Below are 144,179 nucleotides of genomic sequence, written 5' to 3'. Positions count from 1 at the left end.
AAGGCTGGTCCTGCAGGCCACAAGGAGGAAAAGAGTCAGAGAAAAAAGGTCTACAAAAACCAATTCATTGGAACTCAGGAGAAGTTTAATGACACCATGGTTAAAGGGGTGTGAGGATAAAATAAGACGGGTCAAAATATACTAAATGTAAAGCTTTTAAAGTTAAAATGCAACAGTTAATTTGGACTAACTAACAAATTAAGATTTCACCATCACACTTTACAGCGAGAATGCATTTTTTAAAATCATTACTGAGTGGATGTACTTCCTTAAAATGACGTGTTGGAAATTTAGTTCCTCATACTTTCTGCTGAATCATGATCATCAAGCTGCTATATGGTCAAAATGAAGTGACTGTTCAGGAAAACAAAAACTCGTGATAGGCCGGGTGACGAAACAAAGGAACTCTTCACCACTTTGGTTTCAGTCTGTGTCTGCAGCCAACAGTTGACTTCTGGAAAGTTTTACGCAGAATAAAAAAAAATCCCAAAATTCGTACCAAAACTTCTTTGTTCTGTTTCTGTTTATTAAAAGTACGAAGGTAAAAAACTTGCATATTTAGGATGCCTAAATTGGAATATGGCATATAGAATGTCTGAAATTACCCCTCAACTATCTGAAATTGCATGTATTTTACTTGACTGGAAGATGACTGTGAGCCCCTCAGATTCTGCCCTTTGTATGTTTGCAGCTAAAGTCTGCAAGAGGCTGGTTAAAAAAGAAGAATAAAAAAAGATCAAGTGTGGGTACAGACCACAAAAACAGGATGCTTGACGAGTCGAGTTACCTGTGATGCTCCAAAAGGAGCAATTACTTTCAAAAATACAAGGATTTTTTCAAGCCGCGATGGTCAGAACTCTTGATTGTTGAAGTTGTTACAAGTAAAGGGGAAAATAGGAGTAATCTTGAGACTTTTTTATGGTTTCTACTTTAATGAGGTCAGTCTGACATTGTGGGTTTCTTACCTCTCCCATGTAGGGGTAAGCTGCCTCAGAGTCGATGCCCCCATTTTCCTGTACATATTTGAAAGCGTTGGTCATGTACCCGCCCCCACAGCCGTCGTTCTCAGTGACACAGTCTACCAGGTTCTGGGGACTCAGGTCGACGAGGTTGCCAGTCTTTTTAGCCAACTGGCCCTCCAGGGCTCCTACAGAGCTGAAAGCCCAGCAGGAACCACATGAACCCTGTCAGGAAAAGCAAATGGGGATGGTGAGAGATTCACATTGTAAAGAAATTTACAAAAAAAATAAGTAAATAAAACTGCCTTTATACTGATTAAGATGTTAAATACAACACAGATGTATGCTTACAAACATGAAAGACCAACAAATATTTAGTTAAGCAGACATTCCTTGAATTTGAACATAAACTGTAGCTTGAATTAATGAAGGATAATTAGGTGACCAATCCAAATGAAAAGCGTATCGACATCTTTTTAATTATTCAACCAGCATGAAAGGTTTATAGGGAAAAATGTGCATCAAATATTGAATATGCATTCTTAAATATGCCCAGTAGATGGCAGACTTGAACAAGTTTAGGAAAAAACTTGTCACTTCTGAACTAGCACAGAAATGCCTGTAGGGTCCAAAACTTCTTTTTTCTTTTTTTTTTTAATCGCTGAATTAACACATTTTTGGTGCTAACCTCTAAAGATAAAGAAGTGCTTAGATGAGCATAAAAGCAAGAAGGGTTTTGCAGAGGGAAGTAATGCAGATTAAATTACATCCGCCAGGGGGCGACAGACGTCGACACAGGAACTCTGTTGGTTCGCTGTTGGTTCGCCTTGTGGTCTCATGTCTGATGTTTTCTTTTTTAGGATTTTTTTGACAGTTGGAGCCAAAAACTGGTCAGTACATTCATAGAGAGACTGTCTTCTTATTTAATTAACGTTTAAATGTAGAGAAAAATCAACAAATTACAAGACTTTTTACTTTTGATTATTAGTAAGAGATTGTTTTATCTAAAAGTAGAGGCAGATAATGCAACAAAAGATTCTTTAACTACAACCGTTAAAGCTGTTCTGACTTTAATATGTATTTTTAGTCAGGTAGATGAATTAAAATTGTTTTTAAGGATGATCCTGATCCTGAAAAGAGCATTGATATATTTTTTGATAAGGCTATTCATATACTTTTTGCTGGCAATACGTTTTGTCTCACTGGTCCCTAACGGCGATGTTTCTGATGTAAAAATCTGTTACGTATTCACATTTTTAAAAACAACTTTCATTTGTCTTAATAGAGCTGAAAATCTATTTGTTTTGTTTATTTTCTAAGTTAGCCTGTTTACAGCTTTGGGTAACTTTAAGCTTCTTGGTTGAATAAGTAGTTGCAGATCGATCTAGAATTATTAGAGAACTCTGTCTGTCATAGAAAGAAACATGAGAAAGTTAACATTGTATAAGATGAAATTTAAAATAGAAGAAACTTCTTGACGGGAGTTTAAAGTTGTACATTTATGAGGATCAAAAAGTTTCCCCTTTTATGGTCCACCTTTTATTTAACTATCCTTTAAAATAGAACTTTCAGGGTTGTCTGCTCACATTGGATCATAATAATCATTAGGTTAGATTTAGACTTTGAGCCAAACATAGTAAAAAACAACAACATTTGTTATTGTCAATTTGCTTTGACAGTTGTGTCATTTTTAAGCTTTGGTTCAAGCAGTTACGGGCAGCTTCTGTATGAAAACTGATTTATTTTCTTGATCAAATAAAGAAATACATTTAGTCTCTTTAAGCTTCCAAACATCTTGTTACTACTTTCAATTTCCCGGACACAAACTGACAGACACAACAGCATCTTGTTTTAACAAGAAGCATTTTCCCAACCAGAATCTGCATCCAAACTCTGGTGGTTTCTGTGCTAGCGTTAAAAACAAAACAAAAAACAGAGCAGACAGAAACAAGGACGTCTGGGTTTGTGCTCAGACCTGGTTCTTCACAGAAGTCACCATGCCCTTCTTGCGGTAGTCGACAGATTTGGGAAGTTTGATTAGGCTGCCATCCGTTTCCATGGGAACTCTGGGCTCAGGGTTCAACGGCATCTGCAGACCGGTCATCCTCTCCACCACCTCTTCCTGGGTCTGTGAGCAGAGGGGCAAGTTACACTCGTAACCATGATGCCTTTAAAATTTATGGCAAAGCAGTTGGTTTGAAAAAAATAAGTAAAGATCAAACAAAACATTTCGAAAATTAGGTAAAAGTTTTACTTTTTTGCTATGTGAAAAACAATAAAATGTGAAAAAAAGGTAAATGCAACAAACAGAAAATTCATTTTTCTGCGAGGGTCTGAAATAGAAAACCAACAAGGAACAACATTCTAATGACTTCCTTTAAAAAAAAATGTTTTCGTCATTTAAATTTAGAACCTGTTTCCAGAAAGATGAATCCACCCTTTAACCAGAAAGTGGATGTACATTTACTCTCATTATGAAGCGCTGCATGTTTTGACTCGCTGCTTCATTTGCAGCATGTTTTGATCTTCATGTTAAAACAGCCAGCGCATGTGCAGCGGCGGATGATTTAAACAAGCTGAACATCAGAAATGCAACTCAGTGCACGTGTACAGGAACTGCTTTTCTGGGGCTTTTTTTTAAAGATTTGACCAAAAAACATTTCTTCAAGAAAGTAACCAGCCACACATGATTCCATTTGTTAGTTGGATAAAAATGAACCGAGGCTCAGTCAGCCACTTTATCTAAAGAGGAGATGAGGATTGTCACCATGTCTCCGAACTGGTTCATTCCCAGCGTGTAGGTGTGCATGCCCAGAGCCGCCTCCTGGTTGTGAGCTTCAATCATGCGCAGGTTCTTCTCCCAAATGGCCCTGCGGATCCCCTCTTCCTCCTGAGGCAAACAAAAGGTGTCAAATCTTCCCCTCTGAAACCAAACCGGAGCTTATCCTTCACTCTTTAAAAGATAATCTTATATTTCATTATTGATTTTTTGTTGCTGTAATAATTTAATAATTCATGTCCTGCTAATTAATAATGCAACCTTTTTTCCTGTAAACTGAAAACTCTCATTGCATATTTAAAGCTGCTCAACTGGATTTTGACAGATGTTGCCAACAGTTTTTCCTCCAATCTACATTTTCCAAATATACAAGTGTTTTTTGTACTGCCACATGCCTGCCTGCTACATTAATGTAAGTGATCACAGGACTTATAGGTCAGATCCACATATGGTTAAGCTCCCTCTTTTATGATTTTGACCCAAATAAACTTTGTTTAAGTTCCAAAAAAGTTATTTCATCGCGATAATTTGTTATTATTTAGTCAAAGATCTATAACATTACTTACATCCTGTGCATGAACATCTGTCAGGAATCATCTGAATAAACTTCATACATTATAATTAGAAAAAATAAAACTGTTATCAGTATAATAGCTAATTTAATTAATTAGGCCAATTTGAAGGAAGCAAAGCAATCTTTTCAGAAGGCTCATATCGAAATAAGAGTATAATTTCTCCTCCATTCACCAGACTTCTTCACTGATGTCTCACTCCCAAATTTAGATTCATGTCTCGCTTGAGAACAGGATGCACCCAAAGGGCTGGGTTGCTAACTCGGGGAAACTCAGGGCTCTGATTAGGCTCTTTTAACTAGGAGTATAACCCTAATTTCACTCATTATATTCCCAGCAATGGAAAATGCAAATGATGCAGGACGATTTTGGTTCTATTACTGTCATGGATCATTGAAAGGGGAAAATTATGAGAAGATGTTGTAGGAACGTTGGTTAAAACCTGAATAAAAAACAACAACAATGCCTGTCTGCGGGAATAGAAACAAAGATGCAAATGAAGCTACAAAGAGCTTAGTAAGTCTTAAAAAAAAGTAGCCACGTGCACGTCTGACACACAAAAACAGCTGCGGAGCGCTGACCTCTAGCTGGAGGTTAGTAGCAGAAAAATCTGGCGGATGCTTTAGCAAGCACTCCTGTGCGAAATCTGCAGTTTGCAAACCAAACTCCCTTCAGTTTGCTCAGAACTTAAAGAGAAGCATTTTTCACAGCAGACAGAACATTTTAGGATCAGGAAGACCCAAAAAGAGGACGTTTAAGGTCAGTTAGAGAGGAAAGGAGGCATCCTTTGATGGAAATTTCTGACACCTGCTTCATTAAACATCATCAAAACGAGTTAACATTCAAATCAGAGAAATAGGGCAGTTGCAAATTTCCCTCAGGGTTTCCACACAATGAAACGATGATTACAAAGAATTTTTAAGCAGAGCTTGCATGGAAATCGACTCCTCTGTGTTTCTGGTAAACAATGAGCCGTACTAAGGGTTATTTGTGTTTGTTCTGCTTTATTTTGTACCTTGGAGGAAATTGAACAGATGGAGAAAAATCTAAAGAAGTAGATCAACCAGTTCTGAACTCAGATTTTTGTTTGTTTGGTTGGTTGCTATAATTTCCTGTGTGCCTCTTTTATCCTGGAGTTACTGTTGTTCTAAAAAAGCTGTGAGCATTTGTTTTTTTTTTAATAACCTTCAGTTCAGCTCTGATTGATGTAATCAGAAAAAAGAACATTTCAAAAAGTCATTCCACAAACTCTTTCCCACTGATCTGGTCTGATCTTTTTCTTTAATTGAATCCATATTCTGCATCTGACACAAGAAACCTTCAATTCTGAGTATCTCAATACGCTCCCCTGGGCTGCCAGATAGAGATTTTCCCTGACACAGAATTTGTTTTCCTCAAGTTTTTCTGTTGCAAAAAACGAAAAAAAAACCATGCATCACCGAAGGCACATGCTTTTAGAGATGACCCAGATCCTCAAACACTAAAAGCATCACCATGGCAACCAACTCCCATGGGAGTTGTAGACTGCAGTCTACAAGTTGAATAGAAATGCTTATTTTTACATAAAATTTTTGATACATATTAATTTGTCTCGTCCCTTTGTTTTTTGTTTTGATTATGAGAATCTGCACCTTCTCACCCCCCAAGCAATTAATCACAATATTTCAGCTAAGCTTAATTGATTCAAACGGACACACTTTGTTTTCTTTTTCAAATTAATATAAAAAATGGAGTTTTCATAAGCCTGAGTGTGAAGATCTCGTGATTAGAAGGTGGGATGAGGATGACTGGATGAGTCAGCAGGAACAGGTCTGCGTTCAACAGATGAAAAAGAACATCTGGCTGTAAAGTTGGCTCAGGAACACGGAAAGCTCTTTACAGACTTATGCATTTAGACAGAAAAAAAAAGGTTACGGCTGGTTAAGGAGTTTGGTTTTAGAGGAATAGTTTAATCAAACTTCAAGAATTTTTTAAATTGATTTTAGAAATAGAAAGTTAGAAAAATTTGAAAATTGGGTCAAGATCAACAAGTTCTTGTTAAGTGAAAAGAAAACTACATTTATGGTTTTTGGTACAAATGAAGACAACATTAAATGTCCTTTTGATGGGACAGAAAGGGATTATGAAAAAGTTCCTTTGAGTCATTATAGACCATTGGCTAAGCAGGACAACACATTTGTAGCTAAACAAAATATCTAAAGCTGTTGGTGTATTCCACAAAACCTAAAGAACTGCTTGCCGATTCAACAGTATTGTAGTAAAATTTTAAGAAATATCAACAAAAAAATATATATTAATCATTCATTTAACTTCCAAAAAGAGCAATTACAGTTATAAATAAAGTTGGTTTTCATGAATCTAAAATTAAAAGAATCAAGTCAGTTAACATTTTTAGATATTGTACATTTAGGATTGTTGGATATTTGAATTTTGTGTATTTTAAAGTAGTTTGCCCTTGAGAGTTTTGTGAAAGAAAAAAAGAACATAATACAGTACAAGAACAAAGTATAGTTTGAGAGGGATTCTTATGTCTGAATCATGGAGAGCAACAATGTAGAATGAAGATGTTCTGTTTTTGGAGCAAAAAAGTTTGACTTTTTTGGATGTAGATCTGAAATTTATGAATTGAATGTTCAGCCCAGTCAATTTGAGTTAATGTTCTGTTATTGTTTAAATAACAGAAAGACCACATAAACCTCAATCAATACAATCCATTTCACAAAAATAAAGTTTCCTTTCATAAAAGACAATAAATCTTGGTTTAGATTTTAAACTAAATCCTTAAAAACATGATTGTTTGTTGTAAAAATGTAATAATGCACCAAAGTGTTTAAATTATTTGAGGAAAGTGCATGAATTTGTGGATCTTTTCCATACATTCCCTCTATTCTTGCCTTCATTGTGTCAGGCCACATTCAGACAGGCACTCACCACGGTGATGTATTCTTTTGTGTGTGTCATCTTCCACTCTTCCCAGTGGGCATCCAGAGTGGTTTCATCCATCTGACTCATGACGGAGGCCGACAGAAGCAGCAGCACGCACGTGCACGACCACATAGCTGGAAAAGAAAACACTGACGTGGGACCTTTTCTGGAATAAAGTTCAAAACAGTGGATGTTTATGTAAACTTGGATCGAGTCTATCGATTAATATTTGCATACAAGTTGTTAACGCTAAATTGTTAAGGAAGAAAAAATGTACGAAAATGTTTGTTTAAACATACAACACCTTTAAGAACCGTTTCAATTTAATTAGTGTGGATTTCATGTGATGTTTTCTAATATTATGTCATCTGGTTTATGACATTTTTCCTCATTCTGGTAACTGAAAACTAAACCTGTTTTTCTGGATTTTTAGGGGGTTTCAATAAACAGAAACTATGAAAGTTTTCATGAAAATCCAACAGCAAAACACAGGATTTTTAGTTTAATTCAAAGAAAACAGGTTTGCAGATTGTTTTTTTTTTTAAATCACAAAGTTTTAGTTCAGGTTTACCAAATGTTTCTTCTTTGCAGCTCTCTGCTGTCCTGCTCAGTGTTTCACAGTTTTTTGTACCTAATTTCCATTTAAATCATTTGCTGTAGCATTTTTCCTTTTTTTCCAATCTAAATGTTTTGACTGTGCTCAGTAAAAGCTACAGACTGTGGATGTTCACTACCTAAGACTGAAAAACAACAGATTTGAATGAAACTGAAAAAAGCCATCTGGTTTAACTTTAGTTGAAGTCTCGTATGTTAATAATTATCAGAGCTTTGTTCTGGTTTGTATGAGTCAGGAGTTTCCTCGTTTTCGTGCCTTCCTGCTTCATACTTGCCATACCTATAGTTTTTTTTTCTAGTGTTTTCTTTTTATTGTTTTTTTAACGCATGTACGTCAATGTACCCAGCATATTTCTAAATGTTTCTCAGCTCCGTTTCTTTCCAAAATGTACTTGATTTTGAAATAGTCAAAATGATTCTTAAAGCTTTAATGTTTTTTTTTTTGAGGCTTTTAATACATTTTGTTGATTTCTCAGAGCTTAAAACCTGTGTGAATACACCTGTATTATTTTTACCTGTAAAAAAACCAAACAAATCAGAGACAACAATGCATCAACGTTGGCTTTTACTGTCGGTTTAGCTGTAAAAGTTTGCCAACCTTTAACACAAAAGACTGCCATAAGTGAAAGTAAAGCTCCACACTAACACAGACAAGTAAGTAAACTTACCTCGTGTTGTAAAGTACAAAAGTTGCTAAAGTCTAAGTCTGGTGCTCGTTTTTCTGCTTCTGCAGCTGAAGTAGGTCAGTGTTGGTTTTTATTGTTGAATTTTAGGGAAGTATGAGGAAAACTCGGTTCTGGGTGGAGTTTTTTTTTTTTTTTTTTTCCATGCAGGAAAGGAAATGACATGTGGTTTTACTCATACAGCCCAGAACCAGAGGAGGCATCGGGTTACAAAAATGTTGGAAAACTTCAGAGGAGCAAAAGCCTCTGCTGCAGAACGGTTTGGTGAATGGAAAATTATATAAAAGATTCTCTAAACAACAAAGTTATAAAGCTGGTTTCTATTCATCTTGAATTAAAAAAAATCCACACAGAAAACCCCAGATGCTTCACATATTAAATAGAAACCAACTCGTTCATTGTAGTGAAACAGACTAAAATGCTGCGCACACTAAAGTTAAAGTTTTAAAAACAGAATTAAAGCTTGTTTAATGGATATAAGTGGAAAAAAAACCATCGTCATTGTGCCGAATTCAATGAACCTGTTGTGCTTCTATACATATATTGCACCAATAAAGCCTAAAATAAAAGTCATAAACAATTTAAGGGGTTTTCCTACTTCTATAGATGTTAAAGGAACATTTCAAACCCATTTTATAGTTGTACTTTTTTTCTTAGTTTGGAAGAGACATTTTTACTTTTGCAAAGGAGAATGGTCTCAAGTTTCTAGAGAAGCTGTTTTCTACTTGGCATCTGTAAAAATAGGTTATATGAAGTTGATAAAACGTCTCTGAAAACTACTTCATCCAAGATGGTTCCATGCAGAAAGTTTTTATTTGAAAGGGCCACCTGGTAAAAAAATGAACAATAAAAATAAAAAGTCTGTTGTTTTTAAAAACGTTTACTGTTTAAAAAAAATTCCAGTGAGTAGAAAAAGTAAAGTTTACTAGTATAGAACTTTTTTTCCAGAAAGAATCAGAGTTTTTCAATGCGGGTCTAAACGATCACCAGACATCTGCCTGAACCTTAGATTGTTTCAGAGAAGAACTCAGTAACTTTGTAACGTTTGCAGGATTTGACAGAAGAATCTTTTAGGTTTGGAAAAAGCAAAGCAAAAAGTAAAGAAGAGTGGATTTATAAAGTGCTTTAAATAAACACAAAAGAAAAAAATATATAAAGTGGCAATAATATACCCATGAAATATAAAACTTGAAATAAAACATTATTTAAAAGATAGGATTAATATTCAATCACAAAATCTCTTAAACAAAGCTCAGTAAAATATTTTTTAATCTGAGTTAGTGTTCCCCTCACTACAAAAACTGAATTAAAAGAACGTAAAAAGACACTTGTTTTGGGAAAAAAAACTTATTGTTTTCTGTAACAATTACATCCATTTAAATTTATTTGACTCAGTCAGGCTGGATCACTTTTGTAAAAAAAAAAAGTAAAGTAATTAAGAAAAAAGTTTTATTATTAATCAAAGCCACTTGTTTTCAGATTTTTATGTAATATCTGAAATAAAGAAATACAGAAATAAAGTCAGTTTGTGGATTGTTAGTGTTTTAGAATGAGGCCTCACAGACAAGGGAGTGCTTTGGGACTGCAGCATCAATGACAGAAGAGTTGGACTCAGCAGACTTCATCCCAATTCCCACCTTGGAGCCAAATTAAGTAAAATAACAGAAAGGCAATGTGGTCTTAAGTTTAGACACTTCCGCCTCGTGCCAGTCATGTGTGTGTGCATAAACATGTTGCGTGACTTCTTTAGTCACACAACAGTCTAGAACATGGAGTCACTCCTCTAAATATAACGGTTTCCTTTGCGCCTCACGTCTGGTGCACGGCTGCATAGAAGTAGGTTATGTGACAGGATGTGAGGACAGTGGAAGCAGTTTTACCAAAAAGGTTTTTTATGATTACACCTTCATCGCTTCATTTACAGAAGAGGTATACAAGGCAAATTAACCTGACAATTACTTATTTCAGTTTCTCTCATCGCTTGTAATGTTTATGTAAATTAGTTTGCTCAGCATAGTTTATTCAATGCAACGAATAAAAGTATCTGCTCTGCAAAACACAGAGAAGCAAAACAAAGAAAAACTAGAGCATAAACTAAAAAAAAAGTTATTTGAAAAAAGGAAGATAGCTACATTTTATAAGTTATTATATACATTGTATGAGAGAACTGGACCGAGTGAGTGTGACATCAGCTATAGAAAATGACCCACTTGATCCGATAGATCAGTTTATAAGCTGAATAACGTGTACTTAGGAAAATTATCATGAAAAAAAAAAAAATGGATCAGCAAAAAAAAAAAAAAGTTAAAAAAATAAAATACGGCAGCAGATCAAGAATGGTTATTCTAACAAATAGCTGTTTATTTCTTCACTAGGATTTTTATACTTCCTGTTTGGAACGCAAGGGTCAAGTAGAGTTTTTGTATACAGTCATTGGTTATATCTGAGAAAATGTTAATACACAAATATATGTATGACAAAAGTAAAACGAATTTTCTATTTTACTTTAAATCACAGGGCTGCACTGTAGCACAGTGGTTAGCGCCCTCGCCTCAAAGCAAGAAGGCCCACGGTTGGGGGACCTGAAACAGAACGCCAATGGGGATCCTTTTCTGTGTGGAGTTTGCATGTACTCTCCGTGCATGTGTGGCTTTTCCCTGCGGACTCCGGCTTACTCCAACTGTCCAAAAACATGTTTCATAGGTTAAATGGTTACTCTAAAGTGTCACTTGGTGTGAGTGTGAGTGTGCGATTTGTGACCCTGAGACAGACTGGCGACCTGTCCAGGATGTCCCCTTCTCCGGCAGTCCCCGTAACCTCAGTAGAGACAAAACGGGTTTAGAAGATGGAAAAACAACGTTGAATGTTTCCATGCAGATTTCACAACGTGTTAAAATGTGTTTCAGGCCTAGAGGCATTCTTGTGCAAAACAAGATAATTATATTTACCAGACAAAACAAAGTTAGGAACACACTTAATAACTAGTCTCACTCTGATCATCCTTAGATCTATTTTCCAAGTGTTACCAGTGGTCTTTTAATTATAATTATGCAGATTTTAGACAAAATAAAAAAAAGCCTGTGTCCTTTTTTTAAGACAGTTTCTGCAGAGCGGCAGTAGTTCATTATATATTCACCCTGAGTCAGAATCAGACTTCCTTTAATATCATTGTACACTAGAAGCTTGTTACAATGAAATTTCTGGTGCTCTCCAGCTGCTTGAGCAAAATAAATTAACATGCATATAAGAATAAAATAGACAATAGAAAATATGTGGAACTATGGATATATACAATTTTACAACTTACATGAATTGCACATGAGCGTTATTGCACTTCCAGACTTAAATATTGCACATGATTGGTATATGGTTGTTACAGTGGTTTATGTTTTGAGTGTGAGTCTTTTGGGGTCTGCTGGCATGGAACAACTCTGTCTCCCTGCTCCTCCCAGTTTACATGCTCTCCCGCTAGCTTACAGCTCCTTGCTCTCTCAACACGGTGCAACAAAATCACAATTTTCATTGGAGGGGTCTTCAAAACTCCAGAGATGCAGAAATGAGGTGCAATAAGTGAAAAATCAATATAATTGGTGTTCGTAGTGGAATCATGTTTAGGATCACCAAAGTTGGCAATGTCAAAGGCCCTACACTAAGCTATTCTAAGCCTAAAATAGTAATCAAAATCCATGTATATGATAATATATTACCTTTGGAATACTAAAGAATTACATTTTTATGAAATAGTTATTTTCGCGAGCTACCTGGAAGTAAGACGACTGGATCTCTGAGGCACCGCCTTTCGCTCCTTTTGGGTGCCGCCCATTTTAGGACGTCAACCTAGAGCCAGCCTTGGCAGCATGTCTGCTGTTTGCCCACAAAAAAGAAAACAGCATCCAAACTTTTGCAAAGATGGTTGTGCAAGTAAATGGAAAGCGTTTTTGCCAAACACCGCTCGCTCCATCAAGAAAGTGGGTGTGTGTGTTAGCCTGGGGGCGGTGCTGGCAGTGCATACAGTTCCTGGAAGGGCCTGTTCCTCATTTATCTACATCACAATATGAAAACCCGCTCGTTTTTGTCAGGTGGTAGGGGCTGGTGCTCAGACTGCAGGTTTTTAGAGGAATACTAATGCCTGAACGGCTCAAAATACCCCTTTCGGGTTTCTTTTTGTGAGGATAAAACATTTTAATAAACTTAAAAGCTCAAAATTAATTTTGCCTGACGTAGGCCCTTAAAAGATGCAATTTGTTTCACCAGCTCACCATTTTGATTGTGGTTTGGATTGTCTGCCATGTTTATTCAGTAGACGTATTTCATTTGAAATTTTTTTTTTTTTGTGGTTTTAATGAACTTGTTTATTTTGGCATTTGTGCAACAGACATTTTGTGCTTGCTAGCAGGCACTTGGCTGCTATTCGAAAGTCCAAGTCCTGACATGAAGTCCCAGCGGCGCTGGAAAGGAGGCGTTGGATTTCCAAATAATTTCTTTTTTTTGAGCATTATGGAAAATGTAAGATTTCAGTCTAGTAAGACAGTCTGACTTTAAACTCATGATTATACTGCGTTATAAACTCAAGAATGCAGCATTGCGTTCATTGGAACACACCTCTAAGAGACTAAACATTGGAGACTCAAAATGGAAGTAGGAAGGATTATTGTGCTCGTTACCTTTCATTTAATCAGTGTTGGTTTTAAAAATTAAATGTTGACTCAAAGACCATCATTAGTTTTTCTTTTTTTGGGATTCTCTTGTAGTTTTACACTTTGAGGAATGGCAGTTAGTACACCAAATATGGGCACTGAAATGCAAAAGGGAACTTGATGAATCCCATCTGATTCAGCCTGTGACTTTATCTATTCTTCCTTAAATGTAGGTCTAATGATGCTGCTTGGGTTTTACTGCCAGGAAAATGCATTCAATACTCCAAATAGCCAGATTAAATAAAAAGATTATTTAGATGCAGCTCTGTTTGTTTCTTATTTGCTTGTCCTCAAGGTCAACAGTTCTGGGTAGCGTGCAGAGACCTCTCTGGTGTATTAAGTGCAGCGCCGGCAAGCGGCTCCGGGCATCGGCTTTCAGTGCTGACAGCTCTCCATCCATCTGAGCATCTTTTTATTTAAAACACAAATGTTTGAGCGCTTGCTTTTACAATGCAGCCTGGAGAGTGCTTCTCCAGCTCCACCAATGTATTCCTCCCCCAGGTTCTTCCTGGACCACTTTAGATAATGAGACTCAGGAAAGGTATGGTCTCAACGGATCCATCATGCGGCACCCACCCCCACCGCTTTTGCAGCTGATGAGAACAGCACTGTGCAGGCGGCCATGAACTTTGCATCAACAAATTAATTCATTTTCCAACAATACATGTTATAAGTGAAGCATCATTTTACTGTGAAGTCTTTTTATTTTACTCTACTACTTCCTCTTTCTAATAGGCCCCTTCTGTTTCCTATGCATCATCGCTGCAACTCACCACTAAAGTGGAAACAGCTTGGTTCCCAGATTGCACTGCTCCCACTGTATGATCAGACAGCAGACTCAGCATCATGGGGTATCAGCTTCCTGCTATTGCAAAACCCATTTGGCCCAGCAGAATAATCTTATATCACAGCAGTGCTGCACTATAGGGCAAATCGAACGAAAGCTCGCTTTCTGTGGGCTTCAATACGGCTCCCCCCAGGGAGCAGTTATGCAACCCTAATTTCATTCCCTCTTGAAATTAATTGTGTAGGCACAAGACATCCTGGAGCATCCAGAGCCAGTCGGAGGGTCCGCCAGGCTCCAAATCCCCGCCTGAACAGAGTACTCGTTACTCGGACCACTTCAGAGATTAGTGCAGCAGACACCGAAGAGGCTTTAAAGGCTTGTTTTGATTCCAGTAGATTAAACTGTGTTGTCCTTTTTTATTTATTTTTTAATAAAATTGTTTAAAGACAGAAAGACATGTGTTCACAGTAGTGATATGCAGTTTTATTGTCAGAGCCTCATCTGTCTGCGCATATGAAAACACGTGAGGAAAAAAAATGATAGGGTTTTTGATCAGAACACCGTTTCAAATTTTTTACATGCAAACCTTTTTTTTTCCCCCCAGCAGTGAAACCTTTGACATTCAGGGAATTGCAGTCTAATCCTTAGAAATCACTGTGGATGACAAAATGAACATTAAAGCTGCAGATGTTGACCAGATGAGAATTTAAATCCTCTGTAAATGTTTTTCATTTAAACACTACAGCTCATTTAGTTTTAATTGAACTTAAGAGAAGCTTGTTGGCAGTTTTCAGTCTGCAGGCATGTCCAGCAGCCTGCCTCATTCTACTTTCAAGTCCAGCAGTCAACCAACCAATGGCTGTGTTTTCCTGAGTAGATTAATACTGCATATCATCAGCCACTTCAAACTGTTTTTATTTAAAATCCCCAAATAAACTTCAACTTGGGGAAAATGCATTTCAGACACTTAAAAGGCATTTTGCAGTTTTTTTCTGTTTTCAGTAGATTCAAATGAATCATTTATGCTTTATAAAGAGATAAATTAAAAACCACAAATTGCCAAAATAGCTCAGTAACAAAAGTTTTCTCAATCGCTCTTTGAGGCCATTAACATGTGACTGAATATGAACCAACATCTAATTTTCTTTTGGTTTATAAAATAAAGAAAAACAAAATCAGAGAGGCAAACATAAACCTCTGAGCAACAGACAGATCAGAGGAATCTGGAAGAGGCCAACTGAAACCAGTGTGGTATTTATGCTGAGAGTCAGTCAATGAAAAACCAGCCACAGCTGTGATGATCTTAAATTCATCTCAGGTGTGTCCATGAGATAAGAAGTAGAACAGAACACTGTCAGACTAAAAAACTGAACTAAATGAATAGTCCAGCAAGTTTGTAATAATAAATAAATGCAAAACATCAATCTTTATAGTATAAAATGAGAAACTTAACAAACACACATCTCAAGGAGTACAAATTTATTTTTTTGCCTATATTTTGTGCTGAGGTCCAGCTTCCCATTCAAATGATTGCATATTTTCATATTTATTTGTGGACCTACAAACACCCAAATATACATGTTTTATTTTATTTTATTTTATTTATACCTCTGTCTCATCATTTTTTATTGCGGTGCATTTGCACCTACTGTGCCCTAATCCTGCAGTGCCTTGCACAAAATGCACAAGAACCTTAATTTTCTTGCTGTACTCTTTTTTGACTTTTTATCTGTTGAAATTCAACAATAAAAAAAATAATTGCAGTTTCCTGAAATATTTATTTAACACTTAAGTATGCAGTTTTTAATCAATCCCTTATATTGAATTTATTGTGATGCAGAAGCAATTACGATTACTTTTAGAGAAGCTGTGAGCTTCCAGGCTGATAACTGCTCCAAAAGAGCTGGACCTTAGCTTTTAAAGAGTGTTTAATCCCCATCCCAGCTGCAATGTTTGTCCTGTGATGGCGGAACATGAAAAAGGCAACAGATGGAGAAGGTTTTCTTCGAGGAGTTTAGGTCAGGACACTAATGCTCTGTGAGATCTGAAATTGTTTATTTTTTAAACCATCTCAAATGAAACAGCTTTTGGATGTCCAAATGTTTACTCATATACCCACTAAATGGTATTTGGAGCTGCTTTAAGCATTATTTAAAGCAAGGGTGCCCACAGTTTTTTGGCATGGGAGCTACTTTTGAGACAACAATGTCTTAAAGCTCGACACACACACACACACACCCACACACACACACACACACACACACACACACACACACACACCCACACACACACACACACACACACACACACACACACACACACACACACACACACACACACACACATATATGTGTGTGTGTGTGTCTGTGTGTGTGTGTGTAGATCAGAAACTCTATATATAGCTATATATATATATATATATATATATATATATATATATATATATATATATATATATATATATATATATATATATATATATATAGCGCTCGGTTGGTAAGGTGCAGGACTGTCATTCGGGAAACCAAGGTTCGATTCCCAGGGCGGAATGAACAATTAATGGTAATGGAAAAATGGCAATGGAAATGGGGCAATTACCATAACAATGACGGGCAATTCACATCACCCAGTGAGGGGTCCTTGGGCAAGACCCCTAACGCAAATGCCTACCTCACAACATGAGAGACAATGAACTGGTGCTGAGGGACCCGAGCACCCTGATGGAAAGTGGGCTACTGGAACAAGACGGAAATGGACTAGATGTGAGAACAAGGTTCTGTTAGTATGCTACTACTCAAGTAATCCCACACAGAGGGGTTACATGCAGAGAATGTGGAATGAATGGATGCTTCAAAACCCACAATCAAGGCTAACTGCCAAATAACTGGTAGCCCAGTGCTCTAACATCCACAAACGGCAACTCCTATCACAACTTGAGATTGAAGCGATACAATACAATGCCACGGCAGAGCCAGAACAACAGGTCAGAGAGGAGGTTATACCACACTCCCACACTGAGATTGGGTACACAGCCCCAACAACCACAATTACGCTGAGCGAGGCAGCAACTGACCTGGAAGACATTATTGTGTCTACAATGAACATTAGGTAACCCCGACACCAGCTACAACGGTTAAGTGATGTACCGCCTGAACGTCAACTGGAAACTGTGAATGAAGCATTGAGGGCAATTCCTACCACAACGATCACAGAAACCAATGAACTGGTTCAGCATCGGCAACTCGGAAGGATGTGAGTAAGCTGACAGAAGCTCAAAGAGGTACAATGAGAATGCAAGTACCTAAGAGATACAGCCAGATGCCCATACCTAAAGTTCTGGAAACTGCCAAACAAAGGCTCCTAGCCTTGAGCAGCCGCCTAAAGAGGTACACAAGAGACAATGAAGCCAGACGAATAAACAGGCTCTTCGCAACTCAACCTGCAAAAGTGTACGCTCAGTACAGCACCAAGGCTAGAAACTGAACAGTACTGGAAAAACATATGGAAGAAAGAGACATAAGCACATAACAGCAATGCCCAGTGGCTGGTCTCTCTGAGGAAATAACCTAGCAACCTCCCTGAACAGAATCCAGTAACCATCACAGTGGCAGACATCCAAGAAAGAGTCTCAGGCATGAAGAACTGGACAGCACCGGGCCCTGACATGATACATGCCTACTGGCTAAAGAAGCTTACTGCACTCCACGAGCGCCTGGCAGCACAAATGAACCAGCTGCTAAGAGATGGGACTCACCCCGAATGGCTAACAGAAGGGCGAACGATCCTGATCCAGAAGGATCCCTCAAAGGGTGCAGCCCCATCCAACTACCGGCCAACAACCTGTCTCTCCACAACATGGAAGCTCATGTCAGGCATCATTGCAACCAAGATAAATAGGCACATGGATCAATTCATGAGCAACACACAGAAGGGTATTGGTAGAGACTCCAGAGGAGCCAAACACCAACTCCTGGTCGACAGAACAGTCGCTCAAGACTGCAGGTCACGACACACCAACCTGTGCACAGCCTGGATTGATTACAAGAAGGCCTATGACTCAATGCCACACACATGGATCACTGAATGCTTGGAGCTGTACAACATCAACAGGACTCTAAGAGCCTTCATAGGAAAATCAATGAAGCTGTGGAAAACCACCCTTGAAGCCAATGGGAAGCCACTTGCACAAGTGTCCATCAAATGTGGGATATACCAAGGTGATGCTCTGTCCCCACTGCTGTTCTGCATAGGTCTGAACCCCCTCAGCCAAATAATCAACAAGACTGGCTATGGATACCGACTCAGAAATGGGGCCAACATCAGTCACCTCCTCTACATGGATGACATCAAGCTATATGCTAAGAGCGAGCGTGACATCGACTTCCTGATCCACACCACCAGGATCTACAGTACTGACATTGAGATGTCATTCGGGCTCAAGAAATGAAGCCGGATGGTGACAAAGAGAGGCAAGGTAGTCCACACAGGAGGGGTCTCACTCCCAGAAGGAACAATAGCAGAAATCGAGGACAGTTACAAGTACCTTGGAATTCCGCAGGCAAATAGCAACCTGGAGCAGGCAACAAGGACAGCTGCAACAGCTAAATACCTGCAACGAGTAAGGCAAGTCCTAAGAAGCCAGCTTAATGGCAAAAATAAGACCCAGCAATAAACAGCTACGCACTGCCAGTTATCAGAGACCCTGCAGGAATAATAAAATGTCCAAAGGAAGAGATACAGACCACGGATGTTAAAACACGAAAGCTCCTCCCCACGATGGAGGGTTCCATCCCAAATCCAGCACCCTGAGACTCTATGCTAGCCGCAAGGAAGGAGGCAGAGGACTAGTGAGCGTAGAAGCCACTATCCAGGATGAAACATCCAAGATGCATGAGTACATCAAGCTCAAGGCCCCAACTCACAGTGTGCTCAGTGAATGTCTCAGGCAATGGAGAGCAGAGGATACAGTGCTGGAGGACAGATCCTCATGGGAGGACAAACCCCTGCTTGGTATGTACCACCGGACCATAACTGAAGTGGCTGATATCAAGAAGTCCTACCAATGGCTGGAAAGGGCTGGCCTACAGGACAGCACTGAAGCGCTCATCCTGGAAGCTCAGGAACAAGCCCTGAGCACCAGAGCGATAGAGGCTCAGATCTACCACACCAGACAAGACCCAAGGTGTAGGTTGTGCAAAGAGGCGCCTGAAACAATCCAGCACACAACTGCAGGATGTAAGATGCTGGCAGGTAAAGCATACATGGAGAGCCACAATCAAGTGGCTGGAATAATATACAGGAACATGTGTGCAGAATATGAACTGGAAACCCCAAGGTCAAAATGGGAAACACCTCCGAAGGTAGTAGAAAATGAGAGGGCAAAGATCCTGTGGGATTTCCAGATCCAGACTGATAGGATGATAATGGCGAACAAACCAGACATTGTAGTGGTGGATAAAGAACAGAGGAAAACCGTTGTGGTGGATGTGGCAGTGCCAAGCGATGGGAACATCAGGAAGAAGGAACATGAGAAACTGGAGAAATACCAGCGACTCAGAGGAGAACTGGAGAAAACATGGAAAGTGAAGGTGACAGTGGTGCCTGTGGTAATTGGAGCACTCGGGGCAGTAACCCCCAACCTGGAGGAGTGGCTACAACAGATACCTGGAAAGACCTCAGACCTCTCAGTCCAGAAAAGCGCAGTGCTAGGAACAGCTAAGATACTGCGCAGGACCCTCAAGCTCCCAGGCCTCTGGTAGAGGACCCGAGCTTGGAGGAGAAACCACCCGCGGAGGGTGAGAGGGGCGTTTAAATATATATATATATATATATATATTCATTCATTCATTCATTTCATTCAAAATGAATGAAATGAATGTATATATGTATATATATATATATGTATATATATATATATATATATATATATATATATATATATATATATATATATATATATATATATATATATATATATATATATATATATATATATATATATATAAATGTAAATACGTGTGTCCAACAACAAAATGCAACCTCGGATGCACTTAAAATACGTGCAGGGAATGCAGCAATGTGCCACTTTCTCTTCTCCCCGACTTGAGCTTGTGCACTCTGGATGGGGCACATCAGGACTGCACATAGTCCGTTGTGACAACACAATGGCTGATTAATTCAAACAGAACGTCTTTGCGACAAGTAGACAGTGATTTAAAAGAAGAAATACTCAGAAATGCAAAAATGAAATGATATCTTGTTACATTTGTTCTCTTTCATAAGTAAAATGCCACCCTTACATGTCAAAAAACACGATTTTCATTGGGGAAGGACTTTAAGAAAAATAAAAAATCTGAAACTGTCACAACATTGTTATTACTTTTTCCTCAAAACTGTGTTAGAATCTGATACAAACTTAAGAACTTAAAAATAAAAAACTGTGAAGAAGGTCCATCTGTCCATGCTTTTACCATGGAAAGTAGTCTTTGTTACATAAGTGTGAAAAGTGCTTTATATATATATATATATATATATATATATATATATATATATATATATATATATATATATATATATATATATATATATATATATATATATATATATATATATATTAGTTTTTATTTAATTTAATTTAGTTAATTTTTTTTCAACGTTTCCATCCAATAACTGTTTTACTTGTTTTTTTATGCCATTTGGTCTTTTTTAGTGTTTTTTTTCTGTTCTGAAGTGCCTTTTAAATAAAGCTGCGTTACATAAAGCACAGAAAAACGCACAAATTGCACTTTTGCTTACAGTTTTGAGTCAGCTCTGATCTTTTAAAAATCATTGAGATTCTAGTCGTTTTAGTTCTTATATACCTAGCGTACACCAAATATGAACTTCTAATTCTAGACTGCAGTGCATCACGTTTGTCTATATTCCATGCAATAGATCAAATGTTATCAGTGGTATTTAAAAAGCAAATGACTGACGGCTCAGTGCAGTTTATTGTGAACAAGAGGAGATTTTCACCACAGCAGGAATCATTGCAAAAACGTGAATTCTGACCTCAGGTTCTCTGCGGCTTACCATTTTAAGTCTGCATTTAAGTCATAAATCAGATTATTTCTTACCAGAACAGTGTGTTCAGTCACATGATCAGCTCATCTGGGTACAGAAGAGCACAGAGAGCGAAATCTTGTATTTACACAGAATAGGCTTACATTTCCGTGCCTCCTCTGATAAAAACTTAATTTTTCAGTTGGAGTTTTCTTACTCTGCACTGTGCTTTGAGGGACTCTTCACAGCGCTATATTTGGAAAACTCTGACCCAGTTTTTTCATATTTTAGTTCAGATCAGCACCAAGAACCAAGACATTCTGAGATGGCATGTCATCACCAATGAGGTCCCTTGGAGTTAAGGAAATCCTCCGCAGCCCCAGCCAACACTTTAACTGATCGTTCCGTCTGTTCATCAAGATAATTGCTTTAGAAAATAATGGTGGAGTTACTGACGAGATGAAAACATTCAATGTATATAAAGCTTTCTGTTATGTGTAAAACAATCTTTTTTTTTTAAACTGCATTAAGACTAAAGGAGTGACTTTTGCACACACATTTTGTTCATAACTTAAAATTTATAAATCAAGAATTTAATTCAAGAAAAGGAAATAGAAAATCACCATGGCAACTTGCACAAACTTCTTATGACAGTTTTTCCAAAGTTTTCCAAAGTTAGATGCTTCTTGCGGTCATCACAGCTGTTCAGCAATATTGCATTATGTTTCTGCAGTGCAACACGTCTGGATTAGTGAGGCAACAGTCTGAGTAGAATTTCTTATTCCCTCTTTTCAGACAGTCTTACCACTGAGCGAGTAGATGCATTAATATGTCAGCCATGAGGACAGAAACTCTCCAGCTTGTAGCAGCAAACCTGAGAAAGGTTCAGTTTCTGACTTCTGTCAATACAGAGGAGCAGCTTTCTGCTCTGAACCTGTTCAACTTTCTGCATGGCATAAAAAGTCCTTTTGCTGAAACTCCTTTATTCTTTCTTAATATAATCTCACACACCACCACTCTTTGCTTGAGTGTTTTTCCTGGCAGCAATTCTGCAGGTCACGCTGCCTGATGTTCAAAATGTGAACAGTTGGATATTCGAAAAACAAGGTAAAAGGTAGGTTTCATTACATTTCTGAGCTTAGAAGTAAACTTTAGTAGAACTTTAGTTTAGCTTTGTCACCGGTGGTTTAACTAACTCTGATGAATACTCAATGAATGAATACAACTTTATCAACAATGCCATTAGGGTGCCACAATACTTTACAATAAATGGCAAAGCAATGAAATACATACTAGACAGATAACAAATAAATAGAATAAGTAAAAAATAAAACGCTACCAACTGCTGAGTATTAAAAGTCATTCTAAAAAGACAAGTCTTCATTTGACGTTTAAGATCTGATCTCATGCGCTGCTCTGGAGGAAAATGGTTTCATAACTGTGAGCAAAAACATGAAGAGCTTTAAAAAAAACAGAAAAAATTTAAAATTAAAGACCCACATTTTTTAACTAATGTAAAAGTCTTTTCACTGGTCTATTACTATTTTTAATTTTTTTAACTTGTCCTGTCCAACAGCAGAGCAAGCAGATCCGAGATGAAGGCCACTTGTGTTGGACAGATTTTGCTTTTACAATAGGGTTTTTTTTTTAACTTTTCCTGTCCAACAGCTAGGCAGGCAGATGAGAGCTGAGGGCCTCTTGTGTTGGACATATTTTACTTTAACAAGAGGGGTTATTAATCTTCAGACAAACCAAAGGTATGTCTGGATAAACCCCTCTTGTAATTGAGGCCAAACTTTATTAATTTCAACCATGTTTGAAAATCTTTGGTGTTGGACCGGACGGAAAAGGAACGAAGGGAAGAAGAGAGAGGGATGTTAGAGAGGGGGGGGTAATAGTGAGAGGGGGGGTAAGACCATGAAGCAGCATAGAGCAGACAGGTTTACTGGTTACGTTATGGTTCAAATGTAGTACAAAAAGGGCGGGGCCTGTCCACACACACTCGAATGTTATCAACACACCTGTTAGCTGCAAAAATGTCCACATGTCAACATGTACACAAAACAGTGTTCACAAACGCATACCTATGCCTTTAAACCAACTAGTGTGAAATCTTTCATTCATTCAATCATGCAAACTATTAGTGCAAAGGTGAGCTAACACCTGTGCTCAGGTGAGTGTTTATGTTCTTCTAAAATGGATGGTGGAAGGTGAAAAGAAGGAGGAGGAGCACCCAGCCACCCCCAGACCCCCGCCGCAGCAGCAGCGGCAGGCGGAATTCCCCCAACGCCACACGGGAACAGGCAGGGAACAACCGCCCCCCGGGCGACCAAGACCGCCACCCAGGCCAGGGCCAGCAGGACCGCCGCGAGGCCCCCAGAGCCAGAGAGCAGGGAGGCGCGGAGGGAAAGAGAGCGCCGCCCCAGCCCAACCAGGAAAGCAGCCCCCCCGCCGCGCCGGGAGAGCCCAACGCAGGGCCCCACCGGAGAAGGACGCCCACAGCCCCAGACGAGCACCCCACCACCACCCAGGAGTTCCGGGCATCCCCCCGCCCCAACCCCAGGTACGAGCCAGGACCCCCCAAGGGAGACCCGCTCCGCACTCCAGGCAGCCACCCACCCAGCCCACGGTTGGTCCAGGGAGGAGCAAGGCAGGGGCCCGCCGCCCCCGCCCAGGAGGGGGGAACCCCAGGGAAAAAAGGGGGCCCACAAGGGGTGTTGTAAATATGGCCCGACCAGGCTCGGCCACTGTTGGAAGTTTGGCGGGGCCCAGCGCTCAGGGGCAAGGACCAGGACCCACCCCCCAGGGACACGAACACCCCCGGCTCAGGTGTAATGTGAACCCCCCCACCGCGCGGAGAGAGCACCGCCGGGCCCAGGAAGCCGGCACCCAGGGGACACGGCCGCCGTCGCCAAGGGGCCCGCACCCCCCACCAGGGAAGGGGTAGGGGACAGATGGACCCAGGTCCCACCTTCCTTGCAAAATGTGTGTGCGTGTATGTGTGTTTGAGAGGGTGTGTGTGTGCATGTGTGTGTGTTAATGTTGGAATGTATATATTGAAGGGGGAGGGGTGTGTGTACTAAGGGGGGTGCAGTTAAAATTGGCGAGTAGGGCACTAAGGGGACATCTCCTGATTACTCAATAGGGGTTTATGGATCTTCAGACAAACAGAGTTTATATTTGCATAAACCCCTTTTGTATTTGAGGCTAAGCTTTATTTATGATAGTTATATTTGCATGCATTCCTTGTTGGACCGGACGGAAGAAAGGAAGAGAGAAAGGAATACAGTGGGATGTTAGAGATGGGGGATAAGAGTTTAGAATGGGGGAGTGGGGGGGGGGGTCAATAATACAAAGTCAAAACATAAGAGTGTCATGAGCAAATTGCATCACTTAGCTCACACATAAACAAAATAGTCTGAACACAACTATTTACAGGTTTTGAGTATATTCATACATTATGATAAAAGATTTATCTCACAAGACTTATGCACACAGACAGGTACACAATAGATTTGCATTACCAATATTCTTGAAGAGAGGTGCAAAAACCAGTGATGAAAGTCAGGTAAGGAAAAAATCCCTGAACTTTTCTTTGAGCGATATGGCGGGCACAGAGCGAAATTTTGGAAAAATACGTGGTCTTAGATGCATTCTGGTGTATTCTGGCAGCTAGTTATTCACTTCTTTATCAAGAAACTAAGACTAATTGGAGCATCATGATTTGTCATTCAAACCCCTAGTTTGACTCTCCATTAAGGACTTGCTGGTCCCAAAAAAGAATTTGGAAAATTGCTCAAAGTAACACAATCCTACAATCTATGCTTTTCCTTAAAGCTGCAAAACATACAATTGCTAAAATATAGTAACATCAAAGCCCCAAATGGCAAAAAGAACACCAGTAACTATGATATTCTATGAAAATACCTCAGTTATTTATACATTATTTCTGCTTTAGAAATGACTGATGTACAACATCCACTTGCACTGTTTTCTCAAACTATAATTACATCAAAATATGGGATCTGCTTTAAACTATAATTCTATAACATAATACATCAATTCTTTAACACCAATACTAAGTAATCTGGGAAATATCAAAACAAACATAAAAAATAAACTAAATATTGTAAACATTATTTTTTAAGGGAGTGCGGGTCCAAACCATCAAATACTTATAATTAATGTCAACTATACTGAACTAAATCATGGTAATTAGGAAATACAAATAAATTAGATAAAGAAATGTATTCAAAATAAAAACTGAAACTCAAAACTAAAGTTGAAATTATTTCAAAATGTGGTTTTGAGATTATTTTACACAAAGAAGTATTTGACCTACACTACCTTAAAAATCTTTTTTTTCCAGCCAAGACCACTTCAATTTGTTTTTTATCGTCTTCTCACAACTGAGGTCGTGACCAGGCTCAATAATGACGATGCCTGCCATTATTTTAACACAAATTTGATCGCAAACTCTTCAGATGTGTTTGTGAAAGTTTAGCGTGGGTCCGCCAGTTTTGGTCTCTAGGGAAGCAAGTCACGCTGACCACGTGGTGCAGACAGAGCCAATCAGACCCATCGACGCATCCGAAAGCAACTAAAACGTCCCGTCATTGGTCAATTAGGCCCGGAAGACGAGAGATGGCCACGACCATAGAGGAAGCGATCTGCGGAGAAATATAGAAAATAAAGCTAAAATTAGCTGATTTCAGACCATTTTTTAATCCGGAAAGCGATTTGTCCGTAGAGATCAGGTCTTTATTTCCCGGAAAGTACGTTCGGTTTGCTCAAAAACCCGGATTTCCGGGAATTCCCGGAAGACTTTCATCACTGAAAAACAATACCCATGCCCAATACTTGAACGAATCTGTGCTTCTTAGAGTGTACCCTGATCACACTGAATGCTCCTGCAAAGGCAGAAAGCCCGGCACCCCACACCCCTGAGCCAGGGGTAGGCAGCGTAGCAACCCGGCCGATCCGGGCCTCCAAGAGCCCAACTGTCAGATAAAGACCAGGGAGACGGAGGCCAAGGCCCGGCACCCCCCGGCCGAGGAGTAGAAGGAGCAGATAGCGTGCAGAGCCGGAGCACCTGCCTGGGGAGGGACGGGAAGGACCTGCCCCAAGACCCACCCCAAGGTGCTCCGGGCCTATACCCATTGTCCCGACCGCTCGAGACCTACGCCGGCGCCTAGACGAGAGGCACGCCATCGCCCGGGAGTCCTGAACCCGCCCCCAACGCCAGAGGCAGCCCGCACTGCATCCCCTTGCAACCTGCCTGCCAGCCCTACCGCCTAGCCCTAAAATGAGGGAAGCAGCAGAAACCAACCACCTGACTGGGAAGGCGGACACGGGACCAGGGCCAGGGGACGGTGAGCACCTGTATGCAAGTTCCAATTACTGATGTAAATGTAAAAGGTTACAGAAAAGAGTACACGATTCAGCTTACAAGAAAATGTATAAGTAGATCAGATAAGCTTCTGCTGCGGTGACATCTGTGCTGCATGCTCGTCTGTGCAGACCCTTGACTGCAGAGCTCCTGCATCTCTGTCACGTGAATTTGAGAAAATTATCAACGAATCCACTGAAAAACTGGCTTTAAAACAAAGTCATTCACGATTCTTGCCATCTAATCTCTTTCCATGGCCTGGATGCTGTGCATCTGTGACATCCGTTGATGCACACATGCACTATGATGTTTAACAGATTAACGTTGATTCTAAGCAGAGAGAGAAAACCCCTTTCATCACACGCCTGCCAAAGTGAAAGCCCATTTCCCAAGCATGAGCAGGCAGTACACATTCATAATTTTTTCAGAGGTCGATCTGTTACATGCTGCTGCATCTCCAAAGCCCGCTCTTTAGGGATTATCAACCAGCGTCAAGTTTTCAAGACTTCCCTTTAATTAATAATTTCAGATGAGCTTTACACAGAATCTGCTGGTGTGCAAAATTTAAATGAGCTCCAGGCTTGTAGCTTAAGTGCCACTCTTTGTTGCAGGGCTAGTGTTTTAACCCCACAGACTACAGTGTGGATGTCACTTAGCTGAACTCTCATTAGAGGCAGCAACAGCTGAAGCCTTAACCTGGATTTAGAGGCTAAATGATCTATTTATGCTTGTAGGAGCTGCTCAGTGGAATGGCTTTAGCACGACCTTTAAAACCAGTCTGTTGCAGATTCCATTCATAAACACAGAGATTTATGTGGGGGAGTTTATGGAGATCTAAGTGACAGAAGCTTCAAGGCTTTAGACACAATCTGTTGAAGATCAAATTTCATAGAAACGTCTTGCTAGTTGTTGCAACCGTTGGCAAAAGACTAAACATCATTCAAGAAGTAATCTTTACTGTTTCTTGAAAAAGACGATTTGAAAATACAAGATTTATTTTCCTTTTAAGCTATAATTGGATAATGTCAACAGTTCTTTATAGGTAAGATGGCAGATGCCTGGTAAACAATTTATCTCCAAAGCAGCTGCAATGTGACCATTAGTTTAAAAAGATCAATCTCTGAAGGACACGAGTTTATCACAAGCTCTTTATGACAGCATAAGAATCCAACGTCTTGTAACAAAACTATGCCAAGTAAGATTGTCTGATGTGAAGGATGGAGGAAACAAAAAAAATACAAACTTGTTTAGATTAGAGAAAAGGAAGGTTTTGCTAAAAAAAACTGGCTGGGAAACATAAAAGTCTAAAAGTTTACAAATGTTTTAAATTGTATATTCTGGTCAGCTTATATTGCTGCCACTCAAGAAGAACAAACAAAAAATGCATCCCATAATAATTTTAAAACTTGCTTCGAATTAGGATTTTTAAGTGCTTTTTTTTTTAAGCCCAAACAAAATTTGGTCCCATTAATTTTTCTGACAGTTTCACCCTCTGTGATGTCATAGTTTTTTTAGGGTGAAAATTCATTTTCACTATTTGGTGCGTGCAAAGTCTTTGAGTATGTGGCAGGGGGTGAAATCTTTGCTCAAAGGCGTGGTAAGAAAGAAGAATTGCGAACATAACCTTGTCCTTGCAGTCCAGGACTGCTGCAGGGCATGATAAAAAGCGATGTTAAAGCATGTTAAAAAGCATGTTAAAGTTGAATAAAGTGAAACATGTGTAATAGTTCTTAATGACTCTGCTTTAAATTTAATAAAAATTATGTGTTGTATTTTGTGGAGTTATATTTAAAGTTTTAGCAGCCCTTAAATTGTTGAGGTCATTTGCCTTCTTCTTCGACAGTTGGAAACCCAAAGTCCTCTTTCCAGCTGAAGGAACTTGGTTGCTGGGAGGGGAAGAGAGCTATGAGGCCCAGCTCTGTTCTGCGAATGGGGGTCATTTGATTAAACAGACTGTCAGCGTCTTGGCTCTTGACTTTGTACACTTTATTAGGGTCAGTGCACCTCAGATTTCAGTGTCATTGATTTCTGCCCTAAAGAGTCCTTTAATGAAAAACACATTTGTGATACAGAGGTAATAATGATTCCAACTGGAGAGAAGAAGGCCGTAAAGCAGGTCCATTTGCATGGATATGAAAACAATGAAGGAATTGTACAACAAACCAAATAACGTGTCAGAAAAAATCTCATTACACTTCTGTCAAACTGAAGAATCCGTACCTAGTAAATGAAAGAATGAAGGCCTCCCTGCCAAAAAACTAGGACGTCATTACTTACCAATCGAGAATTAACGTCAGAAGAATCTGCACACAGTTCACAACAAGACGCAGCTCTCCTTTCTTTGTCAGTACTGTTGTTTCTTCTGGTGGACAAAGGTCAGGCTTCATGATTTCTCTCCTCTAATTAGCTCCAATTCTCTTTGTTCGTGTCTGACAACGCACACCCATCTCCAGAGGGTTCCCATCTAATTAAACTCAAGGGTAAACAGTGCAGCCGACAGACAGATCTTCATATGTAGATTGTCAGTTTTGCTTCAGGCAATGGTGTGCTTTCCACAGCAGGTAATCGATGGCAACCCTAACTGACACCACTAAATAAACTGAAGTGATTCTGAAAGGATGCTTTCACAGAATTTTATTTTAATGCATCTTTTGAGTTTATTCCAACAACACTCAGGTCAACTTCTCTGACAGCTGACGGTAAAATGAATAAACCTTCCATGCAGTGAGGACCGGGTCCCGCCAGACAGATGCACTCTTGTGTTTGGAAATGAGGAAGGGGCCCTGCTGTAATCAGTCAACCAGAGGCGATGGGGATTAATTAAAATGGAAAGTGAGGTTGATCCCTGGACCGGCATCACCTGCTGGGAGCCAAATTGAAAACTCAAAGCCTCCTGAAAATCTACTTATGGCATAAAAAACAAACAAATAAAGAAAACATGTTAGTGTATCGTGGAAAAACTCCTCGCCATTTCAATTATTTCTAAATGGACCTTTAAAAAACACACTTGATGCTTAGATAGATAGACTTTAAAAACTTTAACCTGAGTAAATAAAAGTGACCATGTGAGGTTTCAAAATGTAAGTAACAGTTAATACAGAGAAGGCTTGGAGAGGACGGTCTTAAAGAAGCACTCCGATGAAAATGGGGTTTTTAACATTTTCTTGTGGCATTTTGTTGATAATCGAGGACATGTATAAAGAAAATTACGCCATAAGTTGCATTTCTGAGTATTCCTTTATTCAAATTGTTGTGAATCAGGGGCAGAGAAACATACTGTTTAAAAAAGGTGGTATTTGTTCTTATGCTGGGCAGTCCACAAGTTCCTTGCTCTGCTCCAGTGCTGATGCATCCACTTTCAGACAAATAGATATATAGTTGATAGATCCATGTATGTCTTTGATTTCCTCGTCTGCTTTTTTTTTTTTATACACTGTATTTTATCCCACGAAGGGAAATTCTTTCTCCGCATTTGACCCATCCCCTTGGGGAGCGGTGAGCTGCAGCCGAAACCGCGCTCGGGAAGCAGTAGCGTTAAGGGTCTTGCCTAAGGACCCTCACTGGGTGATGTTAACTGCTCGCCATTGATATGGTAATTGCCCCCAGTACCATTGCTAATTCCCCTCCGGGAATCAAACCCTGGTTTCCTGCGTGGTAGATTCCCACCTTACCAACCGAGCTACCCAGCCGCTCAAATTTATTTATTTTTATTTTCTTTATTATTTCTTCTTCAAATTTTTCTTTTGTCCTTTTTTAACTTATCCTGACATGAGAGATGCCAAAGAAAAATTCCGATGTACCGCATGTGCAAACGGCAATAAAAACTTGAATCTTGAATCTTGATTTTTATTTTAACAAATTAAATCGGAACCCTCACTAATAGCAAATTCCAGCCGACATTCCTTTAATAAGCTGTTTCACCTCTTTATCATTTAGAAAAACAATATTTATTTGTTTAAACACAACTAATTAAAGGTTTCACATAATTTAACTAATATTTGTTGCCATATTTTTTATATTATAATGAATAAAATGGGTTGGCCATATCAAAGATCAAAGTTATCATGGAGTTTATCTTAGTAATTATTTTCTCCTCATATTTTTTTAATATATATTTTAATCTACACACATATAGTTTTGCATTGATCAGCAATACTGACTGATACACAGTAAATAAATCTATACCTAGTATTTGGAGATGAAAATTCTTTTTTTTTACTAACTACTACGTTCAAGTTTTTATAATACTGAAATTATTAAAAAAAACTTTATGCCACGACGCCGGAAATAAAATGGGGCCTGTGTTCATAAAAAAAAGGAAAATGAAATATCTTACCACCCTGCGACAAACTGGCAAACTGTCCAGGGTGTCCCCTGCCTTCGCCTACAAGTGGCCGGGATAGGCTCCAGCAGCCCCGTGACCCCGAAAGGGATAAAACGGCAGAAGATGAATGAATGAATGAAATATCTGACCTTATCTGGTGTCATAGAAGCAAACTTGACATAACATTGAATTCGAGCTCCTCTGTGTTTCTCCTTCCAAAAGCATGATTGTGCACAAACAGGCCAGCACAAATCAGCATGTGGAAAACAACCAGAAAAGACCTCAGAGGTACACTAATTTAAATAATAAAAGTTGTGTTTCTATTGTTTTTGTTGGAGTGTTTTTATTAGAGGTTAAAGAGGATGTTCTCAGCCTGAGGGTATCAGTGATCAGCCAGTAATGAGCAAGCTGCATGAGCCCACGGCAGCAGTTTAAAAACGTTACAAATCCAGACACCAAGTTTTGTTCCAGAACAACAAATGTTGCATGTTAATGTCTATATCTTCAAATACTGATCCTTGATTTACTTCTTGCAAATAATAAAGAGGTTATTATGGAACTTATGACATTATGAATCTGAATTAGAAAAAAACTCAGCACTGGATGGTTTACTTAGACTCTCCATCCTTTCACATAGTAAAACGCAAGCTATTCTCCTTAATCCAGTTTAAGTCAAGTTTTTAAACTTAATTAACCTCCAAAATAACAAACTTTTCTTTAGCATTGTCCATCTTGAAAAAGCCTTGGTTTTGATAATACCTTTTTTGTATTTTCCTGTTTCTGTTTGGATGCTCTGACAGAACCAGATGCAAAAAAATCCAAGGTGAGGCGTTTCTGCAGGGATGACTTTGAGTTCAGGGGTGACGCTGATTTACTGTCAGGTTTCTTTTTCTTTTCTTTTTTTTCCACATTTTTTGCAAGATATCGAAATTTTAATATCTGTATTTAGCAATTGATGAACACCCCCACAAATAGAGAAAACCAAGCGTACAAAGGGAGTATGTTTTTGAGAGTCTATCCTCAGTTTGATGATGATGAGTGTCTTCCGTTGTATTGCCAAATGTATTTACTAATCTAATGCTCAAGAGGGTTCCATGAAAAGCTTTATAAAATGGGTTTCCATAGCTGAGCAGTGGCCTCTTAGCCTTCCATCAGAGTGTGGCACTCAAACAGTAGAAACAAATCATTCTCTAGAGTGAAAATCCAGTTTTCCATCCAGCAGATGAGTCTAGTTTGGGGGTTTGGCCAGAAGAATGGCTTGTCTAACTGCATTGTGTTAAGTATAAAGTCTGGTGGGGGTAGTATTATGGTGTGTTTTCGAGAACTCTTGGAGGTAGAGCTTATTATTGAGCTCTTTATCAAACTCAGGCTTCAAAAATGGCAAAACATGCTAATTTTTTTTCTAAAAACCTGCAAGTGTGATGAAACAGCATCACAGGGTGAAGGAGAGTGCTTGAATGTCCCTAAGATACTTTCATTCTTTCTGGCAGTCTGTTCTGCTGCGCTGTATCTCCATTTTCACACACACTGAAGTAAACATGTATTTAACTGGTCAACACCAAGACGGCAGAATTGTACGTGTCACTCTTATCTATAAGGTTGCTGAATTAAAATCTTTTGCTGTGAAGTACAGAAAACTTTCACTCACTCCCCGTTTGGTATTTAACTGTAGCTCCGCCCACAATATCTAGGAGGGTGAAATGATTGGCTGGAATTGTACAGCAAAACTTCATAGGAGACAAGTGATTGATTTGTCCAAAACGAAGCACCGACATCTAAATTTTTTATACAACAGGTAGTACCGTATGCGTCGGTACCAGTACCAATTTGAGTTTTGATACCCATCCCTAAGTGCCAATCACAACACCACTGTGTGGTCTCAACTTTCTGAAATAGATTTCATTTTATTTCGAAGTTTTAGAATATCTCTAATAATGTTTAAATCCTTCTCAAGTTCTTCAACTGCTGTTGACTAAAATAAATAGTTTTAGCCTCTGTCTTGTTCCAAAATCCATCAAAAACCTAAGCGGGAACTTGAGTGAAAGTGATGTAATCTCTTAGAAGCCCACCATGCAGAAGTGATCAAGTGCTGGAAATAACTAATGGAGCCTGAAAAACAACTGTGGAAACTAAATAATGCAAAGTTTTCTGGGGTTCATCCAAGGACTTCCATATTTGCAATGCGTAAGGAGACAAAAGCAAATCAATCTATTCATGTACAAGAAAGAGAACAAAATACAAAGAACAAAATTTCACAGCTGGGGAGTATAAAGGCTTTCATTACGGTCACCAAAAAGGCTTTTCATGAACATGAGTCATTTCACTCTTTCCATTATTTAAACACATTATGTGAAAAATAATTTCTGTTTTTAATCCGCTGTTGTGGCAAAAGTTCAATGCAAGACATATTAATTTTAACCTCAACGAAAGACAAAAGAAACACATCGGTTATAAAAGGTGGAGAATTCCTTAAGAAGTAGAGGCACACAAACGTTTTTTCTGCTGTCAAAGTGTTTGATAACACATGGAGAAAATGGCTGCAGTGTCTAATTCAGGAACAATTTGGCTCATAGATTTGACATTAACCACAAGAACATGGACAGCTGTAAAAGTCAAGAGAGTGACCCCCCCACACACCCCACACTTAGATCTGTCAATCTCCATCAAAATCAAAGGGATTTTGTTTCAGAAAATTGTTCCAGAATGATTGTGGTTTGTTCAGCTTTGTGAACATCAGTCGTGCTTTTGTTCTCTTTTAAGGAGGAGCCTTTCTCCTGACAAACCACCTCTACTTGTAATTTGTATTAATTTGAGCTCTTTTTAAATTCTGCAGAAAAATATCTTCTTTCAGGCTGATTTTCTGCTCTGATTTCATTAATACTAATGTTTTTTTTCCTTCCCTCTGGGCTGTGCGAGGATACACACCTGAGAGCTTCAGGGTACCAAACTTTGGCATCACAGAAATCTCAGCTAATTGTAACGATCAGCTCATCACTAACGGGGTGTAACCTTTAAAAACCCTGCAGAAGCAGTATGGAGCGACTCACCATTTCCCACACCTTTGTAAATAAATAATGGGACAGAAAAAAAGACTGCTGCTCATCAAATGTTGTGTTGCCTCACCTTTGATTTCCTTTTGTTTTCATATAATAATCAGAATGTGATAAAGTGTTAAAAAAATGAGTTTATTTATTCCCACCCTGAATCTCATGATATTTTATGCATACATTTTCAAATATTTAACATTTTTCACATAGACACAAAGTAATTACGGGGAAAAAAACCACATCATGTTACCATGTGTCATAATTGTATTTTGTCACCTTGTGCTTCTTGTTTTCTAATTTTCTTTAAAAAATATCATTTTGTATATTTTTTTTAAATTGTGTAACATTTTTCTTGTTTTTATACTTTCCTCTAAGTTATAGCACAACCTCATTCCACAGACAGAAATGCATTATTCTGTTGTTTGATGTCCTTTTTCTTTCTTAGTAAATGTTATTCTCTTTCCTTAAACAGTTTTTTATTAGGATCATGTGGAAGTAGTTTTTAAAATATTTTCATTGAATGTTATTATATCTGTAACCTTTTGTAATTTTGATTAATTGAATAAAATACTGGGGGGTTCATAATATCCCACTTTGGGAATCATTATCATGGCTCGTTTTTGTAATATGCATAGAGGCTGTGGGGTGGTTTTGCACGTGTTTTCCCATATAGTTGACATAAGGCAATGCTACAATATAAAATATTCATTATGTACAAACAAATGAGGAGACACTTGGTTTTTGCTATTGATGAAGTAGCTTGTAAATACTTAATTATTTAGGCTTTTCATGCATAAATACAAATAAATAATCCCATTAAAACCGGTTCTTCGTATTTAACTAACAAGTTCAAAGAGTTGTGTTTAGGGCCATTCGGTTTGCCAATAACATATTTTCTACCATTCACTCTTAGATCCACCAGTGGTGAGCAAAAACAGGACCATCATGGGGGGCTTAATGTACATGCAGAGATAGGTTTTGATAAAGGGGGGGTGTTACTCCCTAAAGCGGTGGAGCATCCTCATCTTCATCGTTTCCAGCCGCCCATCAACCCAAAGCTTTGGCTAACCTATGCATATCTGCCCATCTCTCCCTTCAATCTGTGGTACTAATGTAATGTCCTGGAGGCATGCCAGCCCTCACTCAGAGTGACAGATAAAAAAAAAAAAAAATCTCAAATCCCCTCAGAGCTGACAGCTTGAGGATTTTGCCACCCATATTATTATTATTTGCAGATCCAGGGCTCTCAATGCTCGAGAAGTTACTTTGTTGACAAAAAGCAGCTTTTATGCAGCCACCTGTTACAGTGCATATTTTCATTTACATACAAAATATAGATCTAAGTACTTTTTTATCTCAACCCTGCAGAGGAAAAAAAAACAGTGGGTATTAGGAAAAGAGAAATTCATAATTTAACAGTGTTGACAGTGCATTGATATACGAATGCAAGGCACCCTATAAGAATCACTGAAACCTTAATGATAATTAAAAAAAAACAAAAAAAAAAAACAAGGAACTTAAATAAAACTAAAGAAATTGAAGTTAATGACAAATCTGAAATGTGAGAAAAATTGGATCTGGCAATAAAAGACAAAAACCAGTGGCTGAACCAGCGGTGTGCAACCCTCAACACTTAAAGAGACATTCGGGTGGATTTCTTACTGAACACAATCCAGTAGGAGTCACAACGTCTCACTTTACCCTTAACAAAAATAAGAAACTGATTTTTATTCATGTTATTGTTACTATTATGATAAATGTATTTACAAATGATATTTGCATAAATTAAACATTGACATAAAGAGATTTTTTTAATAGGAAAAATTTTTTTAAACTTTTTTTACAGGTTAACATGACTTCCTTTCAAAATAAAATACAAATTAAACATCATTTTGTCTCCATAAAGCAAGTAGTAAAATTAAATAAGAGACAATAAAGTGACCCTTATGGGGTTTTTGGACCATGTGGCAACTTAAAATCCTTGAATTTTGTTCAGTTTCAGACAGTCCACCTTATGATATGGTGCACCTTAACTATGAATCTGCTTACTGACCTCAAATTGATTTTCTGGGGTACACGGCCCTTGGATTGTTGGAGCATTTGGTGCGGTAGTCAGGAGCAATACGCTTTGTGCTTCAACTCTTTGTGAATGAATTCAATTGAGTTTGACTTATCTGACTTTGTTGTCTTGCTTGATGTCCCTCTAGTCTGAGAAATACAATACATCCCTTTTTTTTAATTATAAACTTTTCATTATTCTTCAACCAGAGAGCCACAAAGTAGGGGTGAAATGTGACTCCGGAGCTTTAGGTTACAGAGCCCTCGGCTGAACCCATTTAGTTTCTTGAAACAGAAACAGCTGTGAGAGATAAAAAAAAACTGATAACCAGAGCTAAAATTAAAACTTGACTTGATCTAAAACACATACCATGTGTTTTATGTGAAAAAGAAAAAAAAATAACATTAAACATTAACCTCAATAAAATCAAAAAAAGCCTGAAAGGAATATCAGACATGTTTTAAACTTTGTTTATGTCTGATCAATTTAACTTGTCTAACCTCATTCGGACCTACTGGGAACATCTTTGATCTATTTTTAAAGTGTTCCCAGTGATCTTTTATGAACTATTATGCTTTTTAAGCCAAATAGATTCTGCAGCGTAGCAGTAGTGAGTTGCGAGCTGACCGTTTGCACGACCAACTCTGCCCCCCTTCCCATTGAGAAGGTAGCAAGTGGTAGTGGCCCCTCCCAGTGTGTCTACGTCACATATATGATCTTTTCCAAACAGTATTTTTTTAGGCATTAACGATTTGAATAAAGAAATTCTCAGAAATTCAATTTTGAGCTTAATTTCATATGTCATCATAATCAGAAAAATACAAATAACCTGTCAAATATACCCAAAACACAATTTCTTTTATCAGTTTGTCTTTAAAGAGCAACAAAATGTCATTTGATGTTTAACTTTACTATTTTTAAAGGTCAAGTTAAACATCAACAGGAGTATTTATATGACCAACTGTGAAATCTTTACCAGACCAAACTCTTTTGTCAGTTTCCATTTAAGTTTTTACTCTAAAAGTTAAAGAAATTGTGGATTGATAATAAAGCGTCAAAAGGCTGCATTGTTTGGTGCAAATGTGACATTTCGTCCATCGCAGTTCTCCAGGATTTAAGGTAGAGCGCCGGACGCGCTGGCGCTCCTCCCGCGCCTTAAATCCGCAGGCTGGCGCTCCATCTGAGCGGCGGCGCGCAGTGCGCAGCATCAGCAGCGGCGCGGTCATGGCGCAGCAGCTTCTCCACAGCATCCCCACACACAGCCAGGCATACACTGTCGACCTGAATTATTTCAGTGGCGCAACTATTCCAAAAGTCCCCGAGGCGCTGGGAAGAAATTTATGAAGGAGGGCGGAGTAAAAGTGCGCCACTCCGGAGCGACAGATGCTGGGAAAGTCTTATTGGTTGTGGGCAGAAGAGGAAGAGGAGGCAGAGAAGAAGCGTCCTGAACAGAGATGAACACTTCTGTCTGTTGGAGATTAAAGAGCCGTCCTCTCTGAAAGCCTTGAATGGTGAGTTTGAGTCCACATTTGAACGGACCAAGTCCGCGTAAACACTTTCTGCTGCTCTCTGCATCTGATATGACCTGTTTGATTCCGTAACAGTAACAAAAATGTGTTTAAGTTGAGCATATATTTGCTAAAACTGTGGCTGAGTTGTTTGTTTTGGAATCCTTAATCCTTTTCATGCTCACACTGAGCTAGAACCAGCTGTTGTTTTGCTTTAATCTGGATTTCTACAAGACAATTTTTTTTATTCAGTTTTAAATGGAGGATATCTCCGTTTTCAGAAAACATTACTTTTTTATATAATTTAATCACATTTAATGGATCTGAAGTGAAAATGAGTGTTTTTTTTATTTTATATTTTTCAGTATGTGTAATGAAGGACTCCATTTTATACTTTAACCAAGTCTTAACTTTAAATCTCACAACAGCAAAGGCCAAAATAGTGTTAAAATAATACTAACATTATTTTTGAGTTGTTCGGGAGATAGTTCTAGTGTAAACAGGTTTATTTTGCAGCCTGTTGTCATAAAATACCTTCAAACTGTAGAAACATCAAAAATTGAAATGTTATACTTGCCACCTTGTTGTTTATGCCACCTACATTAGCATCTCTTCAAATCTGTTGTTGATGTTTCGTGGAGTGACAGCCTCCGTGCCAACAGTAATCCTCTGGATAGTTTGTTCCACAAACCTAAAAAGGGCTGCAGCAGCTTGTGTTTTAACTGCATTTCTAGCAGCTGCAGCTTTCATGATGGCGTGACAATGAACGCACCTGTTTAAAATTCAAACCTGCTTTATTCTCCTGCTAATTCGGATAAAAACTCTCTCCATCGCTCTGAACGATCGCGTCAAACTTGGCTCTGAACAGGATATTGAGCCTGCGGACTGATAAAAACCCAGAACGCAGGTTTCACTGAGGCTGCAAAGGTGAACTCAGAATAAAACCATCAGCTCCAGCCCCCATTATAATCAGCACACATTCGCTGAAGCTCAGGAGGAGCAGATCACCACCAAGGGAGCCACAAGGATTTGACACTTGGGATTTTGCCAAATGGATCATTTAATCAGAGGGCATTTAACGCAGAGGAAGTGTATGAGTCTCACAGTGATTTAGCTGCACCGGTTCCTTCAGCTGCTGCTCCACATTTTAATTGATTTCTGCCTTAGGGAAAGAAGTTTGTGGACTAGTTTTGTGAGACTTTATAACAGTGTTTTCTTTACGTTTTGCTGGGGGTCAATGCTCGTTTTGAGGGGACACAGTTTGTTCTCTTTTGGTATTTTCAAATGCATTTATTTAAACTTACTGAATACCTGGGATCTGTTTTGGCATCATACGCTAGAGAAACTAGGTTAATTTTCAGAGAAACTACACTTGCTTGGGTTTAACAACTCCAAGGTCATTCGGACCCAATGAGTGAATCTGAGTGTTGCTGTTGCCGTGCAGGGGAGGACACTCCTAAACAGCTGAGTGGAGACAGAGCCGGGATGCTCGTCCCCATGGCACTTGGCTGCACTTGCCTCACTGATGCTGAAGCAGTTTCAGTTGTTTCATTACTGCTTCTGCACACCGTGTTCACTTTTTTCTCTTTTATGCAAGTTCTCATGTCCATTTTAAGCAATTTCCTCACAATATCAAGTGTGAAAGTGACCCAAACAATGAAGAGTGTTCAGTAGCAAAAGTGACAAAGTACCTTTAAACAATTGCCGTTTTACTCATTTGGAGAGTTTCTCGTTTTTTTTAGAACTATCTAATAGTTTAGACTTTAGGAAATAATAATGGACAAACTGACTTTAGCATGACAGAATAAAAAGGGGGAAAAAAGACTTGACTGGTTTGGATATTGTCTTTGGCTGTTTGAAATGACAATTTAAAGTTTATTTTTGTGTTGTTAAGATCCTGTTTGCTACATTTCTTTTTTGGTTTCTGTTGTTACTGTTTTTTGTCTCTAAACTATTAGGTCTTGCTTCTTATTTTATTCTGTTACATTTTTGTTGAGCTTCACTTCCTGTCTGTGCTGTTGATTCTTTTGGACTTTTGTTAGTTTTTGCTTCATTAAGTTTGTTTTTAAACTTGAAGGTTTTAGTTCCATTTATGGAAGAGCAGCATTTTTCTCTATTGGCATCTTTCTTTCATTCCACATATGGTCTCTTTTAACACTAGTATGGCAGTCATTTATTATAAATCTAGAATAATCTGTGCTCATCGTTAGATTTTAATTCTTTAGTTGCATATATTCAGATGTGTCATTTGACCTAATGGTTTGTGTAGATGTTGCTTGTTACTGCGATTGCGTGTTTTTGTGCTTTGATCAGTCTCAATTCTGGCTCCAGGTTTGGTTTTGTTTGTTCTCTGCGTCTGCTCCGTTGGCCTTTTCATCACTTTATTTGATCCCTGCAGTTATTAGATGTTCTCTGCCTGTTGCTCTCATTGTATTTCCTTCATACTTTCTTTTGAAACTTTGACTTTGTAGTTTTTTCCGCAGAATTCTCTTTATTTAGAGATTGGATTTACATTTTTTGTCATCTGATATGTATCCTGTTCCACAGTTATTCATAGTTTATTTTCATATGCGACTTTCGTATGAAAAAAAATATATTAATCATAACAAGGTTATGCATTTTTTCTTAGCGGACATTTCTAAACAAGATTTAAAGTTTTTTGAACTGTAATAAAAAACTTCAAAAAATGAAAGTAGCTTGCGCTTTACCAGCTCTGTCCTTTCACCTTAGCTGTCCTTACTGAAAGAGTGCAACAAAAATGTGTGCCAAGCTGTTCTTTGGGAGGATAAAGAGCAGACTCGTTTTGAAGGGCAGCAAAAAATTACCGTCAGTAACATGTTGCAGATATTAATCCTTACTCAAAGCACTAAAGTCTGAAGTTTTTAAGCCGAGAGACATCTGTCTCCTAAAAGCCACACGTGTCTGAACTTATTGTGTCGTCGCAGAGTTGCCCTCTCTTTTTGTGTGGATCAGGTGGAGCTGAGTCTGTCACCCGAACACGCAGCTCCCACCCCTCCTTTCACATTTTGGGTCTAAACTTCTATGAGATTATGCTCGGCACTTTACTTATCCTTAATGCTGCAAAGGATAAATCTCTTAATTTCCACATGGGGTCTGATCCGCAGGCAGTTGTGTCTTTTCATCAGTCTCAGCTGCTTTTGCAGGGATTGCACATGCAAACATCTATCCAGGGCAGAATCTGTAATGCACAGCACTTTTGAACCCGGTGTGCAGACAAGCAATATTTAGGCCACATCGTCATTTGAAGGGGGGCTTGTGGCTGAATGGAAAGATCAGATGTGCACTGCCAATGGACAGTCAGGAGTGAAAGCCAGTGGCCTGGAGCTTGTGTCAGCATTAACTTTGTGATGTTTCACCATGAAAAGCATCTTTGCATTGCCGGAACTTCCTTTCATGCTGCATGTCTCCTTTCATGTTACTCTCCCTTTCAACATGCATGTCCTCTTTTTATTTGTCCATTTATGTAGTTGCCTATACCAAAGCCTGTTCCACATTTGAAACCCAAACTGGGTTAAGAGCACACACATGCACCTTTGATAGTTTTTTTTATTTTTTTTAACTGACCATAAGGAAAAAGTCTTAAAGGATGACGTCCTTTTAACCTCCCTGCTTTCATAAAAGAGCAAAAAACAGCTGCTTTCAAGCTTTTTCTCTGAAAACTGTCAAACGAAGGACACAAACATGGAAAACTGAGTTGTGCTTTCATCATGCTTGTGTGTTTTTAACAGCCTCTGGGCTTTCTGTTTCACTCTGTGAAAAACTATAAACAAGCAAGTGTTTGTTTTTTTTTGCTCTACCATCACTGGAAATAAAAACCTAATATTTCTGGCTGTAGTAATTTCTGGCGCACAGTTTGTGCTAAAAACTGAACCTCATTGCCTCATTATAGATAAGAGAAAATAAAAATGCTCGACATTAAACTAGAAATCCACACAGAAAAGACAATTCCTTCTACATAAAAAGCAATTTTTGAATCCCCAAAAAGCTTCTTAAACTTTCCTGTACCTCCTGATTAAAGCTTCATGCCGGGCGCGTCATTTCCACGTGGAGAATTAACTTTTCCATCAAGCCCTATTTTGTCGTTAATCCCACAACAACTACTTTTTCTTTCCACAAGTGATTGCAATTTTGCAAATGTGTGCAGGGACAACTAGGCACAAAAATGTGCCCTAATTTTACAATTCAGTGCACGAAGACTACAAAGCCAGACAAAAGATGCTCTTTGAGGACATAAAGGGATGATGATGGCAGTGGAACACAGCCAGCAGTGAACAGCAACCTCAGGGCATTTAACTCACCACACAGTTTGGGCGTCGACATCTCTAAACTAGCTTTTTCCTGTAAAACTAAATCATACAACCTACATTTACCCACATTTATTAAGCATGATTGATTTTTGTTAACTTTGTTAAAAGCCGTTCCTGCCAGAGTTTTTTTTATCAAAGAAAAGTGTTATTATGCCGCACTCTTCACTACTGTTGTTGCCTTATGATTTTTTTTTAACTTTTTAAAAATTCTAGTGTTTATCTCTTTTTAAATGAGCCACAGATCATTTATTTTGTTATGAGTAGCTTTTAATCTAAAAAATATATGATGTTGGGAAAGAAAGAAGGTGAACAGCTTTATCACCTTAAGAAATTCATGATTTCACTGAGTTTTGCAATTTACTGTTTGTAGTTTTGTAGTTTCAGTTTGATTCTTGAAAGGTTAAAGAATTTATAAATTACGATATATGAGAACAGAGTCTTAAAATTACGAGAGAGAGAAAAAAAAAGAGTAAAATTATTTTAAAAAGTTGCAAAAATTAACATTTTATGAGAACAAAATCGGCCTGATAAATTTATGTAATGAAAAGTCATAATTTTACAAGAAAAAATTCATTACATTTTTGAAAAGATTTACAATAGTAAAGCACATTCAGCAAAATTCTTTCAATAATTAGCAGCATGACCCCTTATTTGAAAAGGTAAATGTACCATTCTATTTTTGAAAAAGCATGTCTTTTTACTTACGACTTTTTGAAGCGAAAAACCATGACTTCTCATGAATTGTTTAATTATTTTTATAACTCCGTTTAAAATTGTCTCTTTTTTCAATCATAATTTTACCACTTTGTTCCAATATTTTTTTTATTTTTCTTTGTTTTTAGTGGCCCTAATACTCTGTCATAAAAAAAAAAGTTGTTTAATAAGCTGTAATATTTAAAATTGGCCAAAAACTAACACAAAAACAGAAGAACATTTGCCATACCTGGGATCAAACCCATATCTCAAAACAATGCGATTCAGCAGCTAATTTATTTGTCAAACCTCATCATGATACAAACCAGCGACTTTGGGCAGAACACAAGATAAGATGATAGTTTGACAAATAATCTTTAAAAAAAGAAAAAAGTCCATTTTTTTTCTCCCCGAGTTGTAATATATTTGAAAATTTAGCACTTTTGGGGCTGTCTTGATTTATGCATTGGTTCCATGCGAAGCATGCTTCCTTTTCTGACAGATGGAGAGCAGGTGGGTGCTGTCAGATTAGCAAGACGTCAAATAGGGAAACTTTCACCTGAAACACTGGAGAGATTATGGAGATGATTGTTTTTCTGTGAACCAGAAAACTAAATAAATTACTAAGTTAAATCAATGCTTCCTATAGTCCTTGTATGTAATCTCCTTATAACATCTGTTTTGTCACAGCTGCATGTTTATTTGACTTTTTTGTTTAACAGTTTTCAATAGACAAAAATATATTTTCTTTTATTTTTTCTACTGTTGAATTTTTTTTCTGCTATGCATCACTTTATCATCTTTAATTGGGTTTTCAGCTATAATTAAATCATAACTTACCGGTACTTTTTTTTCACAATCTTACTAAATCTTGTGTCCCATAACTAGATTCCAGTGAATTGATGAGCCACTTTTTAATTTATTGTCTTTTTCACTTGTTTTTGTTTAGGAATGTCAAATTTGTGGAGTCGTCTGTCCTCCTTCAGTCGACAGGTTTCATAAGGAGCTGATTGTCATTGATTATTATGCACGTCGCCCTAAATTATTGAAAATTTCACAACACGTTTTTCACAAACGACCTGTTTCAGGTTAACCGCCTCCCACTAGTCGGCTTGCCGTTAATGCATGACCCTGCGTCATCTCTCTGATGTGCTGCGATGGATTTGACGCATCCTTTCTGCTCAATGAGACGACCTAATTTGTCACATCACATAGGCAGCGCACTGAGACCAATTCCCTTCCCTCATTTATTTGTGCTATTATTAATAATGCAAACGGTGCACTTTGCACAGCTTAACTCAGAGTTTTAACCCCCTTCCCATCAGAATGTGGAGTAAAACGGGACTTCAGCCATTGCACTCCCCGCATTATTAATGGAGGTGGTATCTCTGCTCCATTTTACCTCACATTGCAACATTAACTGTGTTTACATCTGTTTCTGGGGCCACATTTCCACAACTCCAGCGCCTCCAGTTTAAACCATCTAGTCTTTTCATCCAGCTGCTGCTCTTTGCTAAAAGTTAAGTGCTGAGTGTTTGCAGCCCACAAAACCAGGTTAAAATGTTTTCATGCGAAAAGTAATTGGGTTTCCCAGGCAGAAATCCACTTCGAGAAAAAAGGTTTCTATAAACTTTTACGGGACCAACATTTCCCATTTATGTGACATTTAGGCTTTTGTAGGAAAAATGTTTTTTATCTGATATCTACGGTAACTCTGAAGTGTTGTAAAACCAAACTAATTTCCAGAAATCAAAATAAAATGTTAAAAAATTAAACAAATAAGAAATTGCAGATAACTTAATATCTGTAAATTCAAAAAAAATAAAAAAATAAAAGAAAAAAAAACTTTCCAAGTGTGATTTGTGTGTTTCTTTGGAATAAAGTAACCAAAAAAATTGACATTTTCAAGTGACATAGTTCCTTAAATGTCGTGTAAACTACATATCTAGCAAAAGCAAGAATAATAATCTGACAAAGGCTGCAGAAACTTTCAGCAAAGAGCAGCAGTTAAAACGCAAAAGAGCAAAGGCAGAAATGTGGAAACCTGGAAACTGCAGCGATTTCCCCCAGAAACCAAAGTACATGTAAACTTAGTTTAAGCTTCCCATCTGTTTTTCAAGTTTAAACTAATTTATAAAAAGCAGAGTTCATAAAATCTAGGTTGAATAGATCTGCAGAAAATTTGTTATGAGAAATATTTCACACACAACTTGAACTAATATGGTTATCAAAGAAAACGCATTTGTTTTTATTCGAGGACTACCTGGTCAAAAGTTGGCACAATTAGAACAAAAAATAAAAATCACTAAAAGTCATTTCTACTGTTTGCATAGATTACGTAATGCAGTCAAACATTACATTCCAATGCAGGACTACAGATGAGATTATGTGGTGGCAACAGATGTTCAGATTTTACCTGCACACAGCCTGTTCATCAGTCATTAGATAATCATTGGTTTCTTTGTTTTTTCTGAATTACGTTTTTTTTAGGAGTTTTTCCTTACCGCGAAGGGGGATCTAAGGACATGGGTGCCAGTTTAGTTTAGTCTGTTTAGAGTTTTAGTATTATCCTGTTGAATTCTATGCATTTATGATCCTTTTTGATATGTTTACCTTACAATTACTGGTATGAAGCCCACTGAGACGACTGTTGTTGTGAATATGGGCTATAATTGAATTGAATTTTGGACTTTGAATTTTGCATTTGGCTAAAACCCAAAAGACACAATAACAGAAAAAAAAAGGACTAGAGCACTGACTTTTTTATCCTCCCCGTCCTGTTTACGGCCAATATGAGTTACTGCAGAAACTTCACGAGCACACTGAATTCCTCAATGTGTTCCTATGCTGCTATTATGACCTGACTTCTACCATGAGGGACCTCTGTGGGGTCTGGGTAAAGTGCAGGCTAAACCTCTCAAGATTTATTTACCGGTCATTAATTTACAGGTGAAACATAAAGCCTGACCTAAACTAGTCAGTTTGAAGTCTAGTCAGTCAAACTAGTCAGTGACATTTTCAGTTGTTTTAGCCACTCAAGTGTACTCATTTATTTGGGCTTTTTTTTTGGGGGGGGGGGGGGGGGGGTTGTTGTACACCAAATGAAAAAAAAAACCTCTTCAAAAGACTAATAAAATTACTGTATAGAAAAGATTGAATGGTATGCTACGTGGAAAACATTTGGGAATTCTTTGGAAACTTTATGACAAAGGTGCTTTTAATGGAATTAGAATTTGAGCAGCATCAGGTATGCAGAAGTGATGTAAGTGCCTGGAAGCAGTTTGTATCAGAGCCAAAAGTGCATTTTGTTTTCCTAGTTGCATAAAGGCTGGACTTCATTGTTTGTGCATTACTCTGTGAATTATATAAGCATGATAAACAAATCAAAGGACACAGTGTCAGTTACAAAATATGCAGTTAATTATAGCAGTGTTTGTTTCCAAGCAAACTACTGTGTTGAACTGCTAGTGATATGTAATTTCACTTCATTAAACTATCGTTCCATGTCTTCAAGTATAATATTTTTAATTTTAGGAACCCAACAAAGTCTGTTGCCATATATATTTTAAAAAATTGCAAAAGAATTGCTTCCCTAATAGAAAACAAACTGGATGAAGTCACGAATCCGGAGATTGAACATACTTGCATTTGGCCTGCTTCAAAGTTAAATAAAAGTCTCCCCAACACCAAAAGAACTTCTGTCCAAGCAAAATCCTAAGGCGTAATAGATCTTTCATTTTTGGCTCCGTCGCAGAATACTGTGAATCTCTGCTGCTGATTGGCTGGAAGAACAAAGGTCAAATGAAAAGTTTGATTTGCCAAAACTTGATGGGATAACTTCATATTGAAACTTTTTTGCCCTAGCAGTTCTGTCTGCATTTTCAATTCAAATTCAACCAGCTTCTAATACTAGAACAAACATAAAATCTTCGGGGGACTTAAAGACCTACTCCGATCATCATGAAAGCCATTTTTAAAAGCGTTCTGAGTGGTCTTTTAACCATATTCCCTTTTATATCTAACATTGTTTTCTAGGACATGGCTTTTGCAGAGAGGCAGTATTTCATTAGAAATTCACGGAGCCCTTTCTTTATCTGAACGATATTTACACGCTTTCCCACTAACTGCAGCCACTCACAACCCCTAACGTCACCCGTGCAACAAAAATGGCGAGCAATATCAGAGCTATCCAGCCGTACAGTTTTGAGCCAGATGCCAGCTCATTTTCTTTATATGTTCTCCCTGATGAGAAACAAATGGAAGCAAGGAGAACTGCATCCATCCAGTCTATGGGAATCAAACTCATAACCCTCTGGCACAGAAAGATTAATCGACTTTACAGGTGATAGCAGTAAAATAAAACAATAATACTGCTATCACCTCACATCAATATCGATTTTTGAACATTTTTTAAAGTATATATATTTGAAAAATTGAAATCAGTTTTTGAAATAAAAACGATTAGTGGGTCTTACAGCAGTGCTGTATCATATTCGCTCTAAGCATCACCCCATGAGACCATCACCTTTGTTTTACCTTGAAATCTGCTGAGTCAGTGTCACCTCCTTGCCCGCTGTTAAGTGGCAATCATGCAGGATCTCATGTACATGTGTCAATGCAGGATTTAATTCCACAGCCGCAACACAAAGCCAACATTATGCTTGCACTTTTGCAACTTCAGTTGTCACCACTTTTCCTGCATTCTGCATCCCATGCCTTCACTCCATCTTGTTTACAAAGCGTTTCCCAGAAAAGTTCAGAAGGGGAAAGATGATCATTTTCCCGCTGTGCAGTCGACAGTTGTTCAGCCAGAAAACCTTTTAAAATTTGGCTCCTGCGTGCAGGAGGTCTTGGGGTCAGTACAGAGTCAAAAAAACAGAAATTCTCGCAGATTCACAAACTTTTCCCCACTAAACCTGCTTTTGTCTGGTTCAAACACACAAACTCTGTGATCCCTGTTGTTATCTCCAACTGCTTTAATTGGAGATTTGAGCCAGGAACTTTCCTTTCTGGGTGTAATCTGCTAAAAATAGCACCTTGACAACTGTCAGGACAGAGCGGGTTGGCAAAGCTTGTCCCTCTCAGGCTGAGAAAAGCCACCAAAAACAAAGACTGTCAATGTTTGCCTCCCCAAGAGGTCCCATTGCTGTTTTCATGCACCTGTTGCCATGAAAGTTTTGCCTTAAGACGTGGCCTCAGTAATTGCTTGCTGTCTGTCACAACTTGTCACATTTCGCCTCCAGTTGCTTGGAAACAAGGAGGAGAATCTAGAGCCGAGCAGAAACTGTGCTTTGAGATCCTAATGAGAACGTGTTAGACTTTGAAGACATGGACAACCGCGGCGTCCACTTTGCTTGATGAAGCAGAACCTTGTTGATCGCTTTAGCAGCTTGTTGACTCACATGAAGATTTGAAAAGTCTTGTTTGAGCAGATTTTCTGCAACACTTGACTGTGCTCATCTGCACCACAGGATCCTTATTGTTCTAACGTCCCGCTCTGATCATCTTTTGATCTATCTTAAAAGCGTTCAGTGGTCTAGTATAATTATCCCCGTTTTAGCCAAAATAAAAAATAAAAAAAGGCTTTTTCTAGCACAGTTTCTGCAGAGTGACAGTAGTTCATTAGAAATTCCCCTCTGAGTTGTGGATGGGACTGGAGCAGGGAGCATGTGGCCTGCCCAGAGTATTGTGTACATCACAGATGTAACCCGTTTCAAATGGCATGTTTTCATCTGTTCCTGATTCACAACAATTTAAAATAAAGAATTACTCAGAAATGCGATTTTGAGCTTAAGTTTCTTTTTATATGTTCTCCATCATCAGAAGAAACCTAAGAACAAATTAAAAACAGCAAAAACACAATTTTCACTGTAGTCGGCCTCTAAGAATTTCACTGGGAGCTGGCTGAAATGATAATGCGAGAACCTTTGTTGTCACCTTTATGAATGTTGTGGCAGCTGGCCAGAAGTGATGGAAAAAGTCTGACATCAACTTCGAAATGGGAAAGTGGGCACAATACAGGGAATCAATAAGTTTTATTACTATCCGTCAGATTTCCTCCAGCAGAAAAATATAAAAGAAGCATACATCCAACAGACTTCAACTGAATTCTGGCACATGAGGGTTTATTAGGTAAGAGAGAGGATCAGACAGGCTTTGGGAAGGATGTTGGTCACTTGAGTTTGGAGATTATTCTAATTACATCCATTCTAGGGATGCAACGATTCACTTTTCCCACAATTTTTGGATCACGGTTCTGTTTCAGTTCAAAAATGGAGTTAAGTTTTACTTATAAGCAAGTAAAAATGAATCAATATATTAAATGTAGCACAACACATGTATGACACTTTTAGTTTAAAAGTGGAGTAAGGATGAAACATTTCTCTTTACCCAAGATTTGGTTCAATAGTGCATGCAACTGTTGGACTTTAAAGATACAATTGTAGCATCCCTAATCCATACTAATATAAAAACAAGTCTTTCAGAAAGTTATGCAGAGAGAGGCTTTAATTTTATAATGGCAAATAAAGACTAAACAACAGCATTTTTATGTTTTGCTGATAAAATTACGTGTTTGCAGCCACAAAATGTTTCCAAAGGTTGAACAATTTTAATTAAAACTTGTTGAAACATAAATTATATTTTATCACAATGTTTAAATTTAATAAATTTGAGAATATTTGCTTGTGGAAACTGCACATTGGAATTCCATGTATTCCCAGATTGCAAATCCACCAAATTCTGAAACCACGACGGCGCTTCGGTGTCCCAGACAACCGCAGCAACAGCTGTTGGATCTCTGCTCATAACTGCATCAGTTTTAGAAACCCAGGTCTCTGAGTGATAGAAAATATGTATTATAATTACAGCTGACATATGAAACCATGTGTCTCTCCACTCATGGTTGGATATAAACGGAAAATGAAACAATTAATTTATTGACTCACTTTCTAATTTGATGTATGGGGTCAGGCCGGGTCTATTTCTGTTGGCTGTGACCTTTCGTGTTGCTCTCTGAGGTGAGCAGGGACTGAGATTCTGGCTTCTAAATGGTTGAACTTGATGAGCCACCAGCCAGACATATCTCACACCTGCCAAGGTCCGTCTCTCACAAAATTGGGGGAAGAGTCGGGTCAGGGCAGCCAAATTTGACCCATCCAACCTAAAATTTAGTTTTGAATTTTTTGGGTTTTTCTTGTAACTAATAAAGAAACAGTCATCATGACACCCTTAAAAAGTCTAGTAGAATTGATTTTTAACAAGCCACTGGGAGGTTTTTATGAAATCTGAGATTATGAAATCCGAGAAAAATAATTCTTACAAGAGTGGGAAAAATTGAGAAAAAAAAGAGCATTTCAAATGATTGAACTTTTACTTGTAAAACAAATAACTGACCAGCTCATTTCCATGCTTTCATCCATTTTTCTGCCTCTGAAAAGTCACTCTAGTGCAGCCTATGTGAGCTTAAAAGCTCCCACCCAGCTGGTGTAAGAGCAGTGTACATTAAAGAACAGAGGGGAGAAAAAGACTGTGCAGCTCTGGGGCTCCTGGTAACTCTGACAGTCAGAGGAGAGGCTGCAGCGAGGGCGGCTGCACGCACAGGAAAACATCCGATGGTGAGCAGTGAGGCTGCAGCTGCACGAGTGGGACTCTGCCTTTCTGTGCTTTGGATTTTTGCTTTTCAAGTGTGGGAGCTTTGAGGTCTGTGTGGGAAGATCTGTCATCTTGGGCAAAAGGATGTGTTTCTTGAAGCTTTGTCTCTTGCTTGCACTGGAGAGGAACTACATAATTTACATTCTATCCGAGCACTTCTGTCATCAACTTCTACAGCTAGACCGCGACATAAATACAGAATTATGTCATATTTTATCATGAAGGATTTAGCTTGTATTTTACTGGACTGCTGGTTTATTTCCCACTTTATAGGATTGCTGTCTACTTTAAAAATGTCTAGTTTTTTTGTTTGTGTGTGTGTGTTTTTTGTTTTTTTTCTAAAACTAACATGTAGCTTCGTTACATTATTTCAGCACGCATTTTCAAGAAAACAAGTCCTAAATACAGATCAATACGTTAATTTCATATTTGATGGTAAATCTAAAGCATGTCTTCCACTTTCGGCTTCTCCCATCAGGGGTCGCCACAGCGAACGAGTCGCATGGTAAATTTGGCAATGTTTTACGCCGGATGCCCTTCCTGACGCAACCTTCTCAAACCGGGCTTGGAACCGGCAGAGGTAGAGAAGGGAACAGGGAGCAGCCCAGAGTCGAACCCGGGTTTCACGGACGGAAGGCGCCGCAAACCAGCACGAGCTAAACTGGCTCCCAAATCTAAAGCATGTACAAGTAACATTTTTTGGGACATAGCTGCCGTGATGCTTTCAAACTAACCAATGTTTTAGGAGATGTTTTTTTAGCTCGGAAAAGCTTTGAAACAATTCTGAAATTCTCAGTGCATGTAAAAGTTGAGGCTCCATGCTGAAAACTCCAGTCACTTTGAGGGTGCAGAAAGCTGCAGCCAAATGAATCTTTAATGAGTTACAGTAGGAAAGGCTGCTCAGAATGTTTGTGGGTTTTTTTTATTACTCTATGCTTGTTCCAGTTTATCATTAGAGAAAGTCATGCTCATCAAACACATGAAGTGAGTGTTTTATGTCTAAGAAAAGCTGTAATATCTGAACGCTCTGTCTCTGTTGGAAGCAAGAAAACTTTTATTTTATTATATTAAGTTTTCATGTCTAGAGAGTGTTTTGTTATTTTTATAAGCATTTCTTGTTTTGTCTCTTTTCCTTGCAGGCCAGACTGAAAAACATGTCTAAAGAGGACTCGAGTTAAGTCTGGTTTCAACTGGTTTAAAGTGCCTCTGGTTATGAAAATCTGCGCTTCACAACTCAAATGGTTTGTTTTGACACAACAATCCCTTAAAAAGTCAAATATTTTGTCTAATAAAATATGTTAAATGGTTCATTGCTGCTGTCTTCTCAGATGTTTGTGGAGTCCGTTGTCCGATGGGGAACATGGAGCATCCTGCTCCAGTTCGGGCTCGGTGTATCTGCAGGAAGCTGTCCTTCACGCTGCGCTTGTCGACCTGAAGTCAGAGAAGTGATCTGCTCTGGCAAGTATTTGAATTCGGTGCCAGAAGGCTTTTCCAATGACGCCAGACGCTTGGATTTATCCCGCAACAAAATAAAGACAGTAGGACGGCGCCAATTCTCTGGCCTTGTGCAACTTCAAGACTTGGACCTCAGTGATAACTTAATCTCCATGATTGAGGTGGAGGCTTTCTTGGGCCTCAAGAATCTCAAAACTCTTCGAATCAAGAATAACCGTCTCAAGATCCTCCCAGTCGGGGTTTTTTCTGGACTCTACAGCCTTCGTCTCTTGGATTTGAGCCAGAATGAGATTCTGGTTTTCTTGGACTACACCTTCAAGGAAGTAGCCAACCTTCAAACGCTGGAAGCTGGTGAGAACGACCTCGTCTTTATCTCCCAAAGAGCTTTCTTTGGTCTGCAGAACCTGCAGGAGCTGAACTTAGACCGCAGCAACCTGACCTCCATTCCCACAGAGGCGCTAACCCAGCTGCAGAGCCTCACAGTGATCCGCATGTTTCGCCTCACCATCTCCTCACTGCCCAACAATGCTTTCCGAAGACTGCCCCGTCTGCGTACCCTCCAGATCTTAAACTGGCCTGCGCTGGACACAATTGCAAGCAACAGTCTAATTGGTCTAAATTTGACATCACTCACTATCAGCAGCTGCAATTTGACTGCGGTTCCTTATGCAGCACTTCGTCACCTGGTGTACCTGCGCTTCCTGGACCTGTCCTACAACCCCATCACTGTTATCCAGGGTAACCTCCTAGGGGACCTTCTGAGACTCCAAGAATTACATCTAGCTGGGGCAAGCCTGCTACGAATAGAACCAGGAGCCTTTAAGGGCCTGTCCTTCTTTCGAATGCTTAACGTAACATCCAACATGCTCACTACTTTGGAGGAGAGCGCTTTCCACTCCGTGGGGAACCTTCAGGTGTTGCGTTTGGACGGGAATCCCCTTGCATGTGACTGCCGGCTTCTCTGGGTGATGCGGCGCAGGCAGCGCTTAAACTTTGACGGCCACCAGCCCACCTGTTCTTCTCCTGACGCTGTACAGCAGCGCGAGTTCAGAGACTTTTCTGAGAAGGAACTCGTCAGGCTCTTCACGTGTCGGCCGGCTCGTATTATGGACCGCAGGCCGCAGGAGGCGAGGGTTGAGGAGGGCACCACAGTTCTCTTTTCCTGCAAGGCTGATGGGGATCCATTTCCAACCATCACCTGGATCTCCTCTCATAAGAACACAGTTTCCCCCACAGGAAGAATCAGAGTTCTACCGAATGGAACTCTGGAAGTCCGCTTTGCCCAAGTTCAGGACAGCGGCACATATCAGTGCTTGGCAGTCAACGCTGCAGGCAATGACAGCATGTCTGTTGGGTTGTATGTGAAAGGGGTCCCTCGTAACAAAACGACCCCTTTCTTTCTGGAAGAAAGCTGGGTCGAGCCCCCAGACCTCCAAAACGCCAACTCCTCTGCTCAAATGGCCAAGCCATACCCATTTGATGCCAAGACGCTGATCATTGCCACCACTATGGGCTTCCTGTCCTTCCTCAGCTCGGTGGCCATCTGTTTCGTCTTCATGTTCTTCTGGAGCCAGAGCAAAGGTCAGATCAAGCACACGGCAACGATTGACTTTGTTCCACGCTCTTCTGTCGGTGGAGGAGGGGATGGCGCCGATGGCGGCAGGTTTACCATGAAACTTATTTAGACCAATCGAAGGAAGTTTCTGTGAATTTTTCTGCACTATGAACTCACACTGCTACTCTGGAGATGGACACCTGGTATCAAAGGCTTCTCCAGATGCCTGATCAAAAAGAGTTTCTTGCTCCTGTGCCAGCCTTCTTCTACTTTTGTAGCTGAAAGTTACATCCAGGCATCTTCTCGCCTGTGTTTTGAAACTAATGATCGTACAGTCCTTGGGGTGAACATCATTATGTAGACAGAGGTGTCTCAGTTTGTGTACATTTAATTTCAGTAAACATTGAGTCAATATGCATCATTGGTTTCTTTTATATAAAGCATGAACTTGTAAAAAATGAATTGAATACATTTTAGTCTTTGAAGACTAAATCACAGTGGTAAAAGACAATAAGTGCTGTTTGATCATCCATGTTGGACTGATAGACTTATTTACTGTCTCTGCTTTGCCATATTCGACCCTTTTACACAAATTCTGCTTTGGTTTTAAGACTTTAACTTGTGAGTAAAGCTTTGATATCCATGTTTGGAATAGAATAGCCAAATATATTCCTACTCTCTTCCTAAAATTTAGACACTTTAGACCTTTTTAGAATGTTAAGGTTTGGAAGGTTTAGGCATCTGTGTTAGGTAGCCATGTAAATGGCAATGTATACTTAACTGTTTTATACTTTTACAAGTTTTTTTTTTAGATCAACTGCACCTTTCCTTTTGTTATTTTCTGTCTCAGCATGCTATGATTTTATATATATTTTGTATCCGAACGAAACGCTGAAAACTATGTGCCTCACTGACAGTCTCACCATCGACAGAGAGAATGCTGTCCTTGATCTGCGTTATCTTGTAAATATTTAGGTCAAGGTTGACTTGTGTCCTACGTATATTCTATAATTTTATCCAGTCCTGGGGATTAGTGTCACTCACATATGCCCGTCTTGTATACCAAACTGAGTAGATGCATTAGGCTGTGTACAAAAACACTTAACCATGCCTGAAATGAAGTTGTGCAAGATTGACATAATTGTTTTTTTGCTGTAAAATATTTTCATGTTGTCATTAAATACCGGTTTGAACCTGCTCTTGTTTTTTTCTGAATGTTTTTGTATCTACAAAATATCATTACAGTAGATAAAAACAAAGACTGAAGTTCTTCATTTGTGAGCTTCAAACTGAGGGAAGATTTTCTTTGTGAGAAATGACTGATTCCTTTTAGTGAACCAAATGCACATGTTTTGGTTTTTATTTTCTGTAAATATGACAAAGTCCAAAAACAGGTTTAATAGGTTAATTTGTTACTCTAAATTGTCCGTAGGTGTGAATCTGCCTAAGTGTGTGATATGTGGCCCTGCGACAGACTGACGACCTGTCTAGGATGTAGGATAGGCTCCAGCAGCCCCATGACCTCGAAAGGGACAAAACGGAAGAAGATGAATGAATGAATGACAGATTGTGAGATTTAACCTGCAGAAATATACTCTCAGTTTAAACTCAATTTATCTCGTATTTTCAGGTCTCTTTCATTGCACAGCTCTGAGGCTGAGAGTGAAACTCAGCAAATATTAAACCCAAGCGCTACCATCATTTCACTGTAGAGGTTGAGAGACTCAAACGAATTCACTGAACAGTAGATAATTTTGTTCGTGTCATCCCCAGAATAACCCAGAAAAGCGAGGAGGGGAAAAAAGTGATTATCACGTGTATGAGCAGAGATTTAAACCCTTTTGGATTACCTCGGCACGTCTCAATCTGTTATATAGGTCTGTCTGGTGGGTGCTATCCTCCTGCCCAGCCTGGCCTGTCATATTATCTATTTTAATATAACCATTTGCTCCCATTGGACAGAAAGCCAAGGGAGGAGATTAAAGTGGTGCTCCGAAGCCCCTCCCATATCCCATGACTGTCATACACCCCAAAGAATATTGTGGTCTCCTCACATCTGCTGTCAGTAAACTTTAATCCGTTTTTCCCAGAAAAAAATTAAATTACAGCTCAACTAAATCATTAAAAATAGTATTTTTTCTTATTTTATTAATTTTATTATTGCCCTTTTAACCAAATTACTCAACTATGGAGTCAATAAATACAGTCCTGAAAGACTCACCAAAATAAAAAAGGTGTTTTTTGTGTTTTTAACATGTTCTTGACATAAATAAATAAAATTAAGCTCAAAATGACTTTTCTGAGTATGTATTTTCCAGATCATTGTTTATTTAGGAGCAGATGCAAAAATAGTGATTGAAAGAGAGCTTATTTGTGACATAAAATATGCCGGGCGGGCCACAAGCTCCCTGCTCCGCTCCATTCTGATGCTTGTCGACGACTCCATCAATGTCTTTGTTCTTCTCATTCGAGCTGACATCTGGCACAAAACTGTATGGCTGGATAGCTCCAATGTTGCTCACCATTTTCGTATTTTCAAGTAATATTAGCTTGTGGTGTAAGAGGCTGTGAGCTAGAGAGAGAGTGCATAAACATAGAGCTCTCAAGAATGGGGAGGGGAAAGGGGGTTTGCTTGCTCCACACCATTGGTCCCGCCCACAACTTGAAGGCGAATTACTAATGAACTCCTGCCGCTTTGCAGAAACTGTGTCCCAAAAACGAACTTTTTCTTTTTTTTACATTTTGGCTAAAAACTGCATTATCATGGTTAAAACAACAGGTCAAAATTTGATCTGAGTGGGACTTTTAATAGTCTACACAACTGTAAAAAGTTAAATCCATTAATAGTTCAAATTCCAGCATGAAAAGTGACATCAGAAACTTAATTTTTCCCTATGCTTAATGCAAATGTCTTGTTTACGCTGATCTGTGTCAGGATCTGCGGAGTAAGTTTTAAATTGGACCCAACTAGGTGAAAAACAATCATTCTCATCCTCATTCTCTGGATTCGCCGTCATTAGTCCCTGTGATCTGCTGATGTTCTGATTTAAACCCGGCAGTTGTGCTGAGAGCACAAACTAAATAGACTCATTAGGTTTAACAAGCAAAAGCCATTTTCCTCAATCAAGTGTTTTGTAAGTAAATCAAAGTGAAGCCTAAAGCCGTCTGACTGCAGATGAAAGAGGGTGCTTCAAGGTAAATCCCAATAAGCTGAAGCTGTGTTCACAAGCAGCTTTATTGTATTCTCTGTCTTATGCTTAAATAGGAATCGCAAAAATGTACTTTATAAATATTGAAAACACAATCTACTAAAGTTTCATTTACAGAAATGTAAGATTCAACCTGGGATTGCTGGGATGTTGCTCTGATAGATCTCCTTGAGTTTTCTGTGTTGAGTTGTTGTCTCTTCCTCCTAAGGTTCCTTCAGTTCAGGTGAATTTCCTGCCAATCAGCCACAGGGATCTCTTGCCTCTGATATTTTTGGCAAAGTGTGCACAAGGTCCAAGTCCTGCTGGGAAATAAAACGCACCATCTTCACAAAAGTAGTGAGCAGTTTGAAGCTAGAAGTGTTCAGAAACATCCTGGTAGATGACAGCGTTGACTTTTAACCAAATAAAACACAGGAAATCAACAGATACAGTTGAAAAAAATGTTCATGAAACTGAACAACTGAAACTTTGTCTTGATCAGTCTCAAGCAGCTTTCTTCCTCCAGATTCCGAGATATTGATTTAAAACAACCAAAACTTACAGATTTTACATGGATCTTACAAAAAAAAAAAACTGAACAAATGACATATCGTCAGGATATTTTTGTCCGCAGCCCAAGTCTGACCTTTTTGTTTCAAAAGAGACCAATCAGAAGGAAATCTGAAACCCACTTGAAATATTGTGCATGGCAGCCAGGAATCACAGGCAGCCCACCTTTAATCTCCACATCATTTTGAATTTGATTTAGCTTTTCTCTCCATGAATTTGTGTATAAGATTTTAATGAAAATCTAAAATCTATCCTTTAGGAAAAGTTGTATTTTATGAATCCCATACTAACATATATGTATGTATTCTATCCAATAGGTCATCTTAATAATAAAACATCAGCACACTGAACCTCTGAAGTGGGAACAGGACGTTCAGATGCAATGATGTAAGAAACATAAAGTTATTGTGAAAACCAGTCGGAAAACTCTGCCTTTGCTGCCATCTAGTGGTGAAATGTGGGAAACATAAAGTCAACAAAACAAAAATCTCTGAGGATTGAAGTCTTAAATCGACAAAGCATGTAATCCCAGTTATACACGGATAGAAAAACGTTAGTTGGGAAGGGAAAAACATTCTGAAACTGCGTGGTGGACTGCAGATTGAACGTTTATGCTGTATTGTGTTAATCTGTTCCTAAAAAAATAAAACAGGGATCTGGTCTTAAAATGACCAAATAACCGAATGTGACTGAAGATATTAAACTTATGGTTGCTCAAATTTTCAGCAAATACAAACACTTCAAAGATCAGATCTGAATCGGCTTCAAATGATTGATTACAGAGGCAGTTCAAGCTATTTTAATGCAGATCACGTGGGTGGATTTCTGCTCGTTTTGTCGTCTGTGTGGCATCTGAAGTGAATGAGAAACCGGAATGCCTCTTTTTCTCCCTGATTTTTAGAGTAACATCCTGCTGATTTATTCCACTCCATGGCGCGCTGCTCTGCAGAGAGCTCTCATAAAGGCGCAGATGAGGCTTTGCTCGGCGCCTGCCTGCAGCTATAATTTTCCTGTGAATGAAAAGAAGGCATTTATGAAGCCTCTCCTGGCGGTTATTCCCCATTCACGCTTCTTCATATTTGTGACTTTTAATTCAAAAATGTGAGAGTCGAATTCATCTTACACTCTTGAAACAGATGGAGAAACGGTTAATTTGAGGTTACTTTGGATGCAGTTACATCCAAAGATTATACAAATTTAAGAAAAATAGAAAGTATAAAAACAGTTAGATGTTTGTTTGGCCATCCAAACATAAAATCATCTTTTCAGCAACAGGTATGGGGAGCATAATTCATAATCGTGGATTTGGAATAACACGAAGTCAATGTATTCATTTTGCTCCTGCAAAGCATCACTCCCCCCGCTGCCTGTCGTCTCCCTGAAGCCAGACACCCCAAATGTTATGAGCCCCTGGAACCTCTGGAAGAGCAGACGTATCTGGGAGCAGCGGTGGTTGGCACAGCCTATGGGACACAGCAGATCGGGGAGGGACCTGAGTGGAGAGAGGACAGGACTTCAGACGGAGCGCATCGTGGAGAACAGCAGACCTCAAAAGCAAGATGAATTCGTTGGTCCTCCTGGCACTTTTGGCCTCGGTCGTTGCGGGAAAGGCGCCCAGGCTGAAATTTGTGGTGCACGGTAAGCCGCCGTTGGTTTTGTCCGCATGTTTTACTGCTCCGTTTTCTGTTCTGTGTTGAGCCTTGGAGTCTTGGCTGGAGGGGGTGGACAGATGATTGGATTGAGCATCTTGGGGTTGATGCGCCCCTTCATGGTTGATCTGCTCTTTTAAAGTGCGGGTGTCTTCTCTTTGCCATGTACTATGAGCGCATATCAAGCCTTCATCGGAGAACTGCGTCCCGATTAATCTCCCTAACAGACCCTCCCTCCTTCATTTGAGTTGTAAATTACGCGCTCCAGCATCCAGGCCTGCAAACATAGTCAGGTGATCTGAATGAAAACCTGGAAAATCTGTGAGACCAATAAACTCAGTATGTTTTCTGTCCATTTGGGTCCATTTAGTTTTGTATGCGTAAATATGCAACTTTCTTGTTTTTTCCTTTTTGATTCCCATTTATGACACAAGTTCTCAAAGGCTCCGATGTCTCTCTGTCTCCGCGTCAGACGCACAGAGGGATAATCAACCCCCAGGCGTTCAAAGGCGACCTCTCGTCCTCTGAAGGAGGAGGGGGATCATGGCGTCTTTTTTTGTCCTGCGAAGGCTGCGGCTGTCATCGCCGAAAAGCGTCGTTATTGTGAAATATCGCTCTGTAGCGGTTGATACAGTCATTGTGGCTCCGCGTCCTTGCGGAGCTGCAATGCGGGACACGTACAGCTGCTTCCCACTGCAGCAGAGGAGTCGGGAGAGCTCAGCCTCACAGTGGAGGGAAAGCACGCACAGCTGGACGCGGGCTTCAGAAAAGCAGACAATGAGGGGACATGATTGGGGGAAGAGTGTGGAGTGGAAAATTCCGAGCACAGACCCCGTTATCTATTCCACTCACGAGTCCCCCCCCCCCCCCCGTTTTTTAAAGTTTATTTATTATTTTTTACACCCCACACAAATCTCTAATGTATTCAGCAATCAATAGAGGTGTGGGCTGTTGTCAAGTTATCTGAATCGCTTCTCTCTTCGTGGTGGAGCTCAAGATGCCGCTGGTGGACGTGCGTGTCATATCAATCAAACTGTTCTTATAGAATTGCTGACTCCGGGACAGGAAGACGTTCAGGGGATTTGGGGGGAAAACAGGAAAGATTTTTTTAAAAGCTGGTTCAGGACCTCGGACAGCTCCGAGGTGTTCCTCAGGAAGTTAGCATTTGGAGACCTTTTTTTCACCTTCAGAAAATCGAGCTTGGGGTTTTACTCTGGTGTTTACACCTGTTGAAATCCTGAAAAAATGTTTTAAATTTTCTTCTGCTATGTTAAATTTAATCAAATGAAACCAAGGTTGTTTAAAAACAGTTTTAAAACAAGGGGATTCTAGCTTTGAATGGGGTTATTTAGAGGCTTTTTCTTGGATAAAATAATCATTTTCTGTTTCTTCTTCCACATTTACAACAAGATCAAGGCACAATTTTAAGCGACTATAAAGGGAACTAAAATACAATTCAATTATAGTCCAGCCCTTGAGACATACATTACCAATTTGATTTGTGTGGTTAAGGTTCTTATGAAGTCAAACTAAATTCTCATGTGCCTTATACTTTATCGCCAGTTAATGTTTTGTGACAGATAGGTGGTGGGCAAAACTCCTGGAGCAGAAAGTCTCAAACAAGTCCAGAACATTTGAATGTTTAGTAACAGAAACACATAGACCAAGTACATAAACTGCACCAACAATTTTCATTGGAAAAAAAAAATGAAGTTGCTTTTTTTCTGCCTTTTTTGCTGCATTTTACCCTTCTACAATTACATCAGTTTCATGTAAAATATCTAAAAAGCCAAATTATATTGTGTTTGTTGAACCACATTTGATCAGAAATCTAAACAGTTTGGCCTTTAAACGCAGGCTGCCTCCTCTTTTACACCTGATACACACATTTTTGACACCATTTAGCATTTGGAATCGTGATTCTGCCCACATGCTGAAGTAAAGTTCAACAATCACTCAATTTTAGATTTAATTTGGCCATCATCCTCCCGAGATAACTAAATGACTCTTTAGCATCCAAGGAGCTTCATATTTTGTTGTCTGCTGCTCCCATGGCAGGGAGATGTGTTTTCTTGTATTGTCTGATCAAACCTGTCTTATCAAAAAGCTGCCTGCTGCTACTGGAAAGGCAGTGACAGAATCAGAACAGTGCCACTAAAGCCATCATTTAAAAGCAAAAGCAGCTTGCTGGAATGAGCTAAAAAGCCTCAGAGCTGCTGCTAAAGTAAATGACGTCTTTGTTGAGTTGGGTTTTTTTGCTGCGAGAGGCACCTTTTGCATCACAATTACTAAAAGTGTTGATTTGCATAGCTGCGGTTGCTTTTATAATAGTTTCTTTTTTTTCTCATGTATTAGGCGTTCGTGTATTTGTTCAGGATTAAAAACAGGACCGAAGCTTTGTGCTTTTCATTTCTTTTAGGGGTTTGCTGAAAGGATTAGGATTTGGATTATTCAATGAATAAATGAAAAAAAAAAGTCAGCCTCTCTTTACTTTGTGAACTGAATACATATCTATGACCTGACAGTGATATTACAAGAAAAACAAAGTCCAGAAGGAACAAAAAAACAAGAACATGGCATCCTTCAAAGCCCATCTAGACGACTGTTGTTGTGAATTTGGGCTATACAAATAAAATTGAATTGAATTCTTGGGTGAAGACAGTAAAACATTTTCTGAAATGTGTTTTTCATTTGGTTTGATGGAACTAAATGGAGAAATCTTCAATGGGTTCTTGATCACTGAACTTTGGCTCTGCGTTTTTTTTTTTCTTCCAGTAAATGCCTTTTCCTTTCAGACTAACCCACCAAAGTTGCTCTCCTTTCCTCAATTTGCATATTTCTGCCTTTAAAAATGACTCACTAATTCAAAATGCTTTTACTTCTAAGAACATGTGTCTGTAATTGCCTTTTAATTAAACCTTTTAATCAGGCAAGCTAGAGAAAATGAGGATGTTTGTCTTTGTTTGTGCTCAGCTGACCTTTTGAAGATTCAAGGGTATGGCCGAGCACAAGCGATTGAATGTCTGAGAGAAAAAGAGAAAGAACAAATTTAGGTTTGTGAGAACAAAAAAAAACACACTTATGAATCTCTACACTTAAAGATGCATTCCTTGTTCTGTTGCAGCAGACCATATTTTAAACAACCGTTTAATTATTATAACCTGTTTCGAACCTTGAGGAGTACGACACCTGAATTTCTTTTTTCTGCATCTGTTTTTGTTGTCAATGAGTGAAAGCCTTTGGAACAAAAGACTCCTCTGTCTTTAGAATGGAGGATTGATGATGACTCGTCCCCATGAAGCTTGTCGTGTAACTCTTGTGCTATCTTAGATGACCCCACCCTTACATTGACATGTTATTCCTGCCATGAAAAAGGTGGATAAAGGTGGAAAGATTTCATGTAATCCATGGACACCAGTGAAGATCACAAATCATTGAAGAAAAAAGGTTCAGAGCACTGTCTAGTGGGTCTAGATGACCCAACTCCCAATGTTAAAGTGCCCAGGATAGCACAAGGGTTAAAAGTAGATTTCTCCAGAGATGGATTTAGTTAAACACAGACATGCAGCCCTTAACTTCTTGTTATAGCACACATTTTTTTTCCAGCTGTTTATGGAAGAGAAGTTGAAGAGTTTAATGGTTTTTACAGCTTTCAATTAACACGGATGTTTGACTTTGAAAAGGTGGAATAAAAGAATCTTCTCATCATTTGTTAAATAATCACAGTATTTCTGGCAACAATTTTGATCTTATTTAGAATAGTTTTTAAAGTTCTATGATCTTCCAACCATGTCATTTTTAGCCAAAATCCCAAAACCTGTCATTCTCTTTAACAATTTTTCAGCAGAGCGGTAGGAGTTTCGGAAATTCCCCTCTGAGTTGTGGGTGGGACTGTTGGCAGGAAGTAAGCCTGCGTTCATTCCCCTTCATCCCTTTGTTTACACTCTTTCCTGCTGGCTTCCAGCCCCTCACACCCCCAACCTAAGATTACCAGTGCAACAAAAAAGGGCGAACAATGTTGGAACTAGGCTGCACGGTGGCGCAGTGGTTAGCCTTCTTACTGTGAGGCCTTCTTGCCTCACAGCAAGAAGGCCTCAGGTTCAAGTCCCGGCTGGGGGAGATGAAAAACTACATCAACAGGGGATCTTTCTGTGTAGAGTTTGCATGTTCTCCCTGTGCATGCGTGGGTTCTCTCCGGGGTCTCCGGCTTCCTCCCACCATCCAAAAACATGCTGCATAGGTTAATTGGCCAATCTAAATTGTCCCTAGGTGTGAGTGTGAGAGTGAATGGGTGTGTGATTGTGGACATTCTACCCTGCGACAGACTGGCTACCTGTCCAGGTTGTCCCCTGCCTTCACCCAAAAGTGGCCGGGATAGGCTCCGGCAGCCCCGTGACCCGAAAGGGACAAAACGGTTAAGAAAATGAATGAATATTGGAACTATCCAGTCGTACAGTTTTGAGCCAGATGCCAGCTTGTTTGAAGATGATGAAGACAATATTGGATTTATTTGTGAATGATCGAATGAATCTGAATGGAGAGGAGCAGAGAGCTTGTCGCTTAAACGTTTTCAATCTGAATGTTTTTTTATCTGCTCCTGATTCACAATGATTTGAATACATACTGAGAAACACAGTTTTTTTAAATCAGAAAAATTCTAGATCAATATTTTAAAAACACCAAAAACACAATTTTTATTGGAGATGGTCTTTGAGTCAAGTCTCTTTCTGTGAACAGATATCAATAAAACTGGATTTACCAACAGTTTTGGTTTAGACTATGAAACAGATGTGGGAATATTTAGTTAAACCGTTTTCTAATAGTTACATGTTTATTTTGTAACAATATAATAATGAGCACAGAAAATAGAAAAAAAGATGTGTTGCTGCGTTCACTTTGTAGATTTCATTTTCCCAAACTTGAAAGAGTTCAATGCATCAAAATGATAATATGATGATGTGAAGTGAAACTATAACCTGCATTGACAAGTTTCCCTTTGGTCTTCCAACAAAGAGAGCACAATTTTGCTCAAATGAAGTGGATATTAGATATGAGTTTAGTGAGTTTGCTAGAACTTTACTAATAGCAAATGATGAACTAAAAACTTTGCTTGTCCTCTCTCTGTGTGGGGTGGGTGGTGCCGGGCCTGGGGTGTCGGCGCCTCCGGGGGTGGGCCCCTGGGCTGGGTGGCCCTGGCCCCTTTGCTGGGGGTGGGCTGGGGGACGGCTGTTTGACCACCGGGGGACAGTCTACCAGCTGTCCCCAACTTACCCCCTTCCTTATATAACCTCATATTAGGGTGAGGGGGTGGGGGGTCTAGCCTGCGATGCGCCTTGGGGGGGGGGCTACTTGGGAGTGGCCCCCCTCCTATGGTTGCCGTATGGAGTGGGCCCCCCCTCTTTCGGTTTTATTTGCACCTTAGACATGTAGGGTCCTTGGTAGGGGGGGTGCTTGGACATCACTGCAAGCAAGCAGCAGATGTCCTCCTGGCACCCTACCCGCCAATTTTAACCGCACCTTAGACATTTAGGGCCCCTTGGTGTGGAGGGTGAGGGGACATCACTGTGAGTAATCAGGAGATGTCCCCTTAGTGCCCTACTCGCCAATTTTAACTGCACCCCCCTTAGTACACACACCCCTCCCCCTTCAATATATACATTCAAACATAAACACACACACATGCACACAAACACCCTCTCAAACACCCATACACGCACACACATTTTACAAGGAAGGTGGGACCTGGGTCCATCTGTCCCCTACCCCTTCCCTGGTGGGGGGTGCGGGCCCCTTGGCGATGGCGGCCGTGTCCCTTGGGTGCCGGCTCCCTGGGCCCGGCGGTGCTCTCTCCGCACGGTGGGGGGGTTCATATTACACCTGAGCCGGGGGTGTTCGTGTCCCTGGGGGGTGGGTCCTGGTCCTTGCCCCTGGGCGCTGGGCCCCGCCAAACTTCCAACATGGCCGAGCCTGGTCGGGCCATATTTATAACATCCCTTGTGGGCCCCCTTTTTTCCCCGGGGTTCCCCCCTCCTGGGCGGGGGCGGCGGGCCCCTGCCTTGCTACTACCTGGACCAACCGTGGGCCGGGTGGGTGGCTGCCTGGAGTGCGGAGCGGGTCTCCCTTGGGGGGTCCTGGCTCGTACCTGGGGTCGGGGCGGGGGGATGCCCGGAACTCCTGGGTGGTGGTGGGGTGCTCGTCTGGGGCTGTGGGCGTCCCTCTCCGGTGGGGCCCTGCGTTGGGCTCTTCCGGCGCGGCGGGGGGCTGCTTTCCTGGCTGGGCTGGGGCGGCGCTCTCTTTCCCTCTGCGCCTCCCTGCTCTCTGGCTCTGGGGGCCTCGCGGCGGTCCTGCTGGCCCTGGCCTGGGTGGCGGTCTTGGTCGCCCGGGGGGCGGTTGTTCCCTGCCTGTTCCCGTGTGGCGTTGGGGGGGCTCCGGCTGCCGCTGCTGCTGCGGCGGGGGTATGGGTGTGGGGGTGGCTGGGCGCTCCTCCTCCTTTTCACATTCCACCATCCATTTTAGAAGAACATAAACACTCACCTGAGCACAGGTGTTAGCTCACCTTTGCACTAATAGTTTGCATGATTGAATGAATGAAAGATTTCACACTAGTTGGTTTAAAGGCATAGGTATGCGTTCGTGAACACTATCTGTTTTGTGTGCATGTTGACATGTGGACATTTTTGCGGCTAGCAGGTGTGTTGATAATATTTGAGTGTGTGTGAACAGGCCCCGCCCTTTTTGTACTACATTTGAACCGTACCGTAACGATAAACAACCAGTAAACCTGTCTGCTCTATGCTGCTTCATGGTCTTACCCCCCTTCCCCTCCTATTATCACCCTCCTACCCCCCCCTCTCTCTAACGTCCCTCTCTCTTCTTCCCCTCTTTCCTTTTCCGTCCGGTCCAACACCAAAGATTTTCAAACATGATTGAAATTAATAAATTTTGGCCTCAATTACAAAAGGGGTTTATTCAGACATACCTTTGGTTTGTCTGAAGATGAATAACCCCTCTTGTTAAAATAAAATATGTCCAACACAAGAGGCCCTCAGCTCTCATCTGTTTGCCTAGCTGTTGGACAGGACAAGTTAAAAAAAAAAAAAAAAAAAAAAAAAAAAAAAAAACTTTGCTTGTCCTTTAAACTTGGATTATACACAAGGGAAAAATTTACAAGCAGAGTCAGAACCATTTTGTTAATGGTTAAATGCTGAAAGCTGTGTGACATTGGATGGTTGTGAAACGGAAAATCTGTAATAAGCATAGATTCTATCACACCAAACAATCAATGGGGTTGCTTTCGCTGAAGCCAGCATCTCTTTATCCATTTTCATTCCTTCATGGTTAACACGCTTCTTTCAAGTTGATAGTCCAAGAAGCTACACAAGGCTTTTGTACAGCTACACTTTTAATAGGGTTTCATCATGCCATTTTTAATAAGTTTAACGTTTCTTCTTGTAGGACTTTCATCATTTGGGTGTAGCTGATGTAGCGGGGGGTGAAAGGGGGCGTCAGGATCACAAAGATAAACATCTTTATTTAAGCTTCACCAATTATTAATGAAAATTAGTTTCAAGGACAACGCTTTGCAGACAAAATTTGCCTTTGTTAAGAAAATAAAGCAAATCTTAATGTTCACTTGTTGCTTTAATGTTTCCCCCAGTCAACAGCCACATAGGGTTTTTCTGGGGTACGTCTCATTTCCTTGTGAAGAACAGGCTTCATCAATTACATTCTTGTCAACAAGGGAGGCTGCTGTTTCCATAGAAACATAGTGGGTTGGCTAGCAACCCGTATCACCATTTCTCTCTTCATTCTGGTTTTGCTGTCGGACTCGATGTCCTTTTCTGTGCAGGGATCAGAGATTGGAGAGTCTGCATATTTTTGTAGTAAACCTTCATAAGAAAGTTTCTGAAAACGTCTGCTTTAGTTTGAAAAAAAATATATACAAAAGTTATTTTAAACCAATGGCAAAATAATAAAAAAAAACTGGTGATCCTCTGGAGGGTTTAAAAGTCCCATTCACTGTTCTCAGTATGGGCTCTTCTTTCTAGAGGCAAAACAATATGTTCAAGGAGCTGCTCACAGCATTCTGACATTGCTCCACTGAGACTCAGGTAACAGTTGGTGTGTACAATAGCCTTACTGACATAGACAGAAAAAAAAAAAAGCCTCCGAGGATTATAAACACACTCCAACAAATAATCAGACTCATCCAGCCCACACTAACAGATACTTTCATGCATCCTCCGTAGAGCAGCAGCCCCCTATAGGTCTCATCCCTGTCATCATCTGTTCTCTGTGTCTCTGCTGGAAGGTGTTACAGGGCTCTGAAAGCACCCACCAAGCCAGGAAAACAGCTTTTTCTGCTCAGAGCCAAACATGGCATACCAGAATTTTTACATCTATTGCCTCTAGACCAAGTCTGCAAATGTCTAACAATAATCAATCATTTACTAATGGGAAATATAAAAAGAAACAATCAGCAATACTCAGATTCCTCTTCTCTGTCTGTACATTGACAAATAGTGAGAATGTGGATGAGTCAGCTGAGTCTAAATGAACGCAAGACTCTGCGCTTGTGGGTTTTTTAGTTGCCGTCCACAGCGAAGGAAAATCTGTGACAGGAGTTGCCCACATGATAAAGCTAACATTTATGCTCCCACGACATGCCCTTTTCTTTTAGCACCCAAGCTGTGTGCTGCAGGCACACCGCTTGACGCAAAGCTGAAGAAAAGTCCTCTTGTAAATGAAAACACTGTATTGCCAAAACCCATGGAGACGCTGACAGAGGAGTAGAAACAGACTGCTTGCTGGACTTTTGTTTAGCTGGAAAGAGCAACTCCATCAAAATCTGGACCATCTTTTTAAAGAACCACTCCAGTCATGTTTTGATCTATACTAATTTCTTCCCAGTGCTCTTTAAAATGATGATTATGTAGTTTGTAGCCAAAATGAATAAAAAAAGAATAAAAAAAAACAGTTTCTGCAGAGCAGCAGTAGCCTCTGAGATGAGGGCGGCACTATTGGTGCAGAGTAAGCCTTCCCCTACGTCTCGTCATCTGTTGACATACTCTCCCAATAGCTTAGAACCCCTCACATGCCCCAAGCTAATATTAGAAGTGCAACAAAGATGGTGAGAAACGTTGAAGCTTTTCAGCCGTACAGTTTAGAGCCAGATGTGGAACACAGACATACATGGATCTAGTCGTCTACAATGCATCAGACTGAAGTGGAGCAGGAAGCTTGAGGCCTGGTCAATTGTACGTTCTGTCACAGACATACTTTTTTTTCAAACAGCTTTAATTTTTTGTCTGCTCCTGATTCACCACGACTTGAATAAATAAATATTCAGAAATGCAATTTTAGCTAAATTTAACAATACATGTCCTCTGTCATGGGATTAATGCCACAAAAACAAGTTGAAAACAAGAAAAAATTTATTTTTATCAGAGCGGATCTTTAAATGACTCTTGAATACTTTTTTTTTATGCAGTATTCTGTTGTTGTTATTAATGTTTGCTCATTTGCATCGGATGACCTAAACAGCTTTAAGCCATTTACTGTTTTACTTTTGGTTTTAAAATTGTCTTTGAAATGCAGCAGCTGAACTGCTTCACCTTTTTGACCCTTAGTCATATTTCAAAATTTTAAACTTTGCTTGCCAAAAACATGTTTTTAACAATTAAAAAAAACCTGCTGTCTGTTGTGTTCTTGTCCTCAGGGCCCCCCAGGTTCCACTTCAGCAGACCTGAGAACTACATCAGCATGTACCACCAGGAGGGGAGCGACACTCTGTATGTGGGGGGCCGAGCAGTCATCTATGCGTTGAAGTTCACCAACAGAGGAGTCTTTGACGTGCAGGTAGAACTCATGTTTTTCTTTAGCTTAAAACACAGGCAGCATTGAAGCAGCTGTTAGACTGTTTCCTCTTCTGAAAAGCCTCAGATTAGTAGGTGGATCGATAGCACTCAAGTGTTTGCCAGCAGGCAGATGACTTAGAAACAATCAACAAGTGGAAACTAAACCACACACCTCAGGTCCCCTCTTTTAATCATAAAGTAGGGGCTTAAAAAAAAAGAGTATATATTGATGTTATGAAATAAAGGGGAGCGCTCAAATTAAGGTTAGCACCTTGCTTGATATTTTGAATCATTGAAGAAATTAAATCTTCTCTATATTTTTTTCAATTGAATTTATTTTAACTCTTAACTTTTGTCTCTGGGTTTTATCTCGTGTACAACCTGAACTTACAATAGGACTTAAAGTCCCACTCTAAAAATCTTTGGATCTATTGAACAAGCGTTCCCAGTGGTCTTTTCATTATCATTATGTAGTTTTAAGCCAAAAAAATAAAGAAATAAAAAGCTGTTGTTTTCTAGGACATAGTTTCTTTAGAGCGGCAGTAGTTCATTAGAAATTCACCTATGAGTTTAAATCAGGATTGTTGGCATGGACTGGAGCAACAATCGACAAGCAACAAGCTCACAGCTCCCTTCACCCCCCACCCAAACAACATTGGTGCAACAAAAATGCCCAGCAACATTGGAGCCCTCCAGCCAAACAGTTTTGAATCAGATGCCAACTTGGACGATAAAAACAAAACTCCGGAAGCAGCCCCACCCCCTCTTCCCCTCCTCATTCCTGAGTGTTCGGAACAGGAAGCTTGCGGCCTGCGACAGCGTATTTTCTACATTACAAATATGCTCTCTTTTAAACAGCATTTTTTTTGTCTGCTCCTGATTCACAATTATTGGGGTAAAGAAATACTCACACAAAGCAAGTTTGAGCTGAATTATCTTTATACACATCCTCCGTCATCAGAAAAATACCTCAATAACTTGTTAAAAACACAAAAACAATTTTTTTTAGCAGAGTGGGTCTATAGGGCTGCTGAAATACAAAACTACAAGAAAAATGAGTAACACTCTCATGACTGCCTCACAAGTGTGAGTGATCCCAGAGTGTCAGCTCTTTGTTTTCATTTCCAAATAATTTGCACTTCAGTTTAATTAGTTTCCAACTGCATTCAGCCACACCGTAAGGAGGAGCGTGTTCAGCAGCAGCTCCAGTCAGAAGGTGCTGAGACAGTTTTAAAATGGACTCAGAACATCTGTGTGGTTTGGTGACAGAAATCCAAAAACCTAAAATTTACTTTGGCTGCTGTCAAAATGACTGAAAGACCACTCTAAGGCCAAAAAATAGAATTTGAAAAAAGAAAATTCAGGATTGATGGTTTTTCATTTAACGAATGTTAGTTTCTTCATTTTTTGTGATGTTCAGTCTCAGTTTAAGCGTCTTCAGAAAAATGTTTTTGTTCCAGGAGTTGAAGGTGGTATCAAGCAGACAGTGACAACTGGACATTTTATTTCAAAAAAATTTAATAAACCCAGAACAATTTTCATGAAGACTGTTGTTGCTGTTTTTATTTCAGACACACTGTCACTCATTTGTTTCTAAAAAGTACACCCCTGCATATTCTGAAAACATTCTTTGCTCTAAACCTCTAATCTTTTCCCTAAAGCAATTTTTAATCCTTGTTGTGCCCAGTCCCTGCTTTCAAGAGCTTTTCAGAAAGATTTTTAGGCATTTCGAGGTAAGAGGACTTAGTCAAACCAAGCCCCAAATCATTTTCCATCCCTGAAGGAGGGAGTCTCTTACGTTGGATCACAGGGAACATCTAAAATGACCCTGTAGGTCAGTGCAAACACTATGCAATATTCTTTCATTATTTTTAGTTATAGCTGTAGCCTTTGGTTTTTAACTCTTACATTTTACAATCAAGTTTTTTTAAAGAAATGCAATAAGAGATTAGCACCATTTGGATTTATCTAAATTAAAATGAAAGTAATTGGATTTTTCCTTGACCATTCTACTGGTATATTAATGCTTCTATCCATTAGGCTGCAGATGAACTACTTAGAATTTTCTGTTTGAAAAAAGGTTCAGCAAAGAAAACACAAGCCGGTGAATATAACCCCCTGCTGTTTCTGTTGCTATGAGCAACGGTAACAGTCAAGCTGCCATCTTTGCTGCGAGGGCGACATGCGAGTTAAAGAGGGCAGAGACTCGTGATGGACGCCTCACTGCTGACCCACAGAAGCAGCTGAGATCCAAGGCAGATTGTGGAATCTGGAGCATGCAAGCATTAATGAAAGTGCACTTGAAATCACAATGTCAATATAGATTAGACGGTGCGGGCAGCTGATGGGTCCGCTTCAGACATGCGAGGAAATCCTGTTTTGTGGAATCAACTCTGGGTTATTTCAATGATGACACAAATAGAAAAATCAGCAACCACTGATGTGTCTTGGTACTATGAACCCGTTTGGATGTGGTATATTTCCCCCAGCTCATTTTACAAGAGCTTAAAGAGGAGAAAGATCAATTTTTACTGTTAAAAAGCAGAACAAAAAGGAACAGCTGTATGCGCTGAACCTCCACTCTGGAAGGACTTGTACGTTTTTCAATAATCCTACATTTAATTATGTCCTGCAGCAGCCCTGGAGTGCAAGGACCAGATTGTTTCTTTCCTAGTACGTGTTCTGGTAAAAATGTTGCTCCTGCCACATCAAAATTTGCAAACGCCTAAACCCAGTGAAAATGATTTTGGGCAAAGTGAACAACCCCCACCAAAAATTAAAATCACAATGGGAGAACTGTAAAAAAAAAAGGTAATCAGACCAAAATATTTCATAGGGCTCAAGAAAGATTTAAAAATCATGTAACGAAATGAAAATACGTGTCTAGGATATTCAAAGGAAGTACTGAAATTATGGGATGGCCACAGGACCTATCTGGCTTGGTGGGCATTTTCTGGCAAAGTGTGATGTTTGGCAATTTTTTTACATTTTTGCACAATGTAGAGAAGTAAAACTTTTGTCCTCTTGAAAAGTCAAGTTCAGCCTACAAACACGAACAACATTTTAATGACTTTGGAAAGAGGCCACCATCTTAAAATAAAAAAAAACAAAAGCTCCTTCTAGGGAATTTCATCTCTTATTTTACAACTCCAAATCCATTTAGGAAAACATTGTTGGTTTTAAAGTTTTTTTAGATTTTGACTGTCAGCATGGCGAGCTTGCATAAGTGACGTTCCCCTGTTACTCGCACATTATTTTTACCGAAATATTGTGAAAACTTAATAGATGAATCCTTGACTCAAGTTGAATGAAACAATAAGACATGATGTGAACACATTAAGAATGTGGGTGCAGTTAACAAGAAATCTCTGTTGCTACGTAAATCCAAAAGTACATTGACCTGTTTGTCACTCCCAGGCAACCCAGAATTAATATGGTTGCTATGGGGATAAAACCAATATGAAAAATTTAAAAAAAATCTGTCATTTTGAAAAAATAATTAGTTGATTTTTTTCGTGTGCAGTTCTGACCAAGATGACAGAGGAAGAGGAGGAGAGTGAAGGGTGTATTTTATGACCAGTCATCTTAACTAAGTTTGAAATATCTTGTTTACCATTGTCAGAAATATTTTTGCTTATTGTGATTGCTTGAAATAAATTAAATTCAATTTCACAAGAAATGAAATCGTCAGTATTTCCCATTTCAGAGATCTTAACAGATTTTCTTTCAGGCGATTTTTGTGTCTCTTTTTTACATAAAGCAGATTATTGTAGGAGGGTTTGAGAAAATGTTGTGGAGAAAAACACAGATTTATTATATATTTGCTTTTTAAAAATTATATTTATGCAAAAAGAGAATGAATCCCAACCAAAGAGTCTTTTTTTCCCTCTCAACAGATTCCTGTGGCGTCTGATCAGACTGCGATTGACACCTGCAGGGCAAAGGCTGCACCTGTAGAGGTAAGAACGTCCTCTCTGTCAAAACTCAATGGTTTTGTTTCGGAACCATGCTGCTCCTCATCGCCCTCATCTGTTGTGCTGCAGCTTCCACCTTACACAAGAAACAGCTACAGCTTCATTTCAATTCTGAAGGATTTTAAGAGTAAAAGAGATTAGATACAATTACTCAGGAGAAATCTTCACCTCCAACTAATAAAGCGAGCATTGCAATTCAGTGAGTAGGTAATTGGAATAAACAATTAAAATAAATCCATAGAGAGAGTGCGGCAGAGTTACAATCAACCACAGTCTCTAAACTATAATACGCTAAAGTAAAATATATTTTAAATCAACGTTTGATTATTTTCCACTGTAGAAAATATGTTTTCTGCTATACTGCAGTCCTCTGTCTAAAAAAAAAGGTTTTAGACTAAAACCAACAGAAAATTCATTAAGCTGGTTTGGTTTTTCAAAATAAAGTAAAAGAAAAAAATTTAGGAGGAAAAGGTGTTAACAAATGAGCACTAAATGGCTAAAGTTAGTGTTTTTTGGGTTATTTTATTGACTTTTAGTGAATCACAACATTAAAACCTATGGAATGTGACATATTGACGTAACTGTGATTGTTAGAACAGACACTATAAATTTTCTTCTTGTATCTTCCCATATAACCTTGAAGGTCTCGTTTCAAACTAAAAGCAGTAAATCTGTTAAAATTGTGCATTGAAAGTGGATTTTTCTTTGGAAAGAAATATCCAGGTGAAAAAAAAAAAACACTGGAGCAAATTTTGAGCACAGAAATTTAACACAAATCTCCAGGTTGGACATATCTTTTTTTTCAATAGCAGCAACCATGTTTTTAATCCCCAGAAAATTAGTTTTGGTGTTCTTCCATTTTGGTTCTGTCCTGCATTTTTCTAATTTATACATTTATTATGGTGTCCCAACATGTGGGGGGGGCTAGGTTGACAGGATCTGAAGGAAACCACTTGATTTTATCTTGTTTCAGAAAAGATCAATGCGTTTTCATCCTTCCATTTGACTAATTTTTGATTGAAAATGTCATTATATAAAGCAGCTACACTTTTAAAACAAAATAATGCCTTGTTTAAAAAAATCAAATCTTGTTTTTTATGATAAAAAACAAAAGAAAAAACATTCTGATTACTTAAAAGTGAACTTGCTTAATTCAAGTCAGAACCTCTCAGCTAATCATGGTATCAAGCCTGAAACCAATGTCAAATGGGTTTCTGATGTAAATGACGTGTTCAGGGGCAGATGGAGTCTTGGACCGATCAGCCGGAGGAACTCTCCGAGTAAGCAAAACCAAAGAGGCTTGAAGGAGGCGCGCGAATCCCCTGATAACACACAGGCTGAGCAATTTTCCGTGGAAGAACTCCAACACAAACTCACATCAAGAATGAGTCACAGATGAGTCAGCAGAATAATTTACCTTCTTATTAAATCACTTAAATAATTTATATTTTCAGCTTTTCTAGAAGAAAAAAAAGAAATGTTTAGATACAATTAAACTCAACAGTACTTTTATATTATCCCTTTTATATCATAACTGCAAGATCTTTTTTGGGGAGAATTACACCCAACCAGCTTCACGTCCACGTTTATTTTTCTCCTCTTTGTCCACGTCAGCCTGCAGAGTTAGAGAAGCACTGCAGAATATAAATCATAACTGGCTGCCTCAAAGTGAAGCTCCCTAAAAGTGATGCAGGCAGACCTTCTGCATCCAAACCAAACAGCTTCTATGATCTTTCAGTGTTTGAATATAGAGCATGTTTAGAGCTTAAATATATGATAAAAAAAAAAAAAAAACCTGTCTCTGCATATGGGATAATCTGGAGAAAATCAGGCTTTAACTTCAAGTATTGCACACATTTACACTTTTTCCAGGCAAAAATAACTATTCGGAAACAAAACTTTCTTTTTCATTTAAGCCAGAAATTTTACACCAAAAATAAAATTAAATAAAAAAAACCCAAAACATTTGTTTTTTCAACTTCATTGAGAACACATATAAAGAAAATGAAGCTTAAAAATTGCATTTCTGGGTATTTCTTTATTCTAATTGTTGGAAATCTGGAGCAGATGCAAAAGAGATGTTTGAAAAAGCTTTCAGCAGAGACGTAGGTGCAACAGTCAGGTGGCCACAAGCTCCCTGCTCCATTCTGATGAATCCACTTGAGGACGACTAGATTCACGTATGTCTTTTTTTTCCTCATCTGAGCTGGAATCTGGATCAAGGCTGTACTCCTGGATAGCTCTTATATTGCTCCCCATTTTTGTTGCAACAGCAATGTTAGGTTGCGGGGTGAGAGGGGCTGTAAGCCAGCGGGATAGTGTGTAGAGCTAGTGTGTGAACAGACAGCTCTCAGTCATGAGTGACAAGAAAGGGGGGTGGGGTTGCTCCACGTCAACAGTCCCTCAGAGGACAATTTCTAAAAAAAACTATTGCTGCTCTGCAGAAACTATGTCCTAGAAAACACCACTTTTTTTTTTTTATTTTGGATAAAAACGGCATAATCCTAACTTAAAGATTAGTGGGAACACTTTTGAAATGACTCAAAAGAAGATCGGACTTTAAATATTACTTGGAACAAATAGAAATGCAAACCAATGCAGGCTTGAAGACAGATACCGGTAAATGAAATTCTAGCCCACACAACCGCCTATCCAACTGCCCACATATCCACCTACACACACCTAGACAGATTGCAGCACAGGATTGTAGGTCTGATCTCCCAATAAAAGAAATAAATCTAAAATTAACAACAATAATTTCATTTGAGAAAATAATCTGTTTTTTTGTCAGCAGACCTGAATGTTGAATAAAGACAACCGCTTAGGGGTTCAGCTCATTTTCAAGCAGTTTGTAGCATGTTGAAGTTCATTTTACTTCATAAATAAGCAATCCATTTGGAACACTGCATCTTTTTACTGCAGGTCTGATCTCAAGTGTGCCTTCTGCCAAAAGGACTTCAGAGTATGGGATGGTTTCCAGTGTCCTCTGAACAAACTCATTTTCCTCACTAATCTTCTTTGTGTTGGGCTCTTGGTTTTTTCTTTCCTCCCAACACTTCTGCTCCCCATCTTTGTTTTTGCATTTCAGAACACTTCTCAGTCTTTCCCTTTATTTAAATTCACTTTTTTGCATGCATTTCCTTTTCTTTCTATAAATGTTTAGCCTTGTATTTTATTTTCATCTCAGCACAAGATCTTCCCATGTTCCTTTCCTTTTGCCTCATGTTTGCCTCTTTTCTTCAACAGCTGGAGTGTGATAATTTCATCACCGTCCTTCAGAAAGTGAATGACACATTCATTGTCTGTGGAACAAATGCAGGAAGCCCAAGGTGCTGGATGCTGGTAAGCTCACTTTCCACTTGTTTTACTTGTACTAGCGAAGGAAACTTAAGATTAATTGATTGTTACTCTTCTGCTGTAAAATTAAGCTGGGAATGCTCTTTACCCACAAAGGATATTAGCGGTTTTCAGCAGATACATTAAAGTTGGTTTGGAGGAAATACAGAAGTTTCTTCCAGATTCAGTTTTTCCCATTTTCCTCCTGCAGGTTAATGACACCGTGCTCACAGATGTCCAGGGAGGCCACATAGCGTCTGCCTCGGACATCTCACCGCCTTATCCCTCACAGAAGTTCATCAGCTTGCCTGCAGGTAACACACATTACAGAGGAAGGACAATTCTTGTGGCTGAAGTGCTTGTAAAGGCAGAGTGAAACATCCCTTACTGAGCTGCTGTCACAGAACCTGAAGGACGTCAGCTGCAGGCAACATGTTGCAGCTGCAGCCGGCTGACCCATGCGTGGGTGAATGTCGAGGGTCCTTCAAGGCTCTCATGTTCGTTCCATTTACATTAGATTGTTCTGCTTTTTCCATCTGTATTCAGGACTGACCATTGACTTGAGCATGTGATGTTTTAATGAAACCTCTACAAGAAAAAAAATACAAAACATCGCATCTGGAAGATTTCATGCAGATCTATGTGACAGACCCTCAATTCATTCAAACCAGGAAAAATTCTTACTTGAGTTTATTCCACCTTTAAAACACAACCTTTGCTTAAAATAAAAGAAACTTTAAAATTTGACAAAAGTGAGATGAATTTAAAAGTTGGAACATGTCAGAAATAGGATATTTCAGAAACCTAAACCCCTGTGCAAATTTAGTCCACTTTAGAGGAGAATTAAACTGAACTCGTTAATTCTAAAAGCGTGTGGACAACAGGGGTCCGATGGAAATGAATAACTCGTGACAAACATAGTGGAAACACTGTTTACAACAGTATTTCAGAGTATTATTCGATTATTTAATTGATCACATATACACCAATACTTTAATAAAATGTGGTTAGACACTGTTTTTTTTTTTTTTTGTGTCCAATAAACATTAAATCTGAATTTTATAGTTCAGCCATTTGACCCATCAAAATTATGTTTCATCTGTTGCCAAAAATTCAAATACAACAATCTGTAAGACAAAATAAAGATGATCGTGGTACCAGATGGGGAAATGATCCCTTCATCCCTCACAGGCCTCGATTACAAAAGGGGTTTATTCAGACATACCTCTGGTTTGTCTGAAGATTCATAACCCCTGTTAAAATAAAATATGTCCAACACAAGAGGCCTTCAGCTCTCATCTGTCTGCCCAGCTGTTGGACAGGACAAGCTTAAAATGAAAAAAAAAAGAAATTATCACTTCAGGTGAAAAAAAACAACCATTGAAACAAATAACAGACTTTCAAAAAAATAAAATAAAAGTAAAAGCAGAGGAGCAAAACAAGGTAATTCAACACACACACAAAAAAAATAAAGTAAAAAGACTCTTTCAACACGTTCTCGCATACAAACAAGGTATTCATACTCTAAACCAAGAGTAATCCTGACAGAGAAGACCAGGAAACTGAGTGGTTTTATTCAAACTGAGGTAAAGTGACAATTAGGATCAGGTGTAGTGATTAAACTCAAACCAGGTGTGAAGACTTTACAGAGAACAGAATAGAGTATACAATAATTTCCCAGAAAAAGAGGATATTGGAAAATACAAAATATGTAACATGCAGAAATAAACAGAAAACATCCAAGAGGTGAAATGATAAAACAAAATACTGATCAGAACAGAGAATCTAATAGGAGTAAATTAAGTAGTTTTCAACTCAAGTCTTTTGAAAATTATCTCATATCGCCCTCAAAAAAAAAACTTTCATTAGGTCACATTTCACATTCTGAAGCAAAGGTACACGAAACCTTTTTATGAGCTCATTTATGTCAGGAGCAGCAAAGTAATGTCAGAGAACTCTGGGCTCCCAGAACCAATTTTTTTTTTTTTTCTCTAATCATCTTCTATCAGTGTCATACAAATCCTTTTAGAGACACATGTGACAATGTTATATAGATGAAGCCTTCTGTAGAATACATTAGCTTTCAGGTTCTGAAAAGCGCTGCAGTTGTTTTTTCAAAAAAGAAAGAAAAAGGTTATTTTCTCATAAATGGTTCAAATGTTTCGTCTTTAGTTTTATGGTTGAAATTTAAATATCTTGAAATACATTAGGTTTTTGACTGCATTTAGGCCCGTTGTCACATATTTACGACAATAGGCATTAAGAGGTTAAATAGGTGTGTACCAACAAAAATGCACTAAAAATGCTGAAGTTCGGGGTTTCAGACTTAAAAAAGAGGGTGAATTTGAAAAAAAAAAAAAAAAAAAAAACAAGTCCAAATTTCCCTTTAAATTTCTTTTCCTAAAAAAGTTTGAGGGTTGAAACTCATTACTTTATTTTTGTCTACACATCTCCCATAACTTTTTATCTTTTGGGTGTTTTTTTTTAGTCAATGAAAACAAACAAACAAAATAAAGGATTGTATTCATTTATTGTGGCTTGATTCAAAAATTAAAAGTAACTTAAAATAAGATACCCCTACATACACATTTAAATGATGCAATTCTAACTACTTGGCCATTTCTGTACTTTTACATACAACACATGACACATTGAATCATTAAAGTTAGGCAAAAAGAGTCTTTGTTTGCTTAAGAAGAAGTGGAAGGAAGGACATTTATATAACCCCCCCCCCCCCCATTAAGCCTTATTGTACTTATTTTTTATGTAGTTTTCAAATCTTTTGTGTGATTAATATGTTACGAAGGCTAATTTAGATTTAAAAATTTAAGAAAAAAATGGTAAACCTTTACAATTGCATAAAACCTTTTTTTTAAATTGGCTATTTCTTGTTTTTTTATGTAAAAACACATTCAAATTAAAGTGATGAGTTACATTGAAAAGTTACTAAAAGTACACATTTTGCATAATTATAAATTAATCTAAAGAAAGCACAAAAATGTCCTGTATATTTTTTTTATTAAAGCAGAAAATAAAAATTAAATGGGTAAAAGTAATTGTGTAACTTTTTATTGAATGTTTACATTCATCCCCCTTTTCTTGTTTTTGTCCCAACTGAGTTTAGTTATTCATAGGACTCATTATTAGTTTGTGCACACCCTCAGCACTGTTGTGCATTTCATGTCAACACAAATCTTCAAACCAGACGCAATGTTTTCATTTGCCATCCTATGAAAAGCCAAACGCTGAGCGGTGTAATTCCTCTGCTTCATGATTGTGACAAATAGAACTTGAACGCCTCGCTGCACTTCACAGGAAATTCAAGTATTAAGTGCCTGATTGTGTATCACATTACCTAAACATGGCAGTTTGTAATTAACCTGACCTTTTAGTAATGATGCTGCACCTTGAGAGACATGTAGAGTTTTTTTTTTTTACCTGTTTAGTGCGGATGTTATGTCTTAAAAGACGCTTAAATTAGTCAACGGCTTCTTTGCGCTGCAGGATGCTCCTCCAGATGAGGATCGATTGCTGATGCAATGAGGGGCCTCTTTGCTCGAGCTGAGCGACATTCAGTTAACGACCAGTCCTGATTAAGATGCTGCTGCCATAACACTTCCTCTCATGCATTGCTATGGAGACAGCGCTCTAAGAGGGGGTTTTAAGAATATGGTGATTGCTGGCCGTTCATTGGAGCTGCTCTGCCTTGATGTCTTCTTTGTGCTTGCTGCTCTTTCTTTCATTTTCTGCCAAATTTCTTTTGGGGGCTTCCATTTTCCTTTGTCCTCACTTTTTCCATCTCTGTCTGTTCTCTGAATCTGCCTCTCATTGAAGCCTCAGTCAGTCCCTTTCTTGTGTCACTTTAGTCTCTCCTCTCAACCTTGCACCCATCCTTCAAGTGCCTCTCGTGATTTTTTCTCTTCTCACTTCCTTCTCATCCCTTCTCTCTCTCTGCCCGTCTCAGATGGGAGTCTGTATTCTGCTATGTCGGTGGCTGGAGGTCAAAGTGGTTCAATTCGGCGTACGTTTGGCCCCCAGAAACTCCTGAAGACCGAGAACGTTTGGCTGCTAAGTGAGTAGGAGGAAAAGCAAGCAGAAGGCATACATGCTTAAACTAACACATTTGGAGATGGTGGGTGGTGGTGTCCATAAATCATCTGTTTACAGTCCTCTGAGAGAGAAGCAAGTAAATCATTATCAGCTTAGTTCACTCTAGTGTTCTTTGAGTGTAAAAGCCCCGTAGTCACAACTGGCCTTACGGGTGGATACGGGGTGTCTGTGGGGGGAAAATTGTCAAAACTGTACAGGACACACAGGTGGCCTGCGGGAAATAGCAAGGCCATGGACCGCTCACAGACAAAACTGTTCATGGACACTTTTATCTGTCACTGCGGCAGACAGGTTATAGCAAACACTTATACAACACGCAAGGGTAAAGTAAGGGTGAAAGTAGGTGAGACGCAGGCGCATTCTACAGATTTTTCATTTGTTCCACACACTCCAAATAGTGTGGACTGCACAAGAGGCCGGTTGATTGTTGTTCAAGTGCTAAGCGGGGACTTCCTGCTGGCTTCTTGCGTGTGACCTGGTTGTTAGAAAAAGAGAATATTCGGCAATCAGACAATAGTTTATGTCGAATTTCTATGGGATCATGTATCACCTGCACACCCGTACGTGCAACATTCACGTGTGATCAGAAGGAGTCAACACTCACACCTTACAGCGTAAGGGCACCCTACAACAGCGTACAACTTACATCCTCCTTACTTCACTACACTTACCACATACACAACAATTGCACGTTCCATTTGACCAAAAAACAAATTTTCCACCATAATTTGCAAAGAATATATTTAAAAATCAGACAGTGTGATTTGCTGGATTTCGTGTCATTTTGTCTGTCATAGTTGAGTTATACCCATGACTAAAATTACAGGCCTTTCTCGTCCTTTTAAGTGGGAGAACTTGCAATATTGGTGGCTGACTAAATACTTTTTTGCCCCACTGTACCCTTATGTTTATCTTTAGTGTTCACTACAACCTGACACCCGCAGCATGCCCATAGAAAAAATGTGCATGAACATTTTTGCCTCTCTCCAATTCTAACAGTTCTAGTGGGCAACTTGTGTGTCCTGCACAGTTTTGCCTATTTTTTCACCCTGCAGACAGCCCGTATGCACCGGTAAGGAGAGTCGACTAAGGCTTTGGGCTTCAAACCTCCTAATTCAGTTATGACATTTTCTCAGCTTTTAGGCTGAAAAGTGACACCTAAAAATTGCTATTCTTATTATCTCTGTCCACAGTTAAAAAATTCAAGACATTAATTAAATCTATTTTCCAGATCCTCAGTTTGCAGGTGCAGCCATAATCCCATCTTCAGAAAAGTACAAGGAGGAGATCTACTTTTTCTTCAGTGAGTTCAACCAATCAGCCAAGATGGATGAAGAGCCGTTCCGAGCGCGCATAGGCCGAGTCTGCACGGTGAATATGACAAATCTACACATAAAAAGCTGAAAACTTCCTGGATTCTTAAATTGATTTAGTGCATTTTTAACACAACAAATGACACCACACCCTGCCCCATGACAATAAGGGTTGTGACATTAAAGGTATGATCTCTCATATTAAATTTAGATGATGCTAAACGAAACTGGGCTCAATAAATGTTAGCAACTGTAGTAAAGTTTGGCTCTCTACTGGGTCCAGACATTAATCCACGCACCAACCAATGACAACCCCCCCCTCCAAATGTGGCTCCTTTCAAATCTAATACAATTTAAACAATAGATTTTCCCTCAAAGTTTCAATGAAGAAGACATAACGCAGCATGCACCAATAAGATCCATGAAACCAAACTATAAATGCTAATATTTGGAGTTTTTTAACATACAGTAGGAGTCAACGCAAAACTCCTCTGTTTTGCAACCTGCCTCCAGTGGTTCTTAGTGGGACTGCAACCTTTTGTACATCCCCCATGATTAAAATTCAGGACTCTAAGGTGGGGGCTTTCTTCAGCTCCATGATTAAGAGCAGTATGTGGGTGGAACTGATTCTCAGTGTTTACCCCATCCTCAAAAGCCCTGCTGTAGTGCTCCACTGACCCCAACTGCTCCACGGGGTGCGGGGGGTCAGCAGCCATTGGTGAATCTGTAGCTGTGCTGGACAGCATCCTGATGAGAACAGCATCAGGGTTTGATAAGAAAAAAGAATATTCTACTCCCATTGGACTTCTCCGAAGTCCGCAATGGAAACACGGCTGTTAAAATGCAACTATAAGAGCTATTTTACTACAAGGTTGTCTGGATGTGTGAATTCATGTGCGACCAATGTGCAGTTTGTCATCTCAGTGTGGAAAGTCCTGACAGCACAGTAAGCCTGAACAGCCACACCTGCAGCTGCTGTACATTTTTTATTTACATTAACAATATCCAGTCCTTTGAGTTGAATTGGGAATAATTGCAAGCTCCTTTCACACGTATGTATGTTTTTTTGATGATTGAGAACTCTTAGATTGCTTTCAATGATTTTTATATTCAGTTTTGAAAATGTTCTGTTTTAAGGTAAATTTTAAGCTCATAATAAATGTTGCTGCAATGTTTTAATAGAAAACGGTTAAGAGGGGTTTTCTAAATTAGCCATTTATGAATGGAAAAAAAAAAAACCTGCCTCTGCTATTTATTTCTGACAGATTGACTAGAACAGTTTTCAATTTAAAAAGACAGAAATCAAATATAAATCTGATGTTTCACTTTTATAGAAATAACTTTTTTCATCTGATTTTTTTAGTGGATCATTTTAAATACTTCCGTTACTGTCATTTTGTGTGTACAAGATCATCAAGAGATTCCTCTGCAGATGTTAATCTTAAACTGGGGAAGTGAGAAAATTACTCTAATTTATTATTATTTTTTTTTTCAAATATGGAAGCTGACGAATCAAAATGATTCACAACAATAATATCTTCCAGACAAATCTTTGCAAGCACAACAGTTATTGCATATTACTTTACAAATTGTGTTTTGTGTCTCTACAAACGTAAAATCTAAATTCTAAAGCACAACTCAAGAAGCATAAAAATCTCTGGACAGTTTAATGTTTATTAAAAAGAAAGCAAGTGTGTGTTTTTAGCCTGAATGTTCTACCAATTTTCCAGTTACAGCACAATTAAACACCAAATATGCAGATCTGTGTATCTGCAGCTCCTTCCATCTGAACTTTTTGCTCACAAACAATGACATTGAATTTTAATCAACTGTTTAAATAAATAAAAACCTCAAAATTAAACAGTCCCATCAAAGTTGCAGAAAAGTACCATGGATGAAACAGGAGAAATGATTTGTGGTGTGGCTTGGTAACATAATCCACATCATTTCCAGGTGGACGAAGGCGGCATTATGCAACTACTACCGAACTCTTGGACAACCTTCATGAAGGCACGTGTGATGTGTGGTGCAGGAAACACTCAACAGCAGTACAACAATTTAAAGCAGGCGGCGGTGGTGACAGCCCAGGAGCAGAGGGCTGGTATCATGTATGGCCTTTTTTCCAACGCCTGGTAAGCTGCAGCTTTTTCTGAAAGCTACCATTAATTCCATGTTTTAGAGGCTTTCATCTTGGTTTATTGAAAATCCGGGGTCCTAATCACCACACAATACATATTAAAGTAATTTTAATCACTAAAATGTTATTAAAAAGAAAATTTATTGTTTTAATTAGCAGCCAATAACCATATTGGATTAAAACTCAAAATAATTTAACACATACTTTTAATCCACTTCAGTCTTTTACAACATCTGTGTGTTAAGGTTTTTTAAATGGCTGTGAAACTTAAAGCAAAAACAAATTTAGTATAAATAACTAACTATAAATTTAGTATTTGTGTGAAAATGTGATAAAAAAAATCCTCAGTAACTACACCATTAGATCATTCTTTAAAATATTCTTGAATTAATATCAGAAATAGGCAATACGTTATGAAAATTCTGTTTTTTAGCAATGACCACTGATTCTGCTCTTTTTACAAGTGTTTAAGTTTGTGTTTTGCCCTTTTTTTAAAGGGGAAAAAAAGTGATTTGTGCCTACTCCATTGAAGACATCAACAAAGCCTTCTCCACCTCTCGATTGAAAGGCTATAGCAGTCCATTGTCAGGCAATCGCCCCGGAATGGTAAAAATACTCTGCTCTTTTTTCTCTTTGTCTCAGTGCTAGAAATCTGCACGAGTCAGCCTATAATTATACACCAAAAAAAAAGACTAAATTAATAAAATGCCTATTTTTTCAAAGGCACAAGTTAATGAAAGCAATTAGCAAACTCTTTGTGGCCTCTTTATTCAACAGCTCAGCCGGCTCTGAACGGATAATTCCTTTTGTCTTGTCAGTGTGCCCGCAAAGGAAGCATCTCAGAGCAAAATCTGATCAAAAACCTCGGGGTGATCAGATACAACCCGGAAATTGAGGACGTGATTCGGCCTGTTGGCGTGGCTCCACTTGACCTCCCGACTGATGACGAAATCACGCACACGCTGGCGGACATTACCCTCGCTGTCAACGATGAGCACTACACTGTCCTGTACCTGGGAACAGGTGAGAGCATTCAAACAGTAGTGGGCCTTTTATATAAACAACACAATGATATAACATTCATGAAGACCAGTTAAGAGACCAGAGCAAGGAGTACAACACAAAAGCAGACATGAACGCATAGAAGAGGCATGCAGTTTGCAGACACATAGAGGTCATATAGGAAAAATTGTGCAAAAACTCTTGATTTACTTAAGTCAACACATATTTTGCAGATTCAAACTATTTTCCTGGTTTTAAAACGAGGTGTGTTCAGGGGAGTTATAACATATTGTATTCCAAGTCTATGCATATTTATAATAACTATGTGATATGGCAATTTCATGCAACATAAATGGCAGTGGTCAAGTTTTATAATATAATTTATTATTCTTGTTCTTATTTTCTATTTTGTGCATTTACTTTTTTTATATGAGTGCTTGTCATTTAAGTTTAGCACATGCCCATTTCGCTTGGTTAACATACAGTTTTATTAATTTTATTGTTTGTGTTTAATATTTTATTTCTTTACCACATAGTCTTTTTCTGTTCAGCCTTGTCTTCAATTGGTCGTTAACCTGTCGCTTCCTTTTTTCAAGCAACATAAACATAAAGAAACATAAACATAAGGGTTTTCTCTATCAGTAAACCATCACCTAGTTTTGGGTTGATTTTAATCAGATACTATATTCAACAACAAGCAGGCAAAATGTAGGGACAGAAACAAATGCATATGGGAAAAAAAGAAAGAATCTTATTTCTTATGCATATTTAAGACATTAAAATATACTTTTTTCTATCCTTGGTAGGATTTTGTAAAAACCCTTAGTGAAAACGATGGATTAGATCCCATGTGTCGACCAAACAGTTGGGATTCTATTCCATTTAAATTTAAAGTCTAACAGCAAAAACAACTTTTCCAAAAAACATCTTGGAACTACATCAACATTTTCTTCCACTAATTAACATAGTTTTTCCCAATTTAAAACTGAATCTGCTCCAAGAAAAGCAAATTTATCTTTTGTTTTTTTCCAACAATTGAAATTTCACTTAAGAAGATATTTGAAAACTGAGACGATGGTCAAATCTTTTTGTGCACTTCTGTGTTGCAGCAGCTCCTGGCCTTGATTAGATTGTTTCTGTATCTGTTTTATGAGAGCAGTTCATCAGAGGCGCTGCACAGCCTACATCAGTGAAGTAAAAAATTGTGTTGTGCCTCAGGGACATCACCATGGCAACAAGTCCTGTGCCTTTGCCCTGTATGTATGAGTTTTCCAAGCGATGAGTGAATCATCCTTCTTACGGTGGCTCTATGCGTGACACGTATCTGGCTTTTCTGGGTTGGTGATATATTTAGTGGACAGGAAACAAAGTGGATTGAAAAAATAGACTGATAGTTTTTCACTTTGGGATTTTTTTAAAGCTGTGTCAGTCATTGAAAAGCTATGAACAGCTACGGCTCTCTGTGGTGACCCAAAAGGAAAGTGGAGCAGGTTAAGCCACACTGAGACCAGGTGGACAGGCGACACTGGAGATTTGATGTTCTACAGCTACAAAATCTTTCTCTCCTATGGAAGTAATGTTCATTTTAGATCAAAGACGAAATGTTAATTAAAACTTTACCTTTACATTCTAGAGATAAACATTTTTTGCAGCTTGTGCAAAGTCCCATCAATATGCAAAAAAAAGTCCCCAGCCTTTTTTGACTTGTTTAATCCCTGAACCTCATTTTTCATATTAGTTATAAGTTGATGGTTCTTTAAAAAACAAACAAAAAACTTGAGGTTACCTGTCAAACAAAAAGGAAAAACATTGAGCTAATCATAAGTTACAGTGGACACAAGTGACAGTGAGGTGAACACAAGTGTTGTGAATACTGTTTGTTTTTATCTTTTCCTATAAATACAACATGCTTTGAAACACTCATTTTCATTCTAAACTTCATAGAAAATGTATGATTTCTATTTATCAACAAAATCAAAGAAAAATGCCCATCCCGTTTAAAAAAAACAGAAATGATTTTAATGAGGTCCAAAGCTGACTGGTGCTGTATCAAGTCGTCAGTTTTATGGGATTCACATAAGCTCTGATGAATCACCGTTTAGTGTAGTCTGAATCATCGATGTTGTACAAGTTTGTTTTAAAGCATAAAACAATCACAGTCTTTAAAGCCAACATTGACATTTTCTCAGCATTGTTCAGGGATTCACAGAAGTCAGAATGATTCTTTTTATTTATTTATTTTTGTCTAATTGCGACCAAACTGTACATTCAGACTCATCCATTTTTTTTTAAATATATTCTTGTTTGGATCAAAGGTTCAGCTGGTAATGTGCCGATAAAATCAACACCCACACTTGCCATTAACCGTTCCCATGCAGACTATTACCATTATGGATGACATGCTTTTCTACTTCATCTTTGCACACGACTTGGCAAGTGCTTTATTTTTCTGTTTTGACATTATTCTTCCTTTGCCATTTTGCAGTGTTTCTGTGCATGTTTATTCCATTACTGATGCTTTTCAGCTAGAAAGGAGGAAAGAGTCTTTGAAGCAGCTCGACTCTAGAGGCTCCGAGATAAAAAGGTCACCTTGACGCGGCTGTTGAGGAAGCAGAAAACATTTTTAATTTGTTGATCTTTTATCATAAAAAAAACTAAATTAGAGATCCTGATCATGTCAGTCTTAGATGTTTAGAGGAGAAGCATTTGAAGGATAAAAGAACAACCTGACCTGATTAAAAGACAGTATTACTAATACTCCTAATTTGCAGAAATAGCACCCTGCAGCTACATATAAGCTTCTCTTGAGGGAACTTCCATGTGAAACCTCAGGTAGTTGACAAACTGAATTGTTTCTTCTGACTAACTAACAGTGGATAACATTTTTTTTAAAGTGCTTAGCTAATAACATCTTCAAAACTGTATCAAAAATGACACATTAATGGCTTATTTTTCTAAAATAAAATTTCATTTCATTTTTCTTTTTGAATTAAAAGCCTATTAAATAAATAAATATCATTAGATTGTTTTTGCCAAAGATTCAGTCAGGGAATTAATATCAGTCTTTGACTTGTTAATAGGTCACATGCAAACATTAAGGCTTTTATTTAAAACGTTTGTGGCTTTAAGGGAAAATGTGTATGCTTTCAGTGTGGAATCTGGCACATAAATTAGGATGATTATCCTTTATGCAAAATTATCTAGGAGTGTGGAGATGTGAGATCGCAAGGCTTCCTCAGATTTACTAAAGTGCGCAAATTAGAGCATGGCTGCAAATTACAAATAACTCTGGGTGTTCCACAATTGCAGTAATTTACAAGCAACCATCTAATTTGAGTAATGACCGACGCCGTCTGCCAGCAGCACGCCTCAACGCCAAAGGAAAGATGTTTTCATAATCAGGACTTTGAAGCTTAATAGTAACAAAACCACAGCTTGTTTCTTGTAAAAGCACTGTAAAAGCAAAGGATTTTGATGCCATTTGTCGCCGATATACATTATTGTAATTCTAATCGTGTCTTGAAGGTGAAAAAAATACATTTTAGATGAGAAGTGACTAATTCATCTAATGTTGGGTTTGAAATTATCTGAAATAGCTCAATGATCAACTCAAAGCAAGATTGTGATATATTTGTTCATTTAGCATTGCGCTTGTTACATATTTTTTACATTTTCTTATACAGTGTATATAGTTTGTTGCAAAATTCACGTGTTTACTTCTCTTTTAAATTTCTTTTGGTTGTCCCTTATAGGTTAGACACTAAAAAAGAACATTTTAAAATATTTCTCATGTCAAAAGATGGCACCCAACATAAATCTTTTTTTCTTCTTCTCATTTTAAACAGCAAAATGTTAATCCATAAATTAATATTCATCAGATATTTTCCTGCATCCTGGTAAAATGTTATGGAATATGTCAGAAATATCCCTTTATTACCATTTAATGAGACAGGTTTGATTCTGTTTTTTTACAATGAAAAGTAACCTACTGTTAGCCTTTCCCAATTATGCACATTATTTTTTAATCTTTGGACAAAAAATAAATAAATAACTGTACTATAATTAATTATGCACTGAGGTTTATGGATGCAGTGAACAAAGACATGATATGGCAGAGGATGCAGAAGACATAGAAATAAGCTGAATCCATGTTGCAACCGCTGAATAGAAAAGCTGAAAAGAACATTTAATTACACTAAACATTGCTATTTTATAATTTAGGTCACAAAAAATAGCAATGTTTAGTGTTTTGAATTGTTTAATAAAATGTTTAGTTTACTTTTTATTCAAACATTTCAATATTGCTCAGTGGGAAACAAAAAGCAACATGGGCTTTATGAGATCCAAATGGCAGAAAATCAGCAGCATTTTTTCTATCAGACTGTTCTTTGTTTGAAGGATGTAAATTCGTCACTAAACCAAGCATTCCTCATCTCCTCGAGATCCTCTGATCTTTATTCGGTCACTGCTAGTGAAATGATCACCAAGAAAAAACCTTATCAGGGAGCTTTGACATTCCACTCATCATCAAAAACATTCACAGGCTGAAAAAGAGACCAAACCTGAGCTTCATGAATACTAGATTCTGCGTTTGCATCAAGGTCTCCTGTGTCTGTTCTAAAGAACAGAACAGGTGAAGTCAGAGTTCTGATGGTGTTTGTTGAAAATGAATTGCATCATTCTGCCACCACAGCTCAAAATACTGATGACATATTTGTTTGTCTCAACCAGATGAATATTGGTTACATGCATTGCTCAAAATAATTGCTGAACAAAAGAACCAATTTCCGTTTCTTGCTGCTTTGTTTATGGAATTGTGTTGAATATAGGATTCTTCTGCGCCAGTGTGCCTCTTTTTAAAACCTACAGGTATAGCTTTCACACACCCACACACTTGCAAATGTGATGTTTTGTGAAGCTGATGGGAGAAATACTGTATGTTGGTCAGACCTCAAGTCCCTGTTCCACTGGACAGATAAACGTGTTTACTTTATTTTATTTTTTATTTGATTTTTGTAAGGGCAAAGGTTTGTGAAATTCTTCTCACAATTTTGAGCTCATTGATGAAAAAATGCAAGATATGCAGCAAACCTTTACCAAGTTACCAGCAAAAGATACTCTGGTGTCCTTTTAAAGACCAGCTCAGATAATTTGTTGATCTACTCTGAAATTGCTCCCAGTGGTCTTTCAATTGTAATCATTCCATTGTGCAGCTAAAAAAAACTGTGTTGTTTTCTAGGACATAGTTTCTGCAGAGCTGCAGCAGTATATATCAGAAATTCACCATTTACCCTGCAATTTATCCAGTATGCAGGGATTTCTTTTTTCATTTTTATGCTCAAAACGTGTTATATTGAAACACAGAGATCAGAGTGAATCTTTTAAGCCCTGAGGGACTTTCCAGCAGGCACCAAAAATAATAAATAGACCTTCTAATTCAATAAAGAACTATCTCCTTCAAGCTTCTTCAAATATAGACCATAGCTGCATTATATGGGAATCATGTGCTGCACTGCATGTCCCCTAAACACGCACATAAAAATGTAAAAAATAACAGCTTTTTTTTTTTAACTATGAAAATAGAAATGTCATTATGTTTGCATGGTTTGCAATGTACTGGCTTCAGCTCCATTATTCCAAAAAACAATCAAATAGCAGATTATTTTGGTGCACATTTGTACTGCTTTGTCATACTTTGACTTCCCTTTTTGCAGAGGAGGAAGGAAAAGGAGACAACGGATATCATGTCACTGTTAACTGCAGCAATGGACAACAGAGGCACAGAAGTCCCTGCTATTTTGGCAGTTTAATTACAAAAAGAGAGAAACAACAAAGTGCAATAAACATAAAGCCTGGGCTCTGCAGAAAATTAATGAAACGAACCTTAGGGTTTATGTTCTGTTCTGTGATTTTTACAACCACCATGCAAAACTCTGAGTCCCTTTCAAGAAACCAGCCTGCATTCAGGCTAAGGAACCACCCTGTATTCAGGCTGCGTTTGCTGAATCAGCCTCTTTACCCTGACCTGTAGGTGATTCCAGCGTGAAAGCAGATGTATTCAAGCGTATGTGAGGTTAACTGTATTTCTGAACCCCAGTGTTTATTTGGATCTTTTCGTGACCACTCCTGAAGTCTGACTGTGTCTTAACCTTTTTTAAACAGCAGATCTGGCTGGTATACCTGGAGAAACGAGCTCAGACATTAGTCTCCAAATCAGATCAAAGCCATGAGGAGGAGGGCACTAAAAGGACATGTCCAGTGTCTGTTATCATTTCTAAGATGCCTGGCCATCAGGGATTTTTGCATGTAAGAGATAGAAAATCTCCTTCATAAAGAAAAAATAAGGTTATTATAGCTGAGAAGCTCAAAGTGTTTGTTGCATCAGAGCCCAGAGGAATCACTTAGGAAAAAAGCAACAAAGGAGAATTAAACTGAAACTGGTCCATCATCTGAGAAGTAGCTGTGAGTCAATGTCAGACAGAGAACCGTGAAGGAGTCTTGAGGATGTCAGTCATGGATATAAACACGCAACAATGCACCTGCACGACTACAGGAGAATTCTGAAGTTGCATTAAGCCAATTTTCTTGTCTATCAAATCAGCTGTAGAGGTGGGAAAAAGTGGCACCTGACTGGTGAATCTCACTTACAAAAGTAAAGCAGATCTGGTTGGCAAAATATGAAGAAAGAAGCTGAAAACATGGGAAATTTTTCCTGTTGGCTTTCTCTTCAACCAGAAAAGCTTTTTACGGCGCTGCTGTGCACATGCAAAGAGGCAGTAAAAAGGTGTTTATGTGTTCTCCCAGTTCTGCACCTGCATAAGTGTAGCTAAAAGCAGATTTACTCTGCAGACTCTCTGTCACGATTGCAGCAAAGCGACCTCTTTACCCTCAGCTGGTGCCTTTTTGTTGATGCACTGTTGGGATGAAAGAACAGAAACAACAGGATTTATTCTTTAAATCTATTTTAAAAGTATTTCCAGAGGACCTTTAATTATGATTAAGTTGTTTTTAGCCAAAAGAAAAGTTTGTTGGTGCCTAGTATGTTTTTGTATGCTCCTGATTCATGATTTAAATAAGGAAATATTAATAAATGCAATTTTGACCTTTATTATATGCCTTCCATCATCAGAGATGTGTCACAATAACATGTCAATAACCCCAAACACATAATTTTCATCTAAATTGGTATTTTAATGGTAGATTAAATTGTAATAATTCAGGATTTGTCCATTGAAGGAGATATGAAGCAATCTGAGGACGAACGAAGTGACAGCAAGAAACTGCTAGTCTAAATATAACTACAAAAGGGCCTCACGAAGGTGAACTGCATTAGAAAAAAACAAAACAAAAAAACATTCACTCTAATTACTTTATTACTGTCAGGCCTTTAAGGTTTGATGTAAAACACAAAGAATGTTATGACGTTTTCTGCTGGGGGGCTTTCAGTTTGATAAGTTATTGTTTGGACAGGAAGGAGTGGTTGCTTGCAGCCAACAAAAGCATTATTGTTAGAGAGAACAAATATTAAGCTTTGACACCAAAAACCGTCTTGAAGAAAAATCTGAAATGCAGAGAAGAGCGGAAAGCTGCAGGCAGTCAATGAGAGTGACACCACATTCAGCTGTCTGGCAGTGTTGAGAGAAACAAAGCTGTGACTCGGAGCTAGAATAATGACTCATCAGCTTTCAAACAAAGGTTGCATGCACTCCTGACTCACTGAGTCCAGCTAAATCACGCTCATAAATTCAGCAGGTTTTTTTTTTTTTTTTTTTTTTTTGGATGTATCTGCTAGTATAAATTCATTTTTTAGAGAAAAAAAGTAGATGAAAAACCTCATTTATTTTGAAGTAATTAACAGCAAGCTGCTGTGGAAGCGCCCATACTCCGCTGTGCAGAAACAAAATAATGAATATTTAAGCCAAAAACAAAGACAAAGCTCAAAAAAAGAGAGAATTGTGATTTTACGGTTGAAAGACAATGTATCTAATTAAAACTGCTGTGTTTTTTTTTTTTCTCAGTCTATTTTTAAAGAGGCAGTGGGAAACTAAATTGCTGACAAAACCTCTTGTTCTCATGCTATTTTTGTTGCATAAAAGACAAAAATTGTCTTGGTTTATGTGGGGACTTATACTCATTATTTATAATAAAATATTTTAAATAAAACTATGTACATAGACGTAATACTTCAATAAGTTACAGATCTTCAAAACTTTGTCCTATATAAATCAAATTGGGACATAAAAGTTATAAACCTAACTGACACTGAAGAAAATTCCAGGCTGGGTCTACAATATACAAACTTGTCACCAAATATCCTTTATGCCATTTTCATAAAGAAACACCAGTTCATCTTATTTTGTTTCTCTAGGTTTTTGTTAGTTGCATAAAACAAAAATGAATGGAAAACAAAAAAGTTTACACATCACACGGTGAGGGTTAAGGCGACACAGGATTACAGACTTTAACATTTTTTGTTAAATAAATATTTTATCATGAACATGTGACTGTATCTAGAGTTTTATTCGACCAAGCTGCTAAAGTTTAAGCATCAAAACAATGAAAAAAACTAAACCAAAATCAGTTTTATATAGTCACATTGAAGGTGGGAAAACAAGTCATACAAAATGAAAATAAAACAATATTCCTATGATTTTTATGATATTATTTTGTTATCAGATGTTTTTAATCAAGCAGATTATTTAAAAAAACCAATACACTTATATGGTGCTTTTTACCTTGATAAAGGCCCAAAGCCCTTTTACCCCAAACGCCGGGCATGTGACACACATTGATGATGTTCACACTGGACAAGCAGGGAGGGCCTATTTCTTCTTTTTCTACTGTTTTTAGCTCATGTCCACAACCTACAATCTTGTGAATCCTGCTGCAGGCTTTTTCTTTCACAGATCTATTGCAGTATATGAAAGACTTGGTGTCATAATTTCAGTCGGGCATGAACGGCAATTATTAATTTCCTTTGAATGGTCAGCTTTCAACCAGTCGGCGCTTTTGTGTTTTTGAAAAGGATGCTACCCATAAGTCACTACAAGATCTAAGTCCCTGATTGGTCAAGGTTTTAGCTGTTTGAACTCTCACCACTTGTTTAATGGCTGCACATTTTGAGCGTAGAGCCCGAAAACAGTTGTAGAAACTTCCATAGCTATGCGTGAATGTGAGTTTTAAACATAAAAGGCTGAAATGCACATTTACGCGCGTTCACGTAGACTTTTGATTAGAAGTGGCAACTTGAACACGGCGGTGAGAATGTAGCTTTACATTCATTCACCATTCCAAACACACATTCACACATGAAGGCAGCTGCAAAGGGTGAAACGGGTAATGCAAAAGTAATGAGACATTTTTTGGAAATTCAACATAAAGCCCTACAAAGGAGACTTTTTTTTGCCTTTTCTGACTTTCATTGACATGATCTTCTCCCTCTTTTCTTTATTACAGAACAGGGCAAAGTTCTCAAAGCTATTCACACCAACCAAGAGGTTTTCATCATTTCTCAGTACTCGCTGTTTCACAACGAGGGGCCTGTTCTCAACATGGCTATTGACTCCCAAAAGGTATGACTCATATTGTTGCAATCTGCTGTAACAGGGTGTTTCGGACACATCTGTGCTTTTTTTTTAACATTTAAGTGCTTCCTTCAGTATAAGCAGTTACATTAAAAATTATTTGACATAATCTGATAGTCACTTATATAAACAATAAATAACATAAAGTTTGGCAGAAATAACAAATAAAAATAAAAACTGCGTAGTCGTTGGAATGAACAGGACCACATTGGAATTAAAATATATCAGAAAAGTCTGTTATTATTTATAATAACTTATATTATAATATTCCCTGTAATCCTTGATCTTGAACAGCTATAAGAAAACTAAAGCTTTATTAAACTAACTAAAGCTTTTAACAAAGGCTCCTTCCACATGCGGCGGGAGCGTCAGGTTAGCACACTTTTGGAAACAAAGATGGCGTATGCAAATTTGACATGGTTGTTGCGTTAGGTCAGGTGTAAACGGACAGTTCATTTAAATTATATGCACACGAGGAACGGGGAGGGCGGGGACGTACGTGGTATGTAAGTGTGCTAACCCCGTGGCTAGTAGTAATCCGTAGTGATCTGTTGTACCACGAATTTGTTCCAAACATGAACAAAGCTTTTTACAGTTATATTGAATTTTATTTTGATCTGTCATATTCTTTTAGAGCATGCCTTGCGGGCACTTTAAGTGGTGCTTGCGAGCGACCATGCGCCCGTGGGCCCTGCATTGGTGACCACTGTGTTAGACTTTTGAAAACCACATCACATAGCAACAGATATGCCATACTAAATCCAAGGGGAACCATTGACAAAACTATAGTAATTATGCTAAAAATAACAGTATCAAAGTGATGGAAAAAGAAAAACCTGAACTGAAAATAAAGTATCCAATAATATATTTTCAACCAAAAGATTTATTACAGAATAGACCTGAAATGAAATTAAAAAAAAGAATTCTAAACTGATGAAATGTATTTTTTTATCATGAACTCACAATCTTTGGCATTCGTTCTTCAGGGACACTTGTATGTTGGAACAGCCATGGAGATTCAGCGGTTGCCACTGGCTGACTGCAGTCGCTATGGTGACACATGCAGGGATTGCATCCTTTCCCGGGATCCGTACTGTGGCTGGGACAAAGCCAGGAGAAAGTGTGTCACCATTCCGCCCGGATACAACACGACGTATGGGTAAGCCTAGAGCTGACGTCACCTTTTTACAGCTAATGCCTGCTTCCACGCCAACCAAGAAAGGGTTAGGCAGGGCTCACAATGACATGCAATATACTGCATATATATGTAACTTTACTCTTTGAATTAACAATTAATTAGGTAAATCAAAACAATGAACACAGACTTTAAAATTTTTCTAGTTTGCTTGGTTTTAGATTCCAACAGACTGAGTTAACTGTTCACATCTATGAGAATGACAGGAAAACTGGCTTGTCTTCTTATTATTTTTGACAAAGCTAACACAGGATGCCTCGTCTCTGATCCAGCAGCTCAGTTCCCATTTCTGAAATGATTTCCCCCAGCTCAATGTGCCTCTCCTGTCCTCCGCAGAACACTCCTACAGAATCTGGACCAATCCAACTCCTCCGTTTGTGGGGAAGCTGCTGGTAAGCCATTATCTTCCCCCTCCCACACTCTACATATCTTAATTAAAATGACCAAATAGGGAATATTTTTGCACAGCTACATTTAAAACGATGATTATCATATAATTGAGCTAGATTATACATCTAAAGGACGCATTTATTATAGAATGTAAGTAAATAAAGCATAGTTTGCACAGTATTAAAAAATCTACACATCAATATTTAAGACTTTAACAAATATGAATTCTCTACAGACAATAGGCTTGAGCAAAGATTTGTTCTTTATAGACTTCAAGACTTGACCTACAATTCAAACTCCAAAGACATTAAACTTGACCAGGGACTTCTCCTTGCAGACATGAGACCTGGGTAAAATTTCATCCTTTGGAAACATGAAACTTAACCAAAGACTAGCTCTCTGGAAACTTTAGACTGGACTTGGATGTGAAGTTTTCAACTTTTCCTTTGTCCTTTAACTTCAGGGCTTTTCCCAATTTTTCTCTTCATATTAGGGGTGTAATGATTCATTTTTCCAACAACAAAAATAATACAAACTGTTTATGGTGCCTTTCTAGGCACCCAAAGTCGACTTACAAGTAAAAACAAGACATAAACAATTTGAAATCATATCAAACTAGTGGCTGACAATCCGATTCAGAGCCGATTTTGGTTCATTTTAAACGATCCATTTCACTGACCTTATATGGATCCAGGAGATCTTTTGCCAACACTTCTACCAGTGTGTCTTAGAGATAAATATCTGGGTACTGAACAGTGCAGGTAAAGTTATCTAGATTCCTTGTATTTCTAGCAAGAAGATCAAGTGTAAATTAAATATTTGTACAAACAAACAAGTAAACAAGAATGTCCACTGACATTTCAGTTTAGCCCACTGTTATTTTTCAACATGAAATATATTGGGACGGATGTGATGCCCTTGGTCGTTTTTACATTATAGTCAAATAAACAATAAATACTGTGCCTCAATCCAAATAGTATTTTCCAATATTGATTATCGATTTATTTCATTTTGAAAGGATTTTATAATGGTATACATCGATTTGATTATCAATTTGCCTCAGACAGATCGATCTGGTTGGATCATAGGAATATAAATTAATGAATCAAGTAGCTTTTATAACACTCTTACTCCATATATTAATTGGCTGCAGGTGAATGCAGCAAAAAAAAGTACGGTACAGTCCCTCCACTGACTATTTTCAATTTTGGGTGCAGTCCATTACATTATTTTAATAATTACCCATGAGACCCACTTTGTCCTAGCCACTTGATTTATAATGGCTACATGTCACTGCACGCTGCATTGTCTTATTTTAAAAACTCATTAGGCTGTCATTCCTATTCCTCAGACTTGAACTGGATTTCATTGACCAGAGAATAGCATCACTAGGCCTTCCGTTAACAGTCTGAAGAATGGCAACCGGGATTTTTCTTTCCTTCAAAAAGGAAGGAGAATGGGGCTGCCTGAAGGCTTCTCCAGCTCTTTTTTTCCCCTTAATAACTTCAAAATAAACCCAGACAAAGACAGCAGGTTCTATGTACATTGTATTAGTTTGATTTTACTGCTTTATTGAAACAACATTGTCTCATGTTTCTCCATTGTTGTGAAAAAGTTTAATTAAAAACAAAATGGAGATGTCACGGTCTGTTGAGTTTTGAGGCTGAATTCTAGGGTATTAAACTGAAACTACTGCGGGTCACAGTTTTGGATGGTGTGCAGAATAAAACTGTTTAATTAAAAACTGGCATTTGTGACCACAGTGAGCCTAAATGCCTCCCAAAATAAAGAAATCTTTTCAATGTGGACTTATTTTGTATCACTTACACACAACTGTCTTTTGCCCCGTGTGCAGCTCTAAAGCAGCGTCGAACTTCGCCCAAGGAGGTTGTGATCCAGTCTAACACCTCCGTGTTTCTGCCCTGCCCTGTGCGCTCCTTTCACGCCTTCTACCGCTGGGAGAAGGACAACTGCATCAAGAACTACCCTTGCCTTTTCTCAGGAGACTTCTGTGTCCTGGGGCCTCTGGTTGACACACCCCTGAAGGAAGGTGTCTTCCGCTGCATGGCCACTGAAGATGGCTTCAAGGTGGAGGTCATCTCCTTTCGACTGGTGAACGACGGCAGGCTTTTGTCCGCCTCCATTGCCTCCACCTTCGGGCTTTCCCTGCTGCTCGCCGTGGCTACCTTATGGCTTCATTAACCACAGCTAACACTAACGCAAACTCCCCGTTCATTGACGGCTCCCTCTGACAGGAGCCACTGTGTGGAGGTCAGGTTCGCATAGCATTGATGTAGATGGTTGGGTTTTACAGGGACATTTCACCTTTTCTATTTGGGTTTTTAGAGAAAGTCACCTGAACAAGGGAGTAAAAAATTTATATTTTTAGCTTAGCAGCGTATCTGCAGCCGCAGCTGTCTTAATTAGGTAAAAACTGTTCTAATTCACACATTTACACTAAAAATGTAACTAGGAGGTTTTGTTTGTGAATTGTCGTCTTTAAGTCATGACTTGATTCAACCATAATTAGGTGCTTTGCGAACCCTTCCTCTCAAAATAAGAAAACAAAAAGACATATCTGATGACTTGGGCTACAAAACAATTCCAGGCCAATTGTTTTTAATACTACTTCTTTCTAAATTGAGTTGATTGTGCTTCTTTGTGGATATATATTCTTAGTAATGCGCTACATTCATCCCCGTTATATCTCATCGTTATAGCTCAGTAACTTAGAGAAAATGTCTGGTATTGAGATTTACAAAGCCTTAACACTTCTGGAACATAAACTCCTAAGCACAATTTTGCAGTTGAAGCAGACTACTGCAGACGGGGCTGGACTTGGAGCTGTGAGATTAATGCAGCTGAGTCCAGCAACATGGCTGGGAGGAAGTGTCAGCTAATTGACAGGCTGATGAACATCACTGTGTCCCATCACCTCTTTTCAAGAATAAGCAGTTTCTTGCCTATTTTTTAGCAGATTGAATTGGGATTTTTGCTGCTGTTTTCAGTTTTTCTTTTGACGTGCCATCATCCCTCCTTTTCCAGAGCACGTACCAGACCCTCTGAGAATCTTAGTCCAGATTACGCTTTGAACTGTTCTCTTTTTGTTTAGGTGGGCTGGTGGCATGTGTTACATGATACAAAGGAAACTCTGCTTTTTTGAGCCAGAAGTCACAAACAAGGTGCTGTGCTCTAATGAAAGAATAATCACAGTACCACCGGGCTACATGAAACCACATTTTGTAGTTTTCCCTGGCAAAGAAATATATTATTAGATAGCTGGAGTATGTTGTGGATGTTGTTGCTCTGCAGGTGCTGACTTCTGTCGTTGCGTCCGCATTTGTGATCATTTGTCTTGATGGGTTATGACATTGATTTGCCATAGTTTGAATGTATTGTGTATTTTTGCCTGTTTTGACTTTCCTGGGCTACATCAGCATGAACAGACAACTGCTGCATTTTTCTACCCCTTTGTTCTGTAAAGCAAAAAAGAAAAAAAAACCTTAAATAAATTCAAACGGGAAGCTTCATCATATTTGCATTTATCCATTTAGAGGGCTTGAAACAGAGAGGAAAGGCCTCACATTAATGCCTGGTACCCATCTGCATCCACAAGCTGCACTGGGATTGCTTGATTTGAAACTGAATGTCACCCAACTAACATGCCTTTAGCATAATCCTTTAATTTGATCAGAAATGAGATACACCTGAAAAATAAAAGACATAATATAAGGATGACAAAAGGAAGCTGAAAAATCCAGAATGCAGAGCAAAGCAGAACTGGAGGGATGAATTAGACGGTGGATTAGCCTTTTCCTCTAGAGCTTTGAGAATTATCATTTCCTAATGGTACATAAATCTGTCTGAGATGAGCTTTCCACAGTGGCAGAATTGTCATTAATGGATAATGAGATGACAGAACTGGTTTGCGTTGTATTGTATTTAAGAATTTAATTCACACGGTGAGGAATGGGGGTGTGAGCTCCCGCAGGAGACATGTGACACTATGCCTTTTGCTTAGTTTTCCTGTTTTCTGGGCTATTTGCTGCACCACAAGAAACAGTGTAAATGTTTTTTTGGGAGATTTAACTCTCCAAGACTTTTTATCTCTTTATCTCTGTAAGACTCTTCACCATTATTACATGCATCTTCTTTTACATATACGCACATGCAGTTTCAGCAGATTTACAGGAGATCTGTAAGTCTTTTAATCACAATTTCTTCATTCAAATTCTGTGATCACATGGGCATCAAGAGCAGGACTTTGCTAAGCTTCTTAGTCTTCGCTTTTTAAACAAATTCACAGAAAACTAAAATAAAAGAAAACATCTGTGTTGACTTTGTTGCTAAGTCCGAGCAGTTGTGCAGATATTAGTGAAGGATATTGGCGATTTAAACCTATTGCTTTGATAGATTATCCTTGCAAGCATACTAACCTGACCTTGGCTAATTTAAACTGTAATTGGCTAAAAATTATTGTCATTGATTTATAATAATTAGCTTCTACCAAAGTTTCCCTTTGGATGGAAAATATTACATTTATTTGTGAAAAGTGTTATTTTAATGTGTTAAAACAACTTTGAAAATGCTCATAATCAGTCTAAGGCTGTTTTTCACTTGAAAATCAGCAGCCTTTCTAAGCCCCCACCTTCAATACCCAGACTTTAAGCAAACCAGGAAGTCGCTAATGTTGTAGTTCCCCCCAAAGACCACTAGAGGCTGGTTTAAAGGGGATCCTTTTTCTTTTATTTTGTTAAAATATTTAGTTAACTCAAATTATTATCATCAAGAGTCTGGTGACAAAAACCTGTACGATTATTTTTTTCGGGAGATTTTTTGAACAACAACAAAAACAGATTTTTTATTTTTTTTATTTTTTTTGCTATTTTAATTTTATTAGAGGTCAAATTTGTGCTTTGCTTAGTTGCTACATTACGATTTTCAAGTTGATTAAACATTCTCACAAGCCTTTATGACCTGAAATGACAGAATTCTTAGTTTTTGGTCATGTTGAACCTCAGTGTGACAAAATAAAAAGCAACTTTAGCTTGAACAATACAATAAAAAGCAAATTTTATTTCTTGTTTAGGTCATTGTACATGCTTCTTTTTTTGTCATGTAATTTTTGTTTTAATCCATTCTGAAAAGCTTTTTTCCAGCTATGTGTAATTTATTTTCATGTGACTAAAGCTGCTAGACGTACAGAAGTTCAGCTTAGAAATATTAATCATTAAGATTTAAGGGACCTAAATCTTCCTTTGAGCTGTTTTTTTTTTTCTTCTCAGCAAACATCACACTGCTGGAAACCGTTCTGCGATCATTTTCAAACTTTGAAGTTGTTAGTGAATTCCTGTAGTTTGAGACAGCCTTAAAGTGATGTCGCAATACTTTGTTTCTGTTCAGTCATAGATGATTATATAAAAGCGTCATTTTATTTTGAAAACCTACTTCTGCCACCAGGTACATTAATGTAATAACTATAAATTACATTCCTTCAGAAGATGTATTCTCTGTTACCCATAAACACACAATGTTAGTGACTTTTTTCGGCAAAGTCTTGACGCAGTGAGCCAGATACATGGCAGTGGAGGTGACTTATTTTAAGCAGTAGGTGTTGGGCACCCCAGACAAGTGGAATCCTTTTTTCCCAGAAAAGAAGTGCTGTCCTATATATACACCAAGTTTCTCCATGAAATATTTATTTTCATAAAACAGATAAGGCAGAAAAAGAATGATTCCCTGAAATGATAAAAGGGGTTATTTCCATTTACTAAACAAAAACTAAACCACAATCAGTGAACATCACACTTTAGCTGCAGGTAACTCCACATTTAACAAATCCATAGTGTTCAGAACCATCTAAAACTGGTGGAGCTTCAGGTTGCGCTGTAAAAAACATTCTTTTCATGCAGCCACCAACCCAAGTGTGTCTGAACCATAATGCACAATTTTGCCTCATAGTAAAAAGAAATTAATAATTTCGAATGAATAAACCCTGCAGTCACACATTTGTTCTTCTGTCTGTTTAACTTGTCAAATTTAATGGAAAAAAATCATTAATACAGAACCAGGTTATCTACTGTATATGTAAAATAGAAGCAGGAAGACTTAATACAAGACTATAAATGACCGTAACGCTAATGAAATAGGAGTTGGTGATCTGTTGGCTCCATCATTAAAACATTTTTTTGACTCAATAAATTGACAGTTTTTGACAGAAATGCTGTATCTGAGCCACAGGAACACAGAGGTAAAAAAAAAAGAGATTCTCATGAAATATCACAAATTTACTGACATGCAATCACAATGGCAGATGAAACTAGATGTGATGCAGTTGAGCAATAACTCACAAACTTTGCACTGTTTGTGTGTTTTCGTCCCTCCTATGTTACGTCAACATAGGAGGGAGGTAAAATGTTTCAATAAGTAACCACTACATGGTTTAGGGTTGAAAGCAGAGCAGGCTAGGTCTCCCTCTATTTGTACTGTTTTTCCCTGCAGCACTTCTGACACAAACACATGGAAATTCAGATTAGAATTTACCCATCTTTTCTTCTTCGGAGACAAACGCCTCTCTGTCCAAGTCCTTGATTTGATCTGGTTATTCCCATAGCATCCAAATCCAAACGTGCTTATCACACACACACACATCATCCATGGTCACCTCGTCCAGTAAAGACTAATTTCCTTCAAAGCCAGCTTTGTTTCCCTTTTGGAAGAAGATCGCTGTACAACAATCACAGTTGTGAGGCAGGTTGCTGTGTCGTTCTCTTGTTGGGTTTTGAGTGTCTGTACATAATATGTGCCCACAATTCTGTGTCTTGATATATATTTACTTTTATTAGTAACATGCCAAACTTTAATCTATGAAAAAAGAAGATATTTATACTGTATTGTTGCCATGTCACTCTAATACCAACTCATAACATGTATTTTTAAATAACAGATATCTAGAGTGCATTAGATATTCATGTAACAAATTCATATGACATGCGTTTCCCTGACATGTGACAGTGAAAATTAATAAAATATGAGCATTAAGGAATGTATGGTTTGTCTTTCTCACCAAATACCTTTTGAATTAACACAAATGTGAAGCACTTAAAACACATTTGCTTGTATTTTAGTCAAAACAAATTAATTTTTGATGAAAATTGCATCTTCGCCTTTATTTTTGATACATCTGACTTGCACTATGTTTTAATAAGATAGCATTTGCCTTCTTTCTTGACTCCTGGAACAGAGGGGTTGTAGCGCCATCTGCTGGCCAAACCTAAGTCCCCTGTCAGGAATAAAGCAAAGCCTTTGCAGTCTCTTCTGTCTTCCTCAGTTTTATCAAAATGGTTCAAGAATGTTGTTTTATACCTTCTTTGTTCATCGCTTGCCAGCAATGAGCCCAAATTGCATAAGCAAAGACAATTTTATCTTCCCACTTATACGTTTGTCTTGGAAAAAAAAAAAACACTCAAAGTTGTCAGTTATTTTACTGAAATATTTATTTCCTATAAAGCGGAGGTGAGGACTGAGAATTGTATGCCTGCGTGTTTTCCAATATACCCTCTGACATGTTCCAATTTGTTGGACACACCTGAACCAGGTAATCAGCCATAAGTAGGGCAAGATAACTAGAAATCATGCAGACAGACCGGCCTTCAAGGCTCGGTAATAGCCCACCCCTGTTCTAAAGGAACAAGCAGTAATTTATCATGTTTGTTCTGAACAACTGTGGTGTACAGTAAAATGAGCTAAATAGCATCGGTTGAGTCAAGCTGAACAGCATCTTTCAACTTTCAAGCTATGATGATTTTATGTGTGTGCGGCTCTGTGATACATGATAAAAAAAAAGGCAAATGTGTTTTGGCCTGCATAGCTTATATTTCTGTATCATGAACCCCAATAATCTAACTTATTTGTGTAAATATTAAGCCTTAAACAAGTCAATGTTTTAACAAAATGTGCTTTTTTTTAACCCACTCTGATGAAAATGGTGGTTTTGGTGTTTTCTAACATGTAATTGTGGGATTTTTCTGAAGATGAAGGATTTACTTTTGATTCAAATCTATTAAAAAATGTGTTTTTTATGTAGTGAAATGATTTTACCACAACGCAGTGGTGTAAATGTTTCTCTTTCAGCTTTCACGGATGGAAGATGCCGCAAACCAGCATGAGCTAAACCGGCTCCAACACAGTGGTATACAAATAAAATAGAATAAAATATAATAAATAAGCATTTAAAAAAATATAAATCTGTAAATCATCAATCTAGCTGTTTCTACAACTCACACTGATGATTGATATTTGTTTAATTTTATTTTTCCGACATTTTTTCACATTTTCCTATAAAAATGTTTTTCACAGCAAACAGTTTCAGGATTTTTTAAAGTCCCACTCTCATCATCTTTTGAAGTATTTTAGCGTTCCCAGTGGTCTTTTTAAATATGATAACGCTGTTTTCAAGCTGAAATGAGAAAACTTTTGTCGTTTTCTTGGACATAGTTTTCTGCAGAGCGGCAGGAGTTAATCAGAAATTCCCCTCTGAGTTGTGGGCGGAACTTTTGGTGCAGAGCAGCTCCGTTCCCTTCCCGTTGCTAAGAGTTTGGAGCAGGGTGCTTGTGGTCCACCCAGCATATTTTTTACTTCCCAAATAAACTCTTTTCAGATTCACATCAATCTCAATAAAGAAATAATCAGAAATGCAGTTTTACCCCTCATACATGTCCTTCATGATCAGGGAAATGCTACAAGAACACAGTAAAACACCAAAAACATGATTTTCATAACAGTGGGTCTTAAAAAAAAATCAAATGGAAAAAAAACAATCTGCACAATCGTGTAAATTAGAATTTGAAATTATATAAACTATCTAATGTTTTTATGTGTCTATTTTATAGGAGTTTAAAGAAAAACTGATCTAGAATTCAGAAATAAAGAATCTTTTGTTTTAATGGTGAATTTCTGTGACAAGTGATCATATGGATGCGAGTTCCTGGGAAAACAATGAGGCTTTTGTGTTCACAGTCTTCCCTGAAAAACTCACTCACGTTTTCTTTATCTACCTGTTGCTCAACCTCGCAACAATTCCCGTAAGCAATTGTGCATGCATTTCTTTTTTTCTATGCTGACCAACATTCCTCCCATGACTTCATGCTTGACTGCAATCTGACAGCTTCACAGGAATTTTTATTGTCTCGGAGTTAATTATTACTTCAAAACAAGTGTCAATAGAGCTGAAGCAGTGAGATTGTTCCATAATTTCCCTTTAGGAATAAAAAAAGCCCCAAATCTGTACGGAAACACCCCCACACACACAAACACCCACACTGAAGGAAGAGGGATAGAAGGAAAGGCAGACGCCTACAAGGGGAGGGGGGCAAAGTGGAATACCAGTCACAGGCAGCCCCATCCAGCACTGACTCATTTCCTACTCACAGCAGAAGACAGCCCAGGTCGACTTGTTTTTATAATTCAGTTGTGCTCAGCTGCCAAACACAAGTCTGGATGCACGTCTGAGGTGAGTAGCACTTTTTCTTTCTCAGACTCTCTGGGTGTGGAGACTAAAAATCCCACAGTCCAGGCCTGTTTGTCTAATCATCTTCAAAAAGCATTGGACTGCTAGAGTTCAGAAGTGTTTGAGAGAGGCAGATCCAATAATTCAGCCTGAAATATTTCCAGTTTTAAATGGAGCATTGGTGTTGCACTAAGATGCTTTCAAAGTAGATCAACATAAAGAAGATGGGTGTGTTTCAAGCCTGGATCAGCATACTGCCCCATCTTAATTACAACCATTCACTTTTTAATCCTCTTGTATTTTGGCAGTTTTCCACGTGGCTTATCTGTCTCTGAACCATTCAGCGGGGTTCACTGAGGTCATGAGGAGCTTGTTTTTGGGTCCTTTCTCCTCTCACATGGGCTTGTTTTAAGAGAAACTAAACAATTAGGATCTAAATATGGATTATGTGCTGCTTTTACTACAATCACAACAATTCTGTGTGCTTTGGCATGAGTGTAACCACCTCTATAAAAGCAGAAATTTAGGCTTTCTACTACATGGTAATGAAATGTTTAATGACTGTTAACAGCCCAAATGAGGAAACATGTCAAGAATAATCTGATAGTATAGGAACTGTTGCTGCACATCTCTGTGAAGTGGTAATCAGAACCAGCAACACTTGTTTTCATAATTCACAAAAAGAAAAAAAAAACACAAACAAAGGGGTTTCTGTCCATGATCAGATGTCAGGCTGTTAATCAAATAACAAAAACCAAAATGATGTTATTATTGTATTAATGTGCCTAAAACATCTTTAAATTCAGCTTAATTTTTGATGGCAAAATATTCTGTTATCTGCCTTCTTTATTTAGGTTCAGGCTCATGGTACACTCTCTTCTTGGAGAAGCAGTGCTGTAATGAAGTACAATATAAAATTCCCCCAAAATATCCCACAAACCGGTGAAAAAATGTCTTTTAATACAAATCCTGTTAGATTTTTTTATTGCAAAACCTAAAAATGATCTGCTAAAATGTTGTTCATTTAAAACTACATTTGCTTCCCTTGATGTGTGGTTGGAAGCAAAAGACTTTTTCTTTGCTCCTCATTTCAAAATCCTATTTTCTTAAAGGGTGCACTTTCTTCTGTTCACTTTTGATTTTTATTTCAAAAAAGAAAGTCAAAACTCTCCAATTTATAACTTTATTAATACTGTATGTTTAAAATAAACTTGACTTCAGAGTTGAAATGAAAGAAACTTTAGTGACCAACCTCACCCAGAGGAATTGTGTGCATGTCAGCATAGTTGGATGGGGGCAAAGATGGTTTTGCACAAGAGAGCCAGATTGATGGTAAAAGTAAACTCTTACTTTTTCACTTCCTCTGTTGGATTTTTTTTTCAGGCTTTTCTTTAGAAAACTGTTGACAAAAGCGCTTTGTCTGTTATGACATCCTCGGCTCGTTCGGTGAGGGGTCAGTCACCGCTGGATAGTGGTCTAACCAGAAAAAAGGGTTAAGTTAATGGAGGTTAAGATACATTTAAGACACGTATGTTTATGAAACACCACTTGACACATCATTATCAGAAAAAGTATATAAAAAAAAATAAAAAAAAAGGCAAGTAATAGAAATTGCATCCTAATTTATTTTCACTTGTAATTTACGGTAAATTAAGTCTACAAACCAAAGGATCAAAAAGTTTCAGAAGGTTTATAAAGAAAACTTGTAGTAACCACATTGACCTTTTTGTCATAAACGCATTACAAAGAAATACAAAATTGAATTGATAAGACTCTGTGAGGCAACACTTCTTTGTCACGAAAGCTGAACAGTTTCAGAATGACGGGTGTATTTTGCACTGTGAAGAAATGAAGAAACAGGTTTTAGTCCAAATAATGAAGCAGTTCCTCTACCCTTATATTTTTACATTTTCCTTGGCAATTTTTTAATGTTCTGCAGAAACTCTTTCAAATCATTTTTACATGTTTTTTTTTCTCACACTCCAGGGAATCACATCAGTTGCTTAAATGCATTCAAACATCCATGACTTTTAAAATGTTGATAAAAGTTGTGATACAATGGACAAATGCAAACAAACTATGAAAGAAAAATTGAGAATTACTGCAAACTGTTCAAGTTTTGTTGCTTTTTATTTTCTATAAACATGTAAAAGTAAATATTTCAGCGCAGTGGAGGGATATTGCTTTAGATGAACCTGTAATAATGAGTTTTTAGAGTAATGTGCAGTTTAACCCTTGTGCTATCCTAGGCACTTTAACATTGGGAGTTGGGTCATCTAGACCCAAGACAGTGCGCTGAACCTTTTTTCTTCAATGATTTGTGATCTTCACTGGTGTCCATGGATTACATGAAATCTTTCCACCTTTATCCACCTTTGTCATGGTAGGGAGAACACGTCAATGTAAGGTTGGGGTCATCTAAGATAGTAGAAGGGTTAACTGAGATGGTCAACTGACCTTTGTTGCTGCATAAGCAGAAAGGAAAACAAAGAGTTATGAGCACCGCTGAGTTTGATGAGAACTTTATTTCAACCTTGAATTCTTACCATCTTTTGACAAATTGAGGGTTCTTAACTATATGCTAGTGTTTCCACATGAACAACTATGATAAAACTCAAAAACAATCAGTGCTTTTGCTTCCAGGTGTGCAGAAACACCTTGACCTTCTGAGACCCAGACTTGTCCAAGAAGTGACTGAAACAAAACCAAACAGACTGAGATCGAGGAACAAACTTCTCATCAGAGTGAAAACAAAGTATTTTAATCTGATTAGACGTACATTTCTAATAATAAAAATGACTTGAAAGGTACAACTTTGAGAAAAATTCATCACGTCAATATTCACTCTCTCTTAAAATCTTCTGTTGAGCAGCACCCACAATGCAGTGGGCCTTAGAAAGGAGTGACCACAAGGTCCACCTACAATCTGAAAACCCTAGCCGTTAAAAGAGAAGTTTGGTGGCTGATCAAACCTAAAAGATAAAAATCGATGTGGACTTTTTTAAAGTCCATCAGCAACAAACACTGTCAAAAGAATTTACCTAAACACGAAGTAGACATTCAAATGTTCTTCACTGAAATAATTCCTTTATACCAATCAAATAACCGAGGTTTTCATATCAAAAGTTATAAGGTCAAAAACCAACAGAGCAAATATTTACCAGGAAAATGATTTTTCCCTAAAACCCTGTCTCATGTAAAAGCTTTAAGGCTGCAACTATAACTAAACCAAATATTGTCCAATTCCTTTAGTAAGTGACCTTACTTGAAGACACAAAGAACAAGATTATCCTGGTGTTACTAAGTCACCGATTACTCATAGTTTAGTTACTAGTTACTTAAACGCCTGGTTTCACAATGCAGCTCAGAAACAATGAATGGAGAAGAGCCAAACCAAACAGAATTTTTTTATTTCCTAATAACCCGAGACTTCTTCCTTTCTTATCCATCAGGTTTTAGCCTTAACAGCTTTCAAAACATTGACTCTTAAAAACCTAAAACTCCTTTTCTATTTTACCTTCAATGGTGAGATAAAAAGAGTAGTTTTCAACAAATGAGATTTGCCTACACTGTGATCCACTTACAGAACAAATAAACCATAACAGCTTGAACATCTGCAGCCCCCAGAAACACTGAAGCTCTGTTCAAATCCGCTTAAACTATTAGCTACCCCTAGAAAGCATGTCTGAACTGGGTAATGAAAAATATTTAGAGCACAATGACTCGGTAAAACACGTTTTCATGTAGGCATACCAATTAGGGAGCAAGGTGTAGGATGTCAGATCTAATCAGTGTTGGTTCATCAAACCCACAGTAGCTGAAAACACCTCCTGATTCAAGCAGAAGTGGTTTTTGCTTCGACTGTAATCTGCAATACTTAAGGTCTTTCACGATAAGCACATCTCATGAATTTCAGCTTCTTTCTGTCACCTTGTTCTAATTTTTATTTCAAAATTCAATCAAATTTAAAACAGAACTCCATAATTTGCCATTTAAAACACTAAAATGTTTTAGTTTAGAAGCAGAATTTTTGTTGTTTTGACATCATCTTAGGATTTTAGTCTAACTGGATGACTTCTTGAAAATGAACTGCTCAGCCGTGAAAGGATTGAGCAAATTCTGAAAAAAAGCAGGGTCTGTCTTTGAATGTAAAATTGCTTAAGCAAAGTATTTTTGCAACCAGCTAATTACCTTAAGCCTATATGTTACAAATATACCTTAAAAGGAACCAGTTCTAATGAACGAAAAACAAATGTTGATGTTTGTCAGGAACAAAATTATAATTTAAACACGTTGAGGGTAATTGTGGAGGATGAGCGTGCTGACCTGCAAATCTAGTGCCTGCAACATCAGCAGAAGAGCAGCTGTGTTTGTGCACAAGCAGGTAAACACCGAACCTCATTAAACCGCTGTGAAGACCAGTTGTTGCTGTAACAAATCTGCTTTCGGATACATTTGCAGGACTGCTCTGGAGCAGTGGATGCTTTACTGGCAACATGTCAATGAAACAACTTAGCCACCAAATATTGAGCGCAGGGTAAACAGCAGATGCCGTAATAAAGCTTTGAGCTCTTAGAATGACGCTTTAAATGTCGTATGCAGAGATATCAAAGGTAAAAATCAATGATGGAAACATGTTTTTTTTGTTTTTTTTTCGTTTTTTTACGGTTTTTGTCCTTTTCTCTCTTCAAAGAGAAGAAATCATGTTAATCTAAGAGAATTATGATTAAAAGTCCCACTCCTATAATCTTTTCAGCTATTGTAAAAGCAATAAAAATTGCAATATTGAAGCTATTCAGCCGTATGGTTCTGAGCCATACGAGGAAAACAAAGACGTTTGTCTGCAGGTGGATGCATCAGCATGAAGCAGGGAGCTAGTGAAAAGGCCAGCATATGTTACAAATAAATTCTAATTCAAACTGCATTTTTTGTCTGCTCCTGGTTCGCAACAATTTGAATATAGAAAGACTCAGAATTGCATTTCTGAGTCTTTCTTTATACATATTTATCATTTATCATCAGAAAAATGCTGCAAGAAGACATTAAAAACACTAAACACAATTTTCACCTTCAGGTTTTCAAAAGCACCATGCTGAGTTGTTTTTAAATATTTTTTCATGTAAGCACTAGTCCTTTAACACTTTTTCTAGGTGTATTGTATTTTTCCCAAAGTTTCATTTAACAGACAACTTCTAATTATTTATAAACCTAAAAAATAGATCCTTTTATCTAGAGAGGGAAACCCAAGTTTCAATCACTAGGGGGCAAAGCAGATTAAGAGAGGGCTTGTAAGGGGAAGAAGATTGTATTAGACAAGTTGACTCGAAAGAATCATTGCCTTAGTTGTCTATTTATGACAACAAACATGTTTAAATTTTTGCCTAAAGATGTCCTGGATCAATTTTAGGTCAGAGAATCGTATCGTTCTAAGTGAACCAATATCAACTATCAATTGCATTGGCAACCACAAATTATGATATGAATTGAATCATTGTGAAAAGTAATCATTGCATCCCTAGTTCTACATTAAATATCAGGTTGTGGCAAATGGAAAAAAAGTAAAACAATTCATAAGGGCTCCTTCAAATACCTACAGCTTATTTTCCTCATGATTTTCTAGCTGCATTCCTTCTTGAGCTCCTTGTGCTTTTGTACAAAACAAACTGTTTACAGACCAAGTGCTTATCTGTAGGTGACTCAGGTGCTGACAGTGTCATTTTGGTTAACTTCCGTCATAACATTTGGGACTGGTACAGTTTATGAGGCTTGCTTCTGTGAAATAAAAGAGGAGGATGTCACTGCTTTCTTCCCCTGTAGAGAAACTGTTCCAGGATGAAGTGCCAGTTTCCTTCTCTATATAACTTTCAGGATTAGCAATGTTACAGTTCTCATGCAGATGTTTAACAACACATGTCTGAAGCTCACATGGACTAACAGCAAAAATTTTTTCTACTAGACATATTATCTTATGAGCTTTATGAACATAACATTGACTCTTATCTTGATCTTAGAAAAACAGTTAGTGTTATCAGCAAACTGAGAAGCTCAAAAGGACCATAAGATATTCAGCAGCAGTGAGGATAACATTTTTTTGCACAAATCTAAAGATGATAAGCGTTGCAGGGAACAGGAAGCTTTATTCCTGGGTTAGAGTATGAGTCACACAAGGAGGTCTCAAGTTAACGTCCAACCAGGTGAAAGCCATAAACTCAACCACAGAAGTTTGCAAACATGCTTCTATTAAAAAATAAATAAATAAAAACAAGATCTTTTTTTAATTTATTTTAAAAACCTTCACGTTTGACCTTTTGGGGTCATACAAACAGACCGTGACTGATGTGATATCCAAATTCCGTCACAAGTCCCTAAACCTTTATGTCATGCGGGACTATCTAGTGCCCTGGATTTTAATTCAATTTGGACACATGATACAACTTTTTGGATTTTTTTTAAACAGGAAAAATGTCTTCACCCATTTGGAGAGGTAAAAACCTAAAATGATTCAACATTTTACGGAGACCAGACCAAAATCCCTTCTTTAAAGGGCAATAAGTAATGAGTGAAGAAGGAATAGGCAAACAACCTGAGTTTTTTAAGTGTCAATCTTTGTTGATGATAAAAACAAATATATCTTGAGAAGGACACAGAAAAAAAAAAAAAAATATTGGTAAATGGCTTATGCTTATATAGCACTTTACTACCTCCTTGGAAGGCCCACAAGTGCTTTACAGTCACAGTCCCATTCAGCCATGCACACATTCACACTCCCCTCCCGAACTCTACACCAACTTATAACCACCTGGAGTAATATGGGCTTTAATGTCTTGCTTTGACACATGGGCGGGCACAGACCCCGTTATTTTTCAACTAGGTCAACCACTTCACCTCTGCACCATGGCTGCCCTATTAACTAAAAGTAGAGCTTATCTCTGTTTTTACTTCCGTTTATTATTAAAAAATATAAAAAATGTTATCTTTCAACTGTTAACGTTAGCACTTCATATCACTTTTCTTAAACAAGTGAAAACACAACTTTAGTCTCACATTTTGTCTCAGCTGAGAAACTAAGATTTATTTTAGTTTTCATGGACTTTTCAACTTTTCTAAATAAATAATATTGTAAACAACATTTATAATCAAAACACATGAAAGCAAACATAGGGTGTAAACAGTTGTTAAAGTAAATTTTCATTTGCAAAAAAAGAAGAATAGTGCAGTTTTACATTTCTTAACATCTGAAAAAACCTAATCTGGAATTTAATGAGCTGCTGAAATACTTGTCATTTGTCTTAAATGGATTGAAAAAAATACTTAGAACATTGCTGGTTGTAATTGTATTAATTTCCTTCATATCTACTGTGATTGCAATAAAATCCTTATTTTAATACAAACTAATTTGAATTTTTACTTTTTTTTTACAATTCACTTGAAAAATCTGTTAATCTGGCAATTGTTCAAAATATGACGGAATATCTCACAAACTACTAATCTATTCTAATCACCAATAACTAAAGATATGTAGGAAAAACACATATGCGTTTATTTCGAGCATGTTACTATGGCACGACATCAAACTGTTTGTTTAACCGATGTCATAAAACTTTATGGTTTCTCCACGTGGACACTCAAACTGTGTGTAATCTTGGAGTATAAATGCAGCCTGCAGGCTGATGTTGAAGAAAGTGTGTTTGCAGCCATGAATGATCAAACTGGGTGAGTGCGTTGGAGTGTTGCACTGTGTTTTTGGTGCATCTATTTTCAATTTCCATGAACATTGTATTTTGTGCTGCAATTAATTTGCACCACTGGGGTAAGAATTACTTCTAGGATATGTTAGAATTAAATGGACAGCAGCTCCTCTGTCTGGTCTTTACAGTTGCAATAAGTATGAATGTTTCTCATTTACAAACAATGTCTGCTGACCTCCAGGTGGTTTGAACATGCATGATCTGAGACAAATGATATGGTATGAAATTACAGATGAACTCTACGCTTCTATACAGTTCTAATTAAAATAGATTTATCTTGTGTGTTTTTAGTTAACCAGACAAGCATACTCTTCCTTTTCTCGAGTTTCCACTATTGGCCAATTGTTTATTTTATTTACACATTTCCAATTGTAATTTTATTTTTGCTTTATTTCATTTATTTTTTTCTTCATTTTATTCTTTTATTTTTATTCCTCTATTTTTGGGCTGCTGGTAATTGGAGCTATACCCAAATTAAACAAACAATTAAAAAAAATGTGGAATTAACTTTAAAGCCCAGTGGAATATTGTACGCTTGATTCAAATATTTAGAAATTAGAGGTGTCCAGCTCGATAACTCCTTCTCGACACGGCATCCATTTTTTTTTTAACCGGAAGGATCGCTCGGTAGTGATTCGAGTACCCCAAAAAATGAGTAACTAATGTAAAAAATGTGTTTTATATATATATATATATATATAAGTGTATGATATGTTTTGTATTTATTCCTTCCAGACAAAAAAACAACAACAGCTGTTTACAATTCAAAAATTAAATTACTTACATTTCTTTTCCTTCTCCTTTTAAACAAATTTAAAGCGAATCAACACAAAACACTGGAACCACAAAAGAAAATAAAAGTTAAAATGTGCAAGCCAAAAAAAAGACTTTCATTCACTCAGGTTGGCTGTTTAAATATCAGCTTTAAGGAGCTGATGTGCCCCGTTCTGGAGAAAATTCTTTCATGTGTCTGTACAGGTTGGTTGTTGAACTGTTTTTTTATTTAATTATTTTCCTTCCTGTAGACTTTACACTCTTATGGTATTTTATTATAAAAAAAAAAGTCCATTTAGTACTGTCACTGTTTTTCGTTACGTTTTGTGTTGTTCCCCCATCGCACTCTCAGTCTCTTCCTCATATTCGTTCATGTGCTGCTGCGTGTGTAACGCCCCCCCCCCCTTCTCATTTATGAGCGACACATCATTAGTAAAGATGAACGTGATCATAGTTGCCAATAGCATATCCAAAGCTAACATCACAAAGCGACACATTTGCCTCATCAAATAGTTGTTATACCATTATCCAGATAAAATGACAATTACACACCTTTGATCAAGCATTTTAGAAAAAGACAAACACTGACTGAGCTTTAAAATCTTCTTGAAGTCATTATGTATTGACGACGTGTGCTCTGATGCATTACCAACAGGCAACCAGCAGATGTCACTATTTCTAACTAAAAAGATCCGAGCAGAGTGTCGATCTTAGTTGTGTTGAAGTTGGTCAGTGCTTCACGGGGCTTTATTTTGGCCATTACTATTAGAAATGTAAAATATAGAATAACGCAGACTGAAAAACGTAGAAGGAAGAAGTATTATTGGAGATGTTGCAGACAACCCAAAATAATCCATGCGCTTGAAGCAACTGTAGGTTTTGACCATCACACAATTAAAGTAATTCCAACGAAATCTGAATCAGAGCAAAGGTGCTCATCTCTGGGTCAGAATCAGCTTTTTTACATTAATTTGTAAAGTAAGTAAATCAATAAACTTAAACATGAAGAAAACCATGGAGAAACAAAAAGTTGACAAAGCAGAACAGACAATCTGAAAACCAGACACTTAAGGGAAATTAACTGAAATGTAGATGGCTGTGGATCATGATTAACCTGAAACTGGTGTGCAGCAACTCAGAACATGACCAAAAACATTTAAAAAAAAAAACTTTGTGTAAGGATTGCAAAATTTTGTTTTTTAGTTTAAAAAAATGTTGGATTTATAACAAAAGTTTGAGAGATATGGTAATTTACAAATGTTAACACTGGATCTACAGTTCTGGTGTTAAATGACTTAAAGACCCACTCCAATGCATATTTGTGTTTTTGTCATTTTTCACGTTTCTGTGGCGTTTTTTTGATTATTGAGGACATATATTAAGATAATAAGAAGTATTCTTTATTCAAATTGTTGTGTTTATGGAGCAAACGAAAAAATGCACTTTACAAAAGAATGTGTTTGTGACTTAGAAAATATGCTACGTGAGCCACAAGCTCCCTGCTCCGAGCTCTCCGCAGAAACTATGACCTAGAAGTTTTTTTGTCTTGGCTAAAAACGGCATCATAATCTCAATCAAAAGACCACTGGATACACTATTAAAAGTTGATTGGAGTGAGACTTTAGGAACAGAAAGGATAGTACAGGGAAAGTACTGTACTGTAGTGCAAACCTGAATTTTGTGCTAAATTTGATCATTTACTCACGGAAAAAAATCAAAAAAAGTTTTTGTTAGAAATTAACATTGCTACTGTATGACTCCCTTGTAAAAAAGTGAACAGTAGTCCTGTTTTGTTTCATTTCAGATTCATCACAATGATCTGTGCTGTTCTTATGTTCAGTGGGCTCCTCATGGGGACTCTCTCATCCCCAACTGTATTCCCGACCTCATCTTCCACTGAGAAAAAACCCTGCCGGATCTACAACAATGGCCGATCTGCAGACTGTCGAGGACAACAACTTTACAGAGTGCCGCCAAGACATCTTCCCCCCACTCTTGAAGACATAGATCTCTCCTACAATGAAATTAATGCTGTCCACGCCTCTGATTTCCAGCATCTCCCGCGCCTTCAAACTCTTCAGCTGCAGTACAACAACATTTCGCACATTGACAACAATGCTTTTCAAAACAACACGTTACTGGAGCATCTTGACATTTTTAATAACTCCCTACTGGAAATCCCTACAGTAGCTTTAGAGCCTCTTTTCAATCTAAAAAAGCTTTTTATGTCCAACAATTTATATAAACACGCCACTTTAGCCGACAGTTTCTCCAAGTTTGTCAAACTACAGATACTGTCTATGGGCGGTCCTTTAGTTATGGGTCTAAAGAAGAAGGATTTTTATCCACTCAAAAGTATCAAGTTACATACGTTTGCAATTAAGTGCTCCTCCAACCTCAGCTATTATGAGCCTGAAAGTTTAAAAGTCGTACAAACAACTATAATGGGGTTTGATATGGCAGTTGATCAGTTGCCGAGTGCTCTCCATAACATGCTACACGATCTAGCCAACAAGTCATTCCAAGTCATTCAGTTTCGCAACCTCTTTGAATTTACATACTACTTAGGAAAGGATGACATTTTTCAAGGTTTGCGAAATGTTAAATCCCAGCAGCTCATTTTTCATAGAGGCAAATTTAATGAGAACCTTCTGAGGATGGCTCTGATGAACTTACAAGTGACCCCCATCAAACGGCTGAGGCTTCAGTACATCGACTTCGCCCGTTCACCGACATTTGTCGACAGTGGCGTGGGTTCCAGCATCACAAACCTGGCACTCGACAACTTGGATCTTTGGTAAGTATTTTAGAGCCTTTTGTTTTTGTTTTACTTCTAAAATAAGTTCTCAAAACATTAAAGTAAAATTCAACCCTTGGGACTTCAGTTGTACTCATGCAGTGACTTTAAACATTAATAACAGTTAACAAGAAAAAGGAAACTTTTTCTGTATTTGAGCAGATGTTCAAGGAACATTAACTGCTTCCACACATATATTGGGGTAAATTTGGAGTTCCTGCCCTTGACTGGCTTTTGTCAAAATTTCCAGATCATAGTATGTTTGAAAATACCATTACTTTTGAAAATACATTTCAGTCTCAAAAGTAACATTTTAACAAGTCTGAATTCTCCCAGGGGTTCAATTTAACCTTTTAGAGTCCCCCTCTGATGAGATTAATGTTTTTGAGATTTTGACGTGTACGTGTGGCATTTTTCTTATAAAATAGAACACATCTGATAAAAAATATATATTGTTATAATTAATTATCTCTCCTTTTAAATTGCTGTGAAACTTTCGCCAAGACACTTTGTTTGAATTCCTGAGCCATTGTCACAATGGATCAGGAGCGCATGCTCATTGCGCTTTTTAAGTGTGACCAATGCTGGATTGTGTTGTTAAAATTAAACTTAAAGTTAAAGTCCCAAATGTGTTCTCCGCATTTGAGTTCTCTCTCTGGCCGAGGCTTGCTGTCCAAAGAGGGTGAAAATAAAAACAAGAAATAAAATCAGGGAACCTTTTTCATTATTTCCTTAATGAGAATAAGAACAAATATCATAAACTTCAAGAGCAAGCTGGCTCCCCATCCCGTGGCAAGTCTCTGTCTGGCCGCCTGCTCGCCTCCCAGGAGCCGGTATAGTGATCCCAATTGCTCCAGCTCCATCAGCCCTGCGACAGGCTGACTAGGGTGTACCCGCTTTCGCCACACCCGTCACTCAAATTGTGCCACAGGACCTCAGATTGTGTTTGTACCATTGAAATTGGCTCCTGGTGTGAACACAACGGTTACCCGTAATCCTAAACTTAACCCTTCCTCTGGGTCTCTGCAGCCAAGAAGAAAGTTCAGCACTTGTACATATTTGGAAAATTACATGCAAATAGTCACTCTCTTTCTTGGATTGAATTTGCAAGTGAATTCAACAGTCTACATGCACTAGCATCAAATCTCTTCTGAGCCACAGCCAGTGCTTGTTGCTGGTGCAATGCAGCTTTAATTATAATGTAATTTGAAATATTTTTCAAGGGCTTATCATAGTTCTTTTTCGTGTGTTTTTTTTTAAACAGCAGGATCTGGTACACACATTAGTTTTGTTATTCTTCACATTGTCCAAAAAGTGTTGATTTGGAACCAAAAAATGTCCCTTATCACCGTTTCTTTTTCGCTATAAAGACAAGCTTTTGAGAAGAAAGACTGTCAGTCGGTGTTGTTTGTGCCCCCCCTTGAATCAAGATCTACAGTCATGCAAGACACAACTATCATCATCCGAAAGGGGGGATCAAGGGCGGGGCAACTCAGCTCAGCACCAATGGCCACGCCCAAATAGATAGACAGACAGACATGAAAAATGGCTTTTTAGGATATTTCAGTTGTGGAATTTTGGCTAAAAACTTCATAATCATAATTAAAACAACACTCGGAATCTTAAAGAAAAATTGTAACAGGGGGACTTTAACACCACAGATGTTACGGACGACACCTAAATAACAAATGCTCGTTAACATACCTTAACTCTTTGTTTACGCGATCAATGTAAATCAGCCAATTCTGCTTGGGAGATAGGTAGTTTTGCACTGATATATAAAACTTTATTAATGTAAGGTGTTACATAATGGCGCAAAGCAGCTTTTCTCCACAATAAAATTTTCTGATCTACGTTGATTGGGTTCACACTTTACTACTGTAAAGTGTTGCATATCAGTGTAAGACTGCTTTTTTCTGTTTCAAAACCAGCTGGAGTTATGTCAATTGTGTAAACAAGTGAAGATTGGGGCAGTCTAAAGAATGTTGCCTCTAAAGCTAAAGCTCTGGTGGTAAAGGGTTAAAAGCAGAAAAAAATCCTTAGAACCTTGACACAAAATATTGTTTGATCTTTTGGCTTGCAAACATTTTTAATGCGGAGGTGGTGTGGTTATTTGATTGACATATGTATCATGGTGTATGATAGATCAATTTGGTGCACCATCAGGCAGTTACGTTTTTTGACTATTTTCATTTTATGCCAGAAACAAATGTAACTGTTATGGAGATTATTTTTCTGAACACTGGAAGAGACTAAAAAATTAAATGTCAATCTAAAATGTAAAAGATCATAAAAGACCTAAACCAAAATCTGCACAGTACCTCTCTTTATGAATTCCTTCCAAAAAATTGCCAAGTTCTAAACATTAAACTCTCTCGTAGGTACATCAGCAACCCTGACATCCTGCGGTTTGACTGGCGCTTCACCTGGTTCAAAAAAATCAAGCACCTGTCCATTCAACATGTGTATTTCAATTCAGTACCTTGTGACTCCTGGTCAGAGATGGAAGGACTTGAGATACTGGATGTGTCCAACAATCGACTGCAGAATGACTATGTCTTTAACCAACGCTGCGATTACAGTGGCACTATGCCTAATCTACACACCTTCAACATGAGCACCAATGACTTGACAAGCTTGAAAGATTTGTCATCTCTAACAAGAGAGTTCAGCCGGATGCAAGTGTTTGATCTCAGCAACAACAAACTGGGGTCTACCCAAGAGAGGGAAGACTGCATCTGGAAACAGAACATCACTCATTTTATTGCTCACCACAATCCACTAGGAAGCAATGCTTTCAATTGTCTGCCAACCACAGTACACTACTTGGATCTCTCCTACTGCAACCTGGACCAGTTGGAAATGACATACTTCAGAAAAGCTACCAACCTGAAACACCTCCTGCTGAGTGGAAATAAAATCAAGTTCATTCCATCTAAGTGGGAGAGTCTCTCCCTGCAGTTTCTGGCTTTAGATGGGAATTCCTTTGGCCTGATTAGCAAGGAATCCTTCCAGCACATGCCCCAACTGTCTGAGCTTAGTGCAGGAAACAACCCTTACCATTGCACTTGTGAGCTCCATGCTTTTGTGGAGGACACATTGTCAGAGGGAAAGATTAACCTCACAGACTGGCCTTTAAACTACAGATGTTACCACCCAGAGCCTTTTCTCAACACTTTCATATCCAAATATTTTCCTGGCAAAGTTGCCTGTGACATTCGATTGGTTATCACCATCAGCGTTGTTGTTACGGCAGCAGTGATAATGGTACTTGTGCTGATTTGCTACATTTTTGACCTCCCATGGTACACTAAAGCCACTTATCAGATCATCAGAGCCAAATACAGAGCTCACAAGGAAAAAGCAGTGGGGGAAATGGAGACTTTTACCTACCACGCCTTCATATCGTACAGCCACTCTGATGCTGACTGGGTCAGGGACCAGCTCCTGCCCTGCTTAGAGAACAACAGAAACCCCTATCGTCTGTGCATTCATGAGCGGGACTTCATGCCAGGAAAATGGATTATCGACAACATCATTGAGAACATTGAATCCAGTCGCAAGGTACGGAAAAATATTTTGTAATAGTGTTACTATTAAAAGATAATTTTATGAGAAGAGGAACTTGGTAAATGTGTGATATTCTGCCAAACTGATTATTTTCCTCCTGATAAAGGACATTTTTGATTAATCAAGTGACGCATGCCTTACTGTCAAACATTAGGGCAAAAGGACTAATCAATGGTAGGGCCATTGTGTTTATGACAGTCATTACAGAGTAGAACAACAATAGAAGATGAGTTTAAATCAGGGATAAGCAATTCCAGGCCTCGAAGGCCACATCCCTCTATGTTTTCCAACATACCCTGCTTTGACATGTTCTAATTGGATGGAGACACATGAACCAGGTAATCAGTCATGAGAAGGGCTTGGATATCTGGAAATTATGCAGACACTGCGTCCTTTGAGGCCTAGAGTTGCTTATCCCTGATTTAAATGCAGACACCAGCTGAGGGTCTGTAGCAGTTTGGTGCAGGACCATAATCCAGGCTATCCTGGACATAAAGGTATCCAGTTTTAAAATTTTTGAACATTTATAGAGAAAATATTTAAAGCTAACAGGTTTTTTTTCATATGATGTCAAACAGAAAAAAGTAATTGTGTTTTCCTTTAAGGACAATAGATGGAAAAGAGATGTAATGGCAGTTTGCGCCGCACACTGTAGATGTTGGTGACAGTTATTTTTAGAGAATTTGCAAATTACTACTAGCAACCATTAGTCATTAAGGCTATGTTGAAGCTATGTTCACATCCCCCTCGGTAAGCGCATTTTCAAGCAACCCCTTCCAATGAATGGTCTATGTAAAGTCTATGTATATGCGTGTTCATGCATTCCGACGCAAATCTTGTTCTTGAGGTCTATGTGTGTCATGCGCAGCCCTTGAACGCACATTGAAAGTTTCACCAGGTTATACGTTGAACAATGAAGGACTTCAATTAAGTAGTGACAAATGGATTACATCCTCTTCAATAACCTGAGGTGCCTACCATTTGAAAATTTATCATGGGGAAATTAAATTTGTCAGGAAGGATCTTGAGGACCAACCCAAAAACGACAGACCCAGGAATGCAACTTAATATTTATTGGGCTGAGGAGACTGGGGAGCTGGAGCTTGCAGTACTCGGAATAGGCACCAGAGGGCGTTGCAAGAGGTGGGAGCCGACAGCAGGCTGAGAGGAGAGTCGAAAAACAGTCACTAAAGGCCCGTACACACCGGGACGAATATTCGCCAGGCGTTATTCGCCAGCGTTTTTCGCCACGTCTTTTGTGTTCACACCCAGGCGATTTTCGCTGACGATGAGCCGAGCGAACATGCAATTTCATTCCCTGACATTAGATGGCGCTTAATGTAAACAGAAATACTCCTGTACACAAGGTGGCGCTGCGCAACTTTACGATTCTTAAAGTCGCTTTTCACTCAGAAGAAGAGAGCAAGTATTTACGCGCTTGTCAGAGTCATACAAAGAAAACATGAATATTTCAAGCACCAGTAGCTCCAACTGGTGCTTCGTTCGGGGATATTTTAGAATGTCCGTCATTATTTCTTCGCGGCAGTGTAGACGCTACTTGGCGTCTAACTGTCTTCAGTTTTGTGTTTGAGCGCCCCCAAGTTGTGTTTTACTGTAACTTCAGAAGCTCCAGACACGTGTGCAAAAGCGCCATTCTCATTGGTCGAATAGATTTCGACGCAACGCGTCGAAAAATAAAAAACGAACCCGAGGCGTTTTTTTTTTTTGACGCTTTGGCGCGTGGCGTTTTTTCGCCTCGGTGTGCACACTCACATTGGTGCCCTTTGTTTAGTCACGAGGAGTTAAACTTTCGCCGACGAAATTCGTCCCGGTGTGAACAGGCCTTTAGAGAGAAGCGAGAAGGGGGGGGGTCGAAGCATGAAAACCTTGACTGAAGAAGTCCTCTAGAGGCCAGAACCGGGGATGAGAGATTCTTGGGATGGATCCGACTTGGAATAGCAGTCTTGTGGAGAAAAACACGGAGTGAGAGCGTCGGCTGACGAGCAGGCAGAATGCTTGGTTTCCTGAAGCGTGACAGGTAAGTAGATGTTTGGCTTGAGGACCTGGAGTGTCAACATAGACAGGGCGTGAGGTTAATAACTTGAACTTCAGCTCAAATCACAACAACAAGGCTGGTAGTCAGGCAAAAAGGCTAGACGTTCCGGCAATAACTGAGACTACGTGGCAGGCTTAAACACTGAGGCGTACAGGTGAGGAGAATCAGACCTGATGAGCGGCCGCTGAGAGGGAGGGGCAGCGGCAGTCATGACAAAATTAATACTTGGCTGGAATTTTTTGACAACAAGTCAGTCAAATAGAGCTGTGAAACAAAAAGCCTAGCACAAGGTTTGTGAGATTTGAACTGCTTTAGTATTGAGTAGCAACAGTCCAGCATGCACACCATACGTTCCTACATACCGGCCACGTGTGGCACATTCAAGAACACGCTGTATTGGTGTCATATAATTCCAGCCGGGCAGAAATACCACAATGATTAATTTCTCCTTTATGATTATGTTTACAACAGTTGGAACTTACATGTTTTGACAAGGACGCTACATTAATGTCAATACCAAATCAGAGTATCTGTCTCTGATTGGTCACAATTCAGCATTTGCCTTATTTAGCGTCAAGAGGTTCAATTGTTTGAACTTCCAGAACGCGGTTAATGATTATAGAAATGAGTCAAAGCTTTTTTACATTTGTAGAAATATTTCATTCTTCTTCTTTTGTTAATTGTTTTTCCTCAGATCATTTTCGTCCTTTCCCGTCACTTTGTCAACAGCGAGTGGTGCAACTACGAGCTCTACTTCGCTCAGCAGAGAGCGATGGGAAAGACTTTCAGTGATGTCATCCTTGTGGTAAAGGAGCCCATTGATCCAAGTTCTTTGCCCAGCAAGTACTGCAAGCTCAAAAAGATGCTGAGCACCAAGACGTACCTGGAGTGGCCGCAACAGCCAAACCAGCAGCAGTTTTTCTGGGCACAGCTAAGGAGTGTTTTGGGCAAACCCACTGAGACCCAAGACAGGCCGCACAGCATCAGGAAAAGAAACTCAGAGGGAAGAATTTCAGTAATCGGGCCTCCAGTGGAGAAAAATATGCCAAAAGAGGACATGCCTGATGCAGACAGTAAAGATCTTGAGTTTGATGAGGGGAATGGTATTGAGCTGTCAAACCTGAGACAAATTCCCATCATGGTATTATAATATGAGCATTTGACAGTTGATGCCCTCAGCTCTGCTTTTCCTCTGACCAAAGACCATCAATTAAAATTTGTGTCAGACGGAACCTCCTGGTGGATGATGGAGCACCATATTAAGACTTCTGTGGCAAGTTCCTAATAGGAAGATGGTCTGTTGCATTCTTGCACATTGGAAATGAGATCATGAATGATAATTTGACTTAAAGCTAAACAAAAAAAACAAAAACTTTAAATGTAGGGACTCACAAACAATCCTCAATAGCTGTTTCAACTACTTTAGCTGCATCAGTTCTAACATTGATTATCTGAAGGTCATGTGAAAAATATTGTGACTAAAACCATGGTACTACAAATTTAAAAGCGGATCTGTTGTTACAGAAAAGTTATCACACATTGATCATTTTAAATCTGAAATAGGAATTTAGGTGGAAATTATAGGGAAATACGTCTGAAGAAACCCTATTTTTTTTTGGATGGAAACATAATAAAACAATATTTCATACAACTGTTGTAAAAGTCCAATTCTAGTTCTTTCTAGTAGAACATCGTTGTTGTTGTTTTTTTAAACTCTACAATGTTATATATCTTGCACTATTAAAAAAAAAAAACTTATTTCTGTACCTCAGTCAGACAGACAGGTCATGGAGAAATTAATTTAAAAAAAAATGAAACTGGGACATTTTTTGGTGCTTTCCCTCCAGCTTTACTGTCCTCGCATTTATTGTCGAGTTATACCAATGAAGAAAAGACAAATGCTGTAAATACATTACAAACCAAATCTCAATAATAGCTCTTATTTCTTTTCATTTCACACTAGGATCAGTTTTAGTGTTGACCACTAGGGGCTGGCGATGTGCTGACATATCTCCAAAGATAACTGCTGTGACCATGAGCTGATATTTTCTTCACACGTACGCAGCAAAACATATGACGCATTATTTTATAATGTGTAGAAAATGAAATCGGATTTCAGTAAACAGGGATAATTGTGTCTGCCAAAAGTACATGTAAAGTATTTTTTTTTAAATACACTTTGTGTTTTGATATTTTTGTGCCCTGAATAACTGAGATGTATTAAATGTTTTTATTAAGTTGTTTTTGAGCATTGTAAGTAAAAACAGATTTTTTTTTCTTGATATGGAAATGTTCAAGCCAGTAAATTAAGTTTTTTTCTTTGCTTCAAATGAGATTTCTTGGCTTACATGGACGCATGTGAATCAGGTCTGCTCTCTTTGTGTAAAGTGAAAGAAAAAGAAAGGCGATGAATGTTGAACAACACTGCCGTATATGTTGGATAAAGCTCTATACAACAGTCCCGTGCAAATGTGAATTGCTCCAAGTAAAAGATGACTTTATTTCTTCCTTGAAAGGTATTGAACAGAGAAGTTGATGATGTTCAAGGGGTCATTTATAAGCTTCAAGTAGAATCCCTGTGTGTGACAGCCACCCCTAAAATGATGACCATACATACTCTTAATGTAAAGTGATATCAAATGTTGATTTTCAACAAAAACTGTTAAAAAATTTAAAAAGAGGTGGAACTTTCTGCTTTTACAATTATTCTGTTGTACTTATAATATGCATGATCCTGAAGTGTTTTATAACCAGCCAGAATAAAACAAATTATGATAAAATATGTAAGATATATACTGAACATATGATAACACAAACAATCTAGGTGCATTTCTAAGCTTACATTAGCCCTACAGAGCAAATGTGTTCATGCATTGCAGTTTTGCATGTTTGAGGCTATAGAACACAAACGTTTGACTAAATGTCTTCACCGTATGTGATGTTATGCAGGATTAGTTCTGGATATCAGATGAATGGCAAAGCTCCCGCAACAGATTAACCAAAGAGGATGCAAATGTTTAAAAACTTTCAAAGACTCCATGCCATGTTGAGATATTGATGCAAAGCAGTTTCAATGACTGGCAGGACTGTGCCTGAGTTATGAAGTCAGTCAAAATGGACTTTTAATAAATATGGATATCTGTTTACTAATGATCCCCCCTAAGGCCCTCACATTGAATTAATAAAGAAATAAGATAAATCCTCACATAAATGTTATAGGGCCAGACATTTTCTTCAGTCGAAATGATGGCTGTGCACTTTTATAAAGTGTTGGGATGAAAACGTGCAGTTTTGCAGACGAACAGGTGACCTCCTTACATGGACATGCAGCTCGCCTGCTTTGTTTGAGGGAGGCGCCATCTGATCCAGCTTTGGGTCCGCAGAAGCGCTTATAACAGATGTGGTGAGAGTCGAGCTGCAGCCACTTTGATCAGCACCTGTTAGTGACACAAACCAGGTGAGTTCTCGCTCTCCATCTGTTATTTCTTTTTAATTTTTATCCAATAGTTTTGTGCACAGCAGGAGGTTTCATGCTGACTGATGTTTTTTTTTTTTTTTTTTAAACAAGTTTTGTGCTTTAACATTAACTTATTCATCCTTTACCACAACCAGTGTTGAGTGATACAATCATCTTAGGTATGTGATATATCTCTAAAAAGTCATGCTAATTTTGCATTTATTGCATCAAATGCTTTATTCATGTGGCCTCTGTAGGCTAACAAGAATCCTTATTCTCTGAAAGTTATGATTCATTTTTTTTGGAGTTATCAACCAGTTTAAGGGTGAAGCAATTTGAGAGAAATGCAACCTTGGGTTCAAAGGGTTTTGTGTCTCCCAGGGGTGTTGTATGCAGGGGGGTCAGGTCTTTGTCCTCGTGCTATAATGCAAGTGGGAGGTGAAACTGCCCTCCCGCATCCACTTCTCGGGTATCAGAGATTGAGGGCAGGTGGAAGCTTAGAGGTTTAAGTTTTTTTTTCTTAGAAACATCTCTGATGCAATTTGGGTTAGGGCACCTGTTGCAGACATTGTTTTCTATATTTTCTAGTTTTCAATCTTACTTCACAATAAATGCAGCGAACAAGTGCACAGTCACTCCACATAACAGTAATGTATTGTTTATAAGCAAACTTATGTCAGTGTAGCATATTTTAGCTCCTTCTAGAGCATTTTTTGCTAAAAACTTTGAACAAGAAAAAGTTACAATCTGAGCTTCTCTTGCAGATGGAGGCAGATTAATTTCCTTTACTTCTTAAAATGTTCTTTTCTTCAATTGCAGGGTTGCAAAATGAGTGCCAACCTGCAAGGAGCCATGGAGGATCTCATCACAGTGTTCTACAAATACTCTGGAAAAGAGGGGGACAAGTACAAGCTCAACAAAAAAGAGCTGAAGAACTTGTTGCACGAGGAACTTTCAGAATTCCTCGCCGTGAGTTTCCAACTAACAACAAGAACCTACTTTTATTATGTGCTCAAACATGACAAGATTGAATGAATCACATTAGGAGAAATAAAATACAAAACTGTCATTTTTAGGGTCCAAATGAGGCGAGTGTTGTGGAGAAGATCATGACCGACCTGGATGAAAACAAGGACGGAGAAGTTGACTTTCAGGAGTTTGTGGTTCTGGTCGCTGCCCTGACTGTCGCCTGCAATGAGTTCTTTGTGGACAGTATTAAGAATGCCAATAAGTAAAAGGGAAACTGACAGTCTCTGTAAAACATCTGAAAATTCAGCTTTTTAATTACCCATAAAGAAACACACAGTCCTATAACTATTTAAATATTAGAAGCTCACGTTTGCTTAAAGTCACCAATCCTAATAAAGCTTTATGAATACCTGGATACATTTATGAGGAAGTGTTCATCATTTTATAAGTCAAAATGAGTGAAGCTGATTGGCTAAAAGGTGCTAAAAGAAGCTGTGACTGCCATCTGTCTGTCATTTTATTTTTACTCCTGTTCCAACAGTGTTTTTCTTTAAGAAAAACAGCTTGACTAACATGTATCTTTTAGAAGGGAAAACATGCATTTTTAGGCAAGGCTGCACAATAAACAATAAAGATTAGAATCAGGACATTTTGAGATGTACAGCTAGAAGTGAAAGAAAAGATGAAAATGATTCCAAAAGCAGAGACGTGCAATGGAGCAGCAGAGCTTTGCTGCTGATCTTTTTATTTTGAAATTAGAAACATTTGAAGCTGTTATTCTAACTGAATATAAACTAAATTTGTTTCAATTTATTAAAGCTTCAAAACAATTAGAGGCATTACTAAAAGACGCTCTTATCTCCAGCCCAGAGTGGGATTCATTTTTTCTGGAAAGCTTTTTGCTCCATCTCATTTATTATTTATTTTTACATCTTCTCCAACAGGCTGAAATCCATTAATAGACAAATGCACTGACTAAAATCATTAAAATCATGGAATTTTCATGTAAAATTTACCAAATCAATATAATAAACAATAAATATAATAAAATAAGATATGACTCAAAGTGCAAAAGTCAAGGTGAGGACAGGAATAGAGCTGGTCAGAAAGAAGACATTTTCCTGCTGAATATTCCAATAGTTTTTATTGATACAGTGGTGGACAGAATAGTTGGTACCCCTCAGTTAAAGAAAGAAAGTCTACAATGCTCACTGAAATGACTTGAAACGTTAAAAAGTAACAATAGATTAAAATTTATAAAAAAATTAATAATCAAAATCAGCCATTACTTTTGAGTTGTTGATTAACAGAATTATAAAAAATAATAATAATAATAATGAAATAGGGCTGGACAAAAATGATGGTACCCATAACTTCATATTTTGTTGCACAACCATTTGAGGCAATCACTGCAATTAAAGGGTTTCTGTATTTGTCAATGAGCCTTCTGCACCTGTCCACAGGTATGTTGGCCCACTCCTCATGAGCAAACTGCTCCAGTTGTCTCAGGTTTGACGGATGTCTTCTCCAAATGGCATGTTTCAGCTCCTTCCACAGATGTTCAATGGGATTCAGATCTGGGCTCATAGAAGGCCACTTCAGAATAGTTTAACACTTTTCTCTCAGCCATTCTTGGGTGTTTTTGGCTGTGTGTTTTGGATCCTTATCCTGTTGGAAGACCCATGACCTGCGACTGAGACCAAGCTTTTTGACACTAGGCAGCACATTTCTATCCAGAATGCCTTGATAATCTTGAGATTTCATTTTACCTCGCCCAACTTCAACACACCCTGTGCCAGATGCAGCAATGCAGCCCCAAAACAGAACTGAGCCTCCTCCATGTTTCACAGTGGGGACAGTGTTCTTTTCGTTGTATGCTTCATTTTTGAGTCTACGAACATAGAGCAGATGTGCCTTACCAAAAAGCTCATCTGTTTTGCCTCATTTGTCCAAAGGAAATTTTCCCAGAAGCTTTGTGGCTTGTCAACATGCATTTTTGCAAATTCCAGTCTGGCTTTTTATGATTTCCTTTCAACAGTGGTGTCCTCCTTGGTCGTCTCCCATGAAGTTTACTCTGGCTCAAACAACGACGAATGGTGCGATCTGACACTGATGTACCTTGATCTAGGAGTTCACCTTTAAAGTCTTTGGAGGTTGTTCTGGGCTCTTTGGTTACAGTTCCAACTATCCGTCTCCTCAATTTGTCATCAATTTTCCTCTTCCGGCCACGTCCAGGGAGGTTGGCTACTGTCCCGTGGGTCTTAAACTTCTGAATAACATGTGACACTGTCGTCACAGGAACTTCAAGCTGCTTAGAGATGGTTTTATAGCCTTTACCTTTACAATGTTTGTCTATAATTTTGTTTCTAATGTCCTGGGACATTTCACTCCTCGGCTTTCTGTTGTCCATGTTCAGTGTGGTACACACCTTTTCACCAAACAGCAACGTGACTATTTGACTCCCTTTAAATAGGCAGACAGACTCATTATGGGTTTGAAAACAGCTGTGATGTCAATTAAAGGACATACCTGAGTTCATCATGACCCGCTGGGCAATTAGTTCTGTCTAATATGGAGGTAGCATCATTTTTGTCCAGCCCTATTTCCTTAGTTTTTTTTTTTTTGTTAAATACTTCTGTTAATCAACAACTCAAAAGTAATGGCTGATTTTGATTATTTAATTTTTTCTATCAATTTTAATTTATTGATACTTTTGAACGTTTCAAGTCATTTTAGTGAGCATTGTGGACTTTCTTTCTTTAGCTGAGGGGTACCAACTATTTTGTCCACCACTGTAGGTGAAACGAGACAGAGTCCAAAGGGAGCTGCTTACGTCGCAGCAGATCATTAGACGTTTTCAATATTATTCTTATCTTTTTTAAGCTTCGAAAGTTGATTACAACGTGCACAAAAAGTCACCAAAACTTGCAAAAACATTCAACCTGGAGAAAAGTAATCTACTTTAGAGTGAACAAAATGCACTCCATCAAATATTAGCCTCTTGTTTCCCATTTCTAAAATCCACTCAAAGACATCAGTTTTACCCAAACAAAACTTAAAAATCATCATGGAGGTGACTCGTGGCCTACAGGACCAAGCAATTAAGAAAAGCATTTAGAGACGTGGTCCACTGAGTCTAAATGTAAGTTGTGTTACAGTTTTTCTCAGTTGCTTTAGTACAATTCTCAGATCAGAATTGAAGTTTGCAAATACGTGTGTGCATTTCTCAACACAATTTGTACAAACAGCAAAACACTATGGATTTATTGCAAAAGCCTGTAACTGGCTCAAAATCTTTAGTTCATCTTTCAAAACTAAGTCTTTATGTCCTTGAACATGTCAGTGCCATCAGAATGTCAATTGTGTCATTGTCTACGAACAAGACAGTCAAATTACTTAGTCATGTTGTCAGTATAACTGTATACTTTAAAGGCAGGTTCTGATATAAACTATGGCTAAAGTTTTGATGACAATTATTGTAAAATGTAAGTTACACCTTTTTTGTTTGATTGCAAGAGACTGGACAAGATTCACATTTACACTTTTATCGTTCATATTGTAATTTGTTGACAGACCATGTCATACCAACATAGAAAAAACCCACTGCAAACAGTAACACAAAGGGAAAAAAAAGATAGGACAATATTCTGTACAAGAGTACAGGCAGTGCAGTAGGAATTGGTGTGGTCTTCCTACACCTCTTGCTGTTCCTGTATGTTAGTTGGGCCACAAATTCTCATCCACATCACAGCGACCCCGTCCAATTCCTTGTCCTTCTATTGTCAGACATAGAACATTGTGTTGTGATTCACCCATATACAGTATATACTTGCCGGTTGATTGTCAATGAGATGAACCTTTGTTAGAGGAAGTCAAGTCACCTGAGAGCAATTTACCAATTCAGGACAGATTTAGACAAAAACATATAAAATGGAGATGTATAGAAATATGTTTGTCACATTATGACAACTTGGTCAACCATTTTGCAGTAAATGACTTATACGATGAACTAATGACTAGGTGTTTTGAGGAGTAAGACTATTGCACAGTGAACTATATAACACATTTTGATCAACATGACATAAACAATTGATAATGTAGCAAAGAGCAGAGAATTGTACATAAGCATTTGCATGGATGTACCAAAGCAATTGCAACTTGTTCAAAGAAGTGAGAAACTGCTTATATGATGTGCACAAGTGACATCATGATGTGAAGATTGAACAAATAGTTTTGGGAATTTCATTCTGATCTGAGAATTGTACTAAAGCGACTGAGTGTAAAAATGAATCTGATTGACCTTTGAACTTGAGAAAGTCCTGACATCTTGTAAAAAAACAAACAGCTCTTAAATAGTTGTGATCTCTGCTTGTTTGTGATTTTATTGTACATCAAATGCCTGCAATAATTTTTTTGGGGGGGCGGGGGGCGAAATTTTACCTGGCGTGGCAATGGTGCTGTCAGTGAGGTCACAGGTACAGTGCATTTCCCACAAACTCTTAAACAAAGGAAGAACATGAAGCTTAGTTCGGACATAAATCAAAAGGTGAGTTATGACCTTCTCCAGGGTTTCCTGAATCCCTGGTTTCCAAATAAAACAAAAAAAAATGTTTTGTACATCACCACAAAAATCGATCAATTTTTCACCAGCTTCAAGCTACCAAAAGAAAGTTAATGTGGCTGGGGCTTTTTACCTGGACCATGGCAGCAATGTTGACCCAAAGGCTCACTCAAGGTCATTTTCAGACACTAAACTGCATCTTACACATGCAGGATCGTTGCAATCCAAAGATGAGTCATGTCGCAGTTTTCAACCTGGACTGCTTGAGGGCCTAGTGGGTAAACGTGAGTTAAATGCCGCAAAATATTTACAAGGAATGACCAGCATGGAGCCAGCAGATGGAGCCAAAGACTATGAAAAACACTATGAGAACCAGCTAAACTAAAGGAAAAGGTCATAAAAGCTGTATCAAATTTAGTTACCATTCTGAATAAACTTAAACATGAAAGTAAAAAAAAAAAAGTCTCTGTATCTATATGTATTCAATTTATCTGTGGGAACCTTTAATGGTATATTTAACATCCTAGCTGCAGGAAGGACAGGTTTCGCTGCAATACATTGTCTCAGACACTGGACATGTCATTGTATTTATTGAATTTTAGTGTCATTTATCATCTGTTTTATTATTATATGTTAGTTTTTTAGATATAGTAGCAAATACATTTCCCTATTGTCGGATTAATATTCTATTCTATTTTACATAAATATGCTAGGTTTTTTTTTCCAAATGGAGAAGAAAATTGAGTTTTTACCAGAGAGGAATGGTAATTGATTTGTAAAAAAAAAAAAAACACAAATTAGAAACTGTCAGGGTTATGACTTTTTCCTTAATAAAGAAAGGAACCACACATGGGATGAGAATTTTTGCAAGACTTCTGCAGAAGGAGAATCGGTCTGTCACAGCGTGAACCGTCACAGAGGAGTTCTGCCTTCCTAGTGCATGGAGCCTCTCTTTATTGAAAACTGAAGGTTGCAGACATGAATGTGGTTCATTTAATCAGGAACAACAGGAACATCATATTCTTGTAAAATCAGAACTTTTCAGGTCATTGTTTTCTTACTGAAAGATAGAACTGAGACAATCATATAATGGTGATTATAGCATGTAAGTAAATGATAATTACATAACTTCAACAGAAACCTTTTGTTGAGAACACAGGTGGCAGAAAGAGCAGGTGTAAGTATTGCTGACAATGGTACAGATCACAGAAGAAAGCTGTGAGATACCGGACAGTCAATGACAAGATTATTGTGGGAATTGAACCAAAATTCTTGGTTTCTGGTTCTGCCAGTAAATCATTTGGGGTCAGACTAGACCACCGGCTGAAAAACAAACCTCCTGTTGGAACTCTGAACACATGGATCGTCAAGAATTGAGTTGGGGGGGTGGTTTATTTTTTGTGTTTTAATACATTAACCGAATATTAACAGAACTGAGTGGAGTATGAGTTTTGTTTGACCAAGTCCAATTTCTGTTAAATCAAATTAGATTAGCGGTTACAAATGTGCGTATGTGAGTGTTTGTCTCACAACCTGTTGTGAGGGATTTGACCATCACCTCCTGTTTGCTTGACAAACTTTGTATCTGCAGGTTGGGGAGGAGGCATCATTAAGTCCTGGTCCATCTAGAACTGTTAGCAGTCCACTCATGCATGTACAAGTGCGACTGGTAAGCAATGTGCCGGCTTATTGGAAGTGAGAGTGGAGGGGAAATTCAATATCCTGGTTGCACGTTTGGGGGCCCAGTTCAGGGAAAGTGTTTGAACAATCACATACAAAGGTGTACACTTTGATATTCTCAGTGCAATAAAGTCATATTTATGGAAATTGTTAAATTCAGTCAACCATGGCCCCTTTGCTGTAAACATGATAGTGTGCATGTGCAGATGATGGAGCAACGGCTTCCAGACTTAAATCCTGTAGAGTTAATTTGAGATGAACAGAGAAAAGTGACAGTAAAGCAAATGTCCACAAAACGAATGGGGACTTCTGCAAAACACTTGATTCTTGAAAATCCTTGGTTTACTACAATTAAAACGATGAAACAAAGGTGTAAAACCAGGTAATACTAATATGGGTCTAACATTTTATATTTACTTATGATCATAAATACTAGCACAACTCTACTTGACTTTTGGAAAGTTGCAGTTTTCAAACGGCAAACCAAAAAGTAAAAGCAAGTTTTCAAAATTCCAATTCATTTTTAGGAGGGCATCTGCCTGTTTGCTTACGAGTTGAGCTCGTGTGGAGGGGCAGACTGTGTACCGATCCAGTTACCCATTGACAGACTGATTGGGTCATTTTGTATCAGGTTGATTCTTTTGTTCAAAGAAAAATGTTTTTTTCCTGTTTCAGAAGCTCAGACAATAAACGTAACTCCCCCCCCAGAAAAAAAAAAAAAAAGGATCTCCAGTACGAGCTCAGAAATTCAATAAAAACTGGAAGTTTATGTTTGCTTGGAAACAAGGGGTTAGTCACTCCAATTTTATAAAACTTGTAGGCATCAGGGAGTGAGCACAGACCATCCTGTGCAGCACTTTACTAGAAAATTATTACATTTTTCCTTTTTCTGTGGAGGATTTTCTTCCTATGGACACAACCGTTTTTGGTGTAAAAACAATAATAATATATTTCAATTCATTTGCGTGTTAAAAAGTCAAAATATTTGAACTTGATTAGTTTTTGGTGAAACAAAGTTGTGACTCCCGTGTCCTGGCTATCAGATGATTCCTAAAGTTCTCTAACAAGGAGTGAAAGAGAGTTATCAGTCCATCTCTGCTGTTTGCCCAGTTTCTCCAGTGAAAGATGGACTTGGACAAGCAGCGATAGGACTCTGGTCAATGTTTACCTCTCACCTTTCTTATCAAGCTGGAAGTTTATTCTTCACCCAGACATAAAGCCCCCTGCCTCTCCCCTCACTGTTCCCCGTTTCCTCTTTCTGAAACATCAGGCTGTTGAGTAACGGACCCACTAGGACACAAAGTCAGAAGTACCGGTAATAAGCCGCAAAAGCCTAAAACGTTGATGACATTATGTTTCACTCTGCAGCAGGTGGAGCTCAGACTGCGTGTCTGAGCTTTGTGCTCACTGCTACTGACCTTTGTCAGAGGGGTCAACCTTAATCCAAAATGTAACCAAGACCGACTGTGTGCTTCTTATCTATCTTTTTCTCTCCAACTGGCAACTCCTCCCTCATTTGTTTCCTTCCAAAGCAGGTGTTGCTGCTTAGTCAAGAAAATCCACATTTAAACACAGAAAACTAAACATACATTTTATGTTAGTTCAGTGCTTAAGTGGGTTTTCTGCACATACTGAAAGAATGTGAAGCAGACATACAGTATTTGTTCAGAAACAGTTTGACCAGGTTGTCACGAAGTCATGATGTTATGAAATGAAACAAAGAAAAATAGAGTTTTTCTCCATTTTTCTTTAGTAAATACATTTGTCCTAAATCTGCTATACACCTTTTTGGACAAAACCTAAACAGCTTCATGTTATTGTAATCATATTTATGACTAATATCAATCCCCAATGAATCCAGCATGTGTTAGCTTTTCTATTTGTCTAAGTTCAACTTCATAGCAACTTTTTGTGTTTTCCTGTATGAAACAATTTGATGTAAAAATCTAAACAAAAACAGTTGAAACAAAACAACAATTCATATCATAAGGGTAAAAAAAGAAAAAGATGTGCGAAAAGTTAAGAACTTTATTTAAAAAAAATTATTTCCTCCTTCTTTTTAAAGTTTAGATTCTTTTTGAAACAAGTATATAGTTATAATTTTATAACAGCACATTGTGTGTTTATATGCATGAAAACAGGACATTCAAACCCCCCCCTCAAAAAAAAAAAAGCATACATAGGAAGTTATGATATAAACTGATCTGTGTGACAGACAGCAAGAAAATATAACAGGAGGCCTGTTTAAAGTTGAAAAAAATTATTTCAAAAAGAAAAAAAAAAGAAAAATGGTCTGACCAAAAATTCTAATTTTAAGAAAATGGTATGTTGCTATTGAGAAAACTTTCTTGATAGGATCATTTTGGTAGAAAGTTAGCCAATTATACTTGAAAAAGTTTTTTTTATTTATTTAGATTAATTTGCAATGAATTCTAGCTCACTTTGTGCCTACCTACCAATATAAAATAGTCTAAAATGTGCAAAAAAAAATGTGGTTTTAATGTCATGAACTTTTATTGACTGACACATTTTCAGATTTAAGTGAAAACCAAAAAAAACTTTACTAACTAAACTCCACCCTGAAGAAATAAAAGTCATGGGCAGGTTTGGTGTCCTTTCACATGATTGCATTACTTTAGTCAGTAGTGCATGACTCTTCCAGTATTGTGCATACCTGTAACTATAACAAACCTACGCTTTGCCTCATGCAAAAGTCAGAAACAAAAGGTTGCCGTTCAACTGCAGACAGAGAGTCCGCCTGCAGAGCAAACACACATGTAAATGGTTCTGACTAATGGCTCATCAAAGTCCCACTCAAAGCCCAGATAGCACATGTCCAACCAAAGAGAGAAACTATGCTTTTCAAACTGTACAGGCACCACCTCCACATGCGGTTCTAACCCAGTGATTCACATTCAAATAGTTGTGAAATAGGCGAGAGTTGTAATTTTAAACATAAAGCATTAAGAAGACAGGTGATTTCGGAGTGAACATTTACCAGAAACAAAGATACAATTTGTCATAGGTTGTAAAATGAAACAAAGAGAAATAATAGTCAAGCCACTTTCCAGTCTGACTCAAACAGGTTTGATTCTTTGTACTTACCTAGTCATTGTGTTAAATCACAGTCTGGTGAATGTCAAAGAAGAATCAGAATGAGAAGGAAAAGTGATGTAAGTGACTCTGTACATGGTGGGCTTTTATGAACTAGTTTTGTGAATTTTAAGGCAAACCTATATAGTTTTTTCCCCTGTTAAGTGGAAAAACGCTGTTTTACTTTCCAAATGAACAATATGTTTCTATTGACCTTGCAAAGACCCACAGAAGACAAATAGTCAACCTGTTTCCAGCAGCAACACCCTGATCCACACGTTTCAATGCCTTCATACCAGCCTGATGTTGTCAGGCTTCAAGCACTAGCTCTGCTGGGGTGACTGAGAGTTCATTTCAGGCTTTTTACTATCATATGTGTGCACGAAATGTGGACTTGAAACTCAAAACACAGAAGCTGAAGAAGTTTTTCACTTAAAACAGCTGAAACGTGTGAGGTTTATCAGTTAGAGATGAGCCGCTGAAGCATCCCACTCTCTGTCATCATGGTGACCGGTCACCGCAGCTCTTGAGCGGGGCAGGGTAAGGACACCAATACCCCTGGGGGAAGAGGTTTTTGTGTGTTTGTGTTCAGCAGAGATGATTTTCGGGGAGGGGTGTCCTTAAAGACTGATGGTGGCTGTCAACCCACTCCAGCCCTTGCAACCTCTGTTCGAGACCTACGCTGCCTCGAACCCAAGCACACGCTCCACATTACTGTGTATTATCAGGAATGGAGGCCATCCTGATGATGATCTTTGACCCCTAGAAAGGGGATCCGGGCAAAGGAAGTTGAGAGGAAAGGTGAAAAGGGGAAATGGAGGGTAAGTGGACGCCAGGCGCCACATTATGCCTCATGTCAATCAAACGGACACCCAAAGATGCTCCGCCCCACAGCAACATGGGATCATTCATTGAAAGTCACCGAGCACAAACTGGTGCTTCAAGAAGCACCCCAGAGGTCAGAGGTCATGGTCCGTCATTAGCCTCAGCTCCAAAATTCAGTTGAGCATGACGTTATTAAATTATTTTTTTTTCAGTTAAGTCGGCCTGGAAGAGTGCCGTTTACGGACACAAGATCAAATTTTAAAGTTTTCAAGAACATAAAGTTTGGAACAAAGCTGAAAAACTGCTGATAAAAGCAAAAACAAGTGACACAGCCAGAAAAAAAATCACAATGATGCTAAAATGTGTGATTTTTTAGCTGAAGAAACTGTCTTGATAGAAAATGGCGGTCCTGATAATTCTGTTACACAATTACATTGCAAAATAGAGACGACAGCAGGCAGAGAAATTATTAGACGAGGTTTAAAGTAGGATCTGCTGAAATGTCAAATAGTCGCTTGCACAGACTGCCTGTGGAGAGAGCAGCAAAAATCAAAACTCAACACCAAAAAAGAGTCAAAATAGTCTTGAAACCTGTACAGGGGAGCTGCTGTGGAGCCTTGGTCACCTGCGATTGACTGCTATTGGGTTTAAGCCACCCCCGCCACTCTTACCCTGACCACTTGGTGTGGGGTTTTATTGCAGCTCCAGCTGGGTCAAGGCTGGGTCGCCGCTGAAGCCCTAATGACTTCCTCCTAATAAAGACGTAATTTATGAATTCAGCGCTTGGCCCCTGACCAGCAGGTAACCCCGACACCCGGGCGGAGAGAAGAAAGACGCCAAAGCTGAAACGATGAGCAATCACTTCAAAAATTGATGCAAAATCTTTATTGATCAGACAACTGAACTGAGGTGCAGCACCGTCATGAAATGAAGCAGATGATCAGTGTTTTGAAAGACCCACTCTGAAAAAAATTGTTTCTTTTTGGTGTTTGTAAAATGTTTTGTGGCATTTTTCTGATGATTTAGGACATAAGAAAATTAAGATTAAAACTATTTTTCTGAACTGCTTTTCTGAATGAGCAGCAGACGAAAAAATGCAGTTGGAAAAACCTTTTAGCTGTGACTTAGAAACTATAATCAACGTGCCACTAACTCCCTACTCTGCTTCATTGTAACCCTCGTGCTATCCTAGACACTTTAACATTGAGAGTTGGGTCATCTAGACCCACTAGACAGTGCTCTGAACCTTTTTTCTTCAATGATTTGTGATCTTCACGGTTGTCCATGGATTACATGAAATCTTTCCACCGTTATCCACCTTTGTCATGGTAGAGAGAACACGTCAATGTAAGGGTGGGGTCATCTAAGATAGCACAAGGGTTAATGCATCAACTTGTAGATGACTAGATCCAAGTACGTCTTCGTCTTCCTCATCTGAGCTGACCTCTAGCTCAAACTGTATGGTTGGATAGCTCCAATAATGTTTGCTATGTTATGTTGGCGGTGTGAGGGGGCTGTTAGCTAGTGGGACAGCGTGTAAACAGTTGGATGATGGGAAATGGGGGATTACTTAATGCTAACAGTTCCGTCCACAACTCAGAGGTGACATACTGATTCACAACAACAAAATCATAACTAAAAGACCACTGGGAACACTTGAAAATAGATCAAAAGATGATCAAAATGGGACTTCAAACTCAGCCTTATGTTAGACATTATACCAAACTTAATGGCATCCAATTGCAATGAGGCTGACCGACAACTTCCAGCATTGATGGATTATAAATCTAAACATCCATGACCAGTTCTGATCATCAGCTTGGAGATGCATCATAATTCCCAGACCAAACTAATATCCTCTTCTGCTTTGTAAACAGTTGAGTCTTCAGGGTCGTATACAGTATACACAGTATACTAACTTATGCAATGTTTTCATTGATGACTTTGTCTTGTTTGCAAAAGATGTACCTTTATTAAAAAAGCGCTTGAGATATTTCTTTAAGAAAAAATACAAAACATGAAAAGAAATGTACGACAAGGGAGTATGAACTGTGATCCAGAGGAGCATTATCCTAAAGAGCGGCGTTCAGCGAGGTACCACCTCCGCTGGCTGATAATTCATCAGAGCCACAAGCTGCCGACAGCCTCGCCTGAAAGCTGCAATGTCTTCAAGTGTGTTTCAGCAACATACTTGGAATCCATGATTCACTGAAAACAAGTGCAGAAAATTCAGTGAAATGGTTTTACAGGAAGGATTATGTGACATCATAATGCGAGAAAACACTCCCCCATCAGTACCACCCACACATGCATGTCACAGTGCTGAGTGTAAGTTCTTACCCTTAACATACATGTATGTGAATACCTGCAGGACCACCGGCTTTGAATCTATCCATCCATCCATCCATCCATCCATCCATCCGAACGTTGAAAGTTAGACCAAAGGGCAGGAGGTGCCACACCCTAATTGTTGATTACTGCACGAGCTTCATTTAACAAAGACTTTGACATGATTTGTATATAGACAGCTATCCATTTTAAAGATACATCTAAAAAGCAAAGTTTTTAAATGTATTTGACTGAGCAGTCATCCACTAAATACCAGAAGGATCGCATTCACACCAGAAAAGGAACGACAGACTCCATAAATCCAGACATAAATAGTCAAAAAAGTTTCAAATGACCCTAAATTATTTTAAATTATTTCTGCTGAAAAAGGAGCAACAAAATATTAGATAATGGTTCACAGGAGTCATACTCTTTAACATCTAAAGACTACAGAAGCCAAAGCAATCAATTCGTCACATTTTACATTTCTGTTACTTTAAAACATCTTTAAACCTCACAAATTGTTCAAAAACACCACTTTAACCCTTGTGCTATCATATGACCCCACCCTTACATTGACGTGTTCTCCCTACCATGACAAAGGTGGATAAAGGTGAAGAGGATTTTAGGTAATCCATGGACACCAGTGAAGATCACAAATCATTGAAAAAAAACGGATTCAGCGTACTGTCTAGTGGGTCTAGATGACCCAACTCTCAATGTTAAAGTGCCTAGGATAGCACAAGTGTTAAAAGTATGTCATTTGAAAACATTTGAACTAAATGTCTTCTGGTCTTCTGGCCACTAGATGGAGACAAATTCCCAAAAAAACGGCCGACTTTGCTTACACTGAAGCATCGGTCTGCATTCCAGTAGATTGACAGAACATGCTGCTTCATCCTGAATAGGATGTTTAAACTAACTAACAGATTACTGCTGAATCCATGTAAGCGTTATATTCTGCAGCTAGAAAAGCCTAATCAAAATATTAATGTGGTAATTTATATTTCCTTTATATTTATATTTCCTAACAATTTTTTTTGTGTGTAAACCATTGAAGCAAAAACAAAAATATAACGAGACTCGAGAAAGAGAAGGAAACGAAGTTTATAACAAAAGAGAAAGGGAGAACAACTGAGGAAGAGTTGAACAATACACATGATGAAAACAAGTGAGGACGTGGAAATGGAGAGGCAAGAAACAGGAAAAAATGAGTGAAAAAGAGGGGGAGTGAAGGGAGGAAAAAAAGAAAGAAAAAAAGATAAAAGTAAAGGAGGAAGAGAGAAGGGAGAAAGAAGGAAGAGAGGGGGACAGCATCTGTTTCCTGTCTGGAGTCCAGCTGGAGGTGGAACAAACGACAAAAGAAGAAGAGGAGGAGGAGAAGGAGGAAGTACTGGCCAGGCCTGAGAACCTGTTTCACACACACGTGCAGGCTTCCTCGGGGAAAGAAATGACTCCAACTTCCTCCTCCCTGTTTTTATTTAGTTCATTCATTCATAATAGTATTAAATAAAAGATAAAACTCCTGATAGGTGAAGAGCCATTTCACAATTAACAAAAAAATAGGCACTATATCTTGGAAAGTGCAATCATGTGTCCCTTTACTGAGTCAAAAAATCCTGCACTTTTCTTTGGAGAGTAATAAAGCGTTGTTTCCTGAGAAATTTCCATCCATGAACCATAAACAAAGATTTACCCACAAAAGTAAAAGATTAAGCTCCTCTGCCAACCCTCCCATGAGTGGACTTTCCATCTGCAGCAACCCACTTCTTTGTAATGCTTAGAATGTTTTTTAAAAATCCCAATCTCCGACTGGAGGAGCAAATGAGCATTTCATTGTTGTTAACACAATCCCAAAACTGCACAAATCACTTTTGAAGTTGCTAAAAGAGGCATTTATCCTACAAGAACCACTCTGCTGCAAACTCTGGTTTGCAAAACTCACAACTCCTGGCAGGATGTTCTCTGGTAGAAAAAGGGGGGAATTGGCTGTATTTTAAAGCCAAAGGATTTGGGCAATTTGCAGTCACTGAGCTGCTCCTTAACTCATTAAAAACAAAGTAAAACATGGAGTCAGTGGACCGACCACTAACTATTGGCAGAAACTCAACCAGGCTTCCAAAACAGCAACAAAAAATGAAAACAGCTTTTCAGTGGCTCAGTTAAAATCTAAACCCCGTAGAGAGACAAACTTATGGCCAAAATCATACGTAAGTCTTTATTAAAATTTTGGCAAAAAGGCAGCTTAATCACACATCCGCTGTTTTTCAAACAGTTTTTTTATCTTCTGATTCACAACTATTTATTTGAATGAAGAAATACTCAGAAATACAACTTTGAGCTTCGTTTCCTTCACGTTTTCCATTATCAGCAGAAAATGTGTAACCTACAAAGAAAATTTTCAAAAACAATTTAAAGTACTTAAACTTTAAAAGGATGCAAGACTTTCTCATTGCCAAAATTCAGAACAAAAAAGGAAATATGTTTTTCAGTTCAAGGAATCAGGATATGGAGCAATCAAAAACAATCAACTAAAGAAACCAAAACACAAATAGTCTTTTAAAAAAATTGTTTAAAAAGATTTGTCAAAATAAGAAATTCAAACAAATTGTTGCTTAATTCAAGGTACCCAATTTAAGTAAAAAGACATGAACCTGCACTGTCTGTGTAACTTAAAAAAAACAATGTTTCTTTCTTTCCATGTTTCTAAGTACGTATGTAAAAGGGACAGAAAAGTAAGTTTTTTTCTCTGTGTTCTCTGTGTTGTTTCTTTTGTTTTATGGGAATGTAAATACAATAAATTAAGAAAATGTTATAAACCACAAAAAACATGACTTTCATCAGAGCGGGTCTTTAAATCTGAAAAAAAAAACTAATAGTTTTATGAAAACACAATAACTTTTTTGTGAATGAGAAGTAAAGAGATTCCCTAATGTAAATGGAGGTGAGATTTATTTATTTTCTAATTGCATCTGTGATGGCATGAGTGTATCTTTCAAAGTGGCTGGGAGGTGTTTAAGTCCTAGTATTGTCACAAAACTGAGCGTGGCGAAAATGCGTCCTCCGTGATGGACCCATATACCTTTAGGGAGCAGTGAGCTGCTGTCCCAGCCGCGCTCGGGAACCGTTTTGTTTGTTCCTCTCACACACTTTTCTTCCTGGTCCTGGCCAGATTTAGACTTCCTGCGCTGAGCTATTCTCAGAACACTCACTCTCTCCCTATGACACACACATAAACCCACGAGTATGCATGTATGCTTCCATAGGTGTGTGTCTTTCAGTGATTTATTTTATAAGTGGTCATCAAACAGTAGTACGTCTGGATTTGGAAGACAGAGTAAATATTGCAGCTCAAAGCATGGAAGACTTTTTTTACTCAAAGCCTTGACAGTCCAAGTGTTGTTTCTTTTGGCCTTCCTGTTTACCATCATGCATTCAGGTCCTCCCAGGGATGAACGTACAACCCAAAAATCTGTTTTTGGCGATGCACCAACTCAAAGTTCAAACCAACATCATTTTACAACCCCATTATGTTACAAATATTTTGACATTTCATTTTTTTATTTTTTTGTTATACATTTGAAAGCACAAAAAATTTCTGAAGCCTCTTTTTTATCTTCACAGTCCATCAGCTGCCTCAGTTTGCTCACACAAAACGTGAATTTTTGTCGTCTTGTAATTGTGGAAAGTTGGGCCACATTTTTATGAAGTTTTTGACTTGTTTTTCCCTGAGCTGATTGAATAAATTCACGATAACCTTTTAACCTTTATTCCAAGTCCGATTTTTTTCAAAGTCCAATCATTTTAATCCACTGGCCAAAAATCAAGGGAAGACACTCAGTTTTAAGGTTTTAGAAAGTATTCACCAATACAAAAGACCATAAAACCCCCAAACGATATTAATGCTAACATACTGAAAAATCAGAAACATTTCCTGGAGCTTTAAACCTCATTACTTCAAACTAGGGAACTGAACAGTGTTCGTCTTGAAAAGAAATATGATGCAAATTCCCAGTTTCTTTTTAAAAGCGCTCTGAGACAAAACCTGAGCAAATTATGGGCAAGAAAGATCTAAAACAAACCACTCTCTGATTGTCTGATGTCCTCATTTGTAACAGTGAGGCGGCTCATGAGAAGGGCGCACTTATCGCTTGAACAGCCCCAACAGGGTCCTTGCAGGATTTGAGGAGTTGAAAAAATTGAAAACACTCACAACCTGTCAGTCAGAGCATGGCATTAAGATGTGCAAGATTAACATTATTGCTCTTCGGGCTCACCAAGCAGTCTACTGCTTAGCAATGTCCTTGCGGCGACCTGCATGGCTGGTACAGGTTTTCCCATTTTTCGCCCACAAGGAGGCCGAATGCCCCCTTAAGGGCAGCTGTGACTAAAGCCAAAGTAAATGTGAGAGATGACAATCAATGCAGGCTGTCTCGCCACTAATGTCTTCTGGTGAAAATTGATATTCCATGAAAAATAAATAAATAAAAAAAGCTAAAAATATTCTCTACAGGGATCACTGTGTGAGTGTTCTGTGTCTTCAAATTGCAAACATGGGTTCCTCTGATTTCAGCTGCATTAAACGGAATTAAAAAACATTAGAACTCCATTCAGCAACCTCGACCTAACCTTTTGTTTGGTCTTCTCAGACTTCCCCCAGCAAAAGGAGCCCATGGGGAAAGCAAGTTAGAAGTCAAAAAAAAAAAACCATTAAAAGGAAAATGATAAGTTTTTCTTTGCACTCTTCTACTCAGAATCAAACCAAATATCAGAGCACGCTTTGACATTTCAAATCAGGTCCATGACAGACTAAAAAAAAAGACGTGTTATGTGCATTGAGCTGCAGTCTTGTAAAAATCTGAGCACAGTTTGTGTGGAAATGTTGTCCACATAACAAGTTACCATTCATCTGCCTTTGATACTTTATAGAAGAATTGTGAGAAAAGTAAATACCTACTGAAAGCCAATACTATGTCATACAAAATTTTAAATGATACATGTTTTAGAAGTTAGTGCACTTTTTAAACAAACTTAAGTAACTCAAGTTGGAAAGACACCAGACAACAGATGATTTAAAAAAAATAAAATAAAAAACACCACAATCAAATATTTTGGCATTCGTGGAGCAGCAGGCACTTGATAAGCAAATTTTGTTTTAAGGGGATGGATTTGAGAACTTCCACCCACGCATGAGAGCTATAAGAAAAGAAAACAGAAAATATTCCAAACGTACAATTAAAAAAACACTTTATCTGATGTGCTGAAGATCCATTTGTGTCTTTTTTAGGTCTGCAACTGGCTAATGTGGGTGGGGGTATCAGTCATCATTGTCCGTAGAGACGGTAATTACTTTTGGGGATGTTTGTGTGTCTGCAGGATCTTTCAGCGACAAAACATGAAACCACAACAAAAAGGCCACGCAGCTCCTGCTCCGCTGTT

At 38.3% G+C, this 144,179-nt stretch overlaps 5 protein-coding genes and 1 long non-coding RNA gene across 9 annotated transcripts in view; 4 read left to right on the top strand and 2 right to left on the bottom strand.

Moving 5' to 3' along the window:
- LOC101164922 (cathepsin K) overlaps positions 1–8,674 on the bottom strand; it is a 12,996-nt gene extending 4,322 nt beyond the window's left edge. The window contains exons 1-6 of one of the 2 annotated variants that reach the window (XM_004078344.3): positions 8,519–8,674; positions 7,242–7,369; positions 3,727–3,849; positions 2,935–3,087; positions 966–1,184; positions 1–10 (exon numbers count right to left, since the gene is read on the bottom strand). The exon at positions 1–10 is cut by the window's left edge and continues 156 nt beyond it. In XM_004078344.3, the coding sequence (XP_004078392.1) occupies positions 1–10; positions 966–1,184; positions 2,935–3,087; positions 3,727–3,849; positions 7,242–7,367 (631 nt within the window). In that variant the 5' untranslated portion in view covers positions 7,368–7,369; positions 8,519–8,674. Of the gene's footprint in view, positions 11–965; positions 1,185–2,934; positions 3,088–3,726; positions 3,850–7,241; positions 7,402–8,518 lie in introns of both variants that reach the window. The other variant, XM_020710377.2, reaches the window with a different exon arrangement.
- A 28,379-nt stretch (positions 8,675–37,053) lies between these two features.
- LOC101164675 (leucine-rich repeat and immunoglobulin-like domain-containing nogo receptor-interacting protein 1) lies at positions 37,054–54,267 on the top strand. Of its 3 annotated transcripts, none has more exons than XM_004078343.4 (3): positions 37,054–37,388; positions 51,199–51,300; positions 51,388–54,267. In XM_004078343.4, exons 2-3 carry the CDS (start codon positions 51,298–51,300, stop codon positions 53,197–53,199), a joined length of 1,815 nt encoding a protein of 604 aa, XP_004078391.1. In that variant the 5' UTR covers positions 37,054–37,388; positions 51,199–51,297; the 3' UTR covers positions 53,200–54,267. The 3 variants fall into 3 exon arrangements, with proteins under 3 accessions (XP_004078391.1, XP_011484039.1, XP_011484040.1); XM_011485737.3 differs by lacking the exon at positions 37,054–37,388 and adding an exon at positions 49,558–50,022; XM_011485738.3 differs by lacking the exon at positions 37,054–37,388 and adding an exon at positions 50,037–50,107.
- Positions 54,268–56,285: 2,018 nt separating this feature from the next.
- LOC105356023 lies at positions 56,286–59,222 on the bottom strand. Its single transcript, XR_910313.3, has 2 exons — positions 58,375–59,222; positions 56,286–56,580 (listed from the first exon to the last, which is right to left on the bottom strand). It is a non-coding gene; the product is annotated as an uncharacterized LOC105356023 (long non-coding RNA).
- LOC101155634 (semaphorin-7A) lies at positions 56,578–102,836 on the top strand. The gene is made up of 14 exons (XM_011485736.3): positions 56,578–58,465; positions 68,195–68,334; positions 72,230–72,292; positions 75,554–75,649; positions 75,855–75,957; positions 79,608–79,715; positions 80,985–81,124; positions 83,020–83,198; positions 83,701–83,809; positions 84,022–84,226; positions 93,662–93,777; positions 94,776–94,948; positions 95,321–95,376; positions 97,230–102,836. Exons 1-14 carry the CDS (start codon positions 58,387–58,389, stop codon positions 97,574–97,576), a joined length of 1,914 nt encoding a protein of 637 aa, XP_011484038.1. The 5' UTR covers positions 56,578–58,386; the 3' UTR covers positions 97,577–102,836.
- A 917-nt stretch (positions 102,837–103,753) lies between these two features.
- On the top strand, positions 103,754–124,519 carry LOC101155381 (toll-like receptor 2 type-2). The gene is made up of 4 exons (XM_004078474.3): positions 103,754–104,885; positions 115,209–116,201; positions 118,583–119,765; positions 122,522–124,519. The coding sequence occupies exons 2-4, from the start codon at positions 115,219–115,221 to the stop codon at positions 122,975–122,977; spliced, it is 2,622 nt and encodes an 873-aa protein (XP_004078522.1). The 5' UTR covers positions 103,754–104,885; positions 115,209–115,218; the 3' UTR covers positions 122,978–124,519.
- Positions 124,520–125,159: 640 nt separating this feature from the next.
- On the top strand, positions 125,160–126,672 carry s100a1 (S100 calcium binding protein A1). The gene is made up of 3 exons (XM_023963844.1): positions 125,160–125,284; positions 126,104–126,253; positions 126,361–126,672. The coding sequence occupies exons 2-3, from the start codon at positions 126,113–126,115 to the stop codon at positions 126,517–126,519; spliced, it is 300 nt and encodes a 99-aa protein (XP_023819612.1). The 5' UTR covers positions 125,160–125,284; positions 126,104–126,112; the 3' UTR covers positions 126,520–126,672.
- The last annotated feature ends 17,507 nt before the right edge of the window (positions 126,673–144,179 follow it).

This window comes from Oryzias latipes, chromosome 16 (assembly GCF_002234675.1).
Source record: "Oryzias latipes chromosome 16, ASM223467v1".
Classification (NCBI taxonomy): Eukaryota; Metazoa; Chordata; class Actinopteri; order Beloniformes; family Adrianichthyidae; genus Oryzias; species Oryzias latipes.
Note: the sequence above shows the minus strand (reverse complement) of the source record. Positions and strands in the feature narration are given on the sequence as shown.

Coding starts and splice junctions, on each gene's coding strand:
- LOC101155634 (XM_011485736.3), top strand. CDS start 58,387: ATGAATTCGTTGGTCCTCCTGGCACTTTTGGCCTCGGTCGTTGCGGGA. Junction 79,716..80,984: donor CGAGAACGTTTGGCTGCTAA/GTGAGTAGGAGG, acceptor TCTATTTTCCAG/ATCCTCAGTTTGCAGGTGCA. Junction 93,778..94,775: donor TGGCTATTGACTCCCAAAAG/GTATGACTCATA, acceptor TTCGTTCTTCAG/GGACACTTGTATGTTGGAAC.
- LOC101155381 (XM_004078474.3), top strand. CDS start 115,219: ATGATCTGTGCTGTTCTTATGTTCAGTGGGCTCCTCATGGGGACTCTC. Junction 116,202..118,582: donor CTCGACAACTTGGATCTTTG/GTAAGTATTTTA, acceptor ACTCTCTCGTAG/GTACATCAGCAACCCTGACA. Junction 119,766..122,521: donor ACATTGAATCCAGTCGCAAG/GTACGGAAAAAT, acceptor GTTTTTCCTCAG/ATCATTTTCGTCCTTTCCCG.
- s100a1 (XM_023963844.1), top strand. CDS start 126,113: ATGAGTGCCAACCTGCAAGGAGCCATGGAGGATCTCATCACAGTGTTC. Junction 126,254..126,360: donor AACTTTCAGAATTCCTCGCC/GTGAGTTTCCAA, acceptor TGTCATTTTTAG/GGTCCAAATGAGGCGAGTGT.